Source organism: Ursus americanus, chromosome 20 (assembly GCF_024610735.1).
Source record: "Ursus americanus isolate L20-20 chromosome 20, mUrsAme1.1.p, whole genome shotgun sequence".
In the NCBI taxonomy this organism is placed as follows: Eukaryota; Metazoa; Chordata; class Mammalia; order Carnivora; family Ursidae; genus Ursus; species Ursus americanus.
The window spans coordinates 37177062-37320688 of NC_142146.1; the positions used below are offsets into that span (position 1 = coordinate 37177062).

The 143627-nt window shown below is 48.9% G+C and overlaps 1 protein-coding gene across 1 annotated transcript; it reads left to right on the forward strand.

Moving 5' to 3' along the window:
* Positions 1 to 21394: 21394 nt before the first annotated feature.
* SPSB4 (splA/ryanodine receptor domain and SOCS box containing 4) lies at positions 21395 to 99198 on the forward strand. Its single transcript, XM_045791883.2, has 3 exons — positions 21395 to 21950; positions 36764 to 37609; positions 97768 to 99198. The coding sequence occupies exons 2-3, from the start codon at positions 36916 to 36918 to the stop codon at positions 97893 to 97895; spliced, it is 822 nt and encodes a 273-aa protein (XP_045647839.2). The 5' UTR covers positions 21395 to 21950; positions 36764 to 36915; the 3' UTR covers positions 97896 to 99198.
* The last annotated feature ends 44429 nt before the right edge of the window (positions 99199 to 143627 follow it).

Here is a 143627-nt window from a genome sequence, read left to right on the forward strand (position 1 = left end):
TGCAATTACCTGACGTATCATATACCGTCGATCCCCTGTAAATGAGACTCGTCAAAAACTTATTGTGGGTTTTTATGTGTTTGTTCGGTAGGGAATAAATCATTATTCTGTAGACAGTTAAATAAGGAGAGAAACAACCACTTGTCCCCCTCTCTTTACTGGATGGACTATAGTTCAGAGTGCTCAAATAGTTGATGGAGAAAAGTTTATCTTTATAGAAGGATCTTGGCTAATAAAAGCAAGAAACACGATTGAATTAGAAAACTGCCATTTTCCAACCCAGATTGGGATTATGGATCTAAGCCACAGTCATCAATGCTACGAAAACTATAAAGTGGGTAAATCGGGACGATACCTGAATCCCCAGATCAATTTTAACATCACCCCACGTACGGTACCCACATGTGATGTGTCTCCAGGCATGGCACTGTAGAAAATACACAGCACGTCTCTGAAGTATTCTTGTCCCCCCAAATTGACCCTGAATCAAGCCACGCCTCTAGATCTTCCAGCTACTTGACAGAAAACACAACGGCTGGAGGAACGTATTAAGCAACACTGTGAGAGGTGCCTGGGGGCTCAGTCAGTGAAGCGTCTGACTTTGGCTCAGGTCCTGGGATCCACCTGGTGCTTTCCCACATCAGGCTTGGTGCTCAGCAGGGAGTCTGCTTGAGATTTTCTCTCTCCCTCTTCCCCTCCCCCTCCTTGCTCTCTCCCATCCTCTCTCTCTCAAATAAATAATAAAATGTTCAAAAAAAAAAAAAAAGAGGCATCTGGGTGGCTCAGTCAGTTAAGCATCTGCTTAGGTCATAATCTTAGGGTCCTGGGATCGAGCCCCGAGTCAGGCGCCCTGCTCAGTGGGGAGTCTGCTTCTCCCTCTCCCTCTGCCCCTCACCTCTGTTAGTGCTCTCTCTCTCTCAAATAAATAAAATTTTAAAAGAAAGAAAGAAAGAAAGAAAGAAAGAAAGAAAGAAAGAAAGAAAGAAAGAAAGAAAGAAAAAAGAAACACTGTGAGGATATAATCCACCAAAACCAGAATGTTGGAAATTTACAGGATAAATGACTCTGTTTCTCCAGAAATGATGTGGGGTAAAGAATGAAAGAGCATATTATTGTAGATTAAAATAAAATTAAAAGACATTAAGAGACGTAAGCCATATGCAAAAGGAACATAACTGGATTGTGATTTGGACAAACCAACTATAAAAAGACATTTGAACACAACCGAGGAAACGGAAACATGGATTGGGTATTAGATGATTCTACGAAATTACTATAATTTTTGTGTGTGTGATAATGGTATTGTGGTAACGTTTTTAAGACTCCTTACCTGAGGGTAAAATGATAAGACGTCTAGAATTTAATTTAGAATGATGGGGGATGGGGGGGAGGTGAGTGGATAAAGCTAGGATAGAGGAAAAAGGACGGTCAGACCTCAGTCACATGCCCTACTCACTGCAAGGGAGGCTGGGAAGTATGTCTTCCCAAGGGCCCGTCCTCCACCCCCTGTGGCTGTCCAGTGACAGATGACAATGGGTTATGACTGAGGAGTATAATTAGCCCCACCATCTGTACTTGAGGTTAAAAAGAAGAGAGGGGGAGTTAAGGAAGTAAAGGGAAAAAAAGCAGGAAAAGAAAACCAGTGGGCTTAGTCAAAATTAGTATTGCTTTGCTCACATCCCTGAAAGGCTTTAGGCGGTAACTCAGAGGACCCTGGGACTGGATCTCACAGGGTGCTACTCCTACACTGTCCGGTTCAGTCTCGGGAAGGATGCCTGTAACCTCTTACTTCACAGGATGCCTGTAACCTCGCGAGGCCAACCACTCACTCATCATTTCTGCCATTCCAATGGAGAGAGGGCCCTGCTTGTCCACGAGGCCAGCAGAGTCCCCCGGATTGAATCTCCTTGGCTGACTTGGGTGTTCCGCACACCCCCGAGCCAGTCATTGTGTCCTAGGGATCGAATCCGGCGAGGGGCCTGGCTAGATCACGTGCACGGGAGCCCAGCAGCCTCACCCGAATCGCAGTGGACCGCAAGTGGGCAAGGAGCAATAGGGTTGCTACTGCCAGGAGGGGGACACGATCCCTGTCCGAGAAGGCACACTGATATCCCTTCATCACTTCCCCATCTCCAGCCCCCATTCCTCACCTACAAAGCGAGCTGATGCCGCCCACCCGAGGAGTCAGTGAGGTCTGCAAAGTCCCGCCACGACACTCCTCCGTAACAGGGCAGCTGCAATTGTTCTCCCCACCCTGAGGGGTCTGTTTCTACTCCTTTCCGTGGAGACGGAGTGACAGGCACCCCTTGAGTCAGCATGGGTGTGCCGTATGACAGCCACCTCCTGTCCCCATCCATCCTTCTGGGTGGTACTAGGGAGCCCTCGAATTTTGCCTGGAATTGGCAAAACCCCTGGGAGGAACAGCACATGGCGATGGGCTGGGCCACCTTTAGACGTTTGCGAGATCTGTTGAATGGAGCCCTCCGTTGTTCAGATAGGTTGTGCTTCGGGCACAACTGTGTGTGGTCCGAAACTCTTTCCTTTTAAAAAACAATTGTTTTAAACATCTGAAAACACACACTCATTGTGATACGAATGTCTCTAAGTCAAGCCATTTGGCAGCTTGGTTCATTTGTCCCCATGGGGAATTCTGATGTTTCCTGGGTTTTGAGAACACAGGTTAAGGAATTTTTAGTGTTTTGTCTTTGTGATCTTGGATAATAGCCCTGTGGAGGCAGCCAAGAGAGCAATATTTACCATATAGAAAGAATCGATGAAGAAGATCAAAAAGACTGGCTTTGGAAGCAGACAGCTTGGTTTAACTCCTAGTGTGTGACCTCAGACAAGCATGTCTTAGACCCAGTTTCCTCATCTGTAAAACAGGTGTTAGAATTTGGCTGTGAAATTGCCATGGGGAAACTGCTTCGTTCCCAGCTCACACAGGCAAGTGCAAAAGGCACCCCCCACCCCCTCCTCCATGCCGTGTCACGGCAGTTTGAGGTCCGGGCCCTGGGTGGAGACCAGTCTGGTGACTTTGCATCCTTTGTGTGACCCCCCCTTCGCCATCTGTCTGGCCAGGGGTGCCGCCTGCCATCTGAGCCCAGCCTGCTCCCCTCCCCCTGGCCTCAGGGCTGCCCCGGGCCTCCCTCAGAACAATGCAGGGACGCCTTCTGGGGCCCAGGTCAGGCCCCTGCTTTGTGTCGCCTGGCGGCCTCTTTCCCTCCCAGCCCAGCCCAGCCCAGATGGGCCTGTGGCCAGGCCCCTGTGGAGGATGTTGAAGGGGGGCTGTAGGGACAGGACTGTGGGGGACAGAGGACAGGATGGCCCCAGGGAGTCCCTCGCCGTTCATGCAGGCCTTGGCACTGTTTCCTCAACAGGGAGAGTTCTGAGTTCGTGTGCGGACTGACCAGGCCCAGAGGCACAAGTGCATCTGGATTTATGAGAACTTTATGCAAAGTTAATTCTGTCTTCTGTGAACATTTCTTCTTCCTTCTTTTTGGACATCAGTCCGTGTAATACACTTAGATGGTGTTCATTAATCAGGTTCTCTGTCTCATAGAATTTTCTTTTTTTTTTTTTTTAAGATTTTATTTATTCATTCGACAGAGATAGAGACAGCCAGCGAGAGAGGGAACACAAGCAGGGGGAGTGGGAGAGGAAGAAGCAGGCTCCTAGCGGAGGAGCCTGATGTGGGGCTCGATCCCACAACGCCGGGATCACGCCCTGAGCCGAAGGCAGACGCTTAACCGCTGTGCCACCCAGGCGCCCCTCTCATAGAATTTTCTTGCACTGACTCTGTGGATTTCTTCTTTTTCTCCTCAGCTTTATTGAGACATTGACATGAAACCCATGTCAAGTTTCAGGGGTGTACAATGTGATGATCTGATACACATGTATATTCAAAATGGTTACCACAATAAGGTCGGTGAACACCTTCATCCTTTCACATGATTGCCATTTTTTGTGGGTGGTGATAACATTTAAAATCTGTTCTCTTAACAACCATCAATTATACAATATGTCACTGTTAATTCAGCCGCCATGCTATTCATTAGATCCCTGGAACTTACTTATCGTCCACTGGGGAGTTTGTACCCTTTGACCAACATATCCTTATTTCCCTCACCCCCAGCCTCTAGTAACTTCCATTCTATTCCCTATTTTTGTGAGTTCAGCTTTAAAAAATTTTTTTTATTTTTAATTTTAATTTCTAATTGAGGTGTAATAATAATAATCCTCAGTGCAACGTATCTGGAGGCAATGGTATCGATTGGTTCCATCACTGGTGACATTAACGTTGATCACCCTGAGGCAGCGCCAGGGAGAAGGCCTGAGCGAGGAAGGGGGAACAGACACACAGGCGGAGAGTGTTACATTAGTTTCAGGTGTACAATATAGTGATTTAACACTTCCACACATGACCCCGTGCTCATCGCCAGAAGTGTGCTCTTAATCCCCGTCATCTGTTTTACCCTCCCCCCACCCACCTCACGTTCAGCTTTTTTACATTCCACATAAAAATGAGATCTTACAGTATTTGCCTTTCTCTATCTGACTTGATACTCAGCATAATGATCTCAAGGTTCATCCATGTCGAAAATGACAGGATTTCCTTCTTTGGCTGAATAGTATTCCATTGTGTGTATACACATCCCATCTCTTTATTCACCTGTTGACGGACACCTAGGTTGTTTCCATGTCTTGCAAATAATTCTGCAATGAACACCGGGGTGCAGATATCTTTGAGATAGTGTTTTCTTTTCCTTTGGATAAATACCCAGAAATGGAACTGCTGGAACGTATGGTAGTTCTAGTGTTCATTTTTGAGGAACCTGCATGCTGTTTTCCAGAGTGGCTGCACCAGCTTACATTCCCCATAGTGCACCAGGGTTCCCTTCTGTGGATTTTTTCCCAAGGTAGATTCAAACACAGGGAGAACTCACGGGCTGAGGGTATGTGATCATACAAAGAGGAAGGGAAGCAGGAAAAATGGAGGAGCAGAAGAATAGTTTCAAATGATTGGGGAGAAATAGTTCTATTTGTATTCATATACATAACATGAGCCTTCGAATATTTAGGTTTTAATATTTCAAAATAAAATGAGTGAGGACAGACATTTGGAAAGAAAAATCACTAACAGGCAGATCTGTCTTCACAGCTAAAGAAATCAAATGAGTTCCTTGCAGAAGAATCCTACCTTTGTTGTACATCTGATCATCATCAATAACCCTGCGAGGCATGGGGCGCCTGGGTGGCTTAGTCGGTTAAGTGTCTGCCTTTGGCTCAGGTCATGATCCCACAGTCCTGGGTTCGAGCCCTGCATCTGGCCCCCTGCTCAGCAGGGAGCCTGCTTCTCCCTCTCCCTCTGCCTCTGACTCGTGCTCTCTCTTGCTCTCTCTCTTAAATAGATAAAATCTTAAAAAAAAAAAAAAAAAAAAAAAAAAAAAAACCCTGTGAGGCAGGAAATATCATCACAGCAGGGCCCTGGAAATGGAAGCTCAGAGAAGCCGAGTGATTGAGTAAGGTCACACAGCTGGCAAGGGGCAGAGGCCGACTCACCAGTCTCCTGTGAGACATCAAGTGTCCTGCGAGCAAGGTGCTGTCTTTCTTGTTCACTGAGGGGCCGTGGGGAAGGCCCTCTGGCCTGAGTCTTCTTCCCTGTGAAGTGAGGAAGCTGCTCGTCCGGTCCTGGAGGCGGCCCTAAGCCCTCAGTAGGGAGGAACGGTTCAAAGTGCGAGAGGAGCTGGTATCTGTACAGGTGCTGCTTTTTACCCTCTGCGGGGAGCCCTGGTGCTTGTTTGAATGGGCGCACGGGCGTTCCAGGCCTGGCGCACCGAGGCTCCGGGATCTCCCACGCGGAGAGGGGGGGAAACGCGACCAAATGCGACCAGTCCGGACGAGAGCAGGTGGCTGACCGCGATGGCTCTGCAGAGGAGGAAGAAGGGGTAAGACGAGTTGGCTGAGGGGGCCACAGACAAGGGCAGGAGAGGCGTCGCGCACCCTGAGGCAGCGCCAGGGAGAAGGCCGGAGCGAGGAAGGGGGAACAGACACACGGGCGGAGAGCCAGCCACAGCAAAGACGCCGTCTCGGCACCTTGGCCTTCCCACAACTCTGGACGCCCCATCACACACACACACAGAGCCACGGGGTGCCCCCACCTGGCCTGTCACCCACTGCTTTTCCCAGCCCTCCCCCCAACACAGGGAGGGTGCAAATGAAACAATTTATAGCAAATGTTTCTCTGGTCCAGGGTGCAGTCCAGGGTCCCGTGTTCCACTCAGTTCTCAGGCCTCCGTGGCTCTGTCTCCTCCTTTCATCCGGGACAATTCCTCATCCTTTCTTTTTCTTTCATAACTTTGACACGTTGAAAAGTACAGTCATGCCAGCTGTTTTGTAGAATGTCCCTCAGTTGGGGTTTGATATTTCCTCATTATCAGCTTTAGATGGTGTCCTTCTGGCCAGAATGCCACAGGAGTGACGTTGTGTTCTCCTCAGTGCAACGTATGGGGAGGCACTGGTATCGATCGGTTCCATCACTGGTGACATTAACGTTGATCAGTTTATTAAAACAGTGCCCTCCAAGTTTCTATCTCCCTTTTCTAATTAATAATTACTTTTGTGGAGAGATTCGTTGAGACTGTAAATACCTTGTTCTTCAACAGACTTTCAACCACATGTTTCTGTAATCCTTGAGGACTCTTGCCTGGCTTCATTATAGGATGGGGATTTTCCCCTGCATTTATGCTGTATGTTGGCATTCCACAGTAAGGAAGAGCTGTCCTTTGGGTATGAATGTATATATTTGTATGGACTTGTGGATTCTCATGATACTCAACTGATTATAACCCATTATTGGCATCTATTTGGATGCTTCATGACTTCAGGTGTTTACTATGTACTTGTGATATATTCCTAGTATTTCTCATTCTGTCCCAGTCCGATGTTCCAGACTCACCTTGTACTTGCCCTGCTCTGGTCCTCGAATCAGCCATTTCTTCAAGGACCTCTGGTTCTTTTTAGCAAAGAACGCTTTTTAGGAACCAAAAATATCATGTGCTAGAGTGTGCTCGTTGCCAGCTGCGTTGGTGTTTCTAGGCCCTTTCCACGGACGAAGCTAGAAACCTGGTGTCTCTAATTCTAACCTAACTCTGTAGGGTTTGCCTGCTTTGCCCCATTTCATGGTTGTCTCTTCTTTCTTGCAGGGTGGGAACTCTGATTCCCAACATTAGTATATCCATTTATTTGTTCGGACCTAAAAACATAGAAAATCGCTCCAGCATTCCTATACTCACGCTGCTACTGAAAACCAAATCTATTAAGTAAAAATAAAAGACATATGTATTTACTCATGCAGTTGCCAGGAGTGGCTGAAACCTGTCAGGATTTGTCCCTGAGGCCACTGAATGAAAATTACTGTTCTGTTCATGTAGAAAGGCCGGGGAAGGCATTTTGGTGGGCAACCAATAATAATTGCTGGGAGTCACTCTGGGTGCTATTTGGTGAACACTGTGGGAAGGGAGTGAGGTGAGGGAGAGGAGACTGGGCTGCCAAGGTCCAGGGGAGAGGTAATAAGGCCTGAGCCAAGGAAGCCTACTAGGGGCATGTTGCCCATGAAATCTGATGAGGCCTTCTAGAATCTCACATACTCTAGTCTGTACCAGTTCCCTGGATAGCACGTTTCAAGTGTGCACTCTCCAGTGTCAAAAGAATGCTAGCTGTGTGACCCTGGACAAGTTATTAGCCTCTCTGAGCCTCACACAGGTCCCTTTGGCTCTCGGAGAAAGGGTGTGAGCCTGTGCATGAAATTGCTCAGAGAATGTTTCCAAATTTACTTCTAATCAGTGGTGTTGGCCAGTAGCATGCTTTTCTTTAATTGGCAATTACATATTCCTTTTAACACTACAGGAATCCCGAAATCCTTTTAATAGATGGCACTGTCATTGCAGTTTTCATCTTAAACCACTTTATTTTCAGAGGGAATGAGAGACTACATCAAGAACATAATAAGATAATTCAATGAAAAAGATGAAATGCTTGACTACCACCCAGGTAATAGCTGACAAAACCCCCCAGGAACCCCTCAAGTGGCACTACAGATCAGGTGGTGTACAGTAGGTAGCTTTCAGCTGTGTGCGTGGAATATGTTCCAAGTTATTAACTCCCCGCGCGCTCACGGCCAGCCATCCTCAGTGGTGGCCTGGCTTCCTCTCAGCAGAAGGGGTGTTCTCCATGTCAGTAGTGGAGGGCAGTGGCAACAATCGGGGCTTTGGAGGCAGCCAGACTTGTATTCAAGTTCCAGCTCTGCTGTGCTTCTGTGCACAGAGTAACTTTCTGATGTTTACAATCGAAAACCCTGGCTGAAACATGGCCTTGCACGATTGGTGTGAGGATTCAATGGGAGAACACACGTCAGTGCTCAGGACGGTGCCGGCACAAGGCAGGCGTTCAGGTAATGTTGAGGGACTAGTCAGGTTTGCTGTGGCAACAGCCACATCTCAGCAGCTTACAACCACCACCATTTCTTTTTTTTTTTTTTTTTTAAGATTTTATTTATTTATTGGACAGAGAGACAGCCAGCGAGAGAGGGAACACAAGCAGGGGGAGTGGGAGAGGAAGAAGCAGGCTCCCAGCGGAGGAACCTGATGTGGGGCTCGATCCCATAACGCTGGGATCACGCCCTGAGCCGAAGGCAGACGCCCAACTGCTGTGCCACCCAGGCGTCCCCCCCCCCGCCCCCCACCACCATTTCTAACTAATGTGTCTGCTCGTCTGTTGGTCGACTTAACTCTGTCTGTCATGACTCAGGTGTGCTCCACTTACCTTGAGTACCAGGCTTTCTCCTTCGGGACCCAGGTGGAAAGAAACGTCATCTAAGCTGATTGTTGTTAACGTCCTCTTCTATAAGCAAATTTCCCTCTACCTTTCTGTTCAAAGCAATACTTTTGTTAGGAGTGTCGGGGGAGCCCATGCCTGTCCTTTAGCATGTCCTCTATCCAAGGCATATTTCTGTCCTCCACTCGGTTTGTCATTGCCCAGGGGACTCTGATCAGTGCAGGAGGAGGGTCGACTGATTCATAGTGGGCTGAAAGGCCATTGAGATAGGTGAGAACTGGCAGTTTGAGGGCAAAGAATGTTCCTTCGTTACAACAGAATTAAATTAGAATTTGATATGGAATAATGACTGGAAAATCTCCAAATATTTGGAAACAAAATTACATGATTCGAAGTAATTTATGAGTCAAAAGAGAAAGTATGTGGGGCGCCTGGGTGGCACGGCAGTTAAGCGTCTGCCTTTGGCTCAGGACGTGATCCCGGCGTTATGGGATCGAGCCCCACATCAGGCTCCTCTGCTATGAGCCTGCTTCTTCCTCTCCCACTCCCCCTGCTTGTGTTCCCTCTCTCGCTGGCTGTCTCTGTCGAATAAATAAATAAAAAATCTTTAAAAAAAAAAAAGAGAAAGTATGTAAAAGTTACAAAATATTTTGAACTGCCTGAAAATGAAAATGCTATATTGCCAAACGTGCAAGGTGCGGCTATGGTAGTACTTAGAAAGAATGTCATAGCACTAAAGGTCTGTATCAGATGAGAAACACGGTCGCACATCAATGATCTTAACCTTCACCTTAAGAAACTAGAGAAAGAAGAGCGAGTGGATGCCAAAGTGAGCAGAAGAAAGGAAGTAGTAAAAGATCACAGTAAAAATCAACGGAATCAAAGCCAGAAAATAAATAATGAAACCCAAAGCTGATTCTTTGAGAATATTAATGAAATTGATAAACTGCTGGCCACACTGAACAGGCAAAAAAGGAGCGAGAAGGCCCAAATTACCACCATCAGAAACATGAGAGGTGGGGCTGCTACAGATTCCACATGTATTAAAAGGATAATAAGGAAAAATTATAGACAACTTAATGCCTATATATACAACAATTGAATGAAATGACAAATTTCTTGAAAGATATGAACTACCACAGTTCACTAAAAAAGAGAGAGAATAGCTCTGTATCTATTAAAGTAATTATATTTCTATTTAAAAATCTCTTCACAAAGAAAACTCCAGGGCCAGATTACGTCACTGGTGGACTCTATGAAGCGTTTAAAGAGGAAATAATACCAGTATTACACAAACTCTTCCAGAAAATAGGAGAAATAGAAGAAAAGGGAACACCTTAACTCACTGTTGAAGGCCAGCATGAGTTTGATGCCAAAGCCAGGCAAAGATAACAAGGAAGAAAAAGCTCAGACCAGTATCCCTCATAAACATGGATGTAAATGGGACCCTGCCATGTATTAAAAGGATAATACATTATGGCCAAGTGGGATTTATCCCCAGAATGCAAAGCTAGTACCACATTCAAAATTCAGTTGATGTAATTCATTGTATGACCAGCCTTGAAGGGAAAGGAAATCGGGAAGTCACAGAATGACTGGGAAGGCTGGAGAAGCAGATCCAGGAAAGCACAGGCAGAAACAGCAACAACAACAAATGTGGGGCAGCAGAACCGCAGCTGGAATCCCACCACAGACACAATCTGTCGCAGACGCTGCTGCCCCTGCCAGGTCCCTGGACACAGGAGTGGGCATCATGGCTAATGCCATCACTGGGGGCTGGGTGTTGCTGCTGCTAACCCTGCCCCCATCAGAATGCGTCTCCACCACCCTTGCTTCTTTGAAGGGCGGTTCCAGCTTTAAAGACCAGGAGTGAGGTTCTGATTGGCCAAGCTGTCAAGAAGGCTGGAAAAGACAAAGTAACAGAACACGTTCTTAGTTGCCAACAATGGAATCCATGCCACCAACTTCATGCAGGTGGGGACTTAGTAAGACAGACTAAATAGCTCACAGAATCACTAGGATTGTTGAAAACTAGGCTATGGACTGAGATTTCAGGAAAATACCCACAACCACACGGGGCCTGGTAGGGAGCTTCTGCCACAGTTGAGATCAGGAAGCTGCCATGCTTGCCCCTGATCCCAAAAAAGAGCTGCCTCTACTTCCCCAGAAGTACCAGCCAGAATGGATGTCCTAGGCCCAGAGAGTTTCCTCAAGTAGCTCACTTTTGAATCAGACTGGTGTGCCTGTATGGCAGAATCAGATTACATCCACATTCAGTGGCAAAGGAGACAGGAAATGAAGGGGTTTTGTTTGGTTTTACCAAAAAATAAAATGAGAGGAGGGTTTGCAAGAGATTTGAGAGCCATGACTGAGTGCTGGTTTTTTGTCCCCTGGTAAGAAGTGACTCTGCTTCCCACCCAGAGGGAAGGAACTTCCCTCCTTTATGTGAAGGGAGTTCCTCATCAAGCTTAGGAAGGTGGGTTCAGCTGCTCAACTTCCAAAAGTGACAAATGGAAAAGTACTAAAGAAAGGTGCTTTTATAACTTCCATTGGAAACTGAGCTTCTCAGACATTTGGTAACTTGTGCAAGATCACAGTTTGAAGAACAAACATTGGCCAAACGCTTACAGATGTCACCTCCCTTAATCTTCACAACTCTCTGTGTTAGTTATGATCGCCCCATTTTATATAAGAAAAAAGTGAGGATTATGGAAATCAATTAAAAAGCTAAAAGTCTTGTGGCATGACCCTGCTGGGATTGGCCTTCTATCCCACCACCTTATCCCAGTGTACCAAGGTGTTTTATGACAATGGAACTCTCCAGGCCTCTGGGTGTAGGTGTGCATTTGCATGTGTGTGTATGTGTCCTACTATCTGGTCCTGCACCAAGTTCAATGTTCATTGGATAAATTTGGGTGTCTCTGTCCCTAAGTCTCACCTTTTCTTATACTAACTCAGGTGTATTCCAGAGTCTTCTGGGGTGCTGAGACGTCTGAGCCCCACTAGCTCTAATTATCTAAGAAGTAAAGGGCAATGAGATGGGGCATGGAATGGCCTGGGAACTGTAGCTATGTCAGTATGCAAATCATTTATTTATATGCAAACTATTCCAAGGAAATGGTATTTGGGATCCCTGGGTCAATCTTTCTCTCCTGTAAATGATGCAAAATCTTCTTGGTGCATGTGATCCTCTGTGGCTAGACTGAAACAATTTTTTAAAAAATAGACTTTATTTTTTAGAGTGGTTTTAGGGACACAGCAAAATTGAGCAGATTTTGGATGCACCCCCTGCTGCAGCACATGCATAGCCTCCCCCATTGCTGACATCCCCCACTGAGGGGTACATTTGTTACAATTGATAAACCTACGTTGACACATCGGTGTCACCCAAAGTCCACAGTTTCCCTTAGGATCATTCTTGGTGATGTTCCAAATAAGATGAACTTAAAGAGATCCGCATGAAGACACACTATAATTTAAATGTTGAAAGTTAAAAACAAGGAGAGAATATTGAAAGCAGCAAGAGAAAACAACTTGTTATGCACAAGGGAACCTCCATAAAACTATCAGCAGATTATTCATCAGAAACTTTGCAGGCCAGAAAAAAGTGGCCTACAATATAGGGAAAGTGCTGAAAGAAAGAACTTCCAACCAAGAATATTCTACCTTGCAAAGTTATCATTAAGAATTGGAGGAAAGAAGGAGTTTTTTCACACAAGCAAAAGATAAAGGAGTTCATCGCCACTAGGCTGGCCTTATAAGAAATGTTAAAGGGATTTCTTTAAAACTGAAAAGAAACGGCACTAATTCGTCACAAGTAAACATATGAAAGAATAAATCTCACTGGAAATGTAAATATATAGTAAAGGTAGTAGATTAACCACTTATAATGCTAATATGAAAGTTAAGAGACAAAAGTAGTAAAAATAACTATAATTTTAATTAGTGAAGGGATACAAAAGATAAAAAGATGTAAAATGTGACATCAAAAACGTAAAGGGGGGACAGTAAAAATGCTGAGCTTTAGAATGGGATCAGACTTAAGTTATTATCAACTTAAAATAGACTGTTGCAGATATTAGCTGTTATATGTAAGCCTCGTGGTAACCACAGAGCAGAAACCCATAGTAGGGGCGCCTGGGTGGCTCAGTCATTAAGCATCTGCCTTCAGCTCAGGTCATGATCCCAGCGTTCTGGGATCGAGCCCTGCATTGGGGGCTCCCTGCTCAGCGGGAAGCCTGCTTCTCCCTCTCCCACTCCCCGTGCTTGTGTTCCCTCTCTCGCTGCCTCTCTCTCTGTCAAATAAACAAATAAAATCTTAAAAAAAAACAGAAAGAAAGAAACCCATAGTAAATACACAAAAGGTAAAGAGAAGGGATTAGAAGTATACCACTAAAGAAAGTCATCAAACCACAAAGGAAGAGAGCAAGAGAAGAAAGAAGTTGAGAGGAACTAAAAAAGAGCTAATAAACAATTAACAATATGGCAATAAGTACATACCTGTCAATAATTATTTTAAATGTAAGTGGACTAAATTTTCCAACCAAAAGACATAGAGTGACTGAATGGATAAAAAACAAGACTCCTCTATAGAGACATACATCTATAAAGACATACACTTTAGATGTAAGGACACACATGGACTGAAAGTGAAGGGGTGAAAAAGGTATCCCATGCAAACGGAAACCAAAAGAAAGTTGGAGTAGCTACACTTAAATCAGACAAAATAACCTTTAAAACAAAACTCTAATAAGAGACAAAGATGGGTGTTACAAAATGATAAAGGGATCAAACCGACAATAATTACAACAAACATTTGTAAATATTTATGCACCCAACATAGGAGCACCTAAATATATGAAGTGAACATTATCAAACCTAAAAGGAGAAACAGACAGCAATACGATAATAGTAGGGATTTTAATACCCTACTTATATCAGTGGATAGATCACTCAGACAGAAAATCAATTAGGAAACATTAGCCTTAAATGACATGTAAGACCAGAGGGACTGACAGATAATATAGAGAACACTGCATCCAAACACAATAGAATACACATTCTTCTTAAGTGCTCATGAAACATTTTCCCAGATAGATCATATGTTAGGCCACAAAACTAGTCTTTTTTTTTTTTTTTTAAAGATTTTATTTATTTATTTGACAGAGATAGAAACAGCCAGCGAGAGAGGGAACACAAGCGGGGGGAGTGGGAGAGGAAGAAGCAGGCTCACAGCAGAGGAGCCTGATGTGGGGCTCGATCCCATAATGCCGGGATCACGCCCTGAGCCGAAGGCAGACGCTCAACCGCTGTGCCACCCAGGCGCCCCCACAAAACTAGTCTTAATACATTTAAGAGGACTGAAATCATATGAAGCATTTTTTTTTAACCACAAGTGTATGAAACAAGAAAATAATTACATGAAGAAAACTGGAAAATTCATAAATATGTTGAGATTAAACACAGGTTACTGAACAACCAATGAGTCAAAGAAGAAAGCAAAGGAGAAATTTTTAAAAAGTCTTAGAGCAAACAAAAATAGAAATAAACCAAAATTTGCGGGATGCAACAAAAGCAGTTCTAAGAGGCAAGTTCATAGTGATAAATGTCTACCTCAAGAAAAAAGAAGTCATTAAAAGATTTTTTTAAATTATCGTTTTGAGAGAGAGAGAGAGAGAGGGTGCCCACACATGCATGCAAGTGGGGGATGGACAGAGGGAAAGGGAGAAACAGGCTCCCCACTGAGTGGAGAGCAGAGGTGGGGCTCCATCCCAGGGCCCTGAATTCATGACCTAAGCTGAAATCAAGAGTTAGATACTCAACTGACTAAACCACTCAGGTGCCCTTAGAAAAAAAGAAAAGTCTTAAATAACCTAACTTTGTACCTCAGAGAACTAGAAAAAGAAGACCAAATGAAGCCCAAACTTAGTAGGAGGGAAATAATAACACTAGAGCAGAAATAAATAAAATAGAGACTAAGAAGACAATAGAAAAGACCAGTGAAACCTAGCTGGTTACTTGGAAAGATAAACAAAATTGATAAGCTCATAGCGAGACTCACCAAGAAGAAAAGAGGGAGGACTCAAATAAACAAAATCAGATTGGAAAGAGAAGATGTCACAGCTGATATCACAGGACCGTAAGAGACGACTATGAACAATCACAGATCAACAAATTGGATAATCTGAAAGAAATGAATAAATTCCTAGAAACATACAACCTACCAAGACTGAATCATGATGAAATTAAAAGATTTGAACAGACCAATTACTAATAAGGAAATTGAATCAGTAGTCAAAAACCTCCCAATAAACAAAAGCCCAGCAGCAGATGGATTCACTGGCAAATTCTACCAAACATTCAAAACATCCTCAAACTCTTTCAAAAAATAGAAGTGGGGGGGAAGGCACCTGCGTGGCTCAGCTGGTTGAGTGACTGACTCTTGATTTCGGCTTGGGTCATGATCTCAGGGTCATGAGATCGAGCCCCACGTGGGCTCTGGTCTGGGTGTGGAGCCTGCTTGAGATTCTCTCTCCCTCTCCCTCTGCCCCTCCCCCCTCCTCTCACACTCTCTCTCTAAAAAAAAAAAAAAGAGGAGGGAATTTTTCTAAACTTATTTTATGAGGCCAGCATTATCCTGATATCAAAACCAGGCACGACGTCACAAGAAAAGAAAATTATAGGCCAATATCCCTGAAGAACATAGATGCAAAAATCCTTAACAAAATATTAGCAAAGTGAATTCAACAATGCATTAAAAGGACAATACGTCATGATCAAGTGGGATTTATTTCAGGGATAGCTATGAGGATGGCTCAGTATCTGCAAATCAGTCGTTGTGATACATCCCATTAACAAAGTGAAGGATGAAAACCACATGGTCATCTCAATAGATGCAGAAAAATCATTTGACAAAATTCAACAACTATTTTTTAAGATTTTATCTATTAAGAGAGAGCGAGAGAGCAAGAACACTAGCGGGGGGGGGGCAGGGGCAGAGGGAGAAGCAGACTCCCTGCTGAGCAAGGAGCCCAACGCAGCCCGATCCCAGGACTCCGAGATCATGACCTGAGCCAAAGGCAGACACTCAACTGACTGAGCCACCCAGGTATCCTTCAACATTTATTTATGATAAAAATTCTCAACCAAGAGTGGGTATAGAGGGAATGTACCTCAACATAACAAAGGCTATATATGATAAGCCCGCAGCTTCACACTCAATGGTAAAAAGCTGAAAGCCTTTCCTCTAAGATCAGGAAGAAGACAAGGATGCCACTCTTGACACTTTTATTCAACATATTATTGGAAGTCCTAGCTACAGCAAATAGGCAAGAAAAAACAATAAAAGGCATCCAAATTGGAAAGGAAGAAGTAAAACTGCCACTATTTGCAGATAGATATTTTGTAGAGAAAATCCTAACTAAAGATTCCATCAAAAAACTGTTAGAACTAATAAGTGAAACCAGTACAACTGCAGGATACGAAAGCAATACACAAAAACCTGTTGCATTTCTATACACTAAGAAACTATCAGAGAAATTAAGAAAAACTCATTTATAATTGCATCAAAAAGAATAAAATACCTAGGAATAAATTTAACCAAAGATATGAAAGACCTGTATATTGAAAACTATAAGACATTAATAAAAGAAACTGAAGAAGACACAAATAAATGGAAAGATCGTCTGTGCTCATGGATTGGAGAAATCAATATTGGTAAAAACAATCTGAAGATTTAAAGAAATCCCTACCAAAATTCCAATAGCATTTTTCACAGAAATAGAACAAACGATACTAAAATGTATAAGAAACCACAGGGGCGCCTGGGTAGCACAGTCGTTAAAGCGTCTGCCTTTGGCTCAGGGCGTGATCCTGGCATACCGGGATCAAGTCCCATATCGGGCTCCTCCGCTGTGAGCCTGCTACTTCCTCTCCCACTCCCCCTGCTGTGTTCCCTCTCTCGCTGGCTGTCTCTCTGTCACATAAATAAATAAAATCTTAAAAAAAAAAAAAAAAAAGAAACCACAAAAGACCCTGAATAGCCAAAGCAATCTTGAAAGAAGAACAAAGCTGGAAGTATCACACTCCCTGATTTCAAACTATATCAAAAAGGGATAGTAATTAAAACAGTATGGTATTGACATAAAAACAGACACCTAGATTAAAGGAACAGAATAGAGAGCCAAGAAGTAAACCCATGCATATATGGTCAATTAATTTACAACAAAGGAGCCAAAAATAACACAGTGGGGGAAAGGACATTCTCTTTAATAAATGGTGCTGGGGGGCACCTGGGTGGCACAGCGGTTAAGCGTCTGCCTTCGGCTCAGGGCGTGATCCCGGCGTTATGGGATCGAGCCCCACATCAGGCTCCTCTGCTATGAGCCTGCTTCTTCCTCTCCCACTCCCCCTGCTTGTGTTCCCTCTCTCACTGGCTGTCTCTATCTCTGTCGAATAAATAAATAAAAATCTTAAAAAAAATAAACGGTGCTGGGAAAACTGGACAGCCACGTGTCAAAGAATGAAACTTGACCACTGTCTCACAGTATACACAAAAAAAAAATCACTCAAAATGGATTAATGACTTAAATATAAGACATGAAACCATAAAACTCCTAGAAGAAAATATAGGCAGAAAACCCTAGCCACAGGTTTGGTGGTGATTTTCTGAATCTGACATCAAAAGAAAAGGCAACAAGAGTAAAATAAATAAGTAGGAATACATCATACTAAAAAACTTATGCACAGCAACAGAAACCATCAACAAAATGAAAAGGCAACCTACAGAGTGGGAGAAAATATTGCCAAATCCTGAATGTGCTAAGAGCTAATATCCAAAATCTATAAAGAACTCATTCAACTCAACAGCAAAAAAAAATCCTATTTCAAGGTAGGCAGAATTTAAAAAAAATAAAAATCTTAAAAATTAAAAAAAAATAGCCAGAAGATCTGGACAGATATTTTCCCAAAGGAGACAAACAGATGGCCAACAGACATGTGAGAAGATGCTCAACATCACTAATGATCAGGGACATGCAAATCAAAATCCCAATGAGCTGTCACCTCATTCCTGTCACAATGGCTATTACGGAAAAGGTAAGAAAGAAGTAAGTATTGGTGAGGATGTGGACACCAGGGAACCCTTGGGCACTGTTCATGGGGATATAAATTGGTGCAGCCACAATAGAAAAACAGGATGGAGATTACTCAAAAAATTAAAAATAGGACTACCACATGATCCAGGAATTCCAATTCTGGGTATTTATCTGAAGAGAATGAAAACGCTAACTCAAAAAGATTTCTGCACCCCATGTTCACTGCAGCATTACCTGGAATAGTCAAGATATGGAAACAAGCCAAGTGTTCACTGATGAATGAATGGATAAAGAAATTGCGGTATATATATATACAATGGGATATTATTCAGCCATAAAAAATGAAATCTTGCCATTTATGACAACATGGGTGGACATAGAAGGCTTATGCTAAGCCAAAGAAGGACAAATACTCTATGATCTTTTTTATATGTGGAACCTAAAAATATAAGAATAAAAATAAAACAAGCTTATAGAGAGAACAGACTGGTGGTTGCCAGGGGTGGCGGAGGGAGGTGGAAGAAATGGATGAAGGGGGTAAAAAAGAGAAAAAACAAGGAAATCTCCAGTCATAGGTACACACAAGGGCGGTGCCCATGTTCTGTTTTACTACTTTTAACATTAAATCTACTGTTGTATCCTCAGTGTATGAACATGTATCTTTCCATGTTGGCTAAATTGAACTTCGATATTTAGTAATTAAAGAATTAGTTATATTTTTATGTGTATAGTACACCGCAGACTGATAATCGATATAAAATAGTACTTTAGGTCATTTCTGAGTTCCTGAAAAAGCTCATCATTAAATACATTGGATCGTGCTCTGTAGGAATCATATTATTGAGTCTGAAAAAAAAATTAAATGTTTTAATGGAATGTGGCAGATGTAGTGTAGTCCCTTAAAACAATTATTACAAAAATATTTTATTTAAAAAAAAGATGCTTTGAAACTAGTAGAAGTTATTGGTGCTGAGAATGCTTTTGATTTTAAAAAATCCCATCTGTTTTCAAGTGTAAAGCTAAACTTCTAAACAGATACTCTTTTCACAGACTCTGAGTTATGATTAAATATATAGTTGGGCTGACACAGTTTAGCAATTGAGGTAGAATTTACATTTAAAAAAAAAAAAGGAAAGAAAAAGGACCTTGCTAAGTCAGTTAGTGAAAATCTCCCACTCCAGTATCTGACCACCTTTAGTATCTGAACAAATGCCTCGTCCCTCACCCTGGCCTGCCCTCAGCAAGAACCCCGTCGAGTCTGTCCAGCAAGAATCCTCAGCCTAGCTATGTGCTCTTAGTACTCTTCTACCCACTGCCCCGAAACCCAGCTCCTTGGCTATAAATTCCCACTTGTCCTTGTATTCAGAGTCGAGCCTAATCTCTCTCTCCTACAACAAAACCCCATTGTAGCAGCCCCCCAGAGCAAAGTCTCTTTACACAAAGTAAGGTCTTCGTGACCTTACTCCCTTGTCTTTAACAAGCGTCAAGAATATTTTTTTTAACATTGTGTTTGTTCCCCCAATGAACTATTATAAGTCATGAAAATGAAGGAACTACAGTTGCATGTATCGTTGTGGATGAATCTTGAGCCAAATAGCAAGTCCTAGAAAACAAGATACAGTATAGCGTTAATAAAGTTCCAAGAACAAGTACATAAAACTAAAATAATGATACTATTTAGGCATATATATGTATATACACACACACACATTTATATATATATAAAACTTTTTTCAAATGTCTGTGTGTGTGTATATATATATATAGTTTCTAAGGAAATGATAAACCTTAACAATCAGGATAGTGGTTTTATGTGAAACAGAGGCAAAAAGATGTGCTAGGAAAGGAGCACATAGGGAGATGTAGGTGTCTGGGGTTGGACAGTAGGATCATGCGTGTTTATTACATTGTGAATAAACACAGAAATAAATGTGGGTGCCAGGAAGCCTCACTGGAGCAGATGGCGGGCATACAGGCAGAGAGCTGAAGGGTGAATTGGAGTTACCTGGGGTCAGGCTGTACCAAGAACAAAGGTCAGAGTGTGCAAAGGCCTGTGTCAGGGGGAGAGAGATTGATTTGCGGAGCTGCTCAGAGGGTCTCAGTAGGGCCTGGCCCAGAACAATGCTGCAGAAAAGTGAGACCAGAGGGCAGGAGTCAGAGTCAGCTAAGAAGTGGGAAACCATTCTGTAGGCCATGGGATACCTGAAGGGGGGTGCGGGGAGGGTCAAGGAGACACCACGACACCGACCTTATGAAGACAGCCCTGGCAGTACAAGGGAACCCCAAGCAGCCTAACCACCGTCTGTCCCGCCACCTTCATCTTACCGGCTTCTGCTACGCTCCAGTCATGCTGTAGGCTCTGGGCTGGGGTGGGTACCTAGCCAGGTGACATCTTGTAGTCCACACCCGCCCGCCCGCCACCAGGAGCTAATTCGTGTAACCACCTTCACCGGGAAATATTCCCAGACTGCCCCTCTCAGTCCGGGAAAGGGGCCCCAGAACCTCCATCAAAACATTTCTTTCCCTCACTGGTTTGAATTTTCTTCACCTGTCTGTGTCCTTGAGGACCTGGGCGCTCTGCATTTAGGCTCTTTGGTACCTGGCACAGAGTGGGTTGGGGTCAGACCAAATGACTGTGGAATGGAACTGAAGTCAACTCCGGCAGTACAGACGAGGACACCCAGACCTGGAACTTTGAATTTCCGCGAGGAAGCACAGCTGCTGAGACGCACCCTCTCAGCCTCCGCTCTGGCCACGCCCTCTTCCTTATCTGTGGGCTCCGGCTGGCGGGGAAGCGGCCCAGCATCAGCTCTAGTAGCCCGCAGAGCAGAGACACTCACCTCCCTGCGCCGCGGGTGGGCGGGGAAGGCTCCGTGGAGCAGGTGCAGTATGAAATTGGAATTTAAAAGATGAGTTGAAGACTGCTCTTTAAAAATAAAGTGTGGACACGTGTCTAAGGAAGAGGATATTAAACCATCCTCTTTCCCTGGCTGCTACTTCCCACGTGCGTTGGGTAGAAGCACCAAAGCTGCCGAGTGACCGTGGGTGTCTCCTCCGTCTCCGGGGCACCCACCCTGGAGCTCCCCGCGCGCTTGAATGAATGGGGGAGGACCCGTGCACATGAATGAGTGCGGGAGTGAGGGAGTGCGCGGGCAAGCGGGCGGGTGAATGGCGACCGCGCCGACTCCGCACAGGGGCGCGGGCTCCACTTCCCTCTCCCGCCAGCTGGTGGCCTAGGGAAGGTGGCGGCGCCGGCAGCGGCCCGAGCTGGGACGGGCCGGGGCGCGGGATGGTGGGGGAAGGGGCGTTCCCGGCGGCCGCGCCTTCCGCGGCTATTGGATTAGTGGCCTTCAGGGATGAGCTCAGCCAGATCGGCTTTCAGCTGCAGCCTCCGGGCCGGCAGGGAAGGCGGGGAGCGGGCGGCGGCGGAGGAGGGGGGGAGGCGGCGGCGGCTGCAGCATCCAGAGCTGGCCGCGGCGGCCGGCGCGCCCCGCGCACAAAGGCTCCCAGCCCCTGGGGAGGGCGATGAGCGCTCCGCAGCGCGGGCCCGGACCTCAGCTCCAACTACCACTGCGTGCGCCCAGGACGCCGGGGAAGTCGCAGGGCGCGCCAGGGGCCAGAGGCCGAGGCGCGGCCCGTGAGCCCTGAGCTCGGGACTCGCCGCCCCCTCGGTCCGGCGCGGAGCTTCAGAACGGCTACAGCGCGGGCCTTGGCGCGCCCCGGGATCCGCGCAGGAAGGCGCTGCCCCACTCCCACCCGACCTCTCGCGCCCTCCCGCCGTGCCCGAGCGCCAACTTCCCCAAGAACGCTCCAACTCCAGGCCACCCTGCCGGGCAGAGGGGGCGCTGCTGCTGGGTACCGGCGGTGAGGACGCGCCCCTGGCCCCGGGGAGCCAGCCGGCATCTTCGGGGTAGCTCGGGCGCCCCTGAGTGGGCGGCGGCGACTGCAGACGGCTCTTCGCGGAGTGCAGGACCTGCCAGCCCCGGCGATTCCTCCCGGCAGGCGCTCGCCCTCTCTTTTATGGTGAGTATCGTCCAGCTTCTGGTGAGGGGCGCCCCTGGGCGCGCGGGAGTCGGGCGCCGAGATCTGGCAGCGCGGACCTCGTGCGGGCCAGCACTCACCACAACGGGAGCTCCTGGCATGGGTCCTGTCCGGGTTCCCGGGAATTCCTCTCTGCAGGCTGTGGCGGTCCCAACCGGCTGATGTGCGTGCGGGCTTGAGGCATTTGGGGCTGGCCCCTGGTGCAAAAGGTTCGAAGCCTACTGCCTCTGTGTAATGAAAACAGCACGAAAAACTGACCCCCGAGTCACCCTGCCTGGGTCTGGGTGCAAGATCCGTCATACACTTGCAGGGTGACCTTGGGCAAGGCGCCAAACCTCAGTTTCCTCATCCGTAGGATGGGGATGATCATGGTACTCATTTTATAGGGGTATTGGCAGGATCTATGAGGTGATGCTTGTAACGTATGTAGACCTGTGCCTGGCACATAGGAAGTACTCCGTCAAAAGCTAGCTAGTATTATTATTAGCTGTGTGAGCCCAAGCGTGTCACAACTTTCTGCGCCCATAGCAGCTCCCTCGCCTATATAATGGGGACTGAATAAATTCTGGGGGTCTGTTTGTCGCGGCGGGGTGGGGGAGGGGATGTGGAGCGGTGGAAATCGAGAGCCTGACACGCAGTAGGCGGTGATGAAGTGGTGGCTGTTGTTATCGTTTACTCTAGACGCTGGGGGTAGTGAGGCTTGCTTGGAGACAAACTTGGTGATGCTCAGGAAGGGAGGGGGTCGTGAGCTCCGCGAGTCACACGCGGGGGGTAGGAGGTAGGGTGTAGGAAGGAGGGAGGAGGGCAGAGCCTGGAGCGCGGCAAATGTGCCTGCCGGGGGAGCGCAGGACGCGCCACGGGCTCTGAGCCAGGAGGGGACAGCGAGCCCAGCACCTCTCCCTGGTGGGATAAACTGAGGAAGTGGCCGCTCCAACCTCCCTAAGGGCCGAGCGTGGACTATCGCAGACCAGAAGGGACAGGAGGGCACTTCTGTACCGCGGTCACGAAGAGGTGGAGAGCTCTGGGCTCCGGAGTCAGGCTAGAGTTCGAATTCCGCCTCCACCATCAGCCCTCGGTGTGACCTTGGGCCAGTACTCTGATCTCTCCCAGCTCAGTTTCCTCGTCCGCCCCACCCTCCTCCCGGGGCGGTTGCGGGGTGAAGATAGGAGTTCTCTCCTCTCTAGGAATCTGAGCCCCAATCCTTCCACCCACCTTCTGCCCCTCCCCGCAATCTGATGAGCCTAAATCCGGAAGACGTGAAATGTTATGCCTGAGCCTCAGGGAAACGCTATTAAAAGGAGAATCCAGGATCTGCCCACCCTCTTCCCCGCCGGTCACGGCACCATGGGAAGGGATCAGTGCACTAAATCTCTCTCAGTCTCTCTGTCCCTGTTTCGGCACCTTCTCACCTCTAGCCACCAACCAAATCCTGCAGCTTCTGTCACTCAGGCTGATGGGGGAATCCTCCTCATCCCCCAAAACCTTCATTTGTTTCTAAAGCTCTGCAGATTAATGGAGTTTGTGGAAAGACAGTGTCAATAGCATGATATAAGCATGCTTTACACAGGGGCATATTCCTCTGAAACACATACCCTCTGATTGATTCCATTTTTAAAACTTACTTAAATAGTAGTAATAAAAAGAATTTAAACTACCTTTGGCAAACAACAAAATTCAACGGGCCGGCCATTTCACTCAAATATCTCTCCAGTTTGTATTTCTGTTTTCTTTCAAAGATTGATAAATTCAGTTACATAAAAAGAAACTCTACAGGGCAAAGAAATCACTAAAAATAGTCAAGAGACATAGGACAAACGGGGGGGGGGGGAGAATTGTCACTCCTATCACAAAGGGCTCATCTCTTTAATATGGAAAAGGTTCCTCAAGTCAATAAGCAAAAGACCAAAGCTGGACAAAGACTGTACACAGTCTACACACATAAAATGAAATCAAAATGATACTTAAACATATGACAAGATGCTCCCTCAATACGAAGAATGCAAGTTAAAACTACAATAAGATCCATTTTTTCACATATCAGATTAGCAGATAGTAGCAGTAAGCATTTATCAGAAATATCTTTTAAAAAATATAAGTGAACTGGGGCACCTGACTGGCTTAGTCTTTCAAGCTTCTGAGTCAAGCATCAGGTCAGGTCTTGATTGCAGGGTTGTGAGTTCAAGCCCCATGTTGGGCTCCAATGCTGGCCTACCTGAAAAAATCAAATGACTCAATCAATCATTCAAAGCCCTCTCTTAGAAGCCCACGAGGCTGCCCTGCGGTATAATCTAGACACCCAGGGTCTTCCAGGTCTGGTTACTGCCCCCTTCTCCCTTTGTCATGGTTTTCTTCTCTCATTGTCTTCTACCCGTTGGCCTTTCTGGTTTTGCTGCAACACTAAGAGGACTTCATTTGCTGTTCCCCCTACTTTTTCTCTTCATTTTCTTTCTTTTTCTTTCTTTCTTTCTTTCTTTCTTTCTTTCTTTCTTTCTTTCTTTCTTTCCTCCTTCCTTCCTTCCTTCTTCTTTTTCTTTCTTTCCTTCTTTCTTCTTTTCTTTCTTTCTCTTTTTTCTTTTCTTTTCTCTTTTCTTTTCTTTCTTTGAAAGAGTGTGAGCCAGTGGGAGGGGCAGAGGAGAGGGAGAGAGAGAATCTCAAGCAGACTAAGTGCTGAGCGGGGCTCCATCTCACAACCTTGAGATCATGACCTGAGCAGAAATCAAAAGTCAGTCGCTTAGCCACTGAGCCACCCAGCCACCGCCTTCCCTTTTCTTAAGACTTGCTCCTTCTCCTCACTTGGGCAGGCCTATCTTTGGGGGGTTTCACTCCTCTCCCCGGAAATGGCCAAGACCTGGGTCAGTACACAGTTCCTCATCCCTTTGTGAAGAGACCCAGTTAACTTACCATATGTGTGCTACTTAATTCTCCCTGAGTTGCCTGGCTTGTTATCACATAGGCACGCTCTTAAAATGTCTCTTCTCTGTTGATATAAGAACGAAGGGTCCCAGACAACTCCCTGGCTAGAACAGGCCATTCAGTGTGGAAAATCAGGGAGGTGATGGGATGTGGAGTGAAATGACCAGAAGTTTCTGCTTCATAGTCATTTAAAAAAATAAGTACATAGGGGCACCTGGGTGGCTCAGTCGGTTGAGCCTCTGACTCTTGGTTTTGGCTCAGGTCATGATCTTGGGGTTGTGGGATCGAGCCCCACGTTGGGCTCTGCACTCAGCATGGAGTCTGCTTGTGATTCTCTCTCTGCCCCTCCCACTGCTCACTCTCTAAATCTCTATCTCAAATAAATAAGTAGAATCTCAAAAAAAAAAGTACATGAATGTGTGCACTTAACTTATGTGAACATAACCATACATATTTGGTAAAGAAGATCACAGCAAAAACATAAAATATCAACACATTTTTAAATAAAACATGGTTCCTAAATAAGTCAGCTAGTTTATCTGTTGCTGCTCAGCTCAAGAAATACGGATCTGTTTGGAGTCTGTGGGGAATACACTTGTCTGTGCTGAACCCTTCGGGAAAGAGGATGGCGAACCCAAATCAGATATTGTGGGCTTTGTGAACCCTTCCAGGGCAGTGTTGACTGCATGTGATTTGTGCTTCACATACTGAATTTAGAACTCAGTCCCCATTTCAAATGTGTACTTTAATTATAAGAAAAAAATGCTTGTTGTTAAAAATGCAAACTATACAGGAGATATGGTGTAGATATCCCTTCTTCAACCCAATGGGTTGTTTCTCACCTAGCCAGAGGTAGCAGGTGCTGGCTGGATGCTGGTAGGGGAGAGCTGGGTGCTGACTCTGCCGACAAGAAATGCAGCATGAAGTGCAGAAGACAACAAGGATGGGGACGCAGGGAGATTGAGGGCTGGCACAGAGACTGCCCAGCCTGCTTGCGGGGAGAAGTCAGCCAGGCAGGGGAAGGTGGGAAGGCTCCCAGGACAATAAGGCATGGATGAGATGTAGTGCTTCGGGGAGTCTGGCATGGTTACTCTGAGCTGGACCAGGCTAGGAGGCGGCGTGGGAGAACTAAGCAGGAGCAGGTCTTGGGGACTGTTGTGCCAAGCTATGGGGTACAGCTTCCCCCTGCGAAGCTACCTGGAGAGGTGAATGAGAAGATGGGTGGTGGCTTGGCAGCATGGAAGGGGGGTTAGGGGACACAGACTGGAGTCAAGGAGCCCTGTTAGGAGACCATTGGAGTAATCCAGGCAACAGCTGAGCTAAGAGAGAGCAGAAGGCACTCAGTGAGAGAGATGGAGAGATGGGGAGATCCACAGCAGAAACAGGGGTGCACAGAGAGGAACTTGGTATGCTGGAGAGGGGTGAAGCTGAGGTTCAGCCCTGGACATGTAGATTCTGAGGTGCCGGTAGGTCCCCAGATGTCTGACATCTGGAGAGGGCGAGCATGCCCCCGCCCCCCACTCCCCGGGAGGAGTCTTGTGGTAGAAAGAGGCCAGCTGGCTTTACAAGGTTGTTTGAAGGAGCACCTAATCTGGTGGTGGTCAGAGGCTTCCAGAAAGAGGGTTCTGGGGCTGAGGCGAGAAGGCAGGGCTGGAGACCCAGTATGGAAGAATCTAGCAGAGGCCAGAAATGAGAGGAGCAGAACCTGAAGATGTGACCTAGGGGGCGCCCCATTTATGGGGCAGGCAAGATGCATCCTGGAGCCAGGAGGTGACAGGAAGCTGCCATGAGCTCTGGACCTCCATGGGAGCACAGAGGGAGAGGCCCAGAGCAGCTCCAAAGTCACCCACCTGGCTTAGTGCTGGGAAATGTCATTGATGGCGAGCCTGGAGCCCTGCCTTCTCCAGGAGGGAGCCGACGTTGTTCCAGCCAGCCAGGCCACAGAGAAGACTCCCCCCTCAGCCATACACTAGGAGACAGGTTAATCACACAGATTCCTGGGGCCAGGGGCTCCCTCCCACCTGGCCCTCCTTCTTTTCTCTCTCTCCCAGGTCTCCCTGTTTCCCCATTCCTCACCAGCCCCTTTCCCTCTCTTGTCCACTCCCTCGTATCCCTCATCCCTCGTATCTCAAAAATGCTCCCTCCCGGAGACAGCTCAGGCTTCACAGAGGGACCTGCAGAAATCCCAGCAGGTGCCTCTCGTGATCTCCTGGATCAAGCCTGAGGCATGAATAAATTTGCTTTTCCTTCAGGCATCCTGAGTTTTCCCACAACCAGTTACACCAAATAAATGGGAGATAAATGAGGGGCTGGACATGAAGATTATTGTGTTTCCCTCATAGAATGTGCCCCAGGAGTGTCCCAATGTGTCGCGCCCTCCCCCACCCTGTGTTCCCCCTTTGCTCTAGCCCGAGCCACGCCAGGCCTTACAGAGGCCAGCTGCCCTCCAGAACAAGCCACATGTGCCTGGGGCCGCCCTCTGGGCACAGGGGCAGCTGCAGGGTGACCAGGCTTCTGGCCTTGCTGTCTCAGAGGTGTGTCTCTTTCAAATGACCTTGTAGATAAGAGCATGCTGGCCTGGTCTCCGCCCAGCAACTTCCTTCATCCCATCCTCTGCTCTCCTTGCTGGCTGACAGCCTGAGCTTCGCCTTGGGGGCTCCTGGCTCAGTCACGCGTGGGAGGATTCCCATGGAAACCCCACAAGAAGGAGAGGCTCGGGGAAGCCTCATTGATTTGCACTCTAGGAAGACAGGCGTGAGACGGTTCCACCTGGAACTGGACAGATGGCTCTCTTTGTGAGCTCTGGGGAAGAAAGGACTTGCCCAGCCAGTTGTACCGCAAGCTCCATGCATGTGTATAGAGGGAAAAAGATAATGGGCGTCTCTGGACAAAACCTTGGAGGCTCTTTAGTTCATTCGTCATTGGTGGGTTCATGCCGAATGAGCATCTTTTAATAAAACAGCCCCTCTACTTAATATTTGTGCTAAGAAAATCTTCAAAACATCCCGGTCAAACCAGGTTCAGGTAGGTATCATTGGCGCCAGGGTACGGAGGCAAAAACGAAGGGGTGAAGATGGCAAATGGATTGGCCGAGCTCACGGCGCTCTGTCCTTCCAGCTCACGCCTCTGTGGAGCTTCTTTTGTTCATTTGCTCAGGCTTGTGTGTCGTGAAGAGGTTCGCCTAGCACTTGCTCTGAGCCAGCGCCATTCGGAGTCCTGGAGACTGCAATGAGGAGACCCAGCCCTGCTCTCGAGTTGTCTCCTAGCTGGCGGGAGGGAGGCAGCTAAGGTGACGCGTGGCCTCCTGCGCTAAGTCTGGCAGAGACAAGTGCAGCGGCTCTGCGTGCCGGGGAGGGGGCTCCCTGGAGGTGTGGATACCCGAGCTGAATCACCCAGATGTGTGCATGTGCAGGGAGAGAGAAGGGACGAAGGCAGCAGCGTGTTAGGACAGGGATGTGTGGGCTTACGTGTGCCGGTTGGGAAATTCTGGCAGGTTGGTGGAGAAGGATGGGCCGGGGAGCACTGTGGGAGATTAGGGTTAGGAGTCTGCTCTTTATCCTGCTGCGAAGGATTGTACGCAGGGCCATGATTAGATTAGCTTTGCATTTTACAAATGCTGTAGTATATATTTGAAAGCAACTTGAGTCTAGTGAAGGAATTCAAACGCTATCAGTCTGCACTGTTTTTTTCAGTCCTTGTCATTATTCGGACCTGTCTCTGGGTGTGACCCCTTTGGTGTGAGCTCTCCCTAGACGGAAGCAATCTGGTTTTAGACTTTCCTGTAGCCTCAGGTCCCCAGGGAGGCAGCACTATTGTTGGTTCAAAGAAGGAATGAAATCCATGCCTACCCCTAATTCTGAAGCCAAAGGCCACCCTCAGGGGAGGGCAGCTCGCCCAGTCATTACCAATTCCTGCAGCATCCGTCTCCTGGCCAACCCCATGCCTGGGTGAGCCCAGCCAGGCGGGCCTCTGAGAATGTGATTTCTGGTCCTGAGCCTCTGAAGACCGAGTGTCACATTTTGCAGACCGCTGAGGCCCCTTCAGCGGTGCAGCCCCAACACTTCACGTTTCCTCATTTCTCTGTCGGGTTGCAACACCCCCCAGGGTCCCTGGAAGGGTAATTGGCAATTTGGGTTTTTGTTTTCTTGCTCAGCCATCATTGAAGCCCCAGGGCAGACCCTTCCGGATAATGTCATTAAACATCACATCCAAGCATGAACTAAGACATTAAGTTTGGTTTGGGGGGTTTAGGACAGAGGCACCATTAGGCATTGTGCAGTGCGCCCTCTGCTTGCTGGGCTGAGAGACGACACTCTTCCTAGCAGGAATTTGGACTTTGTGGTAGTTCCTCTGTGCCTGGCCCAGTGCCAGGTTCTGTGGTGGAGGCAAGAAGAGAAATGTGACAGGCACCCATTCCTTCTGGCTGCAGAGAGAAGGCAGGGACTGAGTCTAATGGGGCCCCTGCTCTGTCCCAGGCTCCCAGCAGCACAGGGCCTGGCACGTGGCAACTATCCTCTAAATGTTTGTTGAGTGAATAAGTGAGGACAGAGGCAGGAAGCGTGCATGGCAGTATCGAGCAAAGGGGCAGACCAAAGACAGCCAAGAGTCAGCTGTTCAGAGGAGATGACAGTGTTCGTGGCAGAACTAGGCCCCATGTCCCCATCTCCTGACTACTACGTCCTCTATAAAGAGCAGGAAGTGAGACCTCCCTGAGTTACCTCCCCACACTCATACATATACTCTACCCTGTCTTTAAAGCACGGTGCCTGTGTCTGTGCTGACACAGGGGAAAGCTTCCTGTGCTCAAAGGAACACCCCTTGTGGGAGAAAGAAAAGCAGATCAGCAGGACCAGAGAGCCCAGGCTGGCTCTGGGTGGACAGAGTTGCAGGGCAGTTGCCTCGAGGCCTGGTGAATCAGGGCAGGCTTCCTGGAGAAGGTGAAGCTGCCAGGCAGGATTGGGGAGATGAAGAAGAAAGGACTAGGGACTCCACCCACCCGGACAAAGACATGAAGACTGACCTATAGCCCAGGTTTAGGATTTGGGACTCTGTGTCTTCCTTCCTACCTCCCAGCTCTGGCCTGGAGTTGGCTGGTCATTCTGTCTCTCGATTCTGATCCTGACCATTGCCCTTGACAGTTTCCATGGCACTAAAACCAAATTATTTAGCCCCTCTTTTATTCATTTGTTATTCAATGACCAGTTAAAGGGGACTGTAGAAGCTGGAACTTCCCGGGGGCAAGGACTGCAGAGGGTACAGGGAAGGTGAGGGCAGAATAGAGCCCGCACTGCAGAGCAGGAGCTGGGCTGGAAGCTAAGACATAGTCCCCTATTGTCGAACATTTGCACTGACCTCCATTCTTCGCTTCTGTGAACCGCTCTGCCCTTTGCTCTGTAGCACACCCATCAACGTTTCTTTAGGATGCATTCGGGGGCTGAAATGGCAATGTCAGAGAACATACACAGTTTAAAGGAGCACTTCACATTTCCTGGGTAGGTCCTGGGTGCCCTGTGCCATTCCAGACTTTACTAGACATTCTTGCAAAGGCACGCAAGGTTAGCACAGAGTTAATGGCACTTTTCAGGTGAGTCTCAGAGAGGTTACGTCCTTGCCCGGGGACCAGTGGGCAGCCGGGCATTCAAACCCTGCCCTTCGTTACATTGCACAGTCACTAGTTTTCCATTAGTAGACATGAGCACTCCGGTCGGGCCCTGCCGTGGGGCGAGCAGCAAAGGGGCCGTCTGTTATAGGTCTGCCTTGCCTCGCTCCCAGTGTGGGCAGCCTTTGGGATCCCCACCTGCCACTGATGGTGCAGAGGCCTTGAGGCACTCAGTGACCCAGCGTGGGTCTCCTCTGGGGATGTGGCCTGGCTGTTGCTTTCTTTCTTTCTTTTCTTTTTTAAGATTTTTTATTTATTTATTTGACAGAGTTAGAGACAGCCAGCAAGAGAGGGAACACAAGCAGGGGGAGTGGGAGAGGAAGAAGCAGGCTCATAGCAGAGGAGCCTGATGTGGGGCTCGATCCCATCACGCCGGGATCACGCCCTGAGCCGAAGGCAGACGCTTAACCGCTGTGCCACCCAGGCGCCCCTGGCTGTTGCTTTCAAACACATTAAAGGTCTCTCTTCGACAGCAACAACTCCAAAGTCGGCCTGGTTGTGGCCAAGGATAAGGCAGTTGCCCTTAGACGTATCCCCTGTGGGCCACATGGCACTGATCACAGTTGGGATTGTGCAGAGGCCCCATTCTTAGCAGTGTGGAGGAAGGTGGGAGAGCATGGGCTCGTCCTACCCGTGGCCCTGGGGCTCGTCTCAGTCCTGCCACTTGCTGGGAACCTCTCTGCGCCTGTTTCCTCTTTTGAATAAAGTTCCTGTGAAGCAGCTGTCATGCCGCCTGGCACAAAGTGAGTACCGCTACCTACGGTTAGTGATGGAGAAAGCACAGAGCCCCGCACGGAATGGGGACTTTGGGTTCAGGATGGGAACAGCTCTGTTTTCTTTTAGCCAGGTCCCTTTGCTCAAACTGCTGCCTCTTGGAGCCTCAGTTTCCCCGTCTGTTAGAATGGGACTGTCAGGTGCCTTCAAGTGAATTATGAAAGGGGTAAATTCCAACCCCCTCGCAGTCAGAGGCGCTAGGGCAGACTGTACAGACTTACAGAGATGAGTATTGGTTCTGTTAATCGAATCCCCATACACACCCTGCACGTCTCACATGTTATCTTGCTTATTTCTCATAATCTGGTTGAGGCTCAAGGGCTGCTATGAAGCTCCGAGGTGAATAGAGAAAAAAGCAAGTTGTCTTGTTACAGTGTCCAGCTTTCTCGTAGACACAACTGGTCCTCAATTCCATTTGGGCCCTTTGGGTTAAATACCCCACCCGCACCTCCCTTCCCTACCTCTGCCCTCTTCCCCCTCTCTCTCCCTCCCTTAGGCCACATACCACACTGAATGTTCTGCACCTTGTTTGTTCGACTCCATCTCTCTGTTGAATCTTCCATGTCAGTACATTCTTCTCTCCAGCTGCATAGTATTCCATCACATGACTTACCAAAATTATTTTGCCTTAGTTTGGGTTTTTTCCAATATTTTGCTATTACAAACAATGCTGTCTATGTATGTATGTAATATATATGTGTATAATATTTGATATACACATGTATTGTTTTATATATAATACATAACATATATGTATGATGTATTATACATATGTATATAGCTCTGCACATTTAATACCAAATAAATACTGGAAGTGGAATTGCTAGGTCAAAGGGAATGTACATTTGCAATTCTGAGAGACGGTGCTAATTCATCATCCACTGAGATTATGCCATTTTACCTTCAGGTTAGCAATGTATGAGCCTGTCCGCTTCTTCAAGAAGGTGTTATCCAATTTTTGAGCTTTGCTAATCTGATAGACAAAACCAGCATTTCATTGTAGTTCTAACTTGTTTCTCTTTTATTATGCATTTGGTAAAACATCTTTTCAAAAAAGCCATTTGTTTTTCTTTTCGTGTGACCTATTTGTTGTGTCTTACACATTCTGTATGTGAGTTGGTCTCCTCTTACCAATTTATAGTAGTTTGTCATGTATTTGTAATTTATGCCACAATTATTTCCCCATATTAAAATAACAAGCTAGTCTTACCTCTTTTATGAGTGCTTTTTGCTATGCCATTTCGATATTTCCCATTTTCATTTCTTATTTCTTATGTTTGTGTCTTCTCCCTCCCTTAAATGATTAGATTAAGTGGTTGATCTGTTTTATTGTTTATTTTAGTCATTGAAGTCCTGCATTTCAAATATATTTAGTAATATATGAAAATGTTATAATTATTTAATTTTAGGTGAAATAACCTGAATAAAGACCCATGATGCCAATTTTTATTTAAAAAATTTTTAAATTCAATTAGCCAACATATAAATAAAAAGAAAATTCACCAATATTTTGTAGATTAAAAAAAAGATAAAATGAAATAATAGTTAATAGTTAATGCTTGTAGTGTTTTATATCTGGTTAATGAGACAGGTGGTGATTTTTAAGTTTTGTACTTTTTTTTGAATTTTCTAGAATTTAAAAATTGATTTAATGTTTTCTAATTAGTATACCTTAATTTTTAGAATAGTTTTAGATTTATAGAGTAACTACGTAGAAAGTAGATAGAGTTCCCATATACTCACACCTAGTTTTCCCTATTATTAACATCTTCCATCAGTATGGTACATATATCACAGCTAATGAGCCAGTATTGATACAGTGTTACCTGAAGGCCAGGCTTTATTCAGATTTCCTTAGTTTTCATCTAGCATTGTTTCTCTGTTCCAGGACACCATATTAAATTTAGTTGTCACTGGGCTTCCCTTGGCTGTGACAATTTCTCAGATGTTCCTTGTCTTCAGTGGCCTTAACAGTGTTGAGGAATACTGGTCAGGTCTTTTGTCGGATGCCCCCCATTGGAATTTATGTTGTTTTTGTCATGATTAGACTGGGGTTATGGGTTTTTGTGGAAGAAGGCCATAGAGATAAAGTACTATTTCATTACATTCGTTATGTCATTTCAGGATGTACTATCAACATGATAATGATATAATAATTAATAACATTATAATAGATAATATGGTAGATTAGATGATTGCATTAGAGAGTTTTTATGTTTTATTGCTTTGGCTTTGTTTTTGTGGTATTTTTTTCCCCAAAGAACTAGTTCTCTGACTTTTTTATTAGTTCTATTATTTTTCTATTTTATTATGCTTAATTCATGCATTTTCATTTTTTTCTCCTTATACCAGTCATGATCTACTTTCGTAGGATCCCACAGGCTCTAAGATATGGAATGTGTTTTGTTATTCTCACTCTTTCTATATTCTGCAAATTCTATATAGATTTCTTTTTTTGAGTTGTTTAGAAGAGAGTTTTAAAAAAATATCCAAGTGCAGGGTTCTGTATCTTAATTTTGTGATTAGTTTTTAGTTTGTGTGTGTTATTAGATTCTGTATTATCTCTGCTTTTTTTGTGTGTGGTTTATTTGTAGCCTAATAAATGAGAAATGAGCTGTCCTATTAGTTACGCAATTTTGATTTTTTTTGTGTCTTTACTTAATTTGGTTCATTGACCTGTCAAAAACTAAAAAAGGTATGTTAAAGTTACCTGCCTCTACTGTGTATCTGTCTGTCCTTGTATTTGCTGTAGCTTTTGTGGTGAATTTTGGTGCTTTTACTTGGTATGTTAGATCTATAATACTGTTAAGTCTCTCTGCTTTGGAGAGATCTCTTATATGTAGCATACAGTTGGGAGATTTGTCTTGATTTCCGATCTTAGACTCTTTTTTTTTTTTTTGGTAGTTTACCATGGCTATTCATTGACATAGCTAGTATTTCCGGCTTAGTTTTACTATCATATTTTCTGTCTTTGTGTTATTGTTTCCATTGCTTCTTACAGCAAAATCTTTCACTGTGTGTCTGTTTTATTTTGTGTTGTGTTCTTTCCGACAATTTGGAAGGTTTGTATTTTATTTTCAGTTCTTCCGGAGGTTTATAACTATGTGAGATGCATTTTATCTTTTTTTTTTTTTAGACTGTGCTAGTTGTCTCCCTTCTGAAATAAATTATCACAAAATTAGTTTACAAATTTAGTCACAATTTTTATATGCTTTGTGACAGCTTGCTTTCTGGTGAATTTTCTTTTTTTTCTTTTTCCTCCTTTATTTCTCCTGTAAGCATCTTTGACTCTATCCTGTGCTTGTTCCTCTTTGGAAGAGGAGAAGCTTCTCTAGATCTACATTTTGCAGTGGATTTACGTAGAGGAAAGGCCAGGAAGTGTCTTAGGAGAGCAGGACCGCTCCCTGGTTCGTGATCATTTCGTTCCCAGAACTGTGGCCGTGATTTCTTTTGGCCTTGCTGGTACCCAGGCAGCAGCGATCTGTAGCCAGGGGCTTCCCCCAGTGGGGCCCCTCCCGCCGCTCTGCCTCACGGGCACACTGCTTCCTGTGATGATGGCAGGCCCCTGGTTTCCTTTGTGAGCCCCGCCCTCCTCCAGCCTCAGGGTGTCCGAGGCAGCTCCTGCTCTTCTGTTTGGGAACCGCTGGTTTTTTTTCCATCAGGGAGTGCCAGCTACGGGTTGGCTCTGCCAGCTTTATCCGAGATCTGCGGCCACAGGTGCTCTCTCGCCCCCGTCGGATCTTCGCTGCTTTTGGCAGCCCTTTACTATTCTTGGCAGTCTTTCCTTAGAAGTTGTGGTTCGGGTTACAAATGTGTTCTAGTTTCACTGAAGATAACATTTACATTTCTCTTGCTCTTTCTCCTTTATTTTAGGTGATTTGGGATATGAAAAGGAGTAACTGTATTCTGCTATCTTAGAAGTGTCTAGTGCTGCACATTTTTACGTGCTCTGGTTTCCACCAGATTAAACATTAGCCAGAACTCTCGGGATAGGGTTGGCATGCGCTGAAGCTGGGGTCTGCAAATAGAGAGGAAAGAAGCCACAGTCCAAGTGGAGAAGGAAAGGAATCCATAGTGTACCTGGTGTACTGTGCGGCAGCGGGTTCCTTTCCTTCTCCACTTGGATGGTGGCTGGGAGGGTGCCCCTGTTTGGGTGGGAGGTTGTGACCAGGCAGGGCACGGCGTGAAACTTGCCTGCCTCTTGGTCTGTCTCGGGGAAAGTTGTTCGGAGCCCAGCAGCTCTTAGGCCAGTGGGGAGAGCACACGCCTCTGCTCTGGACTGGCTGCAGGGCTCACCTCTCCATCTGTCCCCACATGCAGGGCTTGTCCAAGCAGCTCGAGCACCCTGGGTTCTGGCTGGCCTCCTAGACATGGCGGCCAAGTCCTCCTCCCTAGAGACCAGGATCCTGCCTCAAGAGGAGGTTGTCTGGGGTCAGTGTTATTAACCAGTGTTTGTGTGCCCACAGAAAGAACATGCCCATCCAAAGGGAAGGGGTACTAGTGGGATGCCCAGAGGAGAGAACCAGAGAGGAAAACCTTGCCCACAGAGTCTGGTGCTTGGCCCTTTATATTATTGTCTCTCAGATTATCACACTACCCAGAGGGTGCTATTTATCCCCATTTTACAGATGAGGAAACTAGAGTCTAAGAGAGGCTAAGAGACTTTTCTCTGGATAAACAGCTTAGAAATGGAGGCAGGGATTTGGAGGCAGTTCTATCTGGTTCCAGAGCCTGGACACTAGTCCCCTTATTCCCCTGCCTCCCACTCATCTTCCCATGGAGACCCCACCCCATCCTCAGATGGTTGTCTTGTGTCCTTGCTCATGTCCCTGGGTGAATTTGCTGGATCCTCACTCTGTGTCTTCCTTCTCGAGCCTGGCTACACTTTAGGTACTATTTAAGCTCCCGGGGAAGCTGGGGTGGGAACCAACCGGCCACACCCTATACTTCTGCATCCCTGTGTCGTGGGCCCTGTGTCCCCTCAGTCTTGGCACAGGCCTTATCCCCTGGGATCAAATTGACCTTCTTCTCCAGGCCCTGTGGTCTTGGGTAAATCACTTTACTTCTCAAGGCTCAGTCCTTATTTCTAAAATAGAATTGTCTATGATCACTGGAAGAGCAGAACATAGACTCTAAAGCCAGGTGACCTCAGTGTGAATTTGAGCTCAGCACCTTATTAGCTGTGGGGCTTATTTAATTATTTATCCTTTCTCTTCTCTAATTTTCTCAACTGTAAAATGGAATAATAATGTACATGTCTTACCGGGAGGACTTAAGGATTAAATGATAATGTAAATTGGAACAGTGTCTGGCATATGGAAAGTACTAGATTAATGCCAGATATTGTTATATTACTTAATTGTTATTATTAGTGCATGCAAAGGACCCAGCCCCTGGACATAAATGGCTGCTGCTGCTGTTGTAACCGGTGCCCTTTGCTTTCTTCCAGGAGCTTGGGCCCCTGCCCCAGCCCGTTGGAGGCTGTGGAGGGATACGGTCCAGAAGTCTGGTACCCAGCCCGGCGGCCCATCCCTGGCTGTGGGGGCGGAAGCTCCCACGAGGTAGCGGTGGCCTGCGGCGGCCCCCTCCCGGCAGTGAACCATGGGCCAGAAGCTCTCGGGGGGCCTCAAGTCGGTGGAGGTGCGAGAGCCGGCGCTGCGGCCGGCCAAGCGGGAGCTGCAGGGGGCGGAGCCGGGGCGGCCCGCGCGGCTGGACCAGCTGTTGGACATGCCCGCGGCGGGGCCCGCAGTGCAGCTGCGGCACGCGTGGAACCCCGAGGACCGCTCGCTCAACGTCTTCGTCAAGGATGACGACCGGCTCACCTTCCACCGGCACCCGGTGGCCCAGAGCACGGATGGCATCCGTGGCAAGGTGGGCCATGCCCGCGGCCTGCATGCCTGGCAGATCAACTGGCCAGCACGGCAGCGTGGCACCCACGCCGTAGTTGGCGTGGCCACGGCTCGGGCCCCTCTGCACTCGGTGGGCTACACGGCACTGGTGGGCAGTGACGCCGAGTCTTGGGGCTGGGACCTGGGCCGCAGCCGCCTCTACCACGACGGGAAGAACAGGCCCGGAGTGGCCTACCCCGCCTTCCTGGGGCCCGAGGAGGCCTTCGCGCTGCCGGACTCGCTGCTTGTGGTGCTGGACATGGACGAGGGCACGCTCAGCTTCGTCGTGGATGGCCAGTACCTGGGCGTGGCCTTCCGCGGCCTCAAGGGCAAGAAGCTGTACCCGGTGGTGAGTGCCGTGTGGGGCCACTGCGAAGTCACCATGCGCTACATCAACGGCCTTGACCGTAAGTGCCGCGTGGGGGCGCTGGGGGTTCCAGAGGCTGCCTGTCACTGGGGGTGGAGGCGTTGGAGCTGGCGGCCGGGAGCAGGGGAGGCCCCGCCCTCCATTGTCACTGGGGATGACCCCGCCGGGTAGAGGATGTGGACTTTGGGACTCTGATTTACTGGCTTGGTGGCCTTGCGCCGTGCCTCGGTTTCCCCACCTGGAAAAGCAGCACAAGGACAGTGATCTTGGTCAGGGTTTTTATAGGGATCAACTGGGATAATAACGTCTGTGACGTGCTTAGAACAGTGACTGGCACCGAATAAGGGCTTCCTGGGTTGGTGCTAATCATGAATCTTGCTGTCGGCATAAGGGTCTTGCAGAATGATGTCTGTCTCCTGCGTGCCGGGCCTCAAGCCCACAGCAGGAGGAGGGTGACAATAGAAGACGCAGTGCCTGCCCTTGAATGCCGTGGACTCGGAGTTACTGATAAATAATAAGTAATGATAATAATAGCTGTCATTTATTGACCGCCTACTGAAGGCAGGGACTGAACACCCAATTTCCAGCTCTCCCTGGTGAACTCTGTTAAAAGGGGTCACCTGCCCCTCATCTCTGATTATTGCCTCCTGGGAATGAGAGCCAGAAGTTGTAGAATCTTTTGATCTTTCCAAGAGGACCCAGAAATCTAGATTTGTGTGAAAGGGCCCAATTTTTGAAGCTGGCAGCTGCTGAAAACACCATGTGGGCAAACAAAACCCTTTTGCAGGCTGTCGACAAGCCCCCAGGCTACTGGGGGTGATCCCCGGCAGCTCTGAGGCCTCCTCTTGTTTAATATGCACCATCATGCTGTGAGGCAGCTTAAAAATCATGGCAACAAAATTGGTTATGGTTTCAGGAGGGAGTCCCTCCGGGAGGCAGGGTGGCCTCTGCTCGGAGGCCTACATGGCCGCCAGCTGAGTGGAGCCTTGCGGGCTTATCCGCTCCTCATCCACACATGACACTTCCTGCCACACCCCTGTTGAAGCTCACAGAGGCAGGTGCTTTCAGCCAGAATTCCAGTTTATTCATGTCAGATGAGAGCTGTAATTGCCCCTATTTCAGAGAGGAGAAAACGGAAGAGCAAGCTACAGAGAACCAGCGCCTACCTAGGTCTGTCAGCCTCCGAAGCCTATTCTTTTCAGTTGAGGGACTGAGAGTAACACCCCCGAAAAGAAGTCAAGAACAAGATTTTACTCAAGTAAAATTTATATTTACTCGAGTGGAGGGTAGGTTGGCTGGTTTTAAGGGTGGCAGGCCAGCAGAAAGTGGCTGGTGTGCTCAGCTCTCTGGTGTAACAGGCGACATTCTGGCTCCGATTTCATTTTCATGGTAGTTAGATGACGATTGCCATTCATGGCAAAGTGTTGCTCTGTTTTCTCGGATTCACCAGTTAGATCTAGGAGCAGATGAGTGTGTCCTGAGAAAGGCTAGTTTAATCATCCCAGTGCCTTGTGGAGAATGTCTGGAACCCTCATAAACGTGGGGACCAGGCAAACTCCAGTACTGAGAAAACCAACAGCAACAACAAATACTCTTTTCAAGCAGAATTGGAAAATTTACTTGCCAGAATTTATCATGGGAACAGAAGAGTGGACTTGGCATACAAGTCTGTGGAGTCTGACACACCTTAGTGCCAACTGATCCCCAGTGCTCCATGGTTTTGTGTCTCTGGTGAGTCATTCTAATGCCTTACAACTCATTTTGCTTATCAGTAAAATGCGACAATATCAGGTCCCTTTCATAGCTGTGGTGAGATTGGTATGGTGGTACCAATAATATGGTAGCTGGGATTACAGGGTGACATTGATAGCCAGCAGGAGCTCCCTGAGCCAACAGTTAGACCCCCATGGTGAGCTTTCTCTTGGGTATGGGGTGTTGGTTCACGCTCAGCTATGATCTGTTGCTTGGTTTTCAGGTACGAAGCTAAGGTCCTAATGAGGCTGTAGCCAGTGGCTCCCCCCATGCATGTTAGGACCGGGAGCAGTCAAGCCATGGTATCCTCCTTGGTGCAATGTTGGTTGGGACCTGGGTGGGAAAGGACAGCTCTTGAATCCTTCAGGTGGCTGGAGAAGCTTGGCGCGGCTAAAACTTGGCCTGCTCCATCCTCCTCCCCACTGGCAGTGATTTTTGAGGCTGGCTGAAGCTGGAATGCTCATCAGGAGGCAAGGGAAGGCCAAGATGTCATGTGAGGCAAGCTTGTAGCATCTGTTGTTCTGTGTCAGGTTCGGCTTGTCTGCTATGGCACTGGCCTGTTCTCCAGATAGGATCAATGTTCTCTATTACGGGCCGGATATGATGGCAGAAAGAGGGACCTCAGCTTTTCCGGGCTTTGCAAGGTCATGGTCAGCCTAGGACCAGCCCTGACTATAGCATGGGCCATAGGACGTGCTGCAGTGGAGTCTGATCGGGGCTGGTGGGGAGGGGACTGTGTGATGCCTGTAGCTGGTGACCTGGGCTGATGTCCACTTGGAGCATCCCTGGGCACCGGGAAGGGTTTGGCCCTGGGGAGTCCCTGGGCAGGGAAGGTGACCCAATGTGGGGTTCTGTACATGAGAATTCTGAGCCAACGTTGGTTGTGGACACGATGCCAAGTCTCCACACTGAGACCCGGCAGGGATGTGGGGGAGCACGGTCAGAGACAGACTCCGGAACAGAAAGGCAGGGCCACTCTCTGGGGTTGCTTCCCCAGAAGATCATCGGGGAGAGAAGTATGCTCAAGGCCGCTCACAGACCGTGTTTGACTCTGTCCCCAGTGCTCACCAGAAGGCTGGGCACAAGGATTACCTCGTCTCTCCAGACCTCAGTGTTCTCCTCTGTAAAACGGGCATGATAAAGCTCGCGGGCGCGGAGCAGGCACACAGCACTCGGTGCTCGCGGCTCTCACCAACCAGGCGAGCTGCGCGGCGTCCTGGGCTTCGGCTAGGCGTCACCACAAAAGCGGCCTTCATAGGAGCCTCTCCTCTAATGTGACGGAAATAAGTTGACAGATAGCCTTTTCTCAATGTTTGCATTTTTATGGCTATGAAAGCAAGACTCAGAAAGGACTAACCGCAGCTAACTCTGACGCGTGTGCTCGTTGGGGCAGAGCTCCTAGAAGCCTGTTTTCCCGTTGCAAGTGCGTCCTTCAGCCGCGCATGGAGCCAAGCAGCTCCGCCTCGCGGGGTTTACTGCAGAGCTGCAGGAGGCCCAGGGGCTCTGCCGCCCGAGCGGAGCGTGGGACTGAGGCCCGGCGAGCGGGCGAGCTGTCTCCAGATGACCGGTCCACGGCCCGAGCGAGAGCAGAAGTAACGCACCACCCATCGCTCCCTCGTACACGTGCCTGGTCTGGGCTGGCCTCTGTGCTGAGCGCCTTACACACCGGCACTCATTTAATCCTCGCGACTACTCTTTCCGCGGGTGCCTGTAGTACCTCGTTGCACAATGAAGACATTGAAGCCCAGAGAGCTGGAGGTCACACAACTAGTAACCGGGCCCCTTGTGGAGATGTTTGCAGAGAGGGCAGAAAGGGAAGGAACAGGAGAGGCTGTTCCACCGGGCTGGGTGGCCACACAGCCAACTGGACCTTTCCTTCAGCGGTGGATCTGGGTGAGACCCTGAGGTGCTGGCCCGGCCGTTCTCCTCCCTCCCGCCTTCGTCTCCAGCCCTCAAAGCTCTTGGCTCAGCACAGAGCTCCACGGGGTGTTCTGAAAAGTTAGCTGCATCAAGACAGCCCCAGCAGTGTCTGTGAATCAGGCATGCTTTGGTCGCTAACAGGAGAATGTCACTGAAAATGTCCCAACCGCTGTGAGGTTGGGCCCCACTGCTGTGAGGTGGGCCAGGCCTTTGGATTCGGCTCCAGGCTGGTTTCCGGAATCGCTCCTCCGCTCCCTGGCTCCTCCTGCCACATGTTGGAGGCCAGGAAGTTTGACAGAACAGCTTTGTCTCCTGTCTTGGAGATCTTGGGTGGTGAGTGGTGTATGGGCGACACAGGAGGTAGAGAGGAGCCCCAGACAGAGACAGGCGGGCTTGGAGCCCTGCTCAGCTTTGATTTGGGGGTCCTAATGATTATACTTTATATAAATACCACCCATGTTTTGTACTCTGGCCAAGTGTTCTTTTTTCTCTCTCTCTCTCTCTCTCTTTTTTCTTAACCCAGACAATGAACTTTGAGGCAATGTTGCTGTTATTTCCATTTTGTAGATGGGAAAATGGAATCTTGGAAAGGTAAAGAATTCACGAACTTGCTCAAGGCCAAGCAGGTAGCCAGCAGGAGAGCCGTGCTTCACCCCAGGCCATAAGCACTCCTGTGTCCTACCACCTGCTGCCCGGGCCAGCCCTGACTCCTTTTTGCCCACCACGTAAGGCTGATTCCACAGAGCAGGTGTTGGCCCCAGGGCTCCTTCTCTGGGGGGTGGAGAGCAGGAAACGTAGGATCTTAGGCCTAACCGGCAGAGAGGGCTTGTCCACCTGCATCGAGCCGGGGAAACTGTATTTCCAGACGTTGTTCCTAGATGGTTTAATTGACCTGCCAACAAGTATTTATTGGAGCAGTGGCTCAGCAGAAGAGGCTGGCAGCCAGCCAAGGCTTCTGGTATTGATGAAGGCCAGAGAGAGTTTTCTACCAGGCTGAGTACGAGGACAAGACCATCCCCTTGCCAGAGCCACCCTCCAGTCCGCACTGAATTCACCACCTTCCTACTCAACTCCCATGTGTCTCCCACGTGCCATGGTCCTCCCAGCCTCCCTGACATCAAGACTCTCCTCTGCCCTCCCAACCCAAGCCTGGTCTCCCCTTCGCCCCTCTGCCCTATCATTCTGCCTTGACCCCAACTCACCCCCAGCCCTCAGCCCAGGGCTCTGCCCCCTGCACCTCGTTCAGCACCGAGTCTCCCCCATTTGCCCCATTTACTAACTTTTCCACATGTGTGCCTTCTTTCCCCAAGGGGAGATGAAGTAAGTTCCTCAGGACAAGGGATGGTGACCCAGGAAGCCTGTGTGGGGATGTTGATAGAGGAGGGACTTAAATATATGTGTGCATGTGGGGCGCCGGGGTGGCTCAGTCGGTTGGTCATCTGCCTTCAGCTCGGGTCATGATCCCAGGGTCCTGGGATCAAGCCCCGCATCGGGCTCCCTGTTCAGCAGGGAGTCTGCTTCTCCCTCTCCCTCTCTCCCCGACCCCTGCTCACGCTGTCTCTTGCTATCTCTCTCTCTCAAATAAATAGATTAAAATCTTTTTAAAAAATGCGTGCATTTACTTTTGAAAAGCAAACTGTGCACACAGCAACAAATTTAAATATTACAATGAAATACTCCCCCCAACCCATTAGCTCCCCAGCTCCTCCCCCTGCTGGCAACCACCATTAACAGTTTCTCATGTGTCCTTCCAGAAATTTGTAACAGAGAAATTTTACATGAATGTGATCATGCTGTAAACATTGCTCTGCCTCTCACTTCCCCCGCTAGATCTTGGCTATTATTTAATATGATTACTATAGAGTCGCCTCATTCTTTATTAACGGTGGCACGGGTTTTCTTGGTACAGTTGTATCACAATTTATTTTATTCAGTCCCCCATTTTTTGACATTTAGGCAGTTTCCAGTCTTTGAGAATAAACGTTTGATTCCAATTTAAATTTCATTTCTGCCGCCTTCTGGCTAATTAACATCCCCGAGCCTTCGTTTTCCCCTCTGTGCAGTGGGAATAATTATATGTGCCTTGCGTAGTTGCTGTGAGGATTAGAAATGAGGCAGAAACAAAGCATGGTCCAGCCTGTGGCTCACTGTGGTGGTGTGCTGGAGGGGGCTGTGGGTCTTACGGCGCTTACCCGTGTCCAGTGCCGAGCTCATCCAGGCCCCTTGATGAATCTTGTGAATGATTTGGTTTCTAGTTTATTTTTCTTTTTTAAAGATTTTATTTATTTATTTGACAGAGAGAGAGACAGCCAGCGAGAGAGGGAACACAAGCAGGGGGAGTGGGAGAGGAAGAAGCAGGCTCCCAGCGGAGGAGCCTGATGTGGGGCTCGATCCCAGAACGCTGGGATCACGCCCCGAGCCGAAGGCAGACGCTTAACCGCTCTGTCACCCAGGCGCCCCTAGTTTCTAGTTTAAAGTACAGTAGAATCACATTCATTTGTTGGTAAGGAGGCTTCGAGCACAGTGCTGGACTAGGGGCATTTGAGTTGTCTAATCTGGTCAGTCCTTACATAGGGTGTGTGTCAGTGCGCTGAGTCACCTGGTCCCTTACCGGCCCAGCGCAGATCCATTGGCAGGGTGGGGGGGGGTTGCTGTTCTGTTGGTGCTCTTGCCGGGGCTGAAGGTGGTAGTTCTTGGAGGCAGGGACGCCCTCCGTGGCACCCCTTGGAACTGAGCACACAGTAGGTGCTCAGTAGGTGCATGTGAATATACTGGCCTCCCACCATCTGCCGAGCTTTTCTGTTCCCTTTTGCAGCAGGACCCGAATCACAGTTGGCTGGAACAGAGGGAGGTTGGCTATGAAAGGCCACCCCCTTGAAGCCTGACCCTAGGGTGACCCAGTCCCACCTCTCATTGTGTGTCAAGCACAGCACATCTGTCCCCACACTCGGGCCAGGCCCAGGCTGCGCGATGGGCTGGGCTATTCAATTCAGTTTCTGACACTCAGAAACTGGCCCCTACCCTTTGTTTGCCACAAAAAGGAACAGACTTTTAGCTGAAAGCAGGTTTTGCTCAGACACTGTGGCCTGGCTCTGAGTGTGTGTGTGTGTGGAGGGGGGGTTCACATTTGAACCAAGTAGGTTCACTCTTAGAAGTCCTGCCTGCTGGAAGGGGGCTTTGAAATGCAGGCTCAGTCAGGAGAGTGTCGCCGCGGGCCACAGCGGAGTCACACGCAGGGGCCCTGGTAACAATACGCACCTGCCCTCTTCCTCCCAGAGGGCCTCAGTGGAGTCTTGTGGGAAGAGCTGGGGCTCACTCCTGACTGGGCTGCTTGTGAGCTGTGACCCTGAGCAATTCATCTCACCCTGGAGCCTCTGCAATAGTAGTAGAAACATATTATGCCACAGGCATCAGGATTGTGGAAGATCTACAGAAAGTGACTGGGCGCGTGCCTGGCCCCGTAGATACTGGAAAAAGTAGGCTTAAAGATCACCAGTCATCACAGCTCCCGTAGATTGGTAAAATTACTGTTAGTGTTACTAAATGTGGAGATAATTATTGTTATTAATTTTGGTCTGAGGGATTTCACATTAAGGAATATGTTGGTTTGGGGAGGCTTTTGACTCTTTTCTCTTGGATACTTGATGGAAATGCCACCTGAGGTTCGAAGACTACTGTGAGTTTGTCGTAAATGAGCTGGGAGTGTTGAGCCTTCCCTCTGAGCAGTTGGAAAGGTTTCCAGCTAAGTAAGTGCCTGGTTGAAGTGTTTTGTAGTTCCTGGTGGTGACTTGCTTGGTGAACGTGAGTTCAGCAAGGATGTCCAAATACACGGCCTCGTCGCCCGCCGCAGCCCATGCGTGTGTTCCGTGGGGATGAGCCACCGAGGTGCCGGGCCTGAGGGCAGCATCTGTCTCTGAGCAGATGGTCACTAGGCCCGGCTGTGGGCTCGCCTCTGCTGGACCTTTGGGCGAACGGGAAGGGGAAGAGGTGGCCGGGAGGAGCTGGCAGGAGGGCGAGGGCTGGCCCCAGGCATTGGAACGGGGTCTGGCAGCCAGGGCCAGACCCCCACTTGACAGGTGGGAGCTGAATGGACCAGAGAGCCAGGAGGGCTTGCCCAAGGTCACCGGCTAATTAGCAGCAGAACCAGACCGAAAACCCAGGCCTCCAATCCTCCTTGAAAATGCACCTCACCAGAAGCAAGAGAGTGAGAATTCAGTGCAGTTTGTGAGCCTGTATTGAAAAACCCTGACACAGATGAGAGAGGGTGTAGGAGTTTCGGAGAAACAACATGCCTTCCTGGGAAGCGGCCTTGGCAGCTTGGGCAGCATTGAGGCCCTCCGTGGCTTCCCTGTGCCTCCTGCATGTCAGAGCCCCTGTGTCCACCCTGCTCAGACCACAGAGCAGGGAGTCCAGCACAGTCAGAGACCAGAGATCACCAGTCCCTCCATGTACTACCTGGATGAGTTGGCGTAAGTTTCCTCAGCATTCTTGTTTATGAAGTGGGCTTGATGCCGGGACTCACCCCATAGACTTGTTGTCAGCAGTGCTTCTCACATCTTCATGGGCATCTTGTCAAATGAGGCTCTGACTTAGGAGGTGTGGGTAGGGCCCGAGACTCTGCATTTCTGACAAGCCCCTGGGTGAGGCTCATGCTGCTGCGTGTTGAGGGCAGGGCAGGGCAAGGCTTCCCCATGCATGGCTTGTCCCCTGCCCCCACCGTCTACCTCTCTCACCCCCACTCTGATCCTGCAGCCAGCCAGTCTGCTTACTCCTCCGTGCTTTGGTCTGTGCCGACCTCTTTGTTGGAAATGGCCTGTTTCCCACCCCACCCCCGGCAGAGCCTGCTGTGAGCAAGCCCTCCTGCCTGGCTGACATGAGAGTTGTTCCTGCACCTTGCCCCCACCATGCTCCCCACCCTCCCACCATCCAGCTGTGCCTTCTGCACTTCCTCCCTTTCCGATCCAGCCCTGTTTTCCTCTCATTCTCATCCTCCCCAACCACTGCATGGCTCAGTTTATCTGTCCTGGAACCCAAATTCGCCCGGTTGCCAGCAAGGTATCCACAAGGAAATGCATGACTTTTCCGTGGGACAGGATTCCTGCAGATAGAAACAGCTCTTTATCGAACAGTCATTGATTGAACACCTACAAAAGGCCCAACACCACTTGACGCTGCTCGTGCTGCTCGTGCATCCATTGTCTCATTTAAACCCCCACAGCCCCATGCAAATGCTCGTAAGTGCCCGACACCTCAGCTCATTTACTCCCCACAGAGGAGGAAAAGGTACTGTTACCCCACTTCACACATGAGGAGCCTGAGGCCGAGGGGTTGAAGAGCCCGCTCACGGCACAAACTTGGAGGCAGCAGTCCGTGTAGGGATCCAGGCGGCCAGCTCCGGCACCCCCACCTCTAGCCTCCGGGCCACGCGGGGCTGCGGTGAGCCTTCCTTCGGCTTTGCTGGGGGTCTCGGGCCTTAGCAGAAGGGTCTGATGATGCTGGCGTCAGCAGTCCCACTGCCACAGCATTTCCACACCCTAAATACAGGATGGCCGAGCTGTGTTCCTTCTCACCTGTGCCCACGGGAGCGGTGCAGACACGGAGCGGGTGCCGCAGGGCTAGCAGCGAACAGGGTAAGCACACTTGCGGGACGGTGTTTAAATGACTGGGGAGAGCAAACAGCCTCCCTGGCCGGCAGCAGCATTTGTTTGCTGCGGCCAGAGAGCCCGCCGATCCTCCCAGTCGTGTCCCTTGGTTAAGGCAAGGGGGCAGTTAGCATGAGTTACAGCCCAGCCCAGACACTAATAAGGCTGCTTGTCTGAAGCCTTCCATAATTCAAGTTAAGGCTGTACCGTTTAATGGCCCTTCTTCATCAGATCTTCCAAGACTCGGTGCCTCCTTAATGATTTATTTGCTTGGGATGAAATTAAGCCGAGACAGCGCGAGCTTGGAAAATACTGCCGTGCTGGTTCTCCCCAGTTCTTCATCCTCAGTGGCGACCGCGTCTATAAATAGAGCTGCGAGCCCCGTCTCGTGACCCTCTTGCCGGGAGCCCCAGTGGGCACAGGCTGCCCTGTCAGGACCCTCTGGGCCCACAGCTGACGAGGCACCTGGTGCCCCTCATCTTTCCCACCTCCAAGGCCGATGACCCCGCTGGGGAGCAGCGAGGGGCCAGAGCTGCCAGCAAAGACGTCGTCACCTTGGCTTTGGAGCCATTTAAGTAGAAGCATTTGAGTTGATCCATTTGGAGCTACGGCCATGTGCCAGATCTTGCCCTGTCGACGTTGCTCCCTCAAAATGCGTTTCATGAGGGTGTCCCTGGGTGGGGGCGGGTTTCCTTCTGGTGTTTAGTGAGGTGGATGACAGCTTTCTGCCTGATGTCGCGGCCTGGCTCAGAGGGGCACGTGGGACCCTGTTCATCTCCCTAAGCATGGCCGCCTCTGGGGTCAGGGGCCGGAGTCACAGCTGAGGGCCACTCGCAGGGCTCAGCTGCAGGCCAGGTGCCGAGCGGGGGTGGGACGTTTAGTCCGGCTCCTCTGGAGGTCTGAAGACCCAGGTCGTCTCAGGAAAGGGCTGGGTGTAATGGTGTGTGAGGACTGAGGGGTCCAGGGACGGGAGCGCGCTCAGGCACCCCTCTGCTGCCTCACCTGCACGTCTGCCACAGGCTCCCTCCCACCCACCTGCCCCCACCCTCTCCTGTATCTTTTCTGGTTTCCTCGTAAGTCAGCTACCTCTTGGTGTTGGCTGACGCTGACCCTGACCCGACTCCCGCGCTTCACTGTTAGCTGGCACAGTATTTTCCCAGGTCTCGTTTTAAAGTCCCGAGGGTCTCTGATCGGTCCAGTGCTTCTCATGGGGTGCAGGCAGAGGGTCCCACCCACCTCTGATCGGCTGTTGCTGGGTCGGGTCCTACCTGCTGATCCCTTAGCTGTGGAGAGTCCTGGCGCCGGTCATTTAGCACGCTTGCTTGGACATCAGCATCCCCCAGGGAGCATGTGCAAACACAGATTTCAGCAGTCTCTCATCTGTAGAATCAGTGGACCCAGGAGTGTGAGTGTGCGTGTGCGTGTCGCAAACTTCCCGCTTGATTATGCCATCAATCTAGCATGGGCTAGAAGTCAGCTGCTTGGGATGCCTGACCGGAAGGAGACTACTGGGGTGCAGTAGGGGGTGCTGGGTCACGTACAGGGAGTGTGTGCTCGGCAAGCAGAGATGTCCCAGACTCATAGGAACTGGTTATTGGGAACTGTTGTCTAAGGCAGAAGCAGGGCTTGGGCTCCCAGTCGTAGCTGGAACAGGCGTGGGACACCTAAAGACCCTTCTTACTGGCTCCAGCACCAAGGAAACAGATGTTTGGCCCATGCAACCGAAGTGTCAGTGTTGGGTGGCTCAGTTTGAAGAGGCTGCTTTACTCCCCTGTTTCCTCCCAGGGTACCCCCAGGGGCATCAGGGCATCGGTGCACTGTGTGGAGCAAGGCCCCAAGTCAGCCTCTCAGCCAGGGACCCAGGAGGGGCAGTGTTTCCATGGGTGCGGGAGGGCTGAGGTGCGGTATGGAGACCTCCTGAGTCACTCACTGTTTCTCTCCCTGCTGGCAGAGGCCAGGTCGTCCCCTCTGCTGTTGTGTCCCCAGCATCTGGCATACGGTGGGTTCTCAGTGAACACCTACTGAATGACTGACTGCCTAACTCAGAGTCCGCATGGCAGGGCGAAAAATCACTGCAGGTTTGGGTGGAAGACAAGGCCCAGAGAGAGAGCCCATTCTTCCTACAGCATCTGCACAGAACAAAGAGTTTACTGGCTTCCTATTGAAACTTCCGGGAAGGGAATCCTAAGAAGTTTCCAATTAGCCAGGAATAGTAAATTGAAATTAGTCGCACTCTGCCCATAGCCGCTAATTTGATCTCGGTATAAACAAGCCATCGCCCTTCCCTCAACCACAAACGGTCCTGCGTGAGCCAGTCTGCCCTGCGCTGTAAGGAGGTGATTTATCCTTTTTCACTCGGTGTCTGTGAAGAGCCTGACCTGTGCTGACCTGGGCCAGGAGCTGGGCTGCGGTGGCCAGCAAGGCAGGCCCACTGTCCACTCGCCATGGAGCCACAGTCTGCTGGACAGCCATGGTTACAGTGAGAGAGGCTTTTTATCACTCAGCCAATTGGTCAATGGCTATTTTTTAAAAATATCTCCTATGAGCCAGGCGCTGGGGGTACTGCGATGACAACTTAGGAGGAGAGACAGAAACAGAAGAAAACAAATCTCTGATAAATCTAGACATAGAGAAATGTGACAAAATGAGCAAAACAGGAGACGGTGATAGGGAGGGAGGGGTGTCTCCGGGCTGCTCTCAGGGAAGGGCATTGGAGACGTACATGGTAAGGTGGAGGCAGCCCTGGGAAGATCTGGGGAACACTGAGTTGGTGGGTACAAGGTGGTGAGTCTGTGGCCAACAGGACAGCCAACAAGGCCGGGCATGATGCAGGGGAGAGCAAGGGCTGTGGGACGTAGGCGTGAGCAGAGGCTGAGCTTGGGGGCCTGCAGGCGGTGGCATTTTCTTCCATCCTACAGACTCAGATGATTCACTGTTTTTTTTAAAAAGTTGTAAACAACCTTATTTTGAAGAAGAGTTCCCTTTCCACTGGGACATGACTCCTGGTTCTACCAAATGACACGGTGGTGGAACTTTGGTGAAGGTGGCCTTTGACTGAGGTGGGTACTGCTATTTCCATTTTACGGATGAGCTGATTGAGGCTCAGAAAGTTTGGGAGACTTGCCTAGGTCGCTCTGTGCGTGGGGGAGCCGATTTGAGCCGCACCTGTTATTTTTCCACCTTGTCACTGCTCCAGAAGCAGATTCTAGGGGTGTGTATACGTGTGTGTAAGTGCGTGTGTGTCTGAACACAACAGGGCTCCATGGGTCTACTAAGAGCCATCTGGCAGGCCAGCCAAGAGACGGGGCCTCTATGGAGCAGGGACACCCATGTGGGTGTCCCCACACTGGGCTTTTGTTCCTTCAGGTTGTCGAGTGAGCCATGGCTGGGGATTTGTGGTTCACAGTCTTCCCTATCTGGGTGGTGGGTGGGTGGGTGACCAAGGGCTTGGAGCCTTCCCCACCACCATGACCAAGGTCTGGGCCAGCCACTGTGCATGTGCTTTGGTTTTTCCATGTCCCTGGCTGCATCCTGGGAAGGGAGACATGTGGGTGGGTTCTGGGCCAGTGGACTCTGCCTTCCCTTCTGTCCCTTGGCATGGTAGAGCCCCAGGGTTCTGACAGGTGTCTGTTGGCTTGGGCACTTGTCACTTCAGGCTGGGTGAGCCATCCAGGAGGTACACGGCAGGTGGAGGACTGTTCCCTCTTTGGCTGGCGCCATCAGCTTCTCTCAGGTATTCAAGGTGTTGTGGCAAAATGGATTGTTCAGATATGTGAGAGTTGAAAAAGCATTCTCGAGCTGAACTGACTTGATTTACCTAGAGTCTGGTGTTGGGTGGAAAAGAAGGGAAAAGGGGTCAGGTCCTGGGGAAGAAAATGCTAGACTTAGAGCCAGAAGAGCTGGCTCAGTCCATTCCAGCTTGGCCACTGGCTATGTGTGACCTTGGGCCAGTCACTTCCCCTCTCTATGCCTTTATTTCTCCACTGCAGGAAGGAGGGGATTGGACAAGATGACCTCAAAGGATCTCCATTATTCTGTGCTAATATTCAGAGACTATCTGCGCGTCTGACTTTTTGGATGACAAACATTTTACACTGCCGTGCTGTCCAGTACAGCAGCTGCTAGCCACATGCGGCTACTTATATTTCAGTTGAAATGAATTAAAGTTCAATGAAAAATTCAGTTCCTCCGTTGCACTAGCCACATCCATAGCACCATGCGGCTGGTGGCTACCAGGTTGCAGAGCATTTCCACCGTCGCCCAAAGTTCTAGTGGTCGGCGCTGCTCTGCAGCCCCTGGGGAGGACTGGGGAACATAATGGAAGGGTGCAGGCCCCTGTTTCCATCATGGGACTCTTCTGGAGTCAGTGCCAGGAGGAGGGTCAGCTCTCCCCTGGGCCTGGCTTGAGCAGGGTGGGTGTAGGAAGAGGATTCCGCACAGATGCCCATCCGCAGAGTGTTGGGCACAACCAGGAAACTTCAGAGAATGTCACAGGTCCTGGGTGGGGAGAGCCAGGAGGCGGGGCAGTGCCGGGAGGTATGCCAGGAATGCCAAAGAGGAGGGCCTGGGGACAGCAGGGGCCAGGAGTCCCATCTGGGGAGGGGCAGCTGCTGCCAGAAGGCCAAAGCCCAGGCCCCCTGGGCTCAGGATCGGGGAGCAGCGGTGCCCCTTGCTAGGTCTGCGCCCTTGGGCAAGTTCCTGTGCCCATGGAGCCCCCACCTCCTCGTGGGTAAAAGGGGAGAAATAAGAAAAGGGTTTTAGAGAGGTGAAATAACATCAGGCTCTCGAAAGCCTGCTGTAAGTGGAGACTGCTTCATGTTGGAGACTGCTTCACAGAGAGAGCGCTGTGGCCCGTTCATGTTGACTTGTAATCGTACACTGGCCCAAGTTGTGATTTTAAGGTTCTGGGGTGTCTGTCCTGCCTTTCCAACTGGACGGTGGGCTCTTTGGAGAAGGGGACCAGCACGTTCTCTGTGCGTCCCCTCAGCCCTGCACACACCGGCGCTTTCCCTTGGCGCAGTTGAACAGAACAGGGCCGGTGGCCACCATGCAGGGGGCCGTGCGGTCTTGTCCTCCTTGCTCCCCACCCGGTGGCCTCTCGCCAGCACGCAGTCATGCTTCGCGAGCTGCTGAACACTTTCCTTGTCCCTGACACATATGCACATCTGGCTAGGTCTGGTTGTCATTTTCTGAACCCACGGCGTATCTCAGGCTCTGACCCCAGCCCCACGGTGTGTAAACAAACCAAGGGCAGAGGTCAAAGGCCAGAGCTGGGCTTTGCCGGCACCTCACATAGCACTCTTGGCAGGAAGTAGCCTGGTGTCTGGTTTCATCATGCAGGTCCCCCTTCCCATGCAGAAATCAGCTTTTCATCTGCATTCCTAGCTGGGAGGTGACACTTCTGGCTTGTTGTTGACGGATGGCCTGCTACACACCAGCCCTGGGGAGGTTCATTGCTCGGGCTGGCTCTGACTTTTCATGAAGTCTGCTCTATGGACATGCAGAACACAGACAGGAAAGCCTGAGTCCTGCCAGAACCACCTTTCCTGCCACAGAACTGGGGTGCTTCCCACCAAAAGTGGCAGTGAATATAAGTCAGAGAACCATCTGATAAACATCTCCCTGCCCCGAAGAGTGTTTTTATATATGCATTTTATATGGTTGTGTGTGTGTGTGTGTGTGTGTGTGTGTGTGTGTGTATATACACACACACACATTTAATTCTTTTGGCCCTGTGTGGGTCATATTAACATCCCCATTTCATGGATGAGAAAACTGAGGCTGTGAGAAGCTAAAAGGTCACAGGGCTAGAACTGGAATTGGAGCCTTATTGGTCTGACTCCAGGTTTGATGCCTCCCTTTCAGGAAGTCCTGAAGGCCTCCTTTCTTGCTCCTGGTATCCTTCCTCTGATCACGATGAGCTGTAGTAGGGTTTTGAAACCAGCTGATATGCCCTATTGTAACCCTGTTTTCCTTGCTTAGCCTCAACTTGATGATCTGAACTTCTCTAGATGCGTGTTTAAGGCCAGGTTTTGCAGAGCTGTGTGACCTGGGCCAGCCACAGGGGAGCCTTCCCCCAACTCCTGAGCCTCAGGTGTCCTCACTGGACAGTGGTTACACCAAGCATATGCAAGGAGCTAGAGGGGTGGATTGCCGGGTCCGTGGCTTCCCCCAGCTGGTTTGGAGGGCCCATAGGATCTGTGCTCTATGGTTTCTCCATTGTCCCTGTGCTACCCAACCCCCCACACCCCAAACAGAACCCTGGGTGATGCCCCTCTTAGTTCAGGACATGTCCTGAGGAGGACATGGGACAGGCATGGGCCTCATGTTCTCAGCCTCCTGCCAGGAGGGAGCTCCAGCTGGCTCTGCCTTGGGGAGAGGGGGTCTTAGGTGTGCCCTTTCTCTAGGCCAACTCAAGGAGATGCACCCTGGGTGTGGCCTCCCTCAGCAGGGCCCCTCAGAACTTCCAGCACGAGAGCATGGCCCCCAGTCCTCAGACCAGCATCTACATCTCTCCAGGCACATTTCAGCCCCACGCTTTTGCTTCTGTTTGGTGATCTCAGTCCACAGTAACAACCATTCTGTGCCTTTGGAGCACATGTGGGTGGGCAGAGGGAGTCTGCAGGGGTTTGTAACCTGGAAAAGATGAAAGCACCACCCCTTTCTTGGTGACTAATCTTCAGGTGACGTTCTCCGGGGCTCCTGCTTGCTGGACTCTGGCCTGTCACCTCTCGCTCCACTAACTCCAGAACCTCCCGAGGCCCTTCGGGGCAGAGGGGAAAGGCTCTGAATGGGGCAGCAAGCCCGGTCTGAACCCTACCTAGGCCATTCCAGGCTGTGGGACTCTGCACTTTTGCTTGGTTGTCATTGTCTGTAAAATGTGGCTAATAATGGCTCTGCTGGAGGGCGTTAGAGAGTGGCCAGGGAGCCTGCCGACGTGACAAGCCCAGCACAGCGCCCGACGCCTGGCATCACTGGATGGGGCTCGTGTGGATTTGTTTCTTCTCCTAGACAGTAATAGCATGTGATACAGTCCCAGGTAGAGAGTAGGCTCCCCAATAAAGACTTCGTGGTTTCTTCAATACTTTCTTTTGTAATGTTTCTCCATTAAATGCAACCGGAGGCCCTCCAAGGCCCAGAGCAGAAGCCCCGTGCTTGCTCAGCTTTGGAGGGGGCTTCTGCCTGGCCCTTCCCTCCTCCTCCCCCACACCCCTTCCCTGGCCTCTCTGTGCCCTCCCCTCCATGCCGCCTGGGCCACTGCACAGGCCTATAAATCAAACCTGTCCCTGGAGACCTCTGACCCAAACCAGATGGCCGTACAAAGCCAGCACAGAGTAAGCTCAGCTTCCAACAATGCTTGACCCCTCCCCTGCCCGACCCAGCGCCCTGGAGCTCCTTTACGCAGCTGCCCTGTCAATCACTCCCCATCCATCCGTGATCCGGCTCTAGCTGGGGGCCGTGACCTCTCGGAGATACTTAGGGACTGTCTTAGAGAGATTCCATTAAGCCATATAAAGATCTCTGGAGGGTTCGTGGTGCCTACTTTCTGTGCCACAGGCAGTAGCTTGGCCCGATAGCCAGAGCTGGTGTGCTCTGTGCCATTGTCTCCCCCTCCTCCAGGAAGCCTTCCCTGGCTGCAGCAGCTACTGCAGCTTCGATGGCATAGAATGTCTGACTCCCCCTCACCACCAGGCACTCATTCATATATTGTTCATTCCTTTGACATTTACTGTACTTCCTCTGCCTGGGCCCCCTGGGAAGCTTGGACATTGCCCTTACCACCAGGAGAACCCAGAGACAGTGAAGATATAATTACAGGGCAGGGTGCTAGGGGCTGCAGTTGAGCATGAGACCCAGGGTGCTGTGAGAACTCCGGAGGTGAATGTACTATGACCTTGGAATCTAGGACAGCTTCCCAGAGAGGAACCCTCAAGCTGAGTTTTGAAGGATGAGTTGGTATTTGCCAAACGAAGGGGAGTGTGTTTCCGACAGAGCAAGAACAGCACATGGCAGAGGCAGGCATGGGGTGTGAAGAAGCTTGATAGATTCGGGGGCTGACAAATCGGAGAGCATGCTGGAAGCACACCTGGGGGAGTTATTGGAGGCTAGATGTGTATCAGTATGAATTAGGTCTGGTTGTCTGAGATCAAAATTCCCAATAGTATAGGCTTCAATAGGAATAGAGGGTCATTTCTCTCTCATTCAAGAGAAGTCAAGAAGCAGGCAGTCCAAAGACGTTGTGAGGCTCGATGAGGTGATCGGTGCTCCCGGTTCCTTCTGCCTGCTACTTTACCTTCCTAGCCTGTGACTTCCATTCCCAAAGGTACCTTATGGTCCAGAATGGCTACCAGAGCTCCAGCTTTTGCACCCACACTTCAGGCTGTAGGACAGAAGAAGAAACGAAGGAGGGGACACTGTTTCCTTTAAAAAGATGTCTCAGAAATACCACACCATGCTTCCGCTTTATAGCTCAATGACCAAAATGTGATCACATACTGTTCTTAGCTGCAAGGAAGATGAGAACTGTAGTTCTTATCAGTAGGTGCTGCCTGTAACACTGTTCTTCTGCAAAGGATCCCGAGGCCCTACCTTGCCTCTGTGGGAAAGAACACTGCTCAGTTAGCAATGCCTCCCTTCACTGTGGGCATGGAGCCCTGCGCTTGTCTTGCTGGTCTACTGCCAGAAGGTTCTCTCCCCAGGGATCCCCAAGGTGTTTGGTGCGGTTCCTGCAAACAGAGCAGGCACATGGTCAGTCCTTTCTCCAAAGCCCCAAAGCTCAGCAGAATTCTAGGCAAGTTTTCTTGGCATTCTGCCGTCCGATTTTGTTTCTGGTCTACTGCCTTCTTAAGGCACCCATTGCCCTTCCACAAGCCTTGAGTCCACGCAGAATGGTCTGCACAGTTAGAGCATGGACTAGGAGGACAAGAACGAAATACAATGTCGCTCAATCGCTGCAGCCTCATCCTCAGTCAGAGGTCTTCCAGAATGTAACAATACAGGAGGAATCAGAGGGAAGTTTTAAGCCATTTTATTTTCACAGCTGGAAATGCCTTGTCTCCTGGTTTAATTTCACACCTGCTGTGTGTCAGAGCCCCACTTTCCTTAGCTGTGAAATGGGGCTAATACCACCTACCTTGAGGGGTTGTTGGGAGAATCGCATGCAATAAGAGAGGGCAAAGCAGGGAAGAGACACAGAGGATAACAGTTAGGGGCTCTGGCCTCCAACTGCCTAGGTTCCAATCCTGGCTCTGCTGCTGGTTACTGTGTGACCTTGCCTATGTGGCTTAACTTCTCTGTGCCTTGGTGTCCTTATGTGAAATGGGGATGCTAATAATAGTACCTACTTTGCAGAGCTGTTGTAAGGCTCACACATATGATAATATATATAAAGGGCTTAGAGGCTGGCACACAGTACGTGCGTAGAAGAGATTATAGCTCTGAAGAGTACCAACTTTGGGATCGGGCAGGCCAGGGCTTTGATTCTGGGTAAGTTACTCCTCTTGGCTCTTTCCTCATTTGTAAAGCAAGGATAACATGACCTACCTTGCAGCCTGAGGCTTAGTGACAGAAGAGCTGTAAAGCAACACATAGAACACCTGACAAGTCAGAACTCTGGAGAAGATTATAATAGTGATACTACGTCCCAGGCTCTGTCAACAGCTCCTTTGCCTAAAAACACTTGAGAAGTAGGCTGCTCTTCACATTACTCCTGGGGCAACCGAGGCCTAAAGTTGTACGCTCAAGATCGGACAACTAGAGAGACACGCAGTCCGGGTTTGACTTCTTGGGTGAACTGATCCGAACCTGTACTGTCCTGCTTGGGAGCGTCAAGAGCAGCAGCCCTGGGTTTAAGAGGGGAAGGGCTGGGGGTGGAGGGGCCCAGAGCTTCAGGGAAGCTGCCTGTGAGGTGACGTACAGCAGAGGACCAGGGCTCCTGAGCCGTTATAGTCGGATTTGCACACAGGACCTTGACCCTGGCTCGGAGGACGAGCTCGCTGGGCCTGGCTCAGAGGAGGGCTGTCTTTGTAGGCCTGGTGTGGCCGGCAGTGTGGACAGCAATGTGGCTGCGGTAGGGTGACAGGCATGGAAGGCGATGGGGCTAGGCTAAGGCAGGCCTGGACCTCTCAGCTGCATTTAGACTTTAAACAGGAAGAGCTGGAGGAACATGAAGAAAGCCACATTTTTGGAGGATTCGCAGTACAGGGAGGGGTGGCAGGCACTGTGGACTTTGTGCAGACAAGATTGGAGAGGAGACTGGGGGGGAGCAGGCCACGTGGGGAGGTACCCCAGGAGGACAGACCCAGCAGGAGGTGAAAAGTCTAGGGTGTGCTGGTGGAGCCCCAGTTTCTGGGTCCCCAACAATGTCAGGACCTGTCACAGCTGCTTTATAGTATGATCTCATTTGATCCTCAAATAGTGCTGAGAAGTGAGTGTGACATACCCATTTTCCAGATGAGGAAGCAGAGGCTCCGGAGGTGAAGTGGCTTGCCTGAGGTTGCACAGCCTGGGAGCAGCAGAGCTGGACCTGGGCCCCGAGCCGAGAACCAAGGGCTGGGCCCTGCACTCCCCCGTGCCCACCCCGGCCGCCGCGGGGAGGGGTTGAGGCAGAGTGGGATGGGGCGTGCCCAATGAGGAGTTGCTGCCTTGTCTGCGCTGGGAGTGGGAGTGGGGGGATGTTTCTGTGTTTACAACCTTAAGGAATAGACTTTTCTTTAGGAAGCAAAAGTTTGGTTGTGCTCAGTGAGCAGGAAAATGGAAGTGACCTTGGAGCAGAGATTTAAAGCCCTGTTGGCCGTTTAGGCAGCGCTGTGTTTAATAGCTTGGGACCCCAGCGTCAGAGTGATAAATCCATTCCGTGCTGCGAGGTGGGGAGCTGGCCTCCTGGGGTCCCTGCTCTGTGCATTCCATGGGGACCCAAACCTCCTGCCAGGCTTTCTCAGAAGTGGACCGGGCAGGTGGCCACCCTGCTCCCCAGGACTATGGGGGCCGTTAGCACCGGCTTCAAAGGAAGGTGTTGCCTTACATGGGGAGCACAGAAAGGGCACAAGGTTATACGTACATAGATCCACAACAAAATAAATATGTGTAAATCCACACTATAAAAAGCCATGCTAGAGGGCTGTTCTCCAAACAGGTTGTCAAAGATTACTTCTAAGTGCGGGAGGAGAGGTGAGCCTCCTGCTTTTTTGTGTTTAATGTACCTTGCCCATCAACATGTCCTCAGTGATATAAAAAGTGCTCCCTGTCCACCCACGCTTCCTAGCAGATTCTTGGGGTGCCCACGCCTCATCGCCCGTGCCCCCTGGGTTTCAGAGCCACTGTGGTGGCACCTGTCCTGAGCTGCAGACAGCCACTCAGCAGGGTGCAGCTACAACTTGGGGGTACCCCTCAGCCGTTGTGGGGAGAGGGGTCAGTGGATAAAGGCCCCCAGCTCCCCCAGCCTCCAGGATGGTTCTGAGGTGGGTTTTACACAGTTGCTCCGAGGGTCCTGAGAGAATGAGCTCAGTTGACCCCATCTGTCAGCTCATTAACGTACCCTTACTTGTCTTCCTCCCGTCCCTGATGCGCTCTGCCCTCTCCTTCGCATTTTCAGAGATCATCTCCCCCTACAACTGCCTGCTTCCAAAGCCTCGTCTCAGGGGTGCCCCAATTAAGCCAAGCCCACTCTGACCATGTCTTATAAAGCTCCTCAGCCACGTTCGAGATTGATGCTAGCACATCTGTCTCCATATCCAAATACGAATGTGTGCACCTGCTTTTTAACAAAGCACAAATGGGACCAGACTGTCCTTACCATTCTGCTACTTGCTTCCTGGGAGACTCCGTGCCACACTGCAGTGGGATTTTAGGTGCTGGTTGACGCACCTCGCAGCCCTTCCGGGAGGCCTTGATCCTGCTCTCTGTGGGCACCCACCTCCCCCAAGGGTGGGACCAATCCCAGCTGGAGGTTACTGGTCCTCAGGGAAAGGGGCTGTGTGACACATCGTCGTCCTCATCCAGCAGGTCAGTGTTCACTGTCCAAACCCTCCTCCACCTCCCCCAGGCCAGATCTGGGCTGGGCTTTGCAGCCACAAAGACGGGCCCACATGGTCCAGCCCATTTGTCCAACAGAAGCAGAACATTCTAGCAGGAGCTGCAGGTTCCCAGAGAGCTCAGACGGCAGAGAAAGGGCACCACAGGGGTGCAGACGGCAGATAAAGGAGAGCTCTGCGGAGGAAGGGACCTCTGAGCCCTGAAACCTGGGCGTCCGCCAAGTGTGGTAGAGCCTGAAGGAGCGAGGCAGGCCAAGGTGTGGGGGCAGAGGGGGTGGGGGAGGCAGGACAGGCAGCAGATGCGGTGTTTCTCATGACTCAGCCTATCCTCTTCCTCGACTGCAATGGATTCTGTTATCACGACTTTCACAAGCAGGCCTGTGTCTGCCAGCAGCCTTAGGGTCAGGAACAGAGGAGATGATGGACACGTTTGGACAGAAGCCCTTACTTTATTCAATGAGGAATTTGTCAAAAGCCAGTTATCTTTGAAAAACCAATTTTCAGGGATTTCACAGAAATCATTCCAGAATTTGTGAGTGTTGACAGCTGTGCCACTAATCAGCTGGGTGACCTTGGGAAAGTCACTTTAGAGCCTGCTTTGGAATTGTTCTTTTTGCTTTTTGGAACAGCTGACCAAATCTGAGTGTATCCATTTGTGTGTTGGGGGAAGGGAATGGGGACATTCATAAATACACGTCTGCGGTGATGCTGGCCACCCCCCCTTATTTCAGCTCCTGCCCCCCTTCCAGACTATTTATGAATTAAGGGATAAGCTAAAGAGTTCTCTCTCTTTCTTTCTCTCTCTCTCTTTCCTCCTACCCCCCCCCCAGATTGGGAATATACATGAGGGTCAGCCCAGAATTTAAACCCCAACTCTACCACCATGTGACCCTGAGCACATTTTTTAAAAATTCATTCATTCTGCACATACTAATTGAGTACCTACTATGTGACAATCACTAGTAGGCACTTGGGGTACAAACGGCAGAGGCAAAACAGACAAAAAACTGTCCTCATAAAGCTTATATTTTAGTAGGTAGAGATAGACAATCAGGTAATAAATGAATAAAATGTTAGCAAGTGATAGATGCTATGGAGAAAAATAAAGTAAAGAAAGGGCTAGAATGTGTTGGAGGGGGCCCGTTGAGAAAGAGGCATTTGAGCCAAGAACTTGAAACAGGAGCAACAGTGAGACATGTGGGTGTATCTGGGAAGGGCCATCCAGGCAGCAGTAACAGCAAGTGCAAAGGCCCTGAGGCACATATGCTGTGAAGGGTACAGGAGCAGGGTATGAAGCCAAAGAGGATATAGGCAGGGGGAAAGGCAGATCAGGTATGATATTTGGCTTTTTCTCTGAGTGAGGTGGGGAGTCACTACAGACTCTTCGGAAGAGGAGTGACATGATTTGCCTTAGGCTTTAGTGGGATCACTTGAACTGTGGTCTTGAGAGTAAATTGTAGGGTGGCCAAGGTAGACACATGGAGGCCACTTAAGAAGCTACTTCAATACAAGTGAGAGATGCTGGTGGCCTGGATCAGGAAGGTAACAGAAGAGGGGTTGAGAAGAAGCCAAATGCTGGATATATTTTCAAAACTCCAATAGCATTTGCTGGAGTAGGTGAGAGAAAGAGAAGGGGGTCAAGGAGTCAGAGATGACCCCAGGTTCTGGCGCTGAGCAGCTGGAAGGGTGAAGGTGCCATTAACTGAGATGAGGAACACCACAGGTTGGGGTGGCGATCAGAAGCCTGACCTTGGACATGTGGGAGTTAAGATGCCCATAGGACATTCGAGAGGAGGTGCTGCGTAGGCAGGCACATCTGGGGTGCAGGGGACAGGTCCAGCATACAGATGGCTTGTATAGCCACGACACAGCGTCGAGTCCCCTGGGAATAAGTGTAGCTACTGAAGGGAAGAGGTCCCAGGACCAAGCCCTTGGACATTGTAATGCTTAGAAACCAAGCCTCAGTTTCTCCTTCTGTAAAATGGGAATCGAAACCAGAATCACCATAGAAGGGCTGTTGTAGAGATCATGGGAGACACTGCATGTATTCTGCACAAATTAACAAGGGCATAGGGAAGAGTGCCATAAACATGCATTGTTATTAATGATAGGAATAGTTGTTATCGATGAGAAATTATGGTCTCAGCAAGTGTAAGGACTCTTACTTATCAGTGCTGTTTAACTTTTAAATCCGCTGTTATTTTTGACCATCAAAAGTGTCCCGAGCAATAAGACAGGACATAATTGCCCTCATGTGGCAAGTGAGAAACCTGGGGTTCAGAGAGGTGAAGGGAGGCATGCCGTTTTTCACCCCGTTAGTGACAGAGCCAGGGCCTGTGTGGACCACCTCCCGCCCCCCCCCACCCCCCCAACGCCTGCCTCTCTGATCTTCCTGCCACAGCCTGTGCAGGCTGACAAATGACTCGATTAAGCAGCACAGGCTCTGCTTGCCGCTGAGAATGTGGATGGCAGCTTCACTCGGGACCAGCCCCGATGGCAGGGCTCCCCGCTGGCGGGACCAGTGGCCCAGGTTCATGCTACATGGCCAGGGACACAGGCTGAAACCTACAGAGATGGTGACAGGGCAGGGTGACGTCCTTTTGTTGGACAACTTCCTTTCTCGAAGCAGCCGAGGCTCGTGCCCATACTAGCTCTATTCGGCAAAAGCTGCGCGAATGGAGCCCGCTCAGCCCCGGAGGCTGCTTTTCTTAGCTGTCAGTGCATGGCTCAACACAGCAGCCGGCAGACTCTGGAGGAGGTTGTGAACCCGGAGCTCGCAGCATGGCAGGCTGGTGGGGAGGCCTGCGGTGGCCTTGAGTCGAGCTGAGCTGGGTTCAAACCTCAACTTCCTTGATCCCCTGCTGGGGACCCGGTGCAAGTTATTTGACCTCTTTGAGCTTCAGCTCTCTCTTCTGTAAGGTGGGGGGCCACCCTTGGTTCCCAGCATGTTTATGGACTAGGAATACCATGTAGGGTGAGTGGCACACAGCAGCGCTTGATAAGCAGTAGGTGATGATATGATGATCATTAGCATGGACCTTATCAGCCAACAAAATGAAAACTTTCAGGGTGAAATCAACCTGCCTACGTTCAACCAAAGGCCTTCCCCTTCACTAACCACATCTACTGTTCTCCACAATCGACAGGGGTCAATCAAGAAGTACTGATGAGAATCCAGTACAATCAAAGCCTCCGTCATTGACACGGCCGGTAGCTCTGTGCGCCCCTGTGCGGCAGGAGCGGGGCTTCAAGCAGGCAGGCAGCCACATTCTGCCAGAGCAGCTCAGGGCAGCCAGGCCCTCCGCAGGCAGCCACTGGCTTTGCCGCTGTCCTGCCCATGAGCGGGCCCTCTGGGGGAATGACAAGCGTGGGAGCTCAGTCTCCTGCTCCAAGGGCCTCCCAAGCTTGCGGATCGCATTGGAGTGGTCCTCCAGCCCTCAGCACCCCGATACAGGGCGAGCATGGAGGGAAGCTAAGGATGGGTACGCGGCCTGGGCGTAGTCTCAAGGCAAGGAGAGAGAGGAGGCAAGGCCTCCCTGCACTGTAGAGAGGGGCTGCTCTCCCCGTTGTAAGAGGTTCAGAGAGGCAAAGCGACTTGCCTATGATCACACAGTGGTTTCAAGGCCAGTCTGATGCTTGGGCTCCTGCTGTTTCTCCTCTGCCTGCCTCCCTCTGCCCTCAAAGCAGGCTGTGGGCCACACGGCGGCTGCCAACCTGCAGGGCAGGTGTCAGTGATGGGCTCCGGGCAGGGGGCAGTGCCGAGGCTGAGCCTGACCTGCCTGGAGATGAAAGGAGCCGGGATCCCTACTCAGCCCGGAGAGGAGGAGGCCGAATGTAGGGCGGCCCGGGTGATGTGGGAACATTAGTAGAGGTCATGCAGGGAGATGAAGCGTTCTTTCTCATAATAGAGTCTGTAGGGAGATATCAAGGCTTCTTGGAACCTAAACCTAAAAATGCCAGCTGGCCATAATGACAACAACAATGATAAAATACGTTGTAATGCCATATATTGTGGTAGGCGCTGTTCATATTGTAAATCTTCCCAGCAAATCTGCCGAGTAGACGCTACTTCCTTTTCTACTTTGTAGATGAGGTAATTGGGGCTCAGAGAGGTCACTTAATTTGCCTGAGGTCACTCAGCTAATGAGTGGCAGAGCCAGGATCCAAACCTGGTCTGTCTCATTTCAAAAACATGCTTCCTTCTGTTATACAAACTGAGGTATAATTTAATTCATCAGAATGTTTGATCTTAAGTGACAAACAGGAGGCCCAGAGAGGTTGAGCCGGGCATGAGGCCCACAGTGGATTAGTCACAGCTGGGGAAGCTTCCGGATCTCCAGAGCCACCTTACCACCATGCACTGATGGAGAAGGGCTGTGTGCCAGCTGCCAGGGTCTGGCTGGGCTCCCCTCTTCCCTCCGTCCACATGCATATTTATCACACACACGCATATTTTTATGAGCAGCTCAAACCCCTGCAGAGACTCACACTGGAAACCAAGGGTCTTCCTTACCAGCCGGGTATGAAGAGCCATGTGCCCACTCCCTGAATTCCAGCCGAATGGCGGCCACCTCTAACACCACATAAACAGTGTATATGACCTTGGGCAAGTCATTGCCAAGTTCTGGGCCTCAGTTTCCTCTTCTGGGAAGTAGGGGCTAGCAGCATCTCCCTCTTGATGGCAGGGGTGCTTTAGTGTGGTGGTGTCTATGAAAAAGTCAGCCAGGTGCCCAGCACCCAGTCGACATTTAACAAATGCCACCCAGGCCTGGCCTGGTTCTCTTCAGTGATTGGTAGCTGGGCACGCTCATGCTGTTTCTCGAACAATATTTGCGGCAGTCCTGCTGCCTGGGGCCAGGTGGAGTACCGTGGTCTTCCTCTGCAGAGCGAGCTCGTGTCCACCTTCCTCTTCGTCCTGGGGCTCTCCGGCAGCCCCTGTTCTTCTGTCTCAGCTGTCTCCACCTGACCAGGCATCGTCTACCCCTCGACCCTCCTCCACGGCACGGCACACAGTAGGTGCTCGGGAGCTTGGTGAGTGGCGGGATTGGTGTTCGGGCTCTGTAGATCCGTGCTGACTACAGCAGCCTTCCCAAGGAGCGACTCGGCCAGCCTCACCCTTGGGGTGGCTCCTCGCCTGCACACCCACAGGGGAAGCTGAGCTGGGCAGCTCTTCCTTCCACACTCTTCTGTGCCTCTCAGAGGCCTCTCAGAGGAGGCAATTTTTGAGTTGGTCTGAAGAGAACACAGATCGGGTCTCACGTTTGCTCCTGGCCCTTTTTTGGGTGTTTTTGGCCAACCCCAAAAGTCCTGTAACGAAAGGCTTTTAAGCCAAAACCACTTTACCGCACCCTGAGGGGGAAGCTGTCACAGGCTAGGACTGAGACTCTAGTCGAGGACCCGTCACCACTCCCGGGGCCTGAGCTGACTGGCCCCGTACCCTCCACGCCCCATGGCCTGACCTCAGTGTCCCCACCGGCACTGAAGGCGTCCTCCCGCTGTGGGAGCTGGCTGGGCCACCCGACTGCTCCTGGGAGAAGGCCTCCGTCACAGTCTGGCCGTCGGTGTATAGACGCCCCAGCTTCCCTGTCCCTCAGGTGGGATCGCCCTTGGGTTACGCCCCGTCTCTCACGGCGAGCTGGCTGACCAACATGGCCTGCCCAAGTGTCCCTTCCTGCCCTCCTGCCGTGGTCCCCTTGTCCCCCACGCTACACATTTTCTCTTTGGCTGCACTTTCCGCCTCAGAGAACATGGAGGGGGTGGATTTAGAAGCGCCTCGGGGGCCACCAAGGAAGCGCTTGACGAGAAAAGGTGTTGAAAGTCCTGACTATCTGACCGTGTATCCTGCTCCCCGACGGGGCATGACTCCTGTGTCGTGTCCCCTCTGGAGAATCGCCCGGGCCCTCTCGGGCCTGGGGGCCTGCGGCTGGGTGTGAGGTGAGGAGGCAGGCCTGCGGCACCCCGGGGGAGCAGCGCTCCGGGCGAGACTGCGGAGGGCATGTTCAGGAAGGGATTTCCGGGCTACTCTGAGGCGGAAAATTTGAGACTATAAGCTCCTCAACAGCTGTGTGCTCTGTGCTGTTTGGGCCGCTGCCTGGAGCGCCATGGCTACGGGATGAATACAAATGCATAATGGAAGAGGCTGTCCTGGGGCGCAGAACAGACTTATTCATCCCTCGCTCCCCCACCTGCTCCCTGCCCGGCTCCCCCGAGACTTCTCTGGGACTTGATGTTGTCAAAACTCATATAAATCCCAGTGTCATCTGGCTCTGTTATCGGCAAGGCCCCAGACATCAGGGGGAAAGAGGGAATTTTCACTTTTCTCCATAGATGAGGGGAATCGATGGGGAGGGCCCGTGTCCACCCAGGCTTCCTGGGAAGCAGCTGGGGCCTGGAACACAGGGATGGCTAGGGATCCTTTGTGCCCTGTCCCCCTGGAACATTTTAGGTCATCCGCTCCAGTGCCTTCTGCTTTGGAGGCTGGGCCAGGGGCTAACCGGGATGGAGCTGGGACTGTGGGCAGAGGGACTCTCCCTAGATGATGGAGATCTTGGGTCCAAACTGGTGGACAGCCATGAGACCCCTGTGACTGAGTCTGGGCTGGGAGTCTGGGCCTGGATTTGGAAAAACCATAAGAAGAGCATAGAAGTAGAAATAACACCTAAGACAGAAGTGGAGACACCGTCAGTGGCTTCCTTCTGGAAGAGGAACCAAGCCTGGGAGGTGATGACCCCCTAGGGCTATAGGTAGAAGAAGCTAAATAGGTTCATAAGATAGCAAGTGAGTTTAGTGACCAAAGGAGGTAGATGGTATGGTAGAGAGTCAGGGCCTTTCCAACACAGGTTATAGTGGGACCTCACCTCCTTTCATCTGGACCTCATACTTCTTTTGATGTAGCCTCTGTTAGTCTCAGCTAACGAAGCAGCCAGCTCACATTGTCCACTCTCAGGGAGCTTATGTCTCTGTTTCACAGAATATAATGCCTGGCCAGCTCTCCCTGTCCTGCCAGCTGGATTTATTTCCAAGGCTTAAAAAGCAGGACTTTATAGGAAACCCTGATGGGTTCCATCTTGCACTGTGCCAAATTTCCTAGAGCGCGCAGATCATTTGGGTTTCTAATTCCATACTGGGTGTCATCTATCATTTCCAGCTTGTGCTTCTTACATATTTGGTAACATCACAACAGACATGTTAAAATATACAACCTCCTTCGTTAAACGTATGAAGATGTAATGGTGAGTTGAGTTGTGTTGTACTGCGCTTGACTTCCTAACCGAATGCTCTTTTCCTAGGGTAGATATTTAATTAAATGTATTAGCTTTAATTTTGCAGCCTTCTCTCAATAAGTTTACCATAAATGAGCCAATAAATTTACCCCAATCGCAAACATATTTCAAGGATCTGGGGAGCTTTGTAATGCAGAGCCGTGTGCCGGGAGTGCTGCATGGTTGAAACAGGCCTGTCATTCCGCCCCCTCTTTCCAGGTCAGCTGCATCAGCATCCTGACTGAACTTCCTGTCTCGGGGTTCCCTGTCCTCAACCTGGTACCTTCTATACATGGCTTCCAGACTCATCACCCTGAAATACCACTTCTTTTTGCCCCATCCTTTCTTGACAGTCTGTGTTGGAGCTGGAGCCAGGCTAGGCCACTCGGCCTGCATGGGGCCTTTCCATCCCCAGCTGCCAGCCCCAGGGCAGCCCAAGGTCCCTCTGTCCTAACGCAGGCCATCCCTGAAGTCAGGCCAGGGCCTTTATTGGCGCCTGAACCCACCACGCTGCTTCCTCCACATCCACCGTCGCCCCTGGTCTCTCTCAGCCTGGGAATGGGAAGATCTTCAGTAATACCATCCTGGGCCCAGAACAGAGGCTTTCCAACGATACGGACTGTTCTGAGGCTCCTCACGTTTCTCTCCAAAGACTCACATTTCCTGTAGTCTTGATCTTTTCTTGGGAACATCTCCTAAGACCTCCGCTTTGACTTTCTGCTTGTCTCCCATGAGAGAGAGACTGGCCTCCTCGCTGTGAAGGTGGAGGGATGGGCTCCCGGAAGCGCAGGTAGACGCACCCGGGAGCTGGGACGCGACTGGTGCCGCATGACAGAAGGCTGGTGAGCCTCTGACTGGGTGGCAGTGTGGTCCTATCCAAAAGTTAAATTCATAACTTAAAACAATCCAATCAATTGGATTAAAATAATTGTATTTTTTAAAGATTTATTTACTTATTTTATTTTATTATTATTTTTTTAAAGATTTTATTTATTTATTTGGCAGAGATAGAGACAGCCAGCGAGAGAGGGAACACAAGCAGGGGGAGTGGGAGAGGAAGAAGCAGGCTCCTAGCGGAGGAGCCTGATGTGGGGCTCGATCCCATAATGCGGAGATCACGCCCTGAGCTGAAGGCAGATGCTTAACCGCTGTGCCACCCAGGCGCCCCTACTTATTTTAAAGATATTTTTATTTATTTTAGAAAGAGAGAAAGTGCATGTGAGAAGGGGGAGGGGCAGAGGGAAAGAGAGAATCTCAGACTCCCCTCTGCGTGTGGAGCCTGACATGGGGCTCGATCCCCAGGACACTGAGATCATGACCTGAGCCAAAAATCAAGAGCCAGCCGCTTAACTGAGCCACCCAGGTGCCCCTAATCATTAAAATAATTTTAAATAAAAAAGAATAAATTACTGGTAATAATAGTGGCCCTTCAATGAGTCCCCGTGACATTTGAGCCCCTACTCTGAGTTCACATTACCTTGAATTCTCCCCATACTCGGGTGGAACAACAGACTCAGAGCAGGTACTCCCGAGGCCACACAGGCTGGGAGGACAGCCAGGGTCTGTCTGCGTATCAGATCCCTGTCCTTGTTTCCCCACCAGCCCACTTTCTCACCCCGCAGCGGGTATTCACCAGTTGCTGGAGAAGTGCAGCATTTCACCGTCCAGTGCCAAATGGTTTTCATTACTGTAATGCAACGATTAAAAATCTGTTTCAGGGGCGCCTGGGTGGCACAGCGGTTAAGCGTCTGCCTTCGGCTCAGGGCGTGATCCCGGCGTTATAGGATCGAGCCCCACATCAGGCTCCTCCACTAGGAGCCTGCTTCTTCCTCTCCCACTCCCCCTGCTTGTGTTCCCTCTCTTGCTGGCTGTCTCTCTCTCTGTCAAATAAATAAATAAAATCTTAAAAAAAAATCTGTTTCAATAGCCCATAGGATGGCATCCATTATTCTTTTAGTATTTTTCTCTTTCTTCTTTTGTGTTCACTTTTCCAGATAAACTTTAGTTAGTCATTTTGGTAAAGTCCCCCCCAAATCCCATCGGTATTTTTATTGAGATCATACTATATTTACGGATTATTTTAGAGGACAATTGACATCTTTGAGTTACTGTGGGCTGCGGTCCACGCATAAAATATGTCTCTCCATTTATTCAAGTTTTCTGTTATGTCCTTTAGGATGATTCACATTTTTACCCTTACAAGCCCCGTATTTCTTGTTGTGTTTATCCCTGAGTATTTTTTTTGTTGTTGTTATTATGAAAGGAACCCTACCTTCCATTATATTTCCCAACTTGTTATATGTCTACAGGGAAGCTATTGATTTTTGATGACCAGTAATTTTCTGCCTCACTGAATTCTTAGTTCTCTTGAAGTTTCTCTTTGGGTTCTCTTGGGTGTTACAGGTATACAAGCAAACCGTCTGCAGAAAATGACAACTTTGCCTTCTCTCTCTTATCTAATTGTTTGGCTAGTACTTCCAGAACAGTGATAAGTAGTGGTGGTGTTGGTGGGATGATATAATTTTTAATAAATCGTACACCATTTAATTATATCACAGTTTAATTAACTGTCCTCTATTGTATACATGTAAGTTATTTTCAACTTTTCCCTCTTAGAAGTAACATTACAGTGAATGCATTTGCTTAACACCTGCTGTCCGTTTTATTTATATCAGCATGGTAGATTGTTAGGAGTAAAAATAATAGGTCAAGGAGTATGAACTGTTTCTGAGATTGCGGGTACTGAGTGCCAACTGATTTTCCAGAAAGGGTTTCTCTAATTAATTAAACATGTATATGGGAAAGCTTCGAACACCGGCTAGTGCCTTGCAGAATCTCAGGCCCGGGGAACCATTTCCTTAGGGGGGATGCATATTAAGTGAGGTTGGTTGCTCAGCCGGTCGAGAGGTGTTTTATAGTCAACTCAGTCTTCGTTCAGAACAAGAGATTGTGGCATCAGGATGGGCTAGTGCTGAGGCCAAGCCGGCCTCTTGGGGGTCCTCCGAGCTGCAGTGCAGCAGAGCCTAGGTTTGCCTGCCTCTGAGAATCCCCTCTGCTGGGGACTGCTGTAAACTACACCAGCACTGGGCACGCGTCCGGTATTGTCCTGACTGGTATTGCCCAGGCCCCAGAAGCCCCACGTCTGCGGCCCGGGCCGTCGTCAGCCACACAGCAGTGCTGTGGCTCTGCCCCCTGAGCTGCCTTTTGTACACATGTGTCCCCCTCCCTCTCACCTGGTCTCGTTCTTCCCTAGTAGCCCTCGTCTGTCCTTGCAGAAAGTAAACAAAGTGGTATGGGCTTATTTGTGCTCCCCTAAAATTCTTACGTTGAAGCCCTAAACCCCAGAATCTTAGAATATGACTTTATTTGGAAATAAGATACAATAAGTTGTAGTAAGTTGAGGTCACTAGAGTGGGCTCTAATCTAATATGACTGGTGTCCTAAAGAAAGGGAAATTCCGACCAGAGACACGGACGGAGAAGGGCCACGTGAACAAGAAGGTGGAGATCAAGGTGCCTGTCTACAAGCCGAGACCCACCAAAGATTGCCAGCAAACCACCAGAAGCTACAGGAGAGTTGGAGAACAGATTCTCCCTCCCAGCCCCTGATGGAACCCACCCTGCTGACGCCCTGGTCTTGGACTCATGGTCTCCAGAACTGTGAGACAAGAAATTTCTGTGGCTTCAGCCCCCCAGTCCGTGGCACTGTGTCCGGGCAGACTGAGCTAACGAAAGCATAGGTAAAGGCTCCTCGGCTCAACCAACATGAAGCAAAGGCCGCCGTGTACTCAGAAGGTTGCATCAAGATGGCTTCAACAGGCGAGGCCAAGAGCGCGAAGGGGCATGGGGGTAGCAGAGCCTATAGTGAGCATGCTGGCTCGCAGGACTCAGCAGCCCCGAGGTGGGCCTGGAGCCTGGAGAGAGAGGGCGAGGGTGCCCTCGGTGCCCGGGGAGCTAACCACACGGCAGCTCTCTGGGGAATGTTTGTTGCACAAACCCGACAGAGTCCCTGTGAAGAAGTCAGAGGCCCAAGCCCTGTGGCTGCCCTACTAGTGTTGGACATACATGATGACCACATAGGGGTCGTCACTTCAGGGAGGCGGAGGACGGCTGCTCGTGAAGCCTGCGACTCCGCACGTGTAGACGGACACGTAGAAGTTGTCCTAGGTGAATGACACTGGCCCTAAAGCATGCTATCGCGCCCTTCCAAGGCTGCCAGTGGAGGAGGTCCCTGTGGAGAAGGGTGGGGGAACTCAGAGCACAACTGCTGTTCCCCCTTGGAGACTGCCACAGCCCCCAGCAGCCTGGCCCAAGTGCTGTGGTGGCCCGCCCTTCCCTTCCTCTCTCACCACCCTAGACACCCAGGCTGGTCGCTGGGGGAAACCTCACTGAAGACCTGGCCGACCAGAGGCTGGGAACCTCGCTTCCATGGCAGAACTGCCTCTTCAGCTTCGGGGATGTAGCCTGAAGACCCCTGCCCAGAACCCCACTCTGCAGCTGGGCAGAGACTTTGGAGTCCAGCGGCCCCGGGGTAGAACCCAGCAATGGCACAGCTAGCTCTGTAACCATGGCTGAGCTACTCAACCTCTCTGAGCCTCCATCTTCTCATCTGTAAAATGGAGACAGATCCCACCTGTCAAAGTTCTCCTGAGGGTTAAATAATATAATGGATATAAACTGCCCAGTGTGGCACTGGCACATAGAAGTGATCACTGCCAGGGAACTCTTATCATTCCCTGCGTAATGTTCCCCAAATGATGGACACCTAGGTTCTGTCCGCCTGACGAATACGTTTCCTTTCCCTTAAGCTGAACAGTAGACAGCTCACTAAACATGAGAGGCATCAATGACGCATGCTCATCTTAAATTAATCATAATAGGTTCTGCACTATTCATTTCCACTCACCAGCCCTTGCTCACCAGAGACTTTTTAGGATTTCCCGAAAGCATTTTCAGGGTTGCTTGTAAATTCATTTGCTTTGTTACAGGCAATACTCCCACTCCAAGCTCTTTCCTCTGTGAATGCTTCTCCAGCCACACATTCAGAGCCTTTCCAGTGCAGTGGAAGACCTCAGATTCCCATATAAATTAATTGGAATCCTAATAGTTTGTCCGTTTGTTCATGCTTTCATTGATTCACTCCTTCCTTCATCAAAGAGCAGGAATTACTTAGGCGAGAAAGGTGTATCCAGGAAGAAAGAGCAAGAGGTCACAGTCATGAGAGGGCTCTGGGTCTGGGGGCAGCAGAGCTTGGCTGGGGGTGGAGTGGAGGGTGTTGTGATTGATTAAATATTTCCTGACCATGTTGTGTGTGCCAGGTCCTGTGCTAGGGGCTAATAAAGCAGTGAACGGGACAGCCAGGGACCCTGACCTGGACCTGAGAACTCAGCAGGGAGAAAAGTCACAACTGATGATAGAAATTATCCTATGGTTACCGTGGTGACACACAGGGGAAGCAGAGGGTGCTGGGAGAGTGCACGAGGAGGGCTCTGGTCTGTCTTGGGAGGCAGAAAAGGCCAATCTCGGGGACCTCTATGTTTAGAGGAGGAAATTATTAGCGAGGTGTCTACTGCAGGGTGGGAGTGAGGAAAAAGGTATTCCAGGCAAAAGGAGCAGCATATGCAAAGGCCCTGAGGAGAGAAGGAGCTTGGTATAATTTAGGAACTGAGACGACAAGTGGCATGCATGGAGCGAGGCAGGAAACAAGGCTGGAGGAGCAGGCAGGGTCTTACAAGGGTTAAAGGGAGCAAGCAGGAAGTAAATATTCATGTCTATAAGACTTCTGAGTGATGATAATTTGGGGTGTGATGAGATTACAAACTCACAAACAGTGCCCAAGCCCAGGTGGCCAAGTGGCACCTTGGAGATGCCTCTTGGTCCAAGCGGCTGCCTGAGGGAAGCATTGCCAGGGAGGAAAACTCTGCTTGGCAGAACTCACCAAGCCTCGGGGCAGCCAGGCATCTGCCTGTGGCTAAGAGGCCACCCCTCTGCCTCCACCTCCTACCTGGGCTCCAAGGGCCTCCCAGGCCCGTTCTTCCTACTGTCCCTGATTTCTGTATGTGTCTTTATGCAGCCCCTCCATTCGCAGGCCTTAAAAAAGGATTTACTGCAGCCTAAACCCGCTGTGGTAACTTAGAAGAAACGGAACGGCCCCTAAGTGGCCATGCCTGTCCAGTACACTGCATAAAGTTGTCTGACATCTCTGTTTTCCAAAAACCAGAGACCAGACACAACAACTAGCTTCAGCAAGCTATAGAAATGTCCCCCCATCCCAAATATGCATCCTTTGGAGCCTGCAGCTGCCAGCGAGCTGGAGCCATGGCCCCTCTGAGGCTTGGATGAGGCTCAGCCAGGCTGCCCTTTCAAGATGCAGAGAATTCTAGAGTGAGAGCGGAGCACGGTTCCGTGGGGTGAGCCACATCCCGGTCACACATCGCCCAGAGCAAGTCAGCTGGGTCTTATTACCGAGCCACTCGGGGCCAAGCACCGCGTGGGCACAGCAGAGCCGCCTCATCCCCCGAAGGGACGCATCAGCATAGGAAGAGCATGCTGGTCTGGCGTCCCCAGCATCACACCAGCTCATTCCCGAGAATGAGTGGAAAGACTTAGCGCTTTGAAAAGAACCTAGTTTCTGTTTTGAAGTTTAGAAAAAGAGCTTAGATGCTATTTTCTGTTCACCTACACCTTACTAGCACATACATCGGCCTGGTCATCGGCTCCCACTCCCTTCAGCCAAGGGGCAGCTCCGAGCACAACAAGCTCACAGCCATGGGACCAAAGGTGGCGTTTTCTTTGCCAGCGGAATCTTCAAAAATGGATTCCGTTGTGTTTACGGTGGCTGGCTTTAGATGGGGGCATGATACCGGTTCACGTTATGTGCGTATATTAAAGCATGGTGGTTCACCGTCAACCTATATGGTGTCATATGTTAATTATATCTTGGGAAAACTGGAAAACAGTTTTAAAGATGAAGGCGTAATGCGTTTTAGAAACCCCCCCCCCAAAGAGATCAAACTAAAAGTAGGTTGGTACTTAAAAGGATAATTTATCAGAAAAATTCACTGATGTTGAAAAAGCTCTTTCCCTGTTTCAAATAAATGAAGTGTCAGTGAAATAATGCCAGCATTAAATAATAAAGGCACCCCAGGAAGGGTGTGATTAATTATCTACTGAGGGCACAAGCAATGAGTGCTGTCAGCTCGTGGAAAGGCACGGCCGGTGGGTGTGGAATTACTGACGGATGGGCCAGAGGAAGGCCTTGTGCAGGGCCGGGTCATAGTGGGAACAGGCTCGAGGGAGAAGGTGGGAGAGGTGCTCCAGGTGGGCGGTATGGCAGGAGCAGAGGCAGGGAGGCTGCAAAGCACTGGTCTGCAAGAGGGAAGTTTGTGGGTGGGTTCCGTGAGGGGAGCCTGCTGGGGCCAGACTGTGACCCGGACACGCCGCAGACATCTCCTGGTGGCTGCTGCTGACCAGTCCACAGAAGCTTCTTTGAGGGCCTCTCAGGCATGCCCCTGAGAATGCCCTGTGCAGGGCTAATGGCCGGGGTTGTTTTTGGCAGCTCAGGGTCGGGAAGTGCGTGGGAGGAGATGGCCTGGCGGGGCTGAGAGGCTGCCAGGCCTCATGGTCTGCACACAGGTGGCCGGTGTCAGGCGGGCAGTGGTGTCTGCGGACCTCATGCCCAGATGGGCAGGGCCGCCCATCACAAGCGAGCCTTTGTGGCCCTGGTTTACGAAACCAGCCAAATATTTTCCCTGTCACTTTATGAGGTGCTAGCTCTGCCCATTCAAGCTGGGAAAAATAAAGCGTCACATAATTTGCTCCGTTAGCGCTGAGGAAGTTTGAAGTTAAGGGAATGCTGCACCCCTGGGAAGGCCTGTCAGCCCTAGGGGGAGGGGTGTTCCCAGGATCCCACCTCTGGAGGGGATGTGGGCACCATCCAAGTCAGCTGCAGGTTTTGCAGATGGAGAGAATGAGGCCATAAGCCTGGAAAGTCAGCCGGGGAGATGGTGTTAGATGAGGAGAGCCAGTTCCCTGAGAAGCTTCTTTAGCCCTGGGCTTTTAGGGACTGTTTGGCCCCTTATTCACAGGGGAGGCCAGGGAGGTCACAGAGAAGGGTAGATGGGAGTTCTGAAGAAATTGCCCACAAGATACAGAGGTTTCTAGAAGGGTTTCAGAGCCAAGGTACCTGGTGGGAGGGGATTGTTGTACAGTGAGGTTGAAAAGCATCAGCCTTAAGTGGTTAGCGAGTGGGCAGCCACCAACATGCTGTGATGTCTAGCTCCCCGGTGAGTTCTTAGATCCCCTACAAAGCCCCCTTTCTTACTGACCATGGCCTATAATTTCATTGGTAGACCTACTTCCCTTTTGCCTCTAGTAATAAGTGTCATCGGGTACTTGCTCGTCAATGCCAAGCACTTCATCAGGTACCATGTCCTTTCCTTCACCTGAGGCTTACTGAAAACCTACTATATACAGGCCCCTGAGAATGCAATGATGAAATTCTCCTTTACAAGAGCCCTGTTTATAGTAGCAGTGAACCCAGTGTTACAGATGAATAAGTTGAGCCAATAGAGAAATGACTTGCCAGAGACATACAGCTACTCCATGGCAGAGCTGCCTTTGAAAGCCAGGCCTGTCTGACGTCAATGCCTGGCTTCTCCTTTCTACTCCCTCCCTGGCCAGGTTAGAAAGAGGCAAATAATTAGTAAAGAAGAGGCAGTGTATGTAGCCCCCGTTCTAATTATTTGGTTTGCCTTAGAAGTTATATTCAAATTAATCGTAGTTTTGTATGCTAATTATCTTTTGAGATGAAAAAAGATACGTTTTCTCAAAAGCAAATCCATGATGGCCACTGACCTTAATTCCTCAAGGCATGCGGTGACTCTGCATCGCCACCTGGTGGCGGAGATGTCACATAGCAGGGGAGAGAGCTTTAAAAGAGAAGAGGAAGACTTACTAGACAACAGCTATGGGTCAGGGGAAGGCACACCATGTCTCAGGGGTCCTGGCCTGTGATCTGCCCTGGACTGGCCACATGAGCACTGAGTCAGCCACTTCACCTCTCTGGGCAGCAGATCTTTGATTGTGCAGTGCCTGGTGGACTGGTATCCCTGGAGATCCCTTCTAACCTGTACATGCCCTGACTCCTTGTCTCTCTTATGTTGCATTGAACTAGAGGGAAGAATGCTCAGGTGGATTTTGAGGCGCCAGTGGAAAAACTGGTGTCAGGCAAGCAGGGCTTTCTGGAGCCCTCCTCCTCCAAGTGTGCAGCTTGCCCTGCCATGAGTTTCTTACCTCTCTGGAATCTTCTCTGACTCCAGGACTCTTACGGTCTAGTCTCACCCCCTGCCTTTCTTCACTGGACCAGAGATCCTCTTCCAGCTACTGTGGTGTCTCCATCAGGAATTACCTCTGTTCATAGTCCAGAAACTCAAGTCCAGGGTTAGAAAAGGCCAAACCCAGGACGGGTGGCTTATTAGTTGTATTCTCTTGTAAGGAACAGCAAAACTGACCCAAAGTACCTTACGTTAATAAAGGGAATGTGTATGCTGTTATCACTGACTAGTACTTGGGTAAATCGGGCTTCATTCAGCCTCACCTACATCCAGGGTTCAAACACCATTGCCAGGATCAAGTTTCTCTCTCACTAGTTCTCAGCTCTTCTTCCTTTGTGTCTAATGGTGCCTTAGGGGTATTTCATGGAACGTCGGGTTCTTATACTCTCAAGCTACACGAAATGACACAATCTAAATAAGGACAATGATCCCCCACGGATCCCTAGATCTCCCATTCCACAGAGCACCACCCTTAAGCCCCTTCTACACACACATTCTTGAGGCCCCATGGTTGTGGTCTTCTTTCTCGAGTCCCAGAAAGACTGCAAGATTCCTCCTTACCTTGCAGAGCTAGCACGTTTTATCAGCCCTGCCTAGCACAAGTCCTAGAATGCATTCTAATTGGCCCTGCTCGGGTCACATGCCCACTCCCGAACCAATCACTGTGGACATTGGGTTGGAACGCGCTGATTGGCAGAGCCCCAGTCACAGTCTCCAGACACCAGTCACAGTCTCCACCCATGGAGCTGGGGTGGGGCAAAGTCTTGGGAACGCACAGGGTGCTCAAGGGAATCCGGAGACGAGAGAAAAGATGCTGGAGGCAAAACTACCAAAAATCCATTAGTAACTAACATAAGGGTTAATGGAATGAAAGTTTATAAATGATCATTCGGACAAGTCAGGGTGATAATCAAGGCTATCCTGATAACCTCACTTAGTTGCCTCTGGAGTTTCATTCAATAGCAGCTGGATTCCATCCTCCCCACACTGCCATCCAGAGGGGGCAGTCCGGGCGAAGGCACATTTCAATGATGACTTCAATTCAGACACCTGGAAAAAGGGAGGTATTTCTTTAGATTTCTGGGTTTACCCATGGAGATGTGTCTTGCATGTGATATCATCCTGTAACTACTGGGACATCCTTACATCCCCTCCTCTGGTCTCTGGTGTTCACTCAGATTTTATTTGTCTGTCTAGAGTAGGTTTCACTCACTGTGCTGCCCTTCTTGGACCGATGCTTAAAATTCCAGACAGAGGGGCGCCTGGGTGGCGCAGTCGTTAAGTGTCTGCCTTTGGCTCAGGGCGTGATCCTGGGATCCTGGGATCGAGCCCCATATCAGGCTCCTGCGCTGGGAGCCTGCTTCTTCCTCTCCCACTCCCCCTGCTGTGTTCCCTGTCTCACTGGCTGTCTGTCTCTCTGTCAAATAATTAAATAAAATCTTTTAAAAAATAAAAAATAAAAATAAAATTCCAGACAGAGATTTCAAATGGGCAGGGCCTTAGGGACCCTGGTCCTAGCCCCCATGCTGTGGGTGGGGACCAGTGAAAGTCAGGGGCTTGCCCAGGCCACTCAACCAGTTAAGTTGCAAAGACAAGACCCTGTGCCTGGCAGCCCCTTCCTGTGGCTGCCTCATTACCATGGGATTCCTGAGTAGACAGGCAGGAAGGCAGCCGAGGTGAAGGCCCGGATGACTCCTTTGCCGTGAATAACCCACAAAATCATTTCTCTTCAGTCAGGCAGAAGCGCGGGGCAGGCCCCTCACTGTGTGTGTTGCTGGGCGCATCCACTGCGATTATTTCTGACTGCAGGGCAACCCTTCCTAATTCTATTTTGCTCAGACTAATGTTAAAAATTAACTTTCCCAGCACATTCAAATGAGGCCAAGGGAGGAGGGAGTGTGAAAGCAGAGACTTGATTTTCGGCAGATAAACCACAGGGAATCATCTGGAACGGATGCTCTGTGTGTGTTTGAGCCCTCAGAGATGCAGAGCGTTGTACTGAGCAGCGTTCTGTGCTGGGGCCTGGGATACATTCCGAAATCAGACGTGGGCCCAGCCTCAAAAAGCTCCTATTTATTGGGGCAGCCACACCGATCATGATAATTCAGTGAGATCAGATTAATCACGTGCTCTAGGAAGTGCAGTAGAGAGAGTAACAGGTGTGTGGGGAAGCCGTGGCATCTAGGAAGTGCTCACAGAGGAGGGATATCAGAGTTGAGATTTAAAGATGTTACTAGATGGAAAGACTGAGAAAAGAATTTCAGGGGTGGGTACAGCATGTGCAAAGGCCCCGAGGTATTAAAACACACAGCAAAGTGCAGGAGACTGCAAGTTCAAGGAGCACATAAGGCAGAGAGGAGTCATGTAGGGTGACCCCACTGGTCTAGTTGGTCATTTATTCATTCATTAAAACCTGGGACTTCTGATGTCCAGTCTTTTTTTTATTTAGATTTTATTTATATTAAATACATTAATAAAGTTGAATTAAAATATGGCCGTGATAAGTCCCCTGCCTACCCTTTTCCCCAGCCACCCTCCCCAGAGGCAATCACAGCTGTCAGCTTCTTGCATTTTCTTCCAGGATATTTTTCACAGATATACGAACAGTGGCATCCCCTTCATGCCCTGATGTGCACCTTGCTTTCTTCACTTCATGTATCTTTTTTTAAAAGATTTTATTTATTTATTTGAGAGAGAGAGAGCATAAGCGGGGGTGGGGAGGAGCAAAGGGAGAGGGAGAAGCAGGGTCCCCACGAAGAAGGGAGCCTGACATGGGGCTCAATTCCAAGGACCCTGAGATCATGACCTGAGCCAAAGGCAGACACTCAACCGACTGAGCCACCCAGGTGCCCCTCTACTTCATGTATCTTGGAGGTGACTCAGCACATAGAGGGCTTTTGCATTCTTCTTGACAGCGGTGGGGGTTCAGCTGTAGAGCCCCAGCTGGACATCAAGAGTTTAGACACCTTCTCATCCAGTCTCTTGTTGCTGGTGGCAAAGACCGGAGGCCCAGAGATGTAGGAAGCCCACCCAAGGTCTCCCAGCTATTTGGTGACTGAGCCAGGACTCAAACTCAAGTCTTCTGCTTCTCATATCTTCCCAAGGCCAGCCAGGCCCACTTCCTTGCCTCTGTGGTCCTCATTGTCAGGCCATCGTTTGGAAAAGGTGATGGGTGAGCCTGCCAGTTTTTATAGTCACTTGGGCAGTAGGCTGATGTAGCCACCGGCCTCTTGATGTGTGCTTCCAGACTTCCATAGTAGCCTTTGTCAGTGTTTCCTCCCCTCCCCCCCTTCCTCCTCCTCAGCTTTCTTCTTCCCACCTTTGCCTCAGCAACCCTGTGTTAAGCCTCTAGCCCATCCCTAGCCCAGCAACCGGTCACTATGACAACAAGGGCCTTCCATCAAAAAGTGGCCTTCCAGGTATTTTATTTTGAGCTCCAATTAAGCAGGGCAGGCTGCAGGCTGGGAGCAGTGCAGGGAAGTGTGTTTTATGGCCTGTGAGAGAGCCCAGGTGCTATTTATAGCTCCTTAATCGGTGTTGCTAAATGGGGTCTTAATGCAAGTCCCGTGGCAACTGCACATTTTCATCACGGAGAATCTCCTCCCCACAGCCTCACTCCCTCCATCTGTCGGCCTGAGTGGGCTTGCCTGGCAGACCTTCCTGGGGGAAATGGTGCCTTCTCTGTGCTCAGCAGCTGTCAGCAGGCTGCCTGGCCCTCCTGACCTCCTCCTGACACAAGCGGGCCCTTTGCAGTCCTGTCTTTGGGGATATTTGGTCCACAGCTGTCACTTCCATCAGAAACCTGGAGTCCTCGGGTGGCCATTTGTCTCAGGGCTGGGATTCTGTCCCCAGCCTCCCCCCAGCCCTCCCTGGGCCTCTCCATCAAAGCCAGAGTGGGGCGAGGGACATGTTTTACTGAATATGTAAGTACACATCCACAGACTCCTTTCCATTAATACTTGATGGTATTAGCAAGCAGTTTTACTCATCCCAACAGAGCAGGAGAACTTGTACGCCCCACTCCTCACAGCTGGGGGATTCAGGCTGAGGAAGGCGGGGGAATTAGCTCATGTTCATTGCCAGGCATTGTCTTGGAGCTTCACGATGTGCCACCTCATTCAGTCCTCACAGCACTTGTTTTCTCGAGAGAAGGAGCCCGTTTCAGTCAGGGTAGGCCAGGTCTTGCTGCTGTAACAGACAAACCCCAAACTGCACTGACGTGGAACAACGAGGTTTGTCTTTGCCCCTGCTGCCTGCCTGTCACTGGTCGGCTAGAGGCTCTATTCTGCAAGGTTTGTGTCCTTTGGGTCCAGGGCAAAAGGAACATTAGTGGTCCCTAATGGAAAAGGGAAGGCAGCAGTGCACATACTGGCTCCTCGAGCTTCCACTTGGAAGTGATACACAGCATCGGCGCCGACCTTTCATCAGCCGAAGTCAGTGCCTGGCCACACCGAACTTCGAATGGGTAGGGGAGGGTAATGCGGGTCCTGTGCCTGGAGGGTGAAAGCTGGGATAGTTGAAAACAGCCCTGATGACCTCAGAGAAGCTCAGGGTCAATAGTGAGTGAGTTCCCCAGAGCCCACAGCTCCCGGGTGGCAGAGCAGGGATTTGAACATTCAGCTGTTCCCCCAGAAATCTGTGCTCCTTCCCCATGTTGCACAGTGGCTGTGGACATGGGTGTTAAAGACAGACTTCTGGCTCCGATTCTATCTCCAGTATTCCCCAGCTATGTTACCCCAGGGAGCAAGTCGTGTAGCCTCTCAGAGCCTTATTTCTCTGTAAAATAAAGATCCTAGTGCAGGACTGTGACCTGAAAACCAAAACTTTATTCCTAAGTTCGGGGCAAACTCGTTTGGCAGCCAGACTCAACCCGAACGGGTGTGAGCCTATTTATAGCCATTCCTTATTTCACTCAGTGTGAATATTCATAGGTTTCACTATAGAAATATTAATGTATTTGATTGCAGGCGCGGCCCCAGACCACAGGGATGTTATGCAATGCATGGCATAAGCAGCTTAATTACTAAGCTCTGGAACTGTCTCAATTCTGAAACAGTCTGGCCCCAGGGTTTTGGATAAGGGTCCGTGGATCTGTAGCACTTCCCTCAAGCGTTGCAGTCAGGATTAAGGGAAATGATGTGTCACAAATTCTGAGCACTAGGCCCAGCATGTAGTAAGTGCTCAAATAATTGGAGATTATTCTAGGTCCCAGGATCGAACCGACAAAACAGGAAAGAGGCGCCCGCTTGGGAGAGATTGCCCCAGGAGCTGAAACCAATGCGCGAAAGGACTGGGGATGCTCCGGTTTGCACTTAACTGAAATCAGATCTCCCTGGTTCCTGAAAATTCTATCTTAGGAAATAGACATTCTTTAGGGCCTCATAAATCCTTGAGTGTGATTTTGGAATGATTCACCCTGAGAGCAAAGAGGGTGTTTGTGAAGGTCCTCAGAGAAGAGACAACACACTTTGTAAGTGCGAGATATATCAAATATGGCGCGAGTGGGCAAGAGCCTGAGGTTTTGTCTCACCATTCACATCTCAGAATCGTGGATCTTGGAGGGGAGTTCCCAAACCCTGTTCCTCTGAAGTCCTCAAGGGCAGGACCTGAGACCCCACTCTTCACTCTGATCATCTTCCCTTCTGTCCGCTGAAGAGACTGGGGTTCTACCTAAAAATTCATGCAGAAACTTCTGCTGCTTTGGCCCTAGAGCCCTGCCCTATGCCCTCACACAGGCTGAGAACTACAGCCCAGAGAGGCACGCCATGCGGTGCTTAGACCCTCAGTTAACACTGCCGGGGTTGGAATCCCCCCTCAACCACTCACTAGCTGCATGATCCCAGGCAGGTCGTGACTTCCATGTGACCTCCTTTCCTCATCTGTAAAGGAGGATATTGATGGTTGCTGTGAGGATTAAATGAGCTAATTTGTAGAAAGGCCTTAAATCAGTGCCTGGTGCAGTACACACACTGGAAATGTGGGCTGCTATTCATATTATCTCATAGAGAGTTTGTGGCAGAGTCGACACCTGGGTCTTCTGTCTCCCACTCCAGGAAATTTGTCCAACTAAACTCATGTTTTTGAAACTAAGTGTTGACAAGGATGTAGGGAAATTGCTGGTGGCAATGTAAAATGACGCAGCCGCTGTTGGTTCCTCAAAAAGTTAAACATAGAATCAACATATGACCCAGCAATTCCACTCCTCATTATATACCCAAGAGAAATGAAAGTAGGTATTCAAACAAATACTTGTCCCCAAATATACACAGACGCACTACTCCCAACAGCTGAAAAGTAGACACCACCGAAGCGTCCATCACTGGATGGATAAGCATCAGTACAGTGGAATATCATGCAGCCATAAAAAAGGAATGAAAGTCTGACACGTGCTACAACGTGGAGGACCCCTGAGGACATTGTTGCTGAGTGAAAGAAGCCAGATACAAGAGGCCATACATTGTATGATACCATTTATGTGGAATACCCAAAATAGATAAATTCATAGACGTAGGAAGGCAGGCAGTGGCTGCCAGAGGCTAGAGCAAGGAGGAATGCGGGGCGGGAGGGGGGTTACTGCTTCATGGGTACAGGATCTTCTTTGGGGGGTGATCAAAAAGGCTTGGAACTTGATAGAGGTGGTGGTTGTCCAACACCGTGAGTGTATTAAATGCTATTGAATTATAGATTTTAAAGCAGTTTATGTTACGTAAACTTCACGTCTATTAAAAAATAAATTCATCGCAATGAAGCTATCCACAGACGTCGGTCAACAGGGCAATTGTCCTGATGCAAAAAGTATTCGCGGGGCGTGGGGGGAGGAGCTCACTCACCCTGAGCATGGCCCTGGGGAGCACCCTTTATCCCCCATGACCCCCCAGGATACTGCGTGCTCCCCAAACTGAGGGTGGCTGACTCATTTCCAATTCCCCAGCACCTGGCTTTGCACACAGCCGATCCTCAAGAAACATGGGACTCTGGGGGGTAGTTGACAAAAGCGTAGTGAATACATACCAGCGCGGTCCGCCACTCACTGGTTCTGCGACATGTGCCAGAGGAAGATGGCGCTGTGTCTGGACTCGCTGTGCCGGCCCAGTGAGGTGATGCATCTCAAGCAGGTGGGGCCGGGGCCGAGCCCGGATGTCGGGCCCAGCAGAGGGCAGTGGCTCACCTTAGGTGGTGGTGGTGGTTGTTGTTATTATTATTTTAATTGGGAAACAAGCCTCCCCCCCCCCCCCGCTTTATTGAGATATGACTGACATATAACACTGTGTAAGTTCACGGTGAGCACAGGTGGATTCGCTATACTTACACAGAGCAGAACGACTGCCTCCGGAGGGTAAGCGGACACCTCCATCGCATCACCTAATTACCTTTTCTTTTTGGTGGTGGGAACATTTAAGATCTAGTCTCTTGGCCACTTGCAAGATTGGTCAAGAGGATTCTCAAGCCAAGTTCCTTCAGGAAACTGGTTTTGCCACAGCCTGAACTAAGATATTGTCCTGCCTTTTTCCAGCTCAGTCTAACAAAAAAGTTAATTTTGTCTGTCATTTTTCTCTACTAATATGTTTTTGTTCATAAACCTCCACCATCTGCTACCCCTTGTCTGGAGTAAAATAAGAAATAAGAAGGTGTTTGATTTTATGGGAAAATAGATATGGGCATTTTGCACCAAATATATCCATGTTCTGGGCATTGACTAGTGTCTTGTGAGGAATGGACTTTACTTCTGGGTGACCTGGAAATCACACGACCTCTCTGTGCCTGAGTTTCTCGGCTCTAAAATGAGGGTAAACATGGTGCCTGCCTTCATAGGATGCTGTGAGGACCGAACGAGTTACCAGAGGGAAGGTGACTGGCGCTTGGGGTGAGCCCCGCATTACCCACGATAATCATTGGTGGGGTGGTGGCGGTGGTGTTATTACTGTTATTCTGTGGTGGTCCCAACAGGGCCCCCTGACCCCCAGGTGTCCGAACCCCTCACAGTGGACTGTACATTTTACCCACCTGGTGTCTACACAAGGAAAACTGGGTGTGAAGAAGGAGTGGATGGATACATTTGGTGTCCAAGTGAGTGCGATCTTTCCAGTCTGGATACTCATTAGAATCCCTGCTGAGAGACCATGGAGAGAGAGAATGGGTCTGCATGCAGTTTGCGTTTCTTGTTTGTAATAATGGCTGTTACAGCGAGTGTCATCCTCACCGCGGAAGAACAGTGAGCAAAGCGCTCGATCGCATTGAGTCTATGTCTCCGTGGTTGGATCGGACCTGCCAGCAGCTTACAAGGATGGGCTGCCCCCCAGCTGGTGAACTCCCGACAAGGTGGTGAAGGAGCTTCCCTGCGGGAGAGGCGACACTGCTGGCCGGGGTCTGTGTCTGGGCCTAGAAATATTGTGTTTGGCCGTACTAAATTAAAATAACTCAAAAATGTCACATAAAAAATCTGGATTTCAGGTTTTTTAGAAAGAGCAGGAAATCTGGAACAGCCAGCCCAGCTTTCTGCTTGGAGCCCAAGCCAGAGCTACGTCTGTCCTCTGGCGTTCCTGGGCCCCCGCCCCCCACTCTCCCACACCCACTGCTTACACCTGCCCCTGCCAGTCGCTTGGGTAACCCCCTTGGCCCCTAGGCCTTAGAGTTTGCAGCCTCTGATCTAAAGTCCAAACATAGCTGTCATACTGGAAGTGGTTTTCATTCGGGCACTGGTCACTAACTTTTTAAAAAGTTACCTAAAGCAAGAAGCCATTTGTCTTGAAATGAGAAATAGAAATAGGACGGTAGTTTCCAAATTTGCTGGCTATTATTCTGTATCACGGCTCTTGACACACAGAAAATATTTGTTTACAGACTTCATCACTTCCCACTTTTTACTAGACACTTTCTCTCTTCCCAAGCTGTCCCCTAAATACGGGGCCCCTCTTGAGCTGCTTGGATCTTCTGACTAAAGGAGCGGGGAGCCAGGCTGAGAAAACGAGGCAGACTCCATCCAAGAATTCAGTTTACTCATCAGTTTTGCTTAACTTGAGAAAAACAAGTTTCCACCATCCTCCTCTGGGCCTGTTTCTGAGCTCACACTTGGAAAGGTCAAATAAACACAATACATCCATTAGAAGGCCTTCATATTAAACCCCCGGGGCTTATGCTGTTTAGCAGGAGGCTGGAGTGATGACGTTTCCCAAGTGGAAGGAAGTTTGCCTGACCTTGGCTATTTGCTAGAAAACAGGAGTCAACTGTGCCTGTCAGCCTCGATGGTTGCAGGGTACACGGCCCAGGGCTGCTTTAAGAAGGGATGTGGCCGTGCTGGTGGTTGCTCCTGGAGGGGAGAAACCCCTTGTGCAGTCTGCTCTGACTTCCTTCTTCCCAAATGCTTGAGGCCAAATCCCAGGTGGAACCAGGTGGATTGGATGACCTGTTAGTAGCTGTCCCCTACTGAGCAGGGTCCCTCGTCTGGACCCTATCTCACTGCTTGTCTGCCAGCCATGGCTCGGCTGTGTTGGGCCAGGGGCTCACTTCCAGTCCATTCGGAGATCTCCACGCATGGAGACAACTAGCCCCCCCCCCCCCCCCGCATGGAGCAAGGCTGAGGGGCAGGCTGTGGGGACACCAAGACTGGATGACAATCAGCAGAGCTGAGTTTCTTTCCCAGTGCCTATCACCCCACCTCCCCGGAGACTCTGCCGACAGAAAGCACGTCCCAAACCACACGCCCGAGTTCCGGCCCCGTTTCACCACTTCACTGTGGCTCTCAGCAAGCTACCTAGCCTGTCTCGGAGCCTCAGTTCCCTCAGTCAGTAAGTGGGCATTCCTAATAGTAGCTACCTCCCTGCGTTACAGTGAGGAGTAAGTATGTAAGACTCAGACCATCTCCTGGCCTAAGAAGTGCTATGTGCATCCTTGCTCTGACCGTTTACATTTTTACTATTTTTAGTCCCAAAAATCTAGCCAAAGAGCCCAGGAGAACACCAAGACAGACTTTGAAAATAAATAGATCAACACTCATGGCTTTCCTCATGCTTCTGGAAAGACTGGAAGGAACACCCCCAAAGTGGAAGGGCCTGATGGGCAGGGCTGGAGTGTGGGATTCCACAGAGCTAGATTTGCACCCCGGCTTCCTGGTGCGTGAGCTGCTCTGGCCTCCTCCAACCTCTGGTCAAAATTATCTGTGGTTAGTGACGTGGAGGCATCCTTCAGGGGGTGTCCGTCCTGCTGTCTACACCCACTGCCTGTTTCCGCTTTGTTCTAAAGGAGCAACTGGAACAACAGAAGCTGTCACATGTGATCGCCCAGCTATGCCAGGGTCTGAGCCTGTGGCCCTCGTCTCATGCCCCGTTCCCCCAAGGCAGGTGTCGTCCCCATTCTGCAGAGGAAGCAGCTGGCCATTTAAAGCCAGAAGTCAGCTCCAGGCCTGCGCTGCCTCCCCTTCTAGAGGTGCCTTCCCCCAAGCAGTGCTAAGTTCTCGGCAGACAAGAGTGACTCCATTATTACTCATCAGCTAGCATTCAACTGTAATTCATCTTTGGGCCAGAGAGGCCAATCCATAACCTTTTTCTTGTTCTCTTTATTTTTGACGGAACCTCTGATATACAGAATTGGATTAAACATAATCCTTACTTGTATTACACCATCACTGGTCCCATGCATAGCCCTCTTTCATTCTAATTTGCTTATCTATGTATTTACTTCTTGATAATTGAATGCTACCATGAATCCATCCCCCAACCCAAGGACTGGAAGGTGGGCAATTGGGTACCTCTGTGTCCATCCCTGGTGCAGCCCTGCCAACCTCCATTTCTCTGAATTTTATGTTTATTGGTCCTTACAGATTTTTCACTTACGGATATAGACATATGTCTACACAATGACTTATTTAGTTTTAGTTGTTCTTGAACTTTCTAGTTTGTCTATTCCATACCAAACTGTATTCATTGCTATGGCTTTAAGTAAGTCTTGCTATCTGGTCGGCAAGTCCTGCTGCTCACATGCTCCTCATTCTTCTTCTTTAGAAGGGGACACACCATGGGTGGGGGGGTCCCATCCCTGAGTGCCCCAACCCTGCCCTGGATGGGGCATGCATCACCTCTCTCTGAAGGACCATTCTGCTCCCTTCTGCGGTCGTCCGATGTGGGATGTGTTTTTTCCAGTATCTGTAGGGGCAGCCAGGTTGTCCCAGGACTGCAGCAGCAGAGAAAACTTTTGGGGACATTGGGATGATCCATGGTGCAGGGCGAATAACAGCCAAAGAGCCCCACCACTACCTCCCTGAGGCTCTCCCCGCATGACCAGGGGCCGTCCTCGGCCAAAGCCAGGATGTCCAGCCATCGTGCAGCTCCCCAGGGCGAGCTCCAAGTTGAAAACAGTCAGATTTTCTGGGAAATTTTTCAGCTGAGTCAGGAACATCCCTCCACCAGACCGAGGAACTGGTGCAGTATGTTACTAATTCTGTCTGCCTGTGGGGACCTTGCTGGAGGGTTCTTTAGCCGGCTTTGGGCAATGTAAAAGGGCTACTTTTTAAAATTCGTTCTTGTACCAGAAGAGCTGGGCTGCAGTTTCCTTTGAAAGACGAGGCTTATTGCAGCTGCCTCCTCTCTTCCAGATGCCGGCCTGCTCATTCTCACGGACCAAGGGCCCCAGGATGTCCAGAGCAGAGCCATAAGGACTGGCGGCAAGGACAAAAGCTGGTCCCTACCTGTGGGAGCCCACAGTCTACGGGGGTGAAGGTAGCACCAACAACAGGGAATGATTCTAGAGCAATTCAGGGTGGCCTGGGATTTATCACAGGTGGGGGGTAGGGAAACCACATTTCCCCAACTGAAAATTAGACAACAGTATCTGGCAGCAGGACAGAATATTTCCAATAGGGGCTGTCTCATAAACTCCTCAGGCGAGTCACCATAATGACGAGAACCACTCAAAGGCCTCGGCTGGGGAGGGCTATCTGGGGGACAGGAGGAAGTCTCGCCCAGCAGAGGGAGGGAGCCATGCTGGATGGGGAGAAGGCAGAGGTGGGGAGACCCTCAGGAGGCTGTTTTCATGGGGGAGTTGGGAAGAGACCAGAGGGCTGGTGGTGAAGATAGAAAGTCAGGATGGATCAGCGATGTTTAGAAGGTAGGCATAGAAGGGCTTGCTGGTAGGGCCAATTTGGAGGGCAGAGGAGGGCTTAGAAGCCTAAGACATGGCCCCTAGGACAGGGATCCCATCAGAGAAGCACAGAAGTGAGGAGGATGGGCCGGGATAAGTGTTTGGTTTCTCTGCTGGGTGTTGGGATATGTGTGGAGCAACCCCATGGACCAAGCCTGTGGACCACTGGGGATCTTGTGAAATTGCGGGATCTGATGCAGTTGAGCTGAGTGGGCTTGAGATCCCCCATTCCCAACAGGCTCCCGGGTGAAGCTGGTGCTACTGGTCCGTGGATGGCTCTCTAGGGTCCCAGCCTGGAGCTGGGGTAGAGGTGGTGTGACACGGTCCCTGGTTCAGGGAATAGCAGGTGCCCCGTACCTGTTCGGTTGAGGTCTGTAGTCATTTTAGTTCCCCTCCAAAATGAAAGTGTCTCAGGCTTCAGGAATACCAATATGGATCGTTTCAGTCAGAATTCGGGGACGTAAAACCGCAAAGGGGCATGTGCCTTTTTGGAAATGTTTTCATTAGAAGAGTGAGGCACACACACCAGTTCACAGTGTGCTGTCATCCCTGGGACACGCCTGGCCACCCATATGGACACTTGGCTAGGATCTAGGGTACAGTTGCTACTCCCATGAGGTGAGGACACTGACTTTTTATTTCAACAGACTAGATCTTCTTCGACAACTGATTGTTGTTTCCTCAACGTGTCATTTGAGAAAACTACGAACTTTTCCCATTGTTACACAAATGAGATTCTTTGAATACATCTGAAAGATATGGCTTTGGAGCCAATAAGCATCCTCACTCAACAGTAGAGCTAACTCTTGTTCATCTTCTAAAACTTCTCTTACCTGCAGCCTCCTCCAGGAAGCCATCCTGGGTACCCCCAGGCTGGGTTAGGTGCCCATCTTCCTGGCTCTCACAACTGTCCTTGCAGTTTCTGCTATTAAACACAAACCTGTCTGGGCTGCCACCATTTATTCCGGTCTCCCTGTTCCATCTGTAGCCTCATGAGCCCCTGGGTGCCCAGCTCCCTGCTCAGGTCTTGCAAAGCACATTTGTAAGTAGAAGTATGGTGACTGCATGCGTGTGCGGCTCATCACTGCACTAGAGGGACAACACTTTATCCTCCAAGTCTCCAAAAATGACACTGGGACTCTGGTATCCCTCCAAAACAACAACCTCCCCCCCCTTCTTCTTCTTCTTCTTTTTTAAGACTTTATTTATTTCCTAGAGAGAAAGAGAACACAAGCAGGGGGAGCAGCAGGCAGAAAGAGAAGCAGGCTCCCAGTGGAGCAGGGAGCCCAATGCGGAACTCGATCCCAGGACCCTGGGATCATGACCTGAGCCGAAGGCAGATGCTTAACCGACTGAGCCATGCATGCATCCCCTTCCAAACTCTCCTTAAGAAGACTTTGATTATAACAGTGATGTTCTCCTGCTTTGATTTCCCCATCTGCAGAATGGGCCAATGAAGCTGTCTTACACGGCTTGGGGAAATTTCAAGTTTGTTGTCGATAGAGACTGGCCTTGGCCTTGGACGAGGGTCGAAGCCGAGCTAGGATTTCTCTCTGTACAGCTCTCCACACCCCTGCCAGGCTCTGAGTCTGGGCAAGTGATAGGACCTCTTCCCATCTCCCCAGTCTTCCCCAGCCTAAACACAAAGACGTTTCTTGAGGCTGCATCTGCTCAGAGGCTGAGGAGACCCAGTAGGAGCTGAGGCCACAGATCCCCCGGGAGACTCGCCTGGAGCCGTTCATTCTTGCTCACAGCTGGGTGAGGGCAATAGCTAACACCCACCCACAGGCTTTGACAGGGCCAGAGCCTAGCAGCAAAGTGAGCAGACAGGCAGCCCCAGCTGTGCCAAGATCTTGGCCAAGAGGGCAGAGAAACCCGGGGATAAAAGGCCCTCAGATGAAGGATTCAGGCCACCAGATTCTTCATTCCTTCAACAGTTCTAATGTGAGCCTGTGGCTAAAACGAACCCCACTTAGTAAACCTGAGTGCAGCCTCTGAGAAGCCAGCCCTGCCTTTGATGATACGGCAGGTTATGGCCAGCCAGCCCCCCGGGGTCTGGCTTGGTATCACCTCCCCCAGGAAGCCCACCCGGCCTGTGCTAGCAGCTTGGGAGCCACAGTCCTAGGTCTCTGGGGCTCATCTGACATTTACTTCACAGGCTTCCCTGGCCTTGCCCTTCACTTGTTCACATACATTTAAGCCTAATCTGACTGGGTTCAGTTAGAGTCCTTCCACTGCCAGGATTAAATGTGATTTCTGTTCTGCCAAGTGTCAGCTGTGGAAGGGACCCCGAGCCTTCTTGCCAAACCACCTGCCACCCTGATAGGGGTGGGACCCTAAGGAAGAAGGCGAAGCCGCTCTGCCAGCTGGTGGCCCAGGCCAGCCAGGGCCCTGGGCTGCCAGCTGCTCAGCCACTTTGCCCTCAGCTGTGTGGCAGGGTCGGGGTGAGGAGGCCCTGAAAAGGAACTGAACAGAGAGGAACCGATCTCATGGTGCTCCCTGTTCCAGTGCATTCTCAGCCCCCAGCCACTCACTAGCTACCCATCCCGCCTCCATACCCTTTGCCGTTCAGCTGGTTGAGGAGGAAGGTGAAGGAAAGGGATGTGGAGCACAAAAGGAGAGTGTCCTGGGGCCTAGAGGTTTCTCTGAGAGGAAATAGTGGCCACGGGGGAGGTGGTTGAGCCAGGGGTCAGAGACCGGGGTGCTGGAATGGGCTTTTAGGAATGTGGCTGAGCTCCATGGCATGGCCCAGGGGTGGGCAGCTGGGTGGAGGGGAGTATCCCAAGCACGAGGCAGTCCAGAACAAGGAGCCTGAGAGATGAGAGGCTGCTGCCTGTGGAGGATTCCGTCAGTGGGGGGTTGCGGGTGTGGTGCAGCGGGGACCTGGGAGGCCAGGCCAGAGCCCTGACAAACAAGGGGCCACAGGTCAGTAGATGACAGCAACAGGGATTAGAGCTGAGCGGTATGAGCCACGGAGGAGCTGGGACTTCTCACAAGTGGATGGCAGGTGCTGAGCTTCAAATGTGGCAAGAAGGAGCAAAAAGTCCTGCCCCACCTCCTGGGCCTGAAGGCACAGCCAGCCTCCCCACAGGGGAGGCCGAAGGGCAGTGGAGTCTGGGAGACAATGCTCCGTGCACTTAAGGCAGAAGTGGGGGGAGCTCTCAGAGAAGTCAGGGGTGCAATCTCCTGGGTGTAAAGCTGCAGTCCCAGAGAGCGCCGTGGGAGATTCGTTGAGGGCTCGGGTCAGAGGCGAGGGGGCGCAGAACACGATGGGGGGGATGGCACTTGAGAGAAGTGACGGCCACAGAGGGGAGATCTAATGGCTCTTCACATCCATCACTCTACCTTCCCTCACATCCATGTTCCATTTTCTCTCCTCTTTTCCTGGAAGCTCGTGCCATCCTGTTTGTTGGATTCCTTTTTCATTTTGCTGGAGTACGTCCCTGTGTAACGTTCAGACCAGGTGGGCAGAGGCTCTTCTTTCAGAGTCTGAAATGTAGTTGCTGCAGCGCGGTTCCCCTGGGCCTGGGGGCGCCGAGGAGTCTTCAGGGAAGGCTGTTCTGCAGGACACACCTTCGTGCCGGGTACTGGGCTGGGGAGCTGGCGGGAGGGCCAGACCCACAGGGCCTCCATCCAGGCGGAAGCCTCTGCCCCCCGGCCGCCGTGCCCTCGCGGCGGAGAAGGGTTGGCTCGTGCTCCACTGGGCCTCTCTATTCGACCGCAGCAGGAGCTTGCCCCAGGCTGGCCATCTGATGCAGAGCGTAAGCTTCAGCTGCCCCCAGGGCCGAGCTCAGAGTTCTTCAAGGGAGTACCCCGATGTTTGCTCTGTTCTCTGCTTCATTTTTCCACCAACCTGTCCCACCTGCCTGTGTCTTCCCAGAATTTACCCAAACGTCTAAGCTGCTGGCTGTCTTTCTTGCTTTCCAGTATTGTTGTCAGATCCTTTAAACACATGTGCACACATGTGCACATCTCTTCTGCCTTTTCAGGGAGAGGGCGCTGGGGCAGGTATAAGTGTGTGGCCCAGGCTGCCCCCTTGGGCACAGTCCCATGAAGTTCAGGTGGCATCTTCTAACACTCTTTGTTCTGGGTTCTCCCCTTTGAAGGTTTCCCACGTCCTCCCTCCGCAGTGTTGCTAGGGAAGGCCATGCATTATTTAGGACCATTCTGCTGTGCAGTGCTCCTATGCGCAGAAGGGACTCGCTCACTCTCTATCCCAGGGAAAAATGTGGGGCCCATCTGTGCCAGGGACGCTTGCTGGCACAGAGTTCCTCCGAAAACACTGCTCATGTCCCAGCTGCAGTCACAACCCTTTTTGCTGGGGAGACAGTGAAGCTTGCAAAGAGAAAACCCCGGGTTCCAAATGCTTTCTAGATGGGAGCTGAGGTCCCCTTCGACCATGACAGGGCCCACTGCTACAGGGATGCCATGTATTTTGGAAGTGAGTGGGTAGTGATGTATTTGTCCATGTGTGTAATTAACTAAGTGGAGCGACACCTGACAGATGTGGATGCAGAGGGCGGAGGAGCCAAGTCGCTGGGGAGGAGCTGACCCTTGGCGGGGGTCCTATAGAGGAGGCAGGTTTCTGGCAGGCGGTGCAGGGGAGGGTCTTCCAGCTGAAGGAGCAGCATGGGGGGGTGGGGGCCAGAGGCGTGCAGGCAGTTCTGAGTCTTCCGGCACCGAAACCGTAGTCTGTGCATAAGCGATCAGCACCGCGTATGGCGCATGGAGTGTGGGCATGCTTGTCCACATGCACGTCTGCTCCTTTCCTTTCCTGAAAACAAAAGGTACCCAGGTCTACTTGAGTTCAGATGTCAGGGCTATCACTCAAACCTCCCCCCATCTGCTGACCATTGTCTAAAACTGTTGCAAAAGAATTTCACCTCCTGACCTTAAAATGTTGATCTTTTTTCAAAATATAAACATAGGAATGGGAGGAGAGTATGGTGACTCGCGTCTTGACATCTTCCGCTTCTGGGAGAGGAGACATCAAGGGGCCTAGGGAAGCTGCTTCAGCCAACAGTCCCCGTGTGAAATCTCCGCCATTCCCATTTCCATCACAGATAGGGACTGTCTAAGCAGATGATCTAATGTCCCCATTTTATCGATAGCCAAACAGAGTCCCTGAGACGTTCCGTGGCTTAGTTGGGGCTGGTTGTACAGCGGGTTAGTGGTGGAGAATTATGGAAAATTCAGGTCACTGTAGAACCTTGGAGATGATTGCCTTGTGATATTTTTAGCATGGAACCAGACATTCAGCCCCGGCTCCAATAAATCTTCATCAAGAGCAGAGTGTTGTTGTCAATTAGGACGACGCACTGAGACATTTTTAGAACCACAATAAGCAAATTATTACTATTTTTAAAGGTACCTCTCAGGCTGATGGCCTGAAATAAGACGTACTGTAAAGACAGTGCCTTTAAGGCAAGGAGCATGGGTGTCATCCCATCATCACAACACACGGATGGAGGTGTTGCTATCCCCTACTTTACAGAGGAGGGAAATGTGGCTCCAAGAAGGTGAGCCCACTGTCCGGCCCAGTGGTGCTGGGAGCAGGAGCAGGGACTCCAGCCAGCCTCTTCTCCCCACTGTACCCGTTGGGGCTTGGGGGGATCCACGCCCACCCAGCAGGGGATGGAGCCTCTCCCAACTCAGCTGGCGACTTTATTTTTCTTCACGGAAATGTATTTTTGAAGTGTAAATCGGCAGAAAGTATACGAATCTTGGGGGACTAAGCTTGATGGTTTTTACCCACTGAACGCACTAGTACAGCCAGAACTCAGAGGACAGAACAGTGCCCCCCTCAGGAGCCCCCTCCTGCCCCCGCTAATCACCTCCCGCCCAATATCAATACTGCCCTCACTGCATCATCCCGGCTTTGGAACCTTGTAAGTGAAGCCGCTCAAAATTACACGTGTGGTTCATCCACGTGTTTGCGCGTCATTGTGGGTCCTTCCTTCTTGTGGCTGATTAGTGTTCTACTGTATGAAGAGACGCAATTTATGTGTACAGTCCACTGCTGATGGACTGCCGAGCTGTGGTTTCCAGATTGGCACTGTTCCAAATAATGCATCTGTGAGCATTCGTGCACACGTGTTTGGTACGCCTGTGTGCACCCCAAGTCACACCGCCCGCCCGAGGCTCAGCTTTAGTTTCCCGGAGCGGCGGTGCCCGCTCGCGTGCCCTCGGCATTATGAGAGTTCCGGTTGCTCCACGTCCTTGTCTGTACTTGCTATTGTCTTGTTTGCATTTTGGCCATTCGGGTTGGCCTGTCAGAGTGACGTCATGGTGTTAACGTGCACGTCTCCGATGATTCATAAAGTCGAGCGCTTTTTCACGGACTTATTGGCCATTTGGATATTCACTTTTGGGGAACAAGGATTCCTTTTTCATTTTTGTTATAGTTGGAAAACATTTCTGAAAATGACCCCTGTGCTGAAAGATTCTGTGTTTCTCTTCCCACCTGGTCGATCATTTCTAAGCCTTGGCATTTGGTAGTTCGAAGACAGGTTCCAAAGCCAAGGGGAGTCAGAAAGAGGAATCAGAGGGCAGGCCCAGCCGACTCCAGGCATCCCCGGTGCTTTGGAAGTCCCACAGGCTGCAGCAAGGACTTGCCCTGTGCACTTGGGCACGGCTGTGCGGCTATCAGTGTAAAGGTCCTTCAAGAAATGAGAAGAGATGATTTATACCACTTAGAGCTAAAGATGTGCCCTGAACTCTGCCTCTTTTTCGATTCCTTTGGAGTTGGGCTCTGGATTGATTTCCATGACTGCAGAGGAATGACAATGAACAGAGTTCTTCCCTTCTCCCCAGGCCCTAACTAGGCAGGGAACACAGAAGGAATTGGGTTTGCTGACAAGGCTTAGCATTTTGGGCACTGAGGACCTAATGTGTGCCTAGAGCTTTAAAATATTTAGGAAAGCTCTCAAGCTCTGGCAGTGATTATCAGCTCAAAATTTTCCTGATGCGAAGTGCAAGTCCAACTCCCCTCACTCAGAGAAGGGACTGTTGGCCTCCCAGCCAGAGCCCACCTTGTTACCAGCCCTCCCCAAGCCTATCCTCCCCAAGGGCAACCACACAAATGCCTGGATGGGAAGGAGAGAGCTAGGAGGGTATATGGTGAACACATAGTACGTGCTGGTCACTGCGCTAAGTGCATCACACTTTCTAGCTCACGAGCCTCTTGTCAATTACACCTGCCCTGTTCTCAGGGGATTTATGGGAGAGTGGGGAGCTAAGCTGGAAATGCTGCCAGGGAAGATTAATTTCTTCCAATTGCTTGAAACATCTGGAGAAGACACGCCCAGAAGCAGAACATCAACTCATTCATTGAACAGACAGTTTCTGAGCCATCCCCCCATGATGGGTGCAGACTGAGGGCTGTAGGTCCTAAGACAGGTGAGTCAGGGTCATGTTCTTTAAGAAGTTTACAGGCTCCTTATATCCATTCATTGTTCAGTGAATGGAATTGAAAATCCTCGCCACATCTGTGTAAGCGGAAGAAGAGCACCCTTCTGCTGGGTACACCGTGTGCCCAGTGCCCACCCGTGTCCTGCCAACATGCCACACGTGGGGCCAGCTCCTGGCTCGGGCACCTCTCAGCTATGTGTCCTTGGGCAAGTGACTCACCCTCTTTGTGTTTCAGTTTCCTCCTCCTTAAAATGGGGATAATAGTAATAGTTATAATAATAATCCTACCCCATAGGGTTGTTGTGATATGAGGTTGATACATACATGCATGTCAGAAGCTGCAAATGGAGAGCTTAGGACACCACCTGACTGTGTAATAAGTCTTTTTTTTTTTTTTAAGATTTTATTTATTTATTTGAGAGACAGAGAGTGAGCACAACCAAGGGGAAGGACAAGCAGACTCCCGGCTGAGCTCAGAACCCGCCACAGGGCTCCATCCCAGGACCCTGGGATCATGAGCTGAGCCAAAGGCAGACCCTTAACTGACTGAGCCATCCATAAGGAGTCTTCAATAAAGAGTAACTATGATTAACCTGAAACTAATGTAATCTTGTATGTCAGTAATACTCGAATAAAAAATATATAAATAAATAAAAATTTAAAAGTAACTACGATTAGATAGGAGGATTTGGGTTTGGGAGGGCGTGTTCACAGAGGCATGATTTGGGGAGCAGTGCAAAGCTTGGATCGGAACCAGGCGGGGGACAGGGAGAAGGAGAGCTGGGTACAGGGTTGTACCTGGGGGAAGGGGGGGCATGTCAAGAGGGGTGTCAAGTGTTGGTCTAGGCATGGTGACTCTGTGAGCCTCTGACTGGGGGTGAGCATGAAAAACAGGATGCCCAGTCCTCCCTGGCCAGCTGCGAGGGTTTGCATAAGGATCGTAAGAGGATACGGAGGGGAGAGTGTTTAAAGCCACCAAGAGTCCGTGCAGATATGCGACCGTGCAGGCTCTCCCCAGGTGAAGGAGAGCTGGACCCACTCTGGCGCGAGGCTTGCAGGGCACCAGCCAAGTCCTGCCTCCGTTGTAACGGCTCTCCATGTGAACTCTGTAGATCTGGTGAATGAAAATTTCCATAAAACACACTCTTGACCACTTTCCCGTCCCTTACGATATTATTCCTCTCACAGCTCTTGTGTTAGGATTTGCTACTTACAGTTTGATTGCGTCACAGTACACTACAGAATGCTCTCAGGCTATCACTTATTCTATTACCAAAAAAAAAAAAAAAAAAAAAAAGGTGGGAAGATGCAACTTCAGGCCTCTAGCATGTTCCTGTAGGCTTGGGGAAACTAGGCCTGTACAAGCCAGATGAGACAACTGTAACCACCACCAACTTCATCCTGGATCCGGCGGACCAGCACCATTCCTCTCTCTCTAGACCTCCCAGCCTGTCCTGTCTTATGCCTCTCTGCCTTTGCCTGTTCTCTTGGCCTAGAACACTCCCCTCCCTGACATCACATAAAACTCCTCTTCACCCTTCGAAACCTCATTCAGTTATCCTCTCTTTGAAGCTTTCAAACAGTTCTTCCATAGGAACCACGCAGTTTCTGTCCCCTGTGCATTTAAGAATTATTGCGTATATTGGGGCACCTGGGTGGCACAGCGGTTAAGCGTCTGCCTTCGGCTCAGGGCGTGATCCCGGTGTTATGGGATCGAGCCCCACATCAGGCTCTTCTGCTATGAGCCTGCTTCTTCCTCTCCCACTCCCCCTGCTTGTGTTCCCTCTCTCGCTGGCTGTCTCTATCTCTGTCGAATAAATAAATAAAATCTTAAAAAAAAAAAGAATTATTGTGTATATTATACTCTATTAGGATTATTCACCTGTTTTAACTTGGAACTGGGAGCCGTCCTCTACTACTTCCAGGGCTGCCTCTGGCCTCGGCTTTGTTATCTCCGTATCCCTGGGTCCAATCAGAGGGCCTGGAAGAGAGTAAGGGCTTAATAAACATGTCTGCAGTAGAACTAACTAAACTTGGTCCTACGTCCAGAGGTTCTATGGCTTATGGATTTTAATTCATGAATTTTTCCAGAACTGGATATTAGAAGAAAATGCATCCTTCTGCTGATCATCAAAAGATGCTACAGGAGAAGTGTGAGGGTTCAAAGGAATTTCAAACAGCCTCCCCAAACCTAACCTGTTTCTAAGAGGAAGCCCACTGCAGAGCCCCTCCTAGGTCAAAGGCTTTCCTTTTTATTGCGACCTGCAGCAAGAAGTTTTTTTTTCCATTGAGACACACTGAACACCCACGTCATAGACAAAGTTTTCATGGAATGATACTTACCCTTGCTATGGTCATTGCTCTCCATTTTCTCTTCTTTCTTTTCCTTCCCTTTCTTTTCTTCCTTTCTTTTTCCTTCCTTCCTTCCTTCCTTCCTTCCTTCCTTCCTTCCTTCCTTCCTTCCTTAATTGCTGGTTACCGTCCAATGAATTGATTTCACCATTCTTTAGTCTAACCCATTGCTTCCCACAGTTCGAGAAAACACTGCTCTAAGCCCTCAGCTGATATAACCAGAGGCGGCTTCTCGGAGGAGGAGCCCCAGGCCCTGAAGGTCAGCTCCGAGGAGCAGGTGCGCCAGTGTGGGCAGAGGGTAGGCGGGGGCGAGCAGGTGTGCAAGGCACCAGCAAGACTAATCCACTCCCCTCTCGTTGCAGCCGAGCCCCTGCCGCTGATGGACCTGTGCCGGAGATCCATCCGCTTGGCCCTGGGCCGCCCGCGCCTACGGGACATCAGCACCCTGCCCCTGCCTCAGTCTCTCAAAAACTATCTACAGTACCAGTGAGGCTGAGGAGCAGCAGTGGGTACCCCCACGCCGCAGGGCCTGGCATTTCATGGCCACGCAGTACCTTCAGGAAGGGGCGCTCCTCCTCGCCCCACGGCCCCAGGACACTCAGTTCTTTGAAAAGACCAGGATGCGTTCCCACCTTGGAAAAGGAAATGTCTCTTGTCAACAGTAATTTGCTGCTTTGGAGGCGGCCCTCCGAAGTCAGGCACCTCCTTGGAAGCCATGAAGAGCCCGCCGGAGCTCCTGCCGGCCGACCAAGACCCAGCGGCCACCGGTATTGATCAGAGAGCCTGTCTCCTTTTTCAAGAGAATGAATAAAACATTTGGGCAGGAGACTTTTCTGTTGCATGCCCTGGTGCGGCAAGGGCCAGGGGGAAATTGGCCAGCTCGGGGAGCAAATTGCCTCTGAATAATGAATGATGAAAGCAGTTGATGTGGGTGCCCCATGCACCTACCCCTTGACACTTTAGGACTTTGTGCCCCTTTGCAAGACTCTTACCCAGGGATGCCCAGCTGCAGAATTGGCACGTGGACAAAGCCGAATTTCGACACCTGCCAGCTTACCTCTTCAAACATTGTTTACTTACCCCTTCACCGCCCTCTGTCCCCGCCCTCTGTCCCCCACGCTGGCCCACAGTTCTCTGGCTACCCCAGGCACCTCTATTCAGGGAAGCTGAGTCTGACTAATTCACCCCAGGGACAGAGTGTATCCTTATTATTATTATTATTGTTATCTTGAGTCACGCTGCATGTTAAAAGAGGAATGTGGTGAGGGCAGTACTTAGTCCAAAGGTGCTAATGGGGGAATTGGGGGCATTGTGCCACCCAAGTGGATGATGTCCTCAGGCTGGGGAGCCTTCCTGGGGTGCTGGGGGTCTCTAGGCAACCGTCCATCCGGAGGTGCCTTGCTGCCACAAAGCTTTATTTGAGCGAATTATTTTTTCACTTTAGGAGACATGTACGAGTTTGTTTCTGTTTCAAGCGTGTGTGTGATGTGCTGTTTATTTATCAGCTTGGGGCCGCAGGGACAGCCCTGTCACTGGCAGGGTGGACATGGGCAGCAGCTTCTCCGCCCGCTCTGAGCCCTGTGCCCTCCTGGAGACGATGCCGCTGCTGCCGCCGCCACCACCATTGGGCATCTCTCACATGTTTCTGAAGCTCGCTGCCCAGACCCATTTTTAACTGGAAATTGTCACAGCAGTGGGATTTCAGAGCCCCAGATGGCACTGCCCTCCCCCCACTTTAATGTGAATTTGACCGATGAATGAGGAGCGTTTCTAATAAAGTTTGTCGTTCAGTCCTTCAGCTGCTCATTAAATGGTCCGTGGGGAGGGGTGGGCGGGGAGCTTGCGTCAGCCTGACTGGTGTGTCCCCGGACCCTCAGAAGGCAGGAACGCCAATCCCTCCCTGGGCTCTTCTTGCCTCTTCTGCCTTGCTGTTCCCACTTGAGCCCAAACCCGAGTCATTTTGAACAAACGTGCCTGGGTCCTGCGTCCACACCAGCTAGTCATGGTTGTGGAAAAGCAGGTTGAACTCCTGATGCCTGAGTGGGAGTGTCGGAGGGGTGGCTGTGCAGGGGGCACGGGGTCCGGCAGGGTGAACTCTATGGGATAATCCTTGCAAACCAGACCCAAAGGTGGGGTTGGATGTGACCTTGAAAGTGCGGGTCCTCATCAAGGAGTAGTGCCCATTGCTGAAGGGTGAGTGTGCAGCCCAGGCAGGCTTGGGGCTGCAAGCGAGTCAGGCTAAGGTCTGGGCGAGGACAGGTCACCAACATGCACCCTGCCAACTTCTGAGGACCAAGGGCACAGGCAGATTTGTCCCTCCAGGGGAGACGTTTACAGATGGTATAGGCTAATAAAGTGAGAAAGAGATCGTGAAGGGGGTGTGGGAAGATAGGGCCTGAAGGGAAGTCTTCCTGGAGGAGGAGGCACTCTTCATCTCTGCTTTTAAACGAAGACAGCCTTGATAAGGACAGATCAAAAGCATCAGATGTGCTAAACCTACCACCAGGGGCAGTGTTGTTCCCTTGCTCTAATCTCAGGGTCGGACGCTGGGTTCAGCTATGGAGTCAGGAGACCTGGGTTTGAGTCCCCGCTTTGTCACTTATATGTTGTGACCTTGGGTACATCACTTCCTTCTCTACACATTGCAGGGGCTGGACCAGGTGCCCAGTGGATGAGGACCCTTCCTCTCCCCAACTCCTAGGGTTCCACTTTCAGTACCAGCTTTCCAGCTTAAAGGCATCTGTCTTGTCCTCACCTCGTTTATGCACTTTTCTTCACCCCAGCCATACTCTCCCCATCCTCACTTTACCTTCTCCAGAATTGGCTTAGATTGACCCCCCTCCAGGAAGCCTTTCCATAACCGCCACCCCCCCCCCAACCTCTGCCTGCTCTGGGAGTCCACTCCTCACCTCCAGGCTCGAGTATGCCTCTCAGCCAAGCACTTGGGCTAGAGTCGCTCTCTGGCCCTGCGGGCTGTGAGTCTCGGGATAGTCGAGCCTGGGCCTGTTGTTCCCACACAGCCGCAGACCAGACACATGGCCTCAGCAAAGCCCAGTGAGGTGGAGGTGTGTGTGGAATCCTCTTGTAGCTGGGGTGTCCATGGAACGTGAGAGGAAAGTCCTGGGGGGAGGGGAGGAATTCCTGTTAGAGCCAAGACCCGGGTCAGGAGGCCTCTGGGACCTCAGGCCCTTTCACTCCCTTAGCCATTCCATAGACGTTGTGGGGCACTGGGGTGCACCCCGCACTGCCAGAACAGGAAGGAGGGGGTGCAGTCCCACCCTGCTGGAGCTCACATTCTAAGGGGAGACCGGTAATGTGAAGCGACACCACAGAATGATGTCAGAAGAAAGGAGCCAGGCGGGGCTGCAGAGCAGGGAGCGGAAGGTGCCCAGGACTGATGGCGATCGAGGAACACCAGTGCGGAGACGCAGAGTTGTGAACAAGGGAGAGGGAGCCATGCACAGGAAAGGGGGATCTCAGGGCGGGGGAACTTTCCATTGTCCCATCCTTCTCAAGGCGGGAGCTTCTGTGGCCTGGTGAGCTGGGCTGAGGTCAGGAGCCACCGTAGCTCCAGATCGGCCCGCCTGTGTATGTGCCCCATGGTCTCCAGGGCTCCTGGTGTGTGAGTACCGCCTGCACGCGTGCACACGCGCACACACACACACACACACACACTCCCCCGCGCGGGCCCTTCCTGGCAGGTAGCCTGGGAGCCTCACGACCCCTCCCCAGAGCCAGTGCCCATCATAACCCAGCCCCCAACCCCCTCTCATTCTGGCACGTTCTCTGAGGCTTGGCCTTTCTCTCCATGACCCGTTTCTGACGGAGGTCAGAAGACAGTCCCGCTGAGACCGTCCTGCTAACCACTTTCTAATTGTCGAAGAATAGAGCACACGGACGACGCAGTCCCCCCAGAGCCGAGCCCTGCGGATTCCCTGAGTTCACGCTTTCTGAATCTACCATTGCCACTTTCTGGACAAAAGCCACCCTCTTTCCCGTCTTCTCTTCAAAGCCTCATGCCAGCCGCTGGCCTCTTTGGAGCCATCTTTCTCTGAGAAACAAAGATTTCATCACCTCCCCATGTGGCAGCCGAAGCGGCAGCAGGTGACAAGTCAGCAGCCGTGGCTATCTGTGCCAGGACAGCTGTGCCTGCTCCGCAGGACCTCTCTGCCGGCGGCAGCCTCGGAACAGGAGGCACATGTGTGCCTCGGCAAACGGACAGGAGACCATGCAGCGTCTCTCCCCAGGTCCCCGGCGAACAGCAGGAGTCTCCACTTTTAGCCCCAAACACAAGGAATTGGTCTGCTTTTCCCTCTAGTTCTGGGGGGCTAGGTCATTTTGTCAGACATTTGTCATCCCACTTAATGTGTGTGTTTAAATAAAATTGAGTCCAACTCAGAAAAATCAGGTAATTTAACAGAAAATCCAGATTTCTGACTTCTCTTAAAAAATAGGGAGATGTGGTAAGGCCAGGCCCACACTCCTCTGTGGTGATGTTGGCCAAAGCTGAGCACTGACAGCCTCTTGAGAGGTCTCTGTTCTGTGACCCACCCCTAGGTCCACCCTTCCCACAGCACAACATCGTGACCTCTCCCTGCCAACCTCCCTCCTGGGTGTCACTGGATGCGGGTCAAGGCTTCCAGTTCACCTCTCTGGACTACTACTATGGCACAGTCTCAAACACAGGCACACTCAGCCAAGGGCGGCCTCAGGAGGGGAGTCTGCTAGTTCTAGATTTGACTTCGAAGTATCTCGCAGCCCCAGCCGCTGATATCCCAGGAGCTCACAAACACCCAGGTTCTCTTTCCAGATGCCAGGGATAGCATGGATGTCCCTGGGTAGATGATGAGCTCCCAGAGGACAAGGACAAGAATTCTTGGGTCCTCTTTTTAATGAGGCAAGCTTGGAGGCACCTTAGAACCCCCTGAGGAACTTTGTTAAAAGTCCCAGTGCTCAGGTCCTTCCCCAGACCAATTAAATCAGAACCTCTGGGGTAGGACCTGGGCCTTGGGAGTTCTTAAAACTCTCCAGGCAATTCTAATATGCAGCCAGGTTGAACCCTTCCCACCCCAGCCCTCCCCTGAAGAGGTGCTTAATTAAGTCGTCTCAGTGGAGATATGGTTGATATTAGTGAGAACGTATATCACAGAACCGAGGAAGCCGTCCCAGCCCACCCAGAATTCTCAGGGAAGGGAAGATTTTGAAGGGCACTTGTCACCCATGTGATTAAGTCCAAAGCCAGGGAGTACTTCCCAACTCTCTTCCTTCAGTGATGCTGAGTTGGTTGCTCTCCAGAGCCGGGGTGGAGGGGCCGTTCACTTTGCCCTGATGGCACACGATTCTTGACTAATTCATTCCAGCCCCACCCACCGCCAACCTATGGGGCGCATGGCGTGTGGAGAATTTCCCAGAGAGGATCATCTTGATCAATCAAAATAACCATAGAATAATAAATACAGAGTGACTGAGAGTGGCTTGGTCTTGAACTTACTGCTTCATTAGAAGAACTGAGATGGTGAGACCCAGCTATAAGATTGCTTTGGTTCCTGGTATTTCCAAACCTTGCTTCCTTAAGGAAGATGAGACATTTGGCCAAAATAATGATACCCTCCACTTTGATGGGTTTTGGGAGTAAATAAACCAGTGACGAGCTTGCTGACAGTGTCCCCACCTGCTTGAGATGACAGACAGGAAAAGGTGCCCACTCTCACCACTTCTATGCAACATTATATTGGAAATCTTAGGCAGTTCAATAAGACAAGAACAAAAAATTATATAAAAGTTATAAAATTATATAAAAGTATATAAAAATTATATGAAAGTATAAAAGTTAGAAGGGAAGGAATAACACCATCAGTATTTGCAGATGACATCGTTGTATACATAGAAACAAATCTATAGAAAGCTGTGAAAATTAATAAGGGAATTTAGAAAGATCACTGGATACAAAGTCAATATTTTTTTAAATTTCATGTTTTCATATTAACAGCTATTAGAAAATGAAATTTAAAACAGTGCCACTTACAGTAACAAAACCAGGAAAATCTAATGAAAGATGTACAGGGCCTCTACACTGAAAACTACAAAACATTTTCAAGAGACATTGAAGGAGACCTTAATAAATGGAGAGGTATACCATGTCAATCCGAAGATGCAATATTGTTGGGGCACCTGGGTGGCTCAGTCGGTTAAGTGTTGACTCTTGATTTGGACTCAGGTCATGATCCCAGGGTCATGAGATCAACCCCGTCGTCAGGCTTCTCACTCAGTGTGGAACTGGCTTGGGATTCTCTCTCTCCCTCTGCCCCTCCCCCCAAAAAAATTTTTAAAAAAGAAGATGCAATATTGTTAATATGTTATTCTGCCCAAAATGATCTAGAGTCAATGCAGTAACAATAAAAATTCTGAGTTTGTTGTGGGAATTGACAAGTTGATTCTAAATTCATCTGGAAATGCAAAGGACCCAAAATAGCAGTAATGGTCTTAAAAAAGAAAAGCAAAGTAGGAGGACTTATGTTACGAGATACTGAGAGTTGCTACGAAGATACAATAATTAAGATAATTTGCTGATGGTGTAAGGATGAACAAATAGACCAGTGACTAGGATACAGTTCAGAACAGACCCATGCTTCCATGGTCAATGATTGTGTCACTGAAATTCAGTGCAGAGAAAGGTGGTCTTTTCAATAAGTGGTGTTGGGTCAGTCGGATATCCATACGGGAAAAACATGAATCGTCACCTCTACCTCACATCGCAGACAAAAATTACTGTGAAAGTGATTAGAGGCCTACACGTGAAAGTAAAACAACAACAACATATGTTTTCTAGACGAAGTAAGCAAGACTTTCTTAAGGCACAAAATGCAGTAACTATAAAGAAAAAGATAAATATATCGCGCTTTATTAAAGTTAACTGTTCTTCATCAAAGGACAGGTTAAGAGAGTGGAAAGGCAAGACACAGCCTGGAAGAAGCTAGTTGCAACACACAGGACTGGACACGTCATAGCTATGCCTAACAGGCCCAAACTGGAAACAACCCCAGTGTCCATCCCCAGAAGAGAAAAATAAATTGTGGCATATTCATACAGTGGAATACTATACAATACTTTTTAATAAAAGAAATGGACTGTTGCTACACATGACCTGAGTGGATCTTGTGACAATGTTGAGCGAAAGAAGTTAGACATAAAAAAATACGTAATTCCGTGTAGGGGGTTCAAGAACTGGCAAAAGTATCTCTGTGGAAGTCAGAGTAGTGTTACTTTGGAGGGGAGTGGGGCCTGCCACTGATCTCGGGGGTGAGCATGAGGGAGCTTGCTAGGGTCTTGGAAAAAATCCACATTTTCACCTAGGTGATGGTTACGTGAATATATACATACGTACAAATTAACAAACTATATATGTAAGATTCACGTTCTTTGTTTATATGTAAGCTTATATTTTAAAAAAAACCCCTAAATTAAAAAAAAAAAAAAGGAGAGGGGCGCCTGGGTGGCACAGCAGTTAGGCGTCTGCCTTTGGCTCAGGGTGTGATCCTGGCGTTATGGGATCGAGCCCCACGTCAGGCTCCTCCGCTATGAGCCTGCTTCTTCCTCTCCCACTTGTGTTCCCTCTCTCGCTGGCTGTCTCTATCTCTGTCGAATAAATAAAATCTTAAAAAAAAAAAAAAAGAAGGAGAGGGGCATATTCCCTCAGAAGTCACCTCCTTCTCACTGGAAATCCTTGGCAGTAATTAGTATAGTTATCACATCTGAGAAGGGAAAGGGTTCCCAAGAAGGAAGAGGAAGAAGGAGAAGGAGAAGAAGAAGGAAGGAGGAGGTGGAGGAGAGGGAAGAAGGAAGGAGGAGGAGGAAGGAGGAGGAGGAGAATCAGAAAGAAGGAGGAGGAGGAAGAAGGAAAAAGGAGGAAGAGGAAAAGGAAGAAGGAAGAAGGAGGAGGAAAGAAGGCTGAGAGATTTGAAGGTTTTAAAGAACAAAGAAACCCATTGTCTCATGAAAACATTTCCAGAGAGCTGAGGTCCTAGAAGCACTCCCAGGAGCGCAACATCTGTTCGGCGATTTCCCACTCCGAGTGGCCTCCCATAAAGCAAGTGTGGGTGCCCTTATGAGCCCGATTGCCCACAGGGGAGAGGTTTCACGTTTCCATCCAAGAATGCACATTTCTTTCCTGGATAATAGTCATGTTACACAGCAGCCCCTGGGACTGTCATACAAAGCCTAATAGGATAGCACTGCCCACTAGTTACAGAAAAATCAACTTTTTTTTTTTTTTTTAACAGAGAAGGGAAGACAAGCCTTTTTCCTTTTCTTGAGAAAAATATCTTGGCCAGTAAATCGCTTCTCCTTTATCAATGTGTGGGCAGTCCTACATTCCTCCCAAACTCCTCCAAGATATTCAGATGAAGTTGCCAGGACTGGTTCTGAATTCTTAGAAATGTAAAACGGAGACTGAAAATAATCTCTTTTTTGTAGAAATACAAACAAATAGTTCCAGATGGAATGGCATGATGTTGGGGCTGGAGTCATAGTGAGTGGATGGGGATGTATAGATAAAAAAAAATAGGCAGCAAGTTGAAAATTGTTGGAGCTGAGTAATGGGAACATGAGAGTTTATTATACTGTCCATTCTGCTCTTATTGTTTATAATAATAATAATAATAAAGAACAGATTCTCCGCAGGTGAATTGATTTGGAAGGATGAGCACTTATACCCGATCACACGGATTAATAATCAGGGAGATTCTAACTGTTGAAATCAACTTGCCATTTCTCATCCACCTTTGAAAATGAAAATAAAATTTCCTGATTCGCCGTCCAGGTCACTAATAATTTTCTATCATCAATGTGTCCTTCATTAACTGGAATCTAAGCTTGGGGCTGAATAGCTTGTTGCTTTCCTTTTTGATAGCTCAGATATGTTTGGTTTTTATGTGCTCTTTTTTATCTGGACTCTTTCATTCATTATAATTATTTTTAAGATGCACCTATAATTTTCTGTGCAGCAATAGTTCATTCCTTTCTCCTGCTGAGGAGCATTCCATTGGGTAAATACTCCACAACTTGTTTATCCATTCAAACCACCGATGGACGTTTGGGTTGCTTCAGGACTGGGGCAATTACAAATAAACCTTCCATGAATATTCATATGTGGGCATATGCTCATTTCTCTTGGGTAAATACAAAGGAGTGGAATGCTGGATCATATGGTAGGAGTATGTTGAACTTTTTAAGAAGCTGCCAAATTGTTTTCTAAGTTGTTGGGTCATTTTACATTCCCAGTGTGTGAGTTCCAGTTCCTTCACATGGTTGCTAACATTTGATATCATCAGGCCTTATAACTGTAGGTGTGAAGCACTATCTCATTAAAGTTTTAATTAGCAGATTTCTCATGACCAATGACACTGAGCATCTTTTCATATGCTTATTTACCATCCATGTATCTTCTTTGCTAAAATATCTGTTCCAATCTTTTGCACATTTTTAATTGACTTGTTTGGTTTTCATTATTGAATTTTGAGAGTTCTTTACATATTCTGGAATGCACATTCTTTATCAGATGTATGCTTTATTTTCTCCCAGTGTGCGGCTTGTCTTTTCTTTCCCTTAGCAGTGTTCTTTAAGACCAGAATTTTTTAACTTCAACAAAGTCTAAATCATTACTTTTTTCTTTTATACACTGTGCTTTTGGTGTCTTATTTAAAAATCTTTGCTTTACCACACTCACAAAGATTTTATTCTATGTTTTCTTCTAGAAGTTTTACGTTTTAGATTTTACATTTAGGTTTTGATCCACTTTGAGTTAATTTTTGTATATTGGGTAAGTCATTAACCAAAGTCATGCTATTGCATACAGATATCCAAATGTTTTGGCAACATTTGTTGAAAACAATATCCTTTCTACACCCAGTTGCCTTTGCATCTTTGTAAAAGTGTAGTTGTTCATGTATGTGTGGCATTTTTCTGGACTCTGTATTCTGTTCCATTGATCTATTTGCTTGTCTTGATGCCAATACTACACTGTCTTGACTACTATAGATTTATAATAAGTCTTGCAATCAGTTAGTATTAGTCCCCCAACTTTGATTTTTATGAAATTCATTTTGGCTATCCTAAGGTTTTTTTTTTATATTTCCATATAAATTTTAGAATCAGCTTGTTAATTTCTCCCAAAAAGAAAATTTGCTTGGTTTTAATAGGGATTGCATTGAATCTATAGACCATTTTGGGAATAAATGACATCTTTACAATATTGAGTTTTCCAACTCATGATAAACATATATCTGTCCATTTATTTGGGTCCTCTTTAATTTCTCTCAAAAATGTTTGATACTTTTAGTGCATAAGTCTTGCACATCTTTTGTGAGATTCACCCCCTCGGTATTTAATATTTGTTGATGTGTTGTAATGTTTAAAAACATTTCTGCTTCAGATCATTGGTACCTATCGATTTTTGTATGTAGATCTTGTATCCTGCAACATTGCTATACTCACACATTGGTTCCAGTGTTTCCTGTAAATTTCATTGGATTTTCTACATAATGGATCATGCTGTCTGCAAATAAAGACAGCTCTACTTCTTAATTACTAATATGGATGCTTTTTATTTTTATTTCTTGCCTTATTGCTTTGGCTAGGCCCTCCAGTACAAGGTTGAATAGAAGCAGTGAGAATAGAAATTTTTGTTCTGTTCCTGATCTTAAGGGCATAAGTACTCAGTTTTTCACTTTTAATCAAGATGTTAGCTCTTGGTTTTTCATAAATGTTCTTTAACATGTTGAAAAGTTCCCTCAAAAGAATTGCTGTTTGCTGTGAGTTTTCATGTGGAGTGGATGTTAGATTTTGTCAAATATTTTTCCACATGTAGTGAGATGATTAGATGGTTTTTCTTTTTTAGTGTACTCAATGCAATGTTAATTGCATTGAACAGTTGACGCATGTTAAACCAGCCTTGCATTTCTGGGATAAACTCACCAGTGATATATTATCCCGTTTTAATTATTTTTGAATTTGATTTACTAGCATTTTTGTTTTAAATTTTTGCATTCATTTTGTGAAGGGTATAGTCTGGACCTTTCTTTTCTTGTAATATCTTTTCTCTGGTTTTGGTGTCAGGGTAATACTGACCTCATAGAATGAGTTAGAAAGGATTCTCTCCTTTTCACTTTTCTTGAAAAATTTGTGTAGAATTGATATTCTTTCTTCCTTAAATGTTCATAAAATTTATCAGTGAATTTGTCTGTGCCTGAATTCTTCTTTGTGGGTAAAAAAGCAAGTCCAACTTTAAACATTATACTGCCTACAAGAAATATGTGTTGCTTTTTTTTTTTTTTAAGGGAGTTCATGTTCCATCTGTTCCTTATTCCCTTTTTCTTCTTTTTTTCTGCCTTCTTCTGGATGTCTTGAGTATTGTTTATGCTTCATTTTATCTCATTTTTTTTTTTTGGCTTATAAACTACAGCTTTTTGTTTTGTTATGTTAGTAGTTGCTCTAAGGTTTATAAACTTTTAACTTATGCTGTACCTCCAAGGGATATTTTACCACTACTTATATTGTATGAGAACCTTGCAATCATATGCTCTCATTTTTCCCATCCTAGCCTTTGTACTTTTGTTGTCATATATTTTATTTACACACATATTATAAACCCCACAAACTATTGTGTTTTATGGTTGTTGTTGTCGTTGTTTAAATAATTATCTTTTCAGTGAAATTTAAATAAGAAAAAATCTTATGTATTTACCCTTTTAGTTACCATTTCCAGTTTTCTTCATAAAGGTACAGATCTGCATATCTGAATTAGGATTGCATATTTTCATACTGACCATCTGTTAGCAAATCCCATTTCCATCTTTCATCCTTTCTATTGTTTGTTACTTTGCAAGCATTGAACATCTTGAGGCTCCTTCCATCTGTGGTGTGTCATGTCCTTCTCCGATTTCTATAAGAACACCATTTTATTCAAGTATGCTTTGGAATGTTTTAGAAAGCTAGCCCTCCGTATGAAAGAGAATGTGCCAGGAGCCTGCTGCTGATAAAATGAATAAATGGAGTTTAACAATTCGGTGCAAGTGAATTGACATCTGAACAGAAGTTCAAAGGGATCATGGATGCCAAAGAAATTTCTCTTTCCTAAAGAGAGACCATTTCCATGATTTCTGCAGGTCAGAGAAAAATCATAAGCCTGGAGAAAATTGTAGAGAGATATTTGGAGCCTAGTTCCTGACCAGATGCTAAGATGAACACAGGATACTACCCCCCTCGGTGATTTGCTTATAGTAGACACTCAGTAAATATCCACATGCTTCTTTAATGGAGGAATAAAAAATTACTATTGGCCCTCACACATTTGAGTTAATGTGCTCCTTCTCCTAGAAGTTTCAGTGTTTTAAATCTTATTGGTTGTTAGAGGATTGTACACTTTGTGCCCAAGAGGGGGATGTCATTCCTTCTGGCCCTCCAGCCCCTTTGAGCTGAGTTTAGGAGATCCTCCACTGTGTGGCTCGGAGCTTCCTGACTAGAAGAGCTAGGGGTGCTCCCTTTCCCAGCTTCCCTTGAAACAAGGGACCAGCCTGACCCCCGCTCTGCCAGTAAGATGCCCCATGCCAGACTGTGAAACTGAAGTTCATGATGTGAAGAAACAGGCCCCATGCAATCCACTCAGCAAGGGTAGCAACAACAGGAGACTCGGTGGCAGAGCACAGGCCTCAGTGCCAGTGTTCCCAAAAGGGTCCCCATAGTTCCCGTGCCTGCTCCCCAGTGTGATTCCACCTGACCATGAAGCCACCTTGCCTGGTTTTCTGGTTCACCTGGAAATTCGGGGAACTATTTAATGTTTTCTAAGTTTTGCTCATCTCTGTGTGATCCATGGACCAGCAGCACAGGCATCACCTGGGAACTTATTAAAAATGCAGACTCTTGGTCCCTACCCCTGACCTACGGAGACAGAATGTGTATTTTAACAAGATCCCCAGTGGCCTGAATTTGGATTAAAGTTATGAAGCACTAACAGATTTCTCAACTATCCATAGAAATTTTCCATCATTTGTGATAAAGAATCTGCTGGTGAGGGGTGCCTGGGTGGCTCAGTTGGTTAAGCATCTATCTTCCACTCAGGTCGTGATCTTGGGGTCCTAGGATCGAGCCCCACATCAGACTCCCTGCTCAGTGGGGAGTCTGCTTCTCCTCTCCCTCTGCCCCTCCCCCCACTCGTGTGTGCGCTCTCTCTCTTACTCTCTCTCTCTCAAATAAATAAGTAAATAATCTTTTTTTTTTTTTAAAGAATCTGCTGATGGAGCACATCACTGTGCCCCGTATACTTACCCATTTATCAAGAAGTTTGGATTCAATGATTTCTGATTCTCTTCCCCTGACAGCCCGGGGTTCTTTGAGTTTTAGAAGCCCCCCCCCCCCACCGCCACCGCCCTCCAATTAAAGGGGTCACTCCTCTGGGTTTGGCCCTGCCAATCCATTCACCTAAATCTCATCTTAATTGTTCACTTAATTATCACCACTAGAAGAAATGATAATTATGTGACCTCACAGAAGTGTTAGCTAACACTACAATGGCAATCGTATTACATATAAATGTGTCAAATCAATGTGTTTTACCCTTAGACTTACACAATGCTATATGGCAATTATTTCTCAATTAAAAAAAAATAGGGACAACATCAAATACAGGTGAGGATGCAGAAGGACTAGACCCTCACACGCTATTGGGAATGTGAGACAGTACGGAGTGCCTGGAACTCTGGAAAACAGTTCAGGCAGTTTCTCCAAACACTAGACGTGCAACTTCCATGAGATTTGGTAGTTGCACTCCTGGGCGTATATTCCAGAGAAATAAAGACTCGTGTTCACATAAAAGCCTGTACGTGAGTATTTATGGCAGCTGTGGTCATAACAGCCAAACCTGGAAACAATCAGATGGTCTTCAACAGGTGAGCGGGTACACAGCCCGGCACCCCCACGCGATGGAATCCCACGCGGCAGTAAGTAAGGATGAACAGCTGACACGCGGGACGCCCTGGACGGGTCACGGGAGATGATGCTGAGTGCAAAGAGCCAATTCCAGAAGTCACACGCTGTCTGACCCCATTTACGTAACATTCTTGAGATGACAAAATTATAGAAATAGACAGCAGATTAATGGTTGTCAGAAGTGAAAGAGACAGGACACGGAAGGGAACCAGATGTAGCAAAAAGGGCAGTATTGGGGAATCCTTGTGATGATGGGAGTGCTCCGAGCTTCACTGTCTCAGTGTCTATATCCTTTTTTAAAAATATTTATTTATTTATTTGAAAGGGAGTGAGAGAGAGAGTATGAGGGAGGGGAGGGTCGGAGGGAGAAGCAGACTCCCCACTGAGCAGGGAACCTGAAGCGGGACTCGATCCCAGGACTCCAGGATCATGACCTGCGCGGAAGGCAGTCGCTTAAGTGACTGAGCCACCCAGGCGCCCTCAGTGTCTATATCCTGTTTGTGATGTTGGGCTACAGTTTTGCAAAACATTACCATTGGGGGAAACTGGATAAAGAGCACACGGGACCTCCCTGTATTATCTCTTACAACTGCATACGAATCTATAATTACCTCGAAATTAAAATTTTAATTTTTAAAACACATCCCGATGGAAAGAATAGTATATGGTTATCACACCACAGGGCCTCCTGTGATCTGACTTTTGTTTTATGTCTCCAATTTCATATCCTGAAGCTCCCAACTTGTCCTTCCAGCCATGCAGAACTGCTTGTGTTCCCCAGCCTCCCCCAGGAGGCCCCAGCTGCTGCTAGAGGCCTGCTCTGCTCCCCTGTGCCTCTGCTGGAAGTGTGGGTGCCTTTCAGACCCTGCTTCCGCACAGACACTTCTGTCATCCGGGGGTTAGAATGACCATCTCAGGGCCGGCCTGAGACATGTGCGCGTCTCAGGCTGATAAATAGGGGCTGCTTTGATGTTTTCATGGTATTTGCTCCACACGTAGCAGGTGGGTGCCCTCTATGGGTATTTTTAACTTCCCCTCCAGTGCTGTGGGCCTCAGCAAAAGCAGGCCCGTGGTACGTTTGGTTAAGTGGGCACATCTGACTTTCTGGTATCATGGCGTCAATTATTCCACTGGAATCTTCGCATGGATATGGAGTGATATCTCTATACTCGGGTGCCCGGGAGCCCCTGGCCTGCCCTTCTCTATGGCTCTGCTGGCCATGGTGGGTTTGTGAAGGTCAGGAATGTCCTTCAATCAGGCCCGGTTACCCTAAACTTTGAATTCCTCAAGGAACATGCCTGCCTTGGTCAATTTTGTGAATTCCTCTAGGCTTTCTTGAACCTGTTTCCATTTCCAGCCTGGGCCATCTCTCAAAGTGGCAGGCTGTCCTTAGGGAAACAGGATGTCCTGCTCTGTGTTTTAAAGTTCCCCTGAGTGTCTGGGCTTTGTCATAAGATCCAAGTCCTATTCTTCATCTTCTCCATGACTTCACACACCTCGTGAGTCTTTAAGGAGGAAGAGGCACTTTCTCTTTTCTCTTTCTCTCTTTCTCTCTTTCTTTCTTTCTTTTTTGTCTCTGTCACTTAAAAACCACTTTGCTGTGTGTTCTAGGCTCGAGATGCTATCTCACTTGCCGCAGAGGGGACCCTTCTTTTTGTGTGCCTATGCTGGACACACAGCATTTAACGATAATTGCTTGCCCTTGGGGTTACGGCCAATTCAGTCTTCTCTCCCATCTGATTTTATTTTATTTTTTTTTAAAGATTTTATTTATTCATTCTACAGAGATAGAGACAGCCAGCGAGAGAGGGAACACAAGCAGGGGGAGTGGGAGAGGAAGAAACAGGCTCATAGCAGAGGAGCCTGATGTGGGGCTCGATCCCATAATGCCGGGATCACGCCCTGAGCCAAAGGCAGACGCTTTAACCGCTGTGCCACCCAGGCGCCCCTCCCATCTGATTTTAAAACTGTATTCACCGCAACCGCTGAGGTAGGTTTGCATTTGCTCCACGACACTCAGGAGCAAGAAGCACCAGATTACTTCTCTTTTCCTAACGCAGCTTCCATCAGAATCTCAGCCCTCACTTACCAGGGCAGTAAGATGCTCAATATAAGCCATTACTAGGGATACTCCCTCTTCCTCAGGGTCACCCAAGGAGCCGGTGGGACCTGCAGAGTCCTGAAAACTTGAGGAAGCATCTCTGGTCTTCTGGCCATCACAGCCACCAATGACATTCTCATCACCCATGTTGCCTCTTTCCTTATTTGTTTATCTATCTATTTATAAAGATTTATTTATTTATTCGAGAGAGTGAGCAAGCAGGGCAAGGGGCAGAGGGAGAGAATATCCAAGCAGACTCCCGCTGAGCACAGAGCCCGACACAGGCCTCAATCTCAGGAGCCATGGGATCAGGACCTGAGCCAAAACCGAAAGCCGGATGCTCAACCGACTGAGCCACCCAGGCTCACCCATGTTGCCCACTTAAAATGGGTGCTGTCCCCTCCTCTCCAGCTTGGGCGCAGTTTGTTCACTGCTGGTCCCCGGAGTCATACCCCGTAGGGCCCAGTACTGGACATCTGTATGCCATCCCTCGGAGGCCCTGCTATGAAAGGGAGGTGTCATTCTCCCCTCACATGGACTCACCTTCTTCCCCTGCGTCCCGAAGTCACCCAAAGCCCAAGCGCTAGCCTCCGTGCCTCCCCCTCCAGGAGAACCAAGCCTAGCGCCCTCAGTGTGGAGGAGCTGTCCTCTGGCTGCTAGGTGCAACTGTCACTGTAGGTGCACGGCCCCTAACCCCAAGCTCACCTTTCTGGGGAAACCAACAGCGTCTTTCTGCAGGCCCCAGAAATTCTGCTTGAGGACTTCTCCAGCTGCAGGAGGATGCTTGGCCCACGGTGAAGGCCAGAAGTACCCAGAAGCTAATGCCCTGGAGCAACCGCAACCGGTGATGAATAGCACTTGGTGGATAAATACGCCAGCTCTGGGCCCCTAGGGTGGGACAGTGCACGTCTGTGTTTCCCACCATCTCTCAGGTGTCCAGGTAGGATGGAAGCCAAGTGCTCGTTAGAACGCCTACTTTGGCTCCCTTTCCGTCCCCTCCCTTATTTGTGACTCCGGGGATCACCTCCCAGATGCCTTGCAAATCCTTGTCTTGGGGATTGCTTCTGGGAACCCCAGCCTAAGTCTCCTGATAGCTTCCGTTCTGGGCTCTAAAACCCAAAAGCTATCAACGCCTCCAGAGGCATAGGAGTCCAGACCCCGTCTGCCCTTACCTGTTAAGAGAGGCAAGAGAAGAGAGAAAAATCACCTCTTCTTCCTTGGGAGACTCTCCTACCACAACGAGAATACGAGAAGTGAGGGCTGCGATCCATTCTCTTGCCACAGAACACTCACATAGGGGTCACCTACCGCGTGGCCAGCCTGATCCGCAACCACGGGGTTGGGGTGCATGAAGAAGACGGATTAGAAGGTGCCGATGACCCAGATCTCAGGAGCAGAAAATCAACATTCAAGGAGTGGGAATGAACAACTGGGGATACCTGGTTTGTCTCAAGTGTCTTATGCTCACCGACACAGGTATATATTGGGGAAATTGGGGCTCAGAGGAATGCAACAGCTTGCTCAAGCTGAAGGTCATGCGGTCCAACCTTGGTGTGACGAGACATTGGCCAGCAGAGCCTCCTGTCCCGATATGGGGGATCTGGGCCAATAGGAGGGTACGTTGGCAATAGCAGGCCCCATATTTGACAGGGCTTCTCTGCCTTGACTGAGCTTTTTAAAACCATGCACTCCAGCCCCACCTACTCCTGCCAGGAGGGAAGGTGTGGTGCAGGGAAGATAAAATGAACACTCACAAAATGGGTGAGCGACAGTGTGGGGAACACCTGGTTCATCGCCCCCCTGAGTGACCCCGGAGTTACTAGGGGTCACATGGAGCAGAGAAAATTGGTGGACACCCTCTCTGTATTTAAGTCAACAAGGTCAAAGTCACTGCAGGTAAGGACCCAAAGGCCTCCCAGAGCCGTGATTGGTAGCTGTCCCCTTAGTCTGGCCTCCTCTCCGTAGCTCGTGTAGGAGTCTGGCGCAGTGAGAAGTCATTGCTGAGACACAGCACGAGCTGTGCTTGTTTGCACGGTGGGCACCTTCTCAAAGACACAGTCTGTTTGGAGCTCGGTTTCCCTGGCTTTCCTCTTCTAAAGGCCAAGAGCTTGCAAACACTGCAATGTGAACGATGCATTAAAATTTTATACACTAATATATATTTTACTGAACTTTTTAATAACCCAAGGAGAAATGGTTTTAAATAATTCAATATGGTGTTGGCCCCAAGCTGAACTATGCTACGAGTAACCATGTATAAAATATGACACTAATATTGCATACCTAAATATAATAAATGTTTATCTTGATAATAAGCCATTTGAATTCTAGTAATGTGGGAGTTACGGTTGCCATGGCATGGTCTTGTTAAGTTTTTAAATGAGACGTCAACAGCAACAGCCACATAAATGCACACGTTCACCTACTTGCTGTTTATAAAGGAACCAACTGGACAGTGAATAGCTTATTCATCAATAAAAGTTTTAAATGCTATTTATGAAGCAATTGAATGACTGGAGGAAGTGTGTTTCCTGTAATGTATGTTCCTTCCCAGAGCCAGCTTCGGGATTTTACAGAAAGTCGGCATGAGGACCGAGGTCACCCTCCCTGCCCAACAAGAAGGCCATTGTCAGAAGAGGGTGCCACTGGCGCACAGTAGGTGCTCGATAAATCCTTGTTGGACAAATCTTTAAATGGCCACCTCAGGAAAAGGAATTCAAGAATCTGAGTGGTTTCCAAACCTGGCCGGCTATCAAAACCACCTGGACATGGCACTAAAAACACAGACTCATGAGCCCCACCCGGACACAGAGTCAGAAGCTCCAGATCTACAGCCCACAAGTCCCACCCCAAGTCTATGGTAAAGTTGCCTTTCATTAAATCTCTACAAGATTTTTTAGACAGAGGATCTTCGAGTTGGAAGAACCCCTGGAGATGACCTAATTCAACCCTTAAAATCACACGGCAAGTTTGTGGGAAAGCTAGGACCCAAATCCAGTCTTTTGGCTCCCATGCCAGAGCTCTGAAATTCTTTCCAATAGGCCTGGCCTCTAAACTGGAGCATGTTCCCACCAGCTGAATTAGTCAGAACTCTTTTAGTCCCAAGTGAAAGAAACCTAATGCAAACCAGTTTAACCAAAAAATTATATGGCTTCAGGTAGAGCTAGATCCAGGGACTTACACAGCCCTTTGGGACTTGGCCTCCTTCCCTGTTTCAGCTCTGCTTTCCTTTGGGTTGGTTCATTCCCAGGCAGCTTTTCTCTACTAGGTGGCCTCAAAGCTTCCAGGCTGTCTCCCAGCAATTTAGCCATCCCAGCTGAAATAGGCCTTCTCTGTCCCAACAGCCACTGCCAAAGCCCCCTGGGTGATGTCATTGGTTCACCTTGGGCCACATGTCCACTCCTGAAGGAATCACCGTGCTCAGAAGAATGTAACCTAAGTTATGGGTCCACCCCTGTGACAGAGGGCAGAGTCTGACTGTAGAGGGAGGGTGAGGGGGATGGTTCCTCCAAAGGGAAACTGAGTCGCTGGCAGCAGAAAGGGATGGAGGCAGGGTAGGAAAACCAACAGAACAGCTGTCTCCTCACCAAGACCAAGACGCACTGACAGAATGCGAAGTCACGGGGAAACAGGCATCTCTCTGCAGCCTCTATTTTACTCACAGAAAGTAATTTCACACACGATGTTACATTAAAACAAGCCCAGAACTAGAGTGCAAAATTCTCATGAATTCTTAAGATGAAACAGGTAATTTCGAAGAGCCCTCGAGCTCGTAGCAGGCAGCTCAGGCTCACCCCAGACTCCCAGGGGCCCCAGGCAGGAGCTCAGTGGACACGCTTACTGGTGGAGCCTGGGAAGCTTGAACATAGGGTCTGGCACTGAAATGATCTGCAGGTTTGAATTATTCATCATCTGTTCTTGTGATGGATCTAATATCTCCCCACCCTGGCTGTCACTCCCCGATGGCCATGCTGTCCCTTATCCTTCCTTGGCTGTGGAGAGATCTTCCTTTGGGTAGAAGTACCTAGAAGGCCCCACTCTTACCTCCGGCCTCAGGTAATTTGCCAAGACTGGGTCCCACTGGAGGGTAGAAATGGCGTAGTCAAGTTGCTCTGAGCCCAAGCTGGAGGGAGCTAGAGGCTGAAACAAGTTTAGCCTTGCCCCCACCAGGCAGGCTATGCAGTGCCTCTCTTTTCCCTCACCCTGGCAGTTCCGCTGGAGGACATGAGAGTGGAGCCATCCATTCATCCCACTGAGTGGCAAGCCCTGATACGGGTGTCAAAGATGAGTATGATAGCGTCTTTGCTCCCAAGGCACCCCCAGTCTGAGCAGACAACAGGGCAGGTTCTTAAGCATCGGGATCATCATGTATGGTTGTGCAGGTTGAGCACTGCACAAAAGCACCTGAGGGGTGAGTGAGGCTGAAACCCAGTCAGTACTCTGCTTGCTTATCTGTGACCTCCCCCAGCACAGGGCTGTAGATTCTGCCCAGGGGCGTAGGTCCAAAACCAATATGTGCACTAGTGGCAACCAGGAGGGGTACCATGTTGCCAAGACCTGGGTCAGATCTGAGGAGGAAGCCAGGAAGCAGAATTGTGGGGGTCTGCGGTGTTAGCTCAAAAACTGGATCTCCAAACCCGGCAGCAGGGGGAGGAGAGCAACTGTGTGTCAATGAAGAAAGTAAAAGCCTTAGTCAGAAAGAGCCTAGAAGCCAAGAGAGACAATGAGAAGTCAGAGGAAGCAGGTGGTGGGGGAAGGCCTGGAGCAATCTGTCTGGGAGGGGCAGGTAAACTGCGCCTTTGTTCTCTGACCTATGCCCTGGCCTTCGCCTGCCCTGCTCTGTGTTGTGGGGACTGCCTTCCCCAGGCCGCTTGCCCTCTGGCTGCTGGATGGTGTTGTGAGCCCACTGCCATTCCAGCCCTGGCGGTATGCCACTCCCTTCACCTGGATCATTCTTCTCCACCTGCCTAACTTCTTCAGAACTCAACCCAGGGGTCGCCTCCTCTAGGGAAGCATTTCCTTTTGCACAGAGGGAATTGTGCACCTCTCCTGTGGCTCCCATAGCCCCCATGCTTCACTGGAGTAACAGACAGGCTGTATTGTTGCAAATCAGCCGACATAGGTCAGTTTCCCTCGGCTCTGAACTCTCAGAGGGCAGAGTGTCATCTCCCTATTTCTACATCCCAACATCTGCTACTGGCCTCGAACAGGAGGAGCGAAGACTGGCCAATGGTCACTGCTTGGAAAAGGATGTGTGTACCTTCATTGAAAATCAACTAACCCCGCGTGGCAGAAACTGTCATTATCATTCTCGTTCCCCTGGTGAGGCTGAGCGACTTGCTCAAAGTTGCCCTCTGAAACAGTGGTTCTTGAATCCACATCCCCTCCCGCCCCGTCCTCAGCTTGTCCCAGCTCCCGGACAGCTTCTCCTGCTTGAATGTTTTTCTAAGACCTTTCAGAATAAGCACAAACCCTCCTCAGAAGGATAACATCATTGTTAACCTCAGTCTTGAGGCCTAAGAGTTTTCTGGAGTCAGGTTGCCTGGCTTCAAATCCCAGGTCAGTCCCAGTAAGCCTGGGCAAGTCGCTTGATCTCTCTGAACTTTAGCTTCTTCGTCTGTAAAATGGGTTCAACAGAATCCCTAACCTTGTCAAGTTGTGTGAAAGTGAAATAAGACAGGACGTGCGAAGTGTTAGCACACAGCCTGCATCACTGGAAGGAGTTTTTAAACGTCAGCTAGTAGGAACAGGGTCGGTTGATTTATCAGATAGTGTATTCTAACTCGCTGCTTCTCGATGTTAATGTGCATGTGAATCCCTTGCGGGTTTTCTTTCTTTCTTTTTTTTTTTTAAGATGTATTTATTTTAGAGAGAGCAGGCATGTGTGAGCAGGGGGAGGAGCAGAGGGAAAGACTCAAGCCGACTCCCCGCTGAGCACGGAGCCTGACCCCGGGTTTGATCTTGCCGCCCATGAGATCATGACCTGAGCTGAAACCAAGAGTCGGACCCTCAACTGACTGAGCCACCCAGGTGCCCCCTCTTGGGGGTTTTCTTAAACCTGCAGATTCCGATGCAGGGAGCCTGGAGTGGAACCCAAGATTCTGTGTTTCCAGTAAGTTCCCTGGAGACGCCTGTGCTGCTCGCCTAAGAACCACCCTTTGAGCAGCAAGCCTCCAGGTCAGGGAAGAGCAGGACTTTGAGAGTTTGGGTTTGACCGAGGAGTAGGGCTGTGCTATTTTGGAATTAGAGGCCCTGCCCAAGGTGGGAGGAATCTGGGGATTTGTGTGGGGTCTGCAGTGGGCACAAAGGGGGGTACTAGGAGGGGCAGAAGGGAGCCCTGCAGACTGGTATCCTCAGCTCTTCAGATTGAGGCAGAGGGGAGGAGGAAAGGGTGGGGCTTCCCTTCGTGGGGCCTGCCCTCCCCCCAACAGATGGACAGTCTCTGTCCCACCTGGGTGCGTGTCTGCCTGCTGACTGCTGCCTCCATCTGTCCTCAGGGAGGGGTGCTAGGACTGTGGAATGGCCCAGGGGCTGGGGGCAGCTCGTCCAGCACGCAAGTAGCCCTGGGTTCCTGTTCACGAAGCAAGAACGACCCTGCCCCGGGCTTCCCCAGCCCTACATCCCAGCTAGGGCTGTGCAGGAGCTGAGGGGGCCCTGGATTGCTGAGCTCCTGCTGTCGGGGATGCGGTCTGGTTCCTGCCCTGCCACCCACAGACAGCACACATGTCCCATCCAGAGAAGGGCCCTCCATCCCCTTCTGAACTCAGCAGCGGCCTTCCAGCTTTGGGAGCCCACCTGGTCACCTCTCTCAGACCTCACCTGCTGACATCCAATGGGGAGAGAGGGGTTTTTTAGAGAGTCTGAATCACAACAGATTTCTAAGCAAAGCATGCCTGTCAATACATTTTAAATTTCAAGAACCACCACTTAAGGGATTGCTCTCAAGCAGCCCCTCATCCACTTTAATCATGAAAAACCTCCTTTTGCTGGTTTTAAGTTTTTAGCAGATGCACACGGTTGATGAAATGTCAAGGAGCACAGAAGATCTTGGAAGGGAAGGCCCAGCCACCCTTCCCAGCTGTTCCCAGTGGGGCCATTCTGAACTCTGCTGGGTACTTTTTCCTGGTGGTTCATTCCATATCTCCAGACAGTGTGATTCTCTTCTCTACGTTTAGTTGTGGAGTTTGTCTGCCGGTCTTCAGATTGCTCTCCAGGTTATTTACTCGGACGTGAGTGATATCTAGTTGTAAACATGGAAGATGTGAGCTTACTCTGCCATCTTCCCAAGCCTCTTCGAGACAGGATGACTTTAACATGCTTTCTAGACTTACCGATTTTAGGCATTAACTGTTACCTTTCTAATTAACTTGAATTTAGATAATCATATGCATTCCTCATTAGGATGTCTTTGTAAGTGTAAATACTACCTTTTTATGTCTACTCTTAGGCCCACCAGCCCTCCACAGTGTATTCTGACTCTCCATTAGTCGGATGAAGATATTAATTTCTCTCCCTATTCCTTCCTCCTAATGCTGGTCAGCTTTACTTTATGTTTTCAGGACTGATGTCCTATTTCACAACTACAAATAAGGTTTCTGTTCTTTGTTTACAGGCTGAATCTAAAAATTGAAAATCAGGCAACAGTGTTTACATGATTATGACTAGGCAAATATTGATGGTGACTCAGCCAATTATGATAACATACTATAAGCACACTGTCTTTCTTAGAAGTCTTTTGTTTGTTCGGGAGTTTCTATTTGCCTTGCTTTTCTTTGTTCCATTTGCCTATATCACATCCTATCCTAGTTTTCTTTCACACTTTCTATCATATCAGATATTCTAACAAGCAGAGAATTATACTAAAATATTTAAATAGAAGCCAACCTTACTTAATTCAATATGTGGGGATGATTCATCGTGGAGAGCAATCAAAATGGCCAAAGCACTAGCCACCAAAGCACAAGGCAGGTACTGGAAGCTGTGGTGGACCCTGCTATGCCAAGCATCAACTCCTAAGGGTCAGAACCATGGTGAGGTCCAGAGGACCCGACTAGGCAGTGGAAGAGGGTGGCTCGTGTTAGCTGCTATTTAACAGGCAATTCAGAAGCACTTCAACTGGCACATCTTGGCTAAACATCAGGCCTGCTAACAAGTTGTTTTCCTCTGAGTCATTCAACCATCAGTCATTCATCTGACCTTGCTGATTTCTGGACCTGCTGCCCATCAGCCATTCTGGACCTCCTCCGCCCTGCTCTGCTGAGCGGTCCGCTGGGTCCTAGATCCCATGTGTTCTTTCTTGTTTTACCTCCTTGTTTTCCTAAATAAATATCCAGTTTTGCCATTTGATCTTAAATTCAGGGGATGATATCAACCATATTTAACCACCAACTAACTCAAAATTTTTAGTCACTTGACATCTCGTTACGAAGTCACACAAAGACTGATATTTGAAAAATCTCACTTTTGTAAAATTGGCATCAGTGAACATACTACAGTTGAAGCACTACATTTGCAATTGCTTGAAAGCCAGCAAACGAGGGAGGGCCCTCTGGAGTCCATTCGCAGCGTGGGACTCCTGCTCTCTCGGATGCCTCGTGTGCCGGGGCAAGGCAGGATTGTCCAATACAGCAGCTGCATCAGGATCAATGTAGAGATAATTAAGCATGTTCTTATTTAATTTAAAAATAAATGCAAATGCAAGTTCTAAAATTGTCCTCCTGCATTCCAGTGGATCGTCTCACACAAACCCTGAGGTGCCCAGCTCCCCCTTTGGGCACCCCTGCTTTATTCAACAAGCATTTGCTGAGTGTCTCTTACACTCCAGTCTCCTGTTCTCAGGGAGCTCACCGTTGAGAAGGGAATACAGGTAAGAGAGGAGACCATTATAACCAGAGTGATGGGCAATGTGATAGAGGGAACATGAATGACTGTGGGGGCACAGGGAAGGGACTTCCCCCAGAGGAAAGATGGTCTAAACAACTGCTTAGATGCATGTACAGGTAAGTGACGGACGGGTGGGTGATGGAAGGATGAACAGACAGGTGGGTGGGTGGATGACGGGAGGGATATGTGGGTAGATAGGTGGGCAGACGGATGGATGGATGAGTAGATGAATGGGGGAGTTGGTAGGTGGGTCTACGAGGGGATATATGGGTGAGGTGACATCACAGAAGGCGGTGGGGAATGACTGCACCGTGCTGACTGGGGCAATCATCCTTTCCCTCGACTGTGAACACCGGAAATACGGGGAAAATATCTGAGTCATCCCTGTTTTCCTGTGCCTGGCAGAGTCCTCATACACAGTAGGTATTCAGTAAATATTGGTCAAGTATGTGAGTCAAGGAAAATCAACCAACACCAGCCAGCTCAGAAAGTTCAGCCAGGACTCTTTCCCTTTGGGGCCTCGGTCTTTCCATGTAAGTCAAGTATGAAAATACCCACCGGCAGAACGTATAATGCTGTTAGTGCCGCAGAAGAAGCCTGCCCTTGGGACCCATTTTCGATTTCAGTCTGTGACAGGCCTCGGGTACCCAGCATTAATTTTACTTCACCCACTTGAGTGCTCACACCTGTGCCACCCCATGGGCAGGATCCTTTTCAACACTGGCGTAGGTATTGTTATCATGAGGTCCATTTAGCAGATGAGGCTACTGAGGCTCAGAGAGCCTAAGAAACTTTGAAGTCGGTTTGACTGGGATTGCAGGCTTGTGAACTTGGGCAAGGACCTTCCCTTCTCAGAACCTCTCAACGACCTAAAGATAAAATGAGATAAAGCACGTAAAGCGTCTGCACGCATGAGGCACTTGGTGGTGATTCTCTTTGTTGCTCAAGCCAGGAGGTTGCAGAGGGGATGCTGTTCCTTCTATCAATCATGCTGATGACTTCAAGTGAACCAAAAAGATTAAAGTTCTACTTAGGCTCGGGTGCTTTGATATCCGTAACAAAGATTTCAATAACACATTTTGGTACGCGTAGTGTTTAGCGTAACCAAAATAATCAGCGCACTGCGGTGGCCTTCCCCAGCCCTAAGGTAACGGGGTTCCCTAGCCATTGAGAGCTATGCCACCTCCTGTGTGACCCCAGATGCCATTTCTTTCCCCCGCCTGCCCCCTGGCGGTGAAGGTGGACACCACAGGCGCGGCCTCCCGCCAAGGGCCCTTCCAGGGGAGCCCGGCTCGCAGCTGCCTCGAGACACCATCTAGTGACTATCGTTAACACTGCAGAGCAAGAAAGATTCCAGGAGCGGAGGAAATGATTGCAAACGCGCCGGCTGGACCTCACTCCCCTGCTCCATCACCCAGCCACCGCACGATCGTGAGCATGTCGCTTAACTTCCCTGAATGTTAGTTTCCGAACTGGTAAGGTGAATAATGCACCTACCTCATGGAGTTTTTGTAATAAATAAGATAACTGGGGTAAAACACCTAGCCAGGAACAGTGCTGCCTAAAATTCAGCTCCTCTCCTAACAGAATGAACGATTGGATTATTACAAACTGATCATTGGCGTCTTAGCAGAGTAAAGGGTCATAAGGCAGGTCAGTTCTGAGGGCAGGGAGGAAAGGACAAAGGGACTTGTTAGGACAATGCAGGGCTTGGGCCGTGGCTCAGGAGTGCAGATGTGGAGTCAAGAAGACCTTGAAGACCCAGCCGATGACCTTGAGAAGCAACCTTGCTTTGTGGATGCAGATGTTCTAGTGGGGCCAGGAAGGACTATGGTGCAGGCCAGTCAAGAAGGGCTCCCTGGAGGAGCAGATGTTAAGTTAGGGTAGGATCTGGAGAGTGAGGAAGTGTTTGGGGATGGGGCTGCTGGTTCTAGATCAGGGAAGGGGAGAAAGGAGAAGCACAAGCAAAGGGTCCAGGGGCTTTGTGAAGGAGACCAGCCAGGGAGAAGCAGGAACTGGAAGTCAGGCTAGACCACCTTGGGGTCAGGAGCTTCACCTGGACCCTGTGGGATGGGAGGAGCCCATGAAGATATTCGAACACAAACTGACATAGGCAGATGCGGTGCACAAACTTGGCATCTCTGTGCAAGGTGAATGGCAAGAACAATTAAATTGGCCAAATGCACAAAGAATTCAAAGCCACAGTCCCTGAAACTGGTTTTGTTAGGTGGGAACAGCTGTCTCCTGGCACCAGCACTTTTCAGCAGGCTCTGCCGGGCCTCCTGCTGGGTGTGATTCTTTCATACTCGGCCAGACCCCTGTGCAGGGCTGCAGCTGCCTCATCAAGCAGCCCCTCCTCCCTGCCACACGGGGGGGGGGGGGGGGGGAGTGCGCGGCAGCTCCTATCCCCGAGATGCAGCAGGACTTGACTCCTTGATGCAGCGCCAATCTTAGACCTGCTGAGCATCAGAATTACCTGGGAATCCGGGGCGCCTGTGAAAAAAACAAAACTCCCCAGCTCCAGCCCAAAACAGCTGAGAGAGAATCTTTGGGGTTTGACCCTAGAGTCAGTATTTTTATTTTTATTTTTTAAAGATTTTATTTATTTATTTATTTTAGAGATAGCATGAGTGAGCAGGAGAAGAGGCGGGGAGCAGAGGGAGAGGGACAGACTCCACACTGAGCGCAGAGCCCAAAGCAGGGCTTGATCCCATGACCCCAGGACCATGACCTGAGCGGAAATCAAGAGACAGATGCTTAACCGACTGAGCCACTCTGGCGCCCCTAGAATCAGACTTTTTAATTGCTCTGCAGGTGATGGAGATATTTATCCAGGCTTAGGGGTACTGGTGAGGAGGGAAAGAGCAGGGATTTGGAGTCAGACAGACCCAGGGCAAATCCCAGGCCCATTCCTTTTCAGCTGTGTTGCCCCGGGCCAATCACTTCACCTCTGTGAGTTCCAGTGTCCGGCCTAGAAAATAGGCATGAAAAACTCTCCCAAAGGGTGGTGGAGGCTCTCAGCACAGTGCCGAGCATACAGCAGGTGCTTAGTAGCCAGAACACCAAGCCCAGGGGCCCAGATTGTCTTTACCTGAGCTCCACACACACAGACTGGGAGTTGATAACTAAGCCTCCCCAAGAAGTGGCTGGAAATGGCTTTGGGGGGAAGGGAAGTTCCCAGGAAGGCATTGGTGCAGCAGTTCTAAAAAGCAAATGTTGAGGGATCTTCCCTTGCCCATGACACCCTCCCAGCTGGCTGGCCCTGGAGGAAACGATGCGGCTTCCAGGGCTTGTCCCTGGGGCCTCACATCCCTTCAGGGCTCTTCCTCCCTCCATCCAGCCCCCAGGCACCCTCACCTCTGCCTTTCCCCTTTGTCTCAAGCAAGCCGGGCCTACCCCCAGGATGCTCCCTGGGGGCATTCAGCAGTGTCCAAGCCCCCTGCAACTCCCAGGTCTGTGGGTGGTTGTGGGGTGGCGGTTTATGCTGGCCTGAAGCAGGGCCTCGAGGCAGAGCATGGATCCTGAGATGCGGAGATAGGGATGACAGCATGCCATGATTCCATCACTGGGTGTGTGTAAGGAGATACTCGCAGTCAAAGGTGACACTCCCTGGTTTCTGGTCTGGAGAAACCAGGAGTGGGGAGGGCACCTTTACCTGTGGTAGGACACACAGGGGGAGGAGCGCTGGACAGGAGAAGACTGCCAAGTTCTTAATGGTCAGTGATGTGGGAAACAGGCAAAAGAAAAAAAAATTAAATTTCCTTACTACTTACAGCCCATGGACGAGTCCTCGAAACAGGCAGAGTGACATTCCTCTAGGAACTCAGCTGCCTCAATGTTAATACGTCACGGAGGGCAACAGGCAACCTTAGCTCAACATTATCCTGACCTCCAGGATCTTCCAAGTCTTCTTTAACATATAAAAATTCCTTTGGAAACTTCCTTTATCTCTACATGTTAGCAATCATCCCCCAAGCATATGGCCCACTGATACACATCTGAAAAGTCTCATTACTAGGGTTTTACTAGACAGTAATAAATGACTTTTCCCTGGGAAGCCTGGGTGGCCCAGTCAGGTAAGCATCTGCCTTCTGCTCAGGTTGTGATCCCAGGGTCCTGGGATGGAACCCAGCGTAGGGCTCCCTGCTCAGCGGGGAGTCTGCTTCTCCCTCTCCCTCTGCCTGCAGTTCCCCCTGCCTGTGCTCTCTCTCTCTGTCAAATAAATAAATAAAATCTTTTTTGAAAAATGACCTTTTCCTAACAATGGCTAGCCCCCTCAAGGTCCTGGAAACCTTGCTTTCAAAATTCCTTTGAGAATTATGCTATCCCTAGACCCCTCCCAACTTGAAAGTATATAATCAGTCACCCAGCACAACCTCAGTGCAGCTGTTTCTGCCCACGGGTCCCGCCCCCCGTGCTTTAATAAAACCACCTTTTTTCACCGAAGATAAGAATACTTTTTGGCCGTCAGCTCCAAACTGCGACGTTCCCTACACCAGCTGGGAGGTCAAGAGATGTATCGGGGTTCATTTCAACTCCCGGACTCAACAGACTCAACAGTGGCTTAGACACACAGCTGTGCTCTGTTTTGCATGTTTTTCTTCCCCCAGAAGTCCAGGTGGGCATCAAGGGCAGGCGTTGAGGCTCTGCCAAGCTCTCCAGGATCCAGACAGCTCCCGCCTTTTTGCCCCAGTACATGGGACTGCCATCCTTAACACTGCCCCATGATCCAAGATGGGAGTCAGGCATTACATCTCCTTCCAGCCAGTGGACAGGAGGAAGGGGGAGAAGGAACACGGGATGTGACCCCGAGTTCAGTGAGCTTCTTCTAAGTAGTCTTCTCAAAAGTTCTCCGTGACATGTTCACATCTACTGGCCAGAACCAAGTCACATGGCCACAACCACCTGCAACAGAGGCGGGGAGATACCTTCTTTGTTGTGAAGAGTCACGTACCAGCTAAATATCAGGGATCTGCTACCATGTAAAAAGGGGAGAATAGATTCAAGGAGGCAAATTGGCAGTCCCTGCTATAATCATCACCCCAAAGATGCCCAGAACTTTCCAGGGAGAGGTGTGGCTTACGAAACAATGGTTATCGACTGCAACCTTGGCCTGGGAGAGTATACAGAGTGAAAAGGTGTCTGAAGACAGAGTCCTGCAGAAGGACCGTTTCAGGAGCGGGCGGCGGAGGAAGAACCTGGGGAGGAGCCGCTGAAGAGGCAGGAGGGGCATCCGCCCAGCTAGCGGAGCGCGAGGAGCGGGTCTGGAGTGAGGGGCAGGTTCAAAGCATGAAGTGCAATGCAGACCTGGAGAAACAGGGACTTCAGAGCAGAAGCTGGATTGCACTACAAAGCGGTAACCCGAAGTGACACCAGAGGAAGCCAGCTGGAAGAGCTGGACCTGAGAATGCCTACACCGTGAGCGGGGAGGACTTTTCCAGATCTTGGTGGAGAACGAGAGGAAAAAGGTAGGACAGCAGTTGCAGATGGAAGAAAAGATTTAAAGAGGATTTTGTGGGGTGTTTTCCTCCCCCCACCAAGGATTAAAAGAGAATTGAGAGTATTTAAATGCAGATGGGAAGAAGCCAGTGGAGAAAGCAGTTACAACCTAGAGAAAGAAGAGAAAAGTGCAAGAGTGAAGCCCCAGGAAGGCAGGATGGGAGAATTCCAGATTCAGCGGTTTGCTTCTAGGAAGGAGGGCACTTCTCCACTGGGGACTGGGGGGCAGGGGCAGACATAGGACAGGGGGACACGGGACACAGATGTGACAGAAAAGAATGGTTTTTTAAATAAAAGCTGAGAGTGGTTCCTTCCCCACCACCACACTCTCAGATCAGAGGGGAAAGTCATTTCTCTACTCCCCCTCCTCCTGGCAGAGACTGGTGGATAAGAGGGTAATGGGGACTTGAGGGGCTGCGGGGGTGTGCTCATTGTTCAGCTGAATATATCACGTCTTTGGCAATATAAAGGGAGGCCTGGGGTAATCTAAGTATAGGGGCAGGAGAGGGCTACGTTGCTCTGAATGAGAAGGTGGGGGGGGAGGTTGTGGTTGCTGGGCTGTGAATAAAGGCAAAACAGGGCCAGGAAGAGCTGCACGTGCGAGGGGGGCTCTAATTGCTGAAAGCTGCTGAGGGACTTTTTCTGAACAGGAAATTCCAATGTTCAATTTTAGGCTGTTTGCCTTTCTCTGCTGTAAATTCCACTGGTCCCCAGAATGATTGGTAAAATCTGCCATACCTGCAAATGCTTTGTCCGAGTGGTGTGGAGACCCTCTGGGATTCCCAGAGTTGGTATAAAGATTATTTTAAAGTAAAAACATTTGAGGGGTGCCTGGGCGGCTCAGTTGGTAAAGCGTTCAACTCCTGATCTCAGCTCAGGTCTTGATCTCAGGGTCATGGTTTCAAGCCCAGCGTCGTGGGCTCCAGGCTCGGCGTGGAGCCTATATACATACATACATAAATATATACGTACATACAGTAAAAACATTTGAGTAACAGAAGAAATCTTAGCTGACTAAAGCAGAGCCTCCCAAAATACAGGGGTCCTTAATCTTCCTACGAGGGCGTCTACTGCAAAGTCAGCTGCCAAGAAGACAGACGGCCCATTCCCAATGTCATCAGTAACCTCCCAAACTCTCCCTTTGAAGCTCTAAAAACCCCTCTTTTGTTAAGTTGATGTATATAAACCTTTACTTCAGGCTATTCTGTGTTTTTCCTATTACTGGGAGCTCCACTTGCGTGTGTGAAAATGAACCTTGTCTTTTCTCCTGTTAAGTTGCAGGCCCCCAAGCACCGGACACAAGCTGGAAGAGGAAGGGTTTTCCTCCCAGTGGTGGTTTTATGTGGGCAGGCAGGAGGGCCCCTGAGGCAGGCACTCAGGACCAGAGCGATCTGAGGATATGAGCCCCAGGAATGTGCACCGACTCTTCGGGAGACTGTGGGGAGGGAGTTAAGCTGAACCTGGATCTCCTTTGGACACTTGAGAAGTGAAAGAGCCCCCTCTGAGCAGCGGGGACAAAGTCGCCCACTGAGTGAGGGGTGCAGGACTGGAGCCCGCAGAGAGGTCTGTAAAGAGCTGCTGTGGCACTTTGGGGAAAGAAATCCTGGTGGCATTGAGGAGCCAGCTGAGTTTTAGTCCACGAGGTTCTGTCCTGCCAGCGTGAGACTGTAAGATGTTCTCCAGCAGCTCTAGGCCATGAGGGGGCGGGCAAAGAGGAGCAGACAACTGGATTCCTTAGGAACTGGGGCGCTTGGGGGCTGGATAAGATAGCTTGACAGAGGGGCGAGGAGGTTGAAGTGACCACAGAGGGTGGAAAGCTTGGCATGAAGAGCAGGGGAGCCTGGAGGAGCTGGCAGGGAGAAGCCTAATTCACACAAAGGCTTCCAGATCTCATGAGGAGGCACAGTGAGATGAGGGAGAGTCAGACGGACAAGGATTGTGTCTCGAGTGCACAACGTGTGGTTTTAAGATTTGAATGGCCAGGGCCTAGGGGCTCTGTGATGGAGAGGTCTGGACTGTAGCTGTGGGAACCAGTAGCTCAGGGAGAAGGCGGGTGAAGATTCTGGAAACATGGCTGTCTAGGGTCCTAGAGGCTAGGGCACGGGCTGGGTCAGCTCTGTAGGTACTGGAGTACCCGGGATGAGGAGGAAGGCCATGAGAGGGAAGTGCCTGGGAGGGTAACACAAGTCAGCTCTGAGCAGGGAAGAGGGTGTATGGTTATATGGCAGAATCCCCAAGGGAGAAGAGGATTTCATGCCAGCTGGTTTGGGAGTGGCATGGGGAAGAGGGAGCCCTGGGCAATAAGGCACGAAGGGGGAGGTGTCACCAGCATTGAGCAGTGTGCCGGGGGCCAGATGAGTGAAGGCAGATGCTGGAGGATGCCTTTGGTTAGAGGGTGAGGGACGAAGGGTTTCTTTTCCCCATGAAACAAGGGTTTGCAAAGGCTCATTTGGAGGGACTGCTTCCTTCTCCCTGCTGTGTAACTGCCTCGCTGCTCTGTCCGTCTGAGGACAGACATAGCTAGGGATCACTACGGTCTTCCCTGGGGAACTCTGAAGGGGCCTCCCAGTCCTCAACACAGTTTTTCCGGGAAGTCGCCGCCAGTGGATTAGATCATGGGGGGACACACTACAGGCCACCAGGCCAAATCCGACCCACTGCCTGCTTCTGTAAATGAGGTCTTATTAGAACACAGCCTCCCCATTCATTTATTTATTGTGTGTGACTGCTTTCATGCTACCAGGGCAGAGTGGCGTAGTTGTAACAGAGATGGTACAGCCCAGAAAGCCCGAAATATTTGCTATCGGGCCCCATACAAAAAATGTGGCTCAATTAGAGTCTAGGTGAGATATTGAATACACTTGCTCTCCCTGGATCTTGCTCTCCCTGCTCAAGACTAACTACACTCTTTATATTTTTCCCTGTTTTTTTCCTTTTTCGATGTTGAAACATTGGGAATTGTAATAAATTGCAAAAAGTGCACTACTTTTCAGTGTACAGCCAATGAATTTTTACACATTAATATACTCATGCAGCCACCACCCAGACCATGATAAAGGGTATATCCAGCCCCCAGAAGGTTCCTTTGTGCCCCTTCTCAGTTGCCGTCTCTACCCTGAGGTGACCTCTCCTGTGACCCCTATAACTGTTAGTTTCGCCTGTTCTTAAAGTCCGTATGAACGGAATGATGCAGCAGGTAGCCTTTGTGCCTGACTTCTTTAATTCGGCGTGTGTCTGTGAGATCCATCCACGTTGCTGCACGCTTCGGTACTTTATTCCTCTGTACTGCTGCATAACATTCCATTAGACGGCTAGCCACAGGTTTGGGGAGGCTCTGTGTTCTTTTTTTGTTTGTTTTTTACCTACGGAAATTTTTTCTTCCAAATTTTTATTTAAATTCTAGTTAGTTAACATATAGTGTATATTGGTTTCAGGAGTATTTAGTGATTGATCACTTACAACATATGATGCTCATCCCAAGTGCCCTCCTTAATCCCCCTCCCCCACCTAGCCCATCCCCCACCGCCTCCCGCTGTCAAGCCTCAGTTCTCTACAGTTAAGAGCATCTTATGGCTTGTTTCTCACTCTCCTTTTTTTCCTTTCCCCCTTCCCATATGTTCATCTGTTTTCTTTCTTAAATTGCACAAATGAATGAAATCATATGGTCTTTTTCCTTCTCTGATTGACTTATTTCGTTTAGCATAATACACTCTAGCTCCACCCACGTTGCTGCAAACGGCAAGATTTCATTCTTTTTGATGGCTGAGTAATATTCCACTGTATACACATGCCACGTCTTCCTTATTGATTCGTCAGTCGATGGACACAGGCTCTTTCCATAGTTTGGCTATTGTTGATAATGCTGCTGTAAACATTGGGGTGCATGTGCCCCTTCAAATCTGTATTTTTGTATCTCTGGGTAAATATCTAGTGATGTAATGGCTGGGTCATAGGGTAGCTCTATTTTTAACTTTTTGAGGAATCTCCATACTGTTCTCCAGAGTGGCTGCACCGGGTTGCATTCCCACCAACAGTGCAAGAGGGCTCCCCTTTCTCCACAGCCTCGCCAACACCTGTCGTCTCTTGTGTTGTTAATTTTAGCCATCCTCGCCACAGTTTTTTAAATCCATTCTTCTATTGATGCACAGTTGTCTTTTTTTCAGTTTGGGGCCATAATGGAAAAGGTTGTGATGAACATTCATATATATGTCTTTTGCCAGATATATGCATTCATTTCTCTTGAGTATAGGCCTAGGAATGGAATTTCTGGATCATGGAGTGGGTGCTCATCTTTAGTAAATATTCCCAGACAGTTTTCCAAAATCGAATCAGTTTGTACCAATCTACAGACTGCGTTTAAATAGCATGAAAGCCTTAGCTATTGGAGTGATGGCTCCTAAGCGTGAACTTCTGGGTGTTAGTTAGTAAATAAGGGAAATGCCAGACCCGAAAGTCCTGGAAATTGCAGTATGAAGGCGGTCATGCCCCACTGGTGCAAATATGGATCCACTGGATGTCATTAATGCCACACAAAATGGACAGCGCTCTCTGGGCCACCAGAACCTGGGGGATCCAGGCCTGGGCTGGGGCTCACAGGCCACTTCAGAATGATGTCTTTCAGTGCTCGGCTCACACTAACCATACTCCTAGGAGACTGATGTACCCCTCTCCCAAAAGGGGGTGTATTCACAGCACTGGGATCCAGATTTCCAGTCAGGAAAGTTCTGAATGTGTCAATATGCTAATATGGTAAGGTCTAAGCTGTTTTGGAGCCATGGGCCCTGAACCAGAACGTCCTAAAACAGTCTCGTACTCCAGGGCTAAGGTCTCTCTCTAGTAGCAGGACTACCCCAAACCCCCTCTATCCAGGGACACTGCTCCTTGGACAGTAACATAGTTTTCTCTCTGAGCCCCAGGATTGCTCTGCTGCCTGCTTCTTGAGGTGGGTTCATGCCTGAATTAGGGGTAGTCTCTCTGTACTACCTGCTGAGCCAGGAGCCATGCCCTGCAGATTTCACTCATCGGATCTTAAAGTTCGGAGCCCTTGCTATTGTACTTGCCTTAAAGTTTGGCTTACGACAGACTGAGTGTCAATGCCCCTTGGGATATGTGAGTCCAGTGGGAAAAATAGACACACAAGTCATGAGCTTAGGAGACCTTACTGGATCAGAATTCGGATTTGGTAAAAACAAAGTGTTTGAACTCACTCAGAGTACATAAAGCAGAAGGCAAGTTAACCTTGGGGAACGCATCAAAATTTTAGGGCAGAGGGAACAGAGTAGCAGGATCTAGAAAGAAACACGTACTTTTTGGGGCACGTGGGTGGCTCAGTCGGTTAAGCATCTGCCTTCAGCTCAGGTCATGATCCCGGAGTCCTGGAATTGAGTCCTCCCTCGGGCTCCCTGCTCAACAGAGAGTCTGCCTCTCCCATTCCATCTGCCTCTCCCCCTGCTTGTGCTCTCGCTCTCATTCGCTCTTTCTCAAATAAACAAATAAAATCTTTAAAAAAGAAGAAAAACACGTACTTTTTGAAAGTAAGAACATACTCCTCAATCCTGCCAGCATGTGATACTATTCAGCAGATCTGAATATTTATTTCCGAAGGCTTTGTGCTATTCGTATTGCTCCCTAGAAGAGCTTCCCGATGCATTCGGTACCAGCAGGACTTTGGACCAGATTCTGAGCTTCTGACTGTCTATCCAGCCACATCCGTCTCAGAGAGGGCTTTGAGGGAATCTCTTGGATTCTGCTTCTGCACGACCGGGAAGCAACATTTACCTGCACATCCTGCAGCCAGTGGGAGATGTGTGACTGCAGAAATGAGAGCGCCGGCTAGTGAAGGAGATGGAAATTTAGGGGTGGTACCCAACTTTGTGTGGAGAACGAAGACGAGACTATCTGAGGCCAGTGGCCATGACTGCCTCATCTTCACTCTCTGTTGCAATGTTTGGCTCTGTCAGGTGCTCAAGAAGCATTTGTTGAATGGATGTATGGGTGGGGGGGTGAGGGGATGAGGGGATGGATGAGTAGATGGATGGATGGATAGTGGATGGATGGGGAGTAGGGTGAGGTTTCCGTCACCTGTTTCCCAACATCGTTAGGTTTGCTGCCCTCCCCCTCTCCTGTGGCCCAAGCCAGCAGGACCCCTCTAAGAAAACACAGAGGTCTTTTACTTAACCTCTCAAACTTCAGGGATAGTAATATAGATTTCTCTTTCAAACCTGAGGCTTATGTTTGTGTAACAAAAATATTGTACATGTGGACTCTAACCTTACCAGAAAATAAGGTTGAGGGCTTAATACATGTGAACATAAAAAACTTCTATTATATTTAAGTGGCCTCTACAAAAACACAATACATAGAGTACTATTCAAAAAAAAAAAAGACCTACCATCTTAATGGCATTTAAAACATTTTAGATTAGCAGTAATGTGCCTTATATAATTAATTCACAAAAAAATATTTTCAGGATCTTCCTTCTCTAAAATTTCCCAAAAAATAAAAATAAAAAGCGGGGGTGCTGCAAACACTGTGCATCTAAGAAGCACTGTTTTTCATCTCCACACAAATATTCAAAGCCTTTCTGACATGATGATCTGGGTCCCTAAGTCATGGCCGGAGTGACTCACCATTCGTCCTGCCTCCATTATAATGGCTCCCGAGTGTGAAAAAAGGACCCAGATGTCCAACCACATAGACCAGCATTTTCAACTAGAGAAATGCAAAGCTGGGGAGGAATTCCTGTACCTGCCCCATCTACTTCACAGGGTTTCTGGGAGAATCCCTGAAAAAAATAGATGAGAGTCTCTTTGTAACTTTCCAGGCTCTGTGTAGCTTCATGCAATTCATATTATATGTATTAGAAGAGGCTCACCCTTCCAGGGAGTCTCTCATAGGTCAGATCGTGTCACTCACCTGTTCAGAAGGCTCTGGCACCTCCTCTCACGTGGCACATGAAAGCAAGCCCTACGCACAGCCCGCAGAGCCGTCTGCGGTCCAGCCCCGCCAACTCTCCAAGCTCAGCTCTTACCATTCTTTGTCTACCAAGGGATTCCACTTGCCAAACTCGATCTCACCCCGGACCTTTGGACTTGGCCTTCCCTCTGCCTGCAGTGCTCTTCCTTCTGATATACCCACTTCTTCAGTTCTCCATGAAATGTTTCCTCTGCACAGAGAAGCTTCCTCACCAACCCTATCTAAAATGCCATCCATGGGGGCTCAGTTGGTGGAGCGCATGGCTCTTGATCTCGAAGTTGTGAGTTTGAGCCTCACACTGGGTGTAGAGATAACTTTTAAAAAATCTTTTAAAATACCATCCACCTCCTGTTCTATTCCCTCGCCCTGGTTTCTTTTTCTTCATGGCAACAATTTATTTATTTGTTTTCTGTCTCTTCAACTAGGAGGGAACACCCACAAAGGCAGGGAATTGTCTGCCATGTGTCTGCACGGCACTAGCACATTAGTACGTGTTCAGTCAGAATGGCTCAAATTAACAAGTCGGGAAACAACAGATGTTGGCGAGGATGTGGAGAAAGGGGAGCCCTCTTACACTGCTGGTAGGAATGCAAGCTGGTGCAGCCACTCTGGAAAACAGTATAGAGGTTCCTCAAAAAGTTAAAAATAGGGACGGCTGGGTGGCTCAGGCGGGTGGGTGTCTGCCTTCAGCTCGGGTGATGGTCTCAGGGTCCTGGGATTGAGCCCCGCATCGGGCTCCCTGCTTAGTGGGGAGCCTGCTTCTCCCTCTCCCCTGCCTGCCACTCCCCCTGCTTGTGCGCTTTCTCTCTGTCAAATAGATAAATAAAATCTTAAAAAAAAAAAAGAGTTAAAAATAGAGCTACCCTGCGACTTGCAATTGCGCTACTACGTATTTACCCAAAGGATACAAACAGTGATCCGAAGGGGGACCTGCACTCCAATGTTTATAGCAGCAATGTCCACAATAGCCAAACTATGGAAAGAGCCCAGATGTCTTTTGATAGATGAATGGATAAAGCAGATATGGTATATATATACAATGGAATACTACTCAGCCATCAAAAAGTAAAATCTTACCATTTGCAATGATGTAGATGGAAAAAGAGGGTATTATGCTAAGTGAAATAAGTCAATCAGAGAAAGACAATTATCATATGATTTCACTCATATGTGGAATTTAAGAAACAAAACAGAGAATCATAGGGGAATGGAGGGAAAAATAAAATAAGATGAAATCAGAGAGGGAGACAAATTGTAAGAGACTCTTAACTCTAGGAAACAAACTGAGGGATGCTGGAGGGGAGGTGGGGGGAATGGGGTAGCTGGGTGATGGGCATTATGGAAGACACGTGATGTAATGAGCACTGGCTATTGTATTCAACTGATGAATCACTGAACTCTACCTCTGAAACTAATAATACACTAAATGTTAATTAATTGAATTTAAATTTTAAAAAAAGAAATCAAAAGAAAAAAGAAGAAAAGAACATTAGCAGGTGTTTGTATTAGTTATCTATGGCTGTATACACAAAGGTAGCGGCTTGAAACAGCACACATTTGGGGCGCCTGAGTGGCTCAGTGGTTAAGCATCTGCCTTCGGCTCAGGGCGTGATCCCAGCGTTCTGGGATCGAGCCCCACATCAGGCTCCTCCGCTGGGGGCCTGCTTCTTCCTCTCCCACTCCCCCTGCTTGTGTTCCCTCTCTTGCTGGCTGTCTCTATCTCTGTCAAATGAATAAATAAAATCTTTAAAAAAAAAACAGCACACATTTGTTATCTCAGAGTTTGTGTGACTCAAGAATCCGGGCATGGCTTAGCTGAGTCCTCTGCATCAGGTTTCTCATGAGGCTGCAATTAAGCAGTTGGCTAGGGTTAGAGTCTTACCTGAAGATCCGATTGAGGAAGAATCTACCTCCAAGTTCATATGGTTGCTGGGAAGATTCAGTTCCTTGAGGCTGTTGGACCTAGGGTCTCAGTTCCTTTCTGGTCTGTTGGCTAGAGTCTGTCCTCAGTTGCTTGCCAGCAGGTCTCTCCATAGCTTGGCCCACAATGCGGCACCTTGCTTCATCAAAACCAGCAAGGGTGAGAGTCAGTTAACAAAACAGAAGTTACATTTTATGTAATGTAATCACAGAAGTGTCATCTTATCACCTTTGCCGTGTTGGCTAAAAGCAACTCCCAGGTCCTGCTCACATTCAAAGTGAGGGGGTTACACAAGGGTTTGAATACTGGAAGCTATTTTAGAGTCTATCTGCCACATTACTTGCTCAATACACTTTATCTTAGCCAAAAGGCTGAGAAGAGATTATTACTTGTTCAATAAACACTGAATATTTTTAATCCAACATCCAAAGTTGATACTGGGGAAGGAACGCTGTAAGATTCAAGATTCTTGCAATTTATTTCTTGCACAATGTAGAACTTCTGTGAAATTTACTTATTCTTTTCCCAACTTCCCTATGATGTTCTGTGACCAGCCTGGTCTGCCTGTCTGCACGAACTGCCTCAGGTTTTGAGGATTCACCTAAGAGAAGAGACCCACACACAACCCCAACCCTTCAAGAATCTACAATCTGAAGATCACCCTTCATCGAGCATATTCCTGCTCCATGAGGAGTAGGTGAGTTGCATCCTTATGTATTACAAGCTGGAAGTGGTGCTCCGGAATGGGCACTTTGCATTTATGAGGTCTTGCTGCTAGCCAAGTTAATAATGCATCTAATAAAAAGAAAGAAAGAAATACATTGTTCAGTCAGGTAGATATTATTAATATGATTCCGTTTTAAAAGGGCCATTACTTCAGAGTCTTGATATCTGGGATGCTGTTAAAGAAGATTTTTTTTTTAAGAGTCACCATGACAACAGAGAGAGCCCCACTTCCCCTGAATTGATTACAGATTTGTCCATGTAGGGGACTGGAACACACCCAGCTTATTGGGAATTCTTTTCTGTCTCCTTTGGCAAAAGCCCTGGCTTATCGTCCAGAGTGAGCAGGAGTCCCGAACCCATCGATATTCACTGATGAGGTCATCGCCGTTTGTTAACAGAGACTTGATCAGCAGACATTTATCGATCACCAGGCATGTGCAAGGCACTCTGCAGGATCCAGAGACATTGCTGTCTGACAAACCGACATGTCTACTGCGTGACAAGTTCCAGCCCCTCAAGGCAGCAGGAGCCATGTAGGGTGAGCTGTGGGTGGTACAGATCCTGCTCAAGGACCTGGGACCTGCCTGAAGGACACTGGTGAAGAATTGTGATGTCATGATGTGCACACTGGACAATTCTGACCTTTGAGGGGGTTCTTGGTCTGTGGGGTAGGGTTGCATGGATGAGAGGCCTAAGACAGTGGGTGAAAACCTATCCTGGGCCTTAATTTTATACAAACTCAAACACCAAATTGCTGGGTCACCTTGGGCATGGCACTGGACCTCTCTAGCCATTACTTTTGTCCCTTACATGAAATAGGATTACGTTTCTTCCTGTTGAACCCAAAGTGATAACGTTGTGCTCTGTTCCTTGTTTGACCATACGTCTCCCCCAGACAGGCCTTTGAAACTGCTCAGGCAGTGATGATTCAGTGACGCCCAACACAGTGCTGGTCACTGGGCACAGGGCATATCCTAGCACTCAATAAATGAATGAGTGAGAATTGGAGCCTTCTTGTAACCACTCCATTCTTGGCCCACACCTCCATGCTGCCATTATGCTGGCCTGTCGCTTTTTCAAAGGGACTTTGGTTGGTACACCTTTGGTTCCCCAGGACAGCAGAGAGCACCCCAGTTGTCCCAGACCTGATTCCCACCCCACCGCAACCTATGGCTCAACTCAACTTTTCTGCTTTGGGTCATTTTGCAACCCAGGTAGGGTCCAAAGGAATGGGCTAGGGTGTTAAAGCCATGTCTGATGGATAGGGAGAAGGGAGCAGAGGAGGGACAAGTCAGGGTTGTTTCACTTCTTGCTCCCTATAAAATGTGTGAGAATATGTTGGGTGTTCTGTGCAGTGAGGGAACAGCTCCATACTCAATTAGCAAAATGAACAAACAAAAAATGGAAGGGGACAAATAAAAAGCAAATAGTAAAATGGTAGCATCAAACCCAACCAAATTATTAATCTTATTAAATGAAAATAGTTTAAATACTTCAAATAAAAGGCAGATTGTCAGATTGAATAAAAAAGCAACTTACAGGGGTGCCTGTGTGGCTCAGTCAGTTAGGCATCTGCCTTCAGCTCAGGTCAAGATCCAGGGACGTCCAGGGATGGAGCCCCGTGTCGGGCTCCCTGCTCAGCAGGGGACTCTGCTTCTCCCTCTCCCTCTGCCCCTCCTCCCCACTTGTGCACGCTCTCTCTCTCTCACACACACTCTCTCTCAAATAAATAAAATAACATCTTTTTTTTTAAAAAAAGCAACATAATACTTTATGATGCTTACCAAAAAACTACTTTAAATATAAAGACATCAATAGGCTAAAGGAAAACGGATAGAAAAGGACGTATCATACTAACCAAAAGAAAGCCAGAGTGGCTGTGTTAGTATCATATGAAGTATATTTTAGATCAAAGAATATTTGAAGGGATAGTGAAGGTTTTTTCACAATGATAAAGGGACGACCTATCAGTTACACATAACAACCCAAAACATGTAGGCGTCTACTAACAGCTTAAACATACATGAGGCAAAAATTAATAGAACTGAAAGAAGAAGCAAACAAATATGTAATTATGGTAGTTGTCAACCCGTCATTCAATTATTGATAGAACAAATAGAAAATCAGTGAGGATTGGAAAAGTTGAAAAACATTATTAACCAGCTTGATTTAATTCATATTTATATGACACTCTACACAGCAACAGCAGGATGTACATTCTTTTTCAGAACATTATCAAGTTAAACTATATTATAGGCCATAAATAAGTCTCAATACATTTTAAAAGAATCAAATCGTACAAAGCATGTTCTCGGACTACAATGGAGTAAAATTAAAAATAAATAACAGAGGGGCGCCCGGGTGACGCAGTCGTTGAGCGTCTGCCTTCGGCTCAGGGTGTGATCCCGGCATTCTGGGATCGAGCCCCACATCAGGCTCCTCCGCTATGAGCCTGCTTGTTCCTCTCCTACTCCCCCTGCTTGTGTTCCCTCTCACTGGCTGTCTCTATCTCTGTCAAATAAATAAATAAAATCTTAAAAAAAATAAAAAATAAAAATAAATAATAAATAGAGCTGGAAAATCCCCACATATGCATAAGCTACACAGACTATTAAATAACTCAGGGCTCAAAGAGCAATAAGAAAGTATTTTGAACTAAATGTAAATGAAAGCAATATATCAGAATTTGTGAGATGCAGTTAAAGCAATGATTAAAAAGGAAATTTATATAGCACAAAAGCCTATATTAGAAAACGAGGAAGATCTGAAATCAATGACCTAAAATTTTACCTTAAGTAATCAGGGAGGGAAAAAGAGGGAAAACAAATAGAAGAAAGTAAATAATAAGTATAAGAGCAGAAATGAATGAAATAGAAAACAAAAAACCAACAGAGAAAACCAATGAAATCATGCTCAATAAAATTTATAAACTCTAGCAGAGAGAAGAGACAGATAAAATACACAGACTATCAATAACAGAAATGAGAGAGGAGAAATCACTATAGATTCTACAGATATTAAAAAGATAAGGGAATATTGTGAACAACTTTAGGCTAATATGTTTGACAACTTAGATGAAATTGACAATTACTTCAAAGACACAAACTACCAAATCTCACTGGAAAAGAAATAGATATTTTGGACAGTCACATCTATTTATGAAACCAAATTCATGGTTTAAAAATTCCCATAAAGGAAACTCCAGGTCTAGATGGCTTTCGTGGTGATATCTACCAAATACTTAAGGAAAGAGTAACACCTGTTCTATACAAAATTTCCCAGAAACTAAAATAGAAATGGACACTTTGTAACTCATTCTATGAAGCAAATATTGCCCTGACATCAGAAGCAGAAAATTACTTTACAAGAAAACTATACATTAATATCACTTATGATCATAGATGGAAACATTTTAAACAAAATTTTAGCAAGTCAAATGCCACAATGTATTAAAAGGATAATGTATCTTGACCAAGTGGAATTTATCCCAGGAATCCAAGGCTGGCTTAACATTTAAAAATAATGAGTATAATACACCATATTAACAGAGATAAGAGAAAAAATTGTTTGGTCATCTCAGTAGATGGATAAAAAGCATCTGACAGAATCCAACACTATTACTGATAAAAACGCAGCAGACTAGAAATAGAAAGGAGCATCTTCATCCTGGTAAAAAGGACCTATGAAAAGCCCACGGCTAACATCATACCCAATGGTGAAAGACTCAAAGGCCCTTCAAAATCATAAACATTCTCACCACTCTTGGTTAGCATTTTACTAGAAGTTTAAACTGATACAGTAAGAACAAGAGATAAAAGGCATCCAGTTGGAATGGAAGAACTCTTTATTCACACATGACATAATCATCTCCATAGAAAATCTTAAAGGGATCTACTAAAAGCTACTAGAACTAATAAATGAGGTGAGCAAGTTTGCAGGATACAAGAGCAATATAAAAAAATCGATTGTATTTATACCTACTATCAATGAACAATTGGACATTTTAAAAACAACACCATTTATAACAGCATCAAAAATCTGGAACTATTGGGGGTAAATTCAGCAAAAAGTGTGTAAGACCTGTACAGTGAAAACAATAAAACATGTAAGAGAAAGTAAGGAAGACTTAAACAAAAAGAAATATACGGTGTACGTGTTTCAGAAGACTTACTATTACTAAGTTCTCTAACCTCCTCAAAGTGATCTATAGATTTGATGCAATCCCAACCAAATTCCCGCCAAGTGTTTTGTAGAAATTCACAAGCTGATTCTAAAATTTATGTGGAAATGGAAAAGACCTAAAACAAAACAATTCTGAAAAAGAAGAACAAAATCAGAGGATTGTGCTACCTGGTATTACAACTTATTATAAAGCTACTATAGTCCAGACCATGTGGTATTGCCATAAAGATAGATACACAGATTATGGAACAGAGTAGAGAGGTCACAAATAGATAAGCATGTATAAAGCAACTGATTTTCAACAAAGGTGCCCAGGCAAATCAAAAGTGAAAGGATTATGTTTACACATGAAGACAAAACAATTGGAAATCATATGCAAAAACTTGAACCTCCAACCTGACTTCACACTCATTCTAAAATTAATTTGAAGTGGATCATAGACCTAAGTGTAAGCGTTAAACTTCTGAAGAAGTTAGGAGAAAATCCTACTGGCATTGGGTTTGGCAAAGATTTCTGAAAGAAAACACAAAAATCAAGAACTGTAGAAGTAAAAAATCAACAAATTAAGCTTCATCAAACTTAAAAATGTTTGCTTTTCAAAAAACATTGTTATGAAAATTAAAATGCAGACTATATGGGATGCCTGGGTGGCTCAGTCCTTAGGCATCTGCCTTCGGCTCAGGGCATGATCCCAGAGTCCTGGGATTGAGCCCCACATCGGGCTCCTCTGCTGGGAGCCTGCTTCTTCCTCCCCCACTCCCCCTGCTTGTGTTCCCTCTCTCGCTGGCTGTCTCTCTGTCAGATAAATAAATAAATAAATAATCTTTTTAAAAAAATGCAAACAATAGGCTGGGAGAAAATATTTGCAAAATGTATGTCTGACAAACACTTGTGTCTAAAATATATAAAGAACACTCATGACTCAGTAATAAGACAAAAAACCCAATTAAATAGTTAAAAGGTTTGAACAGACACTTCACCAAGGAAGATCTACAGATGGCAAATAAGCACATCAAGAGGTGCTCAACATCATTAAACAGTGGAGAAATGCAAATTTTTTTTTTTAAAGATTTTATTTATTTATTTGACAGAGAGAGACAGCCAGCGAGAGAGGGAACACAGCAGGGGGAGTGGGAGAGGAAGAAGCAGGCTCACAGCAGAGGAGCCCGATGTGGGACTCGATCCCGGTACGCCGGGACCACGCCCTGAGCGGAAGGCAGACGCTTTAACGACTGCGCTACCCAGGCGCCCCGAGAAATGCAAATTTAAACCACGGTGAGATACTACTACACACCCCCCAAAATGGCTAAAATTTAAAGTACTGACCATATGTATCAAGTGTTGGTAAGGATATGGAGCAACAGGATTGTCATACACTGCTGGAGAGAATGTAAAATGATATGGGCACCCTAGGGAGTAACTTGGCAGCTTCTTAAAAGGTTAAACATAGGGGTACCTGGCTGGCTCAGTCAGCAGAGCACAGGGCTCTTGTCCTCGGGGTTGTAAGTTCAAGTCCCACTTTGGAGGCAGAGATTACTTTAAAAAGAAATTAAACATAAGCCTACCATATGACCCAGCCATGCCATGTCTAGATAGTTACCTAAAAGCAATGAAAACCTGAGCCTACTAATGCAAGTACCAATACTTGTACACAAATGTTCATAGCAGGTTTATTTGTAACAGCCCAAACTGGGAACTACCCAAATGTCCATCAACAGGTGAATTGATAAACTGTGGTATATCTTTAAAAAGGAATAATAACCAACAAGAAAAAGAACAAAGTTTTAATACACACATTAGCATGGGTGAATGTCAAAACAATGATGCCAAGTAAGTGAAAACAGCCAGCAACAAAACGAAAAGCATGCATTCTGTGTGATTTCATTTACATAAAATTCTAGAAAATGCAAAGTACTCTCTAGGGATAGAAAGCAGATCTGTGGTTTGGACTATGG

What these genes read in the sequence shown, in the direction of transcription:
- SPSB4 (XM_045791883.2), top strand. Translation starts at nt 36,916, where the DNA reads ATGGGCCAGAAGCTCTCGGGGGGCCTCAAGTCGGTGGAGGTGCGAGAG. An exon ending in CTACATCAACGGCCTTGACC is followed by an intron (nt 37,610 to 97,767) that starts GTAAGTGCCGCG and finishes CTCTCGTTGCAG; the next exon opens with CCGAGCCCCTGCCGCTGATG.